The following is a 137,918-nucleotide window of genomic DNA, read 5'->3' on the forward strand; positions in this document are numbered from 1 at the left end:
TGTAGTATCAAACAAAAACAAGAGAAAATTTAACTTGCGGCTTTGAAATCCTTCAAGGTTAAGTACTTATTTCACAATAATAGTCCATACATGGGGGTATTTAAACAGCAATATTTCTACAAGACAACTCTCTCCTTTTTAAGCTTATGAATACAAATACTCTTCCAAAAATTAAATTGCAGCAACCTGGTGTAAATACAAATGAAACTGCACATGTCAGAGAGACTTAACAATCCAACAGTTTTTTCATTTCACTGAATCCATCACAATTCCCATATTTGTTTAAAAGAAAGAGGAGAATCTGCTCATGCTTCTTAAGCTGTGAAATAAGGATAAAGAATTAGCATAAATATTTTTTATGTTTAAAACATATTTCTGTATGTGTGTGCACACGCGATCTTTTTTTAAATGCAAATTTTAAATTAGGGTAGATACCAAAGCTAAAAGCTCGGCCAAGTCCTTTACTAGTTCAATGAATATAGAGCTCCTTTTTGTATTAAAACATAGACAAATAAAAAACCCTATAGCTGAATTACAGCTAACTTTTTTTGAACAGCCTTGAACAGAATTGATGAAATACTCAAATCAAGAAAGAGATCAGGATGTTAACAGACTAGTGAAGCTATCCTGTTATCAAATTTTCTTTGCCCCATCTGACTCAAGTTTATTTACACCTAGATATTTCTTGGTATCTTCAGTTCTATTTGGAATCCTTTGTCCTCTCTTCATCTGTTACGGGACTTTGAGCCAATCTTGTTGGAATGAGGAAGAAAGGCAAAAGCAAAGTGACCAAAGAGAAGTCAGACAAGAGATTAGATGGATTAAACCCCAGAGAACTGGATGATCAAATTAATACAAGTGAGAAGAGGAAAGGAGACTTAACTCCAGCATACAGTGGGACCAAAAAAAAAAAAAAAAAAAAAAAAAAAAAAAAAAAAACCACACTAACCTCAGGAACAACACAATTTTACTGCCTTTCTGTCGCTAAGCAACCGGTAACTATGCCACCTCTGAAGCAGCAAAGTTCTAAACCACCTTGAATAGAGAGATGCTTTTTTTCTGCCTACAAATATCATAGTGCGTATTTTTACTTTCGGTCTTGTTACCTCTGGCTGAAAATTAGGAACACCCAAAAGCTGTTTGTCCCTAAACTTCAAGTTTGTTTATTTTGACAAAGACCCTCACTTTGAGGAGGGCTGATGTATCTTTTTGCACATTAAGTCACTTCCACATTTTAAGTCACTTTTTAGCAATCTAAAGTTCTTTCCAGTATTTCATAAATAGCATCAGTTAACATTAAATATAAGATTAAAAGAAAATTTTTTTAATTACAGAAGCATGCCATTTCTGTAAGTGACACTTCATTTTTTTAAGAGCTGTTGTTATACAAATTTCCATGATTCTATTGACTTTACAGATTTCCAACCCTAGCTCCACAACCAAAACAATGACATATATTAATATTCACCTGTGCTACTCAAAATACACATCATTTTCTTAAATCTGCAGCTGTCTGCCAAGTTGCAGCCACAGCAAAACACTGTCATACAATGATGTGATTTGCATTTCTTCAGTGTTTCAGTTAGCTATTGCTACCTTCCTATTCTCCTTCCATTCCTACTTTGGGTTGCATTTAAATTCTGGAAAAGTAAAAAATACATTAACATTGTTTGGACTGAATCTTACTTTCATTCTCAATTCTGCGCAGCAGCATTTGGTATCACTCCCACAGCCTACAAAAGCAAAGTAAATGAGCAAAACATATAATTACTGCTTCCCTCATTTAAGAGTTGAGGTGTTGAATTAGAGACTTTTAGAAGGAAAAGCCACTTATGCATGTAACATGCATACACTTCTTAAAATTAAGTTTTAAATAGTGAAAGTAAGTACCTTGATGTAGAGCATGCGAGTTTTCAGTACTGCAGTATTTGACCAAGCCTTCCATCACTAGTTTGTCAGCTACATTCAGATTACCATTTTCAGAGAGTTTCTCCACTGTTACTAAATTAACATTCCCACTAATCCCTTTCACTGTAATTGTGACGTATTTATTCAGCAACATTTCTTTTAACATATCTAGTAATAATGGAGGCCACTCAGCTTTCTTTATTCCTGTGGGGGGGGAAAAAAAAGAAGGTACAATCAACTTGTTTATGTTATAAACAATTCCTTTATGATACCACTTGAATCCTGCACATAATGCCATCACATTTTTGAAAATACAAAGGTTAACTTTTATACTAATAGCTCCATTAATAGCTTAGATTCCATTTTGTCTTTTTCCCTGTAGATTTTTCAGATCATTAATTAAACATATTCTTTCTAAAACAGCTGTCACAGTATTAACCAGCATACGATTTCAGCAGATTGTCTTATCTATCAATAAGAAGGAATGGACACTATCCTCAGAATAGACACAGATGTGTGTATGTACACACACACACCCCGTTCAAAAAAACCAACTTATTGGGTTTTTCTACCTGCAAGTGAACATTTAATTATCTGAAAAGGCAGCTTCAAGTAGGAATCAGTGATTGGCAGCACGCTCGAAACTGGTAAAGTTTCTGTATTCCCATAGTCTGCATATAGTACTTTCACTAAAGACTGAGAAACTTTTAGAACAAGAGCTCTGTACCAGCGGCCATCACCTGAAAAGACAGAACAAAAAAACATTACGTGAAGTACTATTTTATAAGTACAGATTATCCCGAGAACAACAATATATGTTCAACTGCATAGCTTTCTAAGACTGTTATATCTAGTAACTTTAAGTACTCTGGTATATAAAGAAGGCCACTTAAACAAAAAAATCCACAGAACAAGGGAACAGTTTCCAATTGTAGTATTTATAAGTTCTAACCACTGCTTTTAGAATTTTGCCCAAATGATACAGATAGTATTTTTACTACAAGAAGGAATACTGTTTAAGGACATCTACACCCAGTATTTCTAGTTCCTTACCTTTGTTTCCCTACACATAATTCCTTTAAATACATAGGTAATTTTTAAAAAGTATTTCCTCTCCCAATTATTCTCAAGAGCCAAATAAATAAAAAAGTTAAAAACAACAGTTGAACACCTAAGTGCATGCACATGTTCTGTCTAGTATTCTTCAATTCACCATTGTTTTCTATGTGTTATTTCATTTAGCATCTGTCTAATTTTATAGCATTTACTGCTTTCAAGCCTATTCAGCCCTTACAACAACCCACACAAGTCCAAATCCAGTATTTGTTAGTTAACACTACTATTTTTTTTTTTAACAGTGAGCTAATGTATCAGCAGACTATCCCATGTTCTTAAGGGTCAAGATACTAATTTAAATTATCTAATAGTTAAGAATACTTCCAACTTAACAGTCCACCTAAGCCTGGACAGCTGATTAGGGTAACAAGGCCACTCCAGAAACCTAGCCACAAACCACAAGTGTTTCTGTACAGATGCAGATGTACTATTGCCCTGCCACAAGTTTCACACCTATGTGATTCACAGCAGCACAGAAGTTTCAGTTTTTACAGTAACTGGCTATTTCCCCCCTCTATTTCCAAATCTGTGGCTATTTCCACAGATTTTGCAGTACACAACTTCTTATTTTCTCTCTTAGACTGTCATATACTTTATCTGCCCTAAAGACACAACTGGGCTATAACTGATGACAGAGTAAGAGATCTGTAAACACTTCAAAATTGGAGTTTTCTGTTTTTCTAAAGGAGAAAACAAAAGTGTGTTTTATACTGCTCAAGAAAATACAAGAGTTAAAAATTCCCTTACCTGAAAACTTTGCACAACAGACTTCATCCACTTTGGGTTTAAAGGGCTGCTTCTTACAAGATTTGCAATACTCTTCCAGGTCAACAAACTGCATTTGTGGTGTCTCTTGATCTACTGAGACAAAGGTGTTTGATAATTAATCATGTTTGGGTACAATGAATAGCATACTTGCTCTTAACCTGGTTCAAAGCCCCTTCTTCACTTCTGCATTTTCTATATTTTTCAACTTTCCAAGCTACATTTGCATGTTTCAATTCACTACAGGCTTTCATCTGACTAACCAGCTTGTAGCAGTGACTTTTTACTGATATTAAGAATAAAAGATACTGTTTCTTACCTCTAGTTTGAATTGGTACAGCATAGAACAAGTCTGGACTTATGACTTCTGTTACACAGACAGATAAGGTTTCATCTATAGCCAATTTTACTGACTTCCACTGCCCATGTGAGGTTTCTAATAGAATCAAAGACCAATAAAATGCAGTGTAACATTTTTCTCAAAATGTATACAGGTGTCTATTACAGAATATCATTTTGAATTTTGCAGACTCTGCATGTCTTTATTGCAGTAAGAGAAAGCTAAACCAGTATTTTTTGTTGAATTTTCCATTCACTAGCTAGTTTTCAACATGCTTATGTTTATGTAAAAAAGACTTTAGGAAAAAGAAGATAATGGTAAGCAAATAGGAAGTTTCAATGATGCAAATTTATACCTCTCCACTATCATATATTTTATACAGTGATGATTGAAGACAAACTTTAAAAAAATTTATTTTTTTGCCTGTAATGCCACCTGCAGGGCAGCTTATGTTTAACTGTAAAACTCATTACATTCAAAATTAAGTATGTTTATTATTGATCTTAGTTAAGGTTTAAGGCCAAAACCATGGTTAAAGGTTGGAATGCTGAAAATTCTCGTTCAATCTAAAAATAAACAGTAATTTTAATTACCTTTTTTGTCAACAAATTTATTTGGACACTTATTTTTATCTTGTAAAACCTCCTTTACAGCCAACTGTTCACAAGTTAACATCTCATTGATCACTTTCGGACAACCTGTGGAATTGTCAATGAGCTCTACACCTGCCCCATCTCTGGAAAAGGAAACTACTCTGGCTTGAAGCTTTATCCCTGCAACATACATATGAAATCTTGCTGTAGCTTCTGGGATCCATTTGCTGTTAACAGGCTTTATACCTAGGAAGTAGAAGAGCTGTTTAAAATACCTCCATTATGCAACTTTTCCCAAAATTATACATATTTTTCTTAAAACAGTTTCTAAGTACAACTCAATATTAAGACTTTCACTACCTCTAGGACACATTTTTTTTCACACTTGTCATCCCTCCTCCTCCTTTCCTCTAATATAAAACATTTCTTCAGAATACTCCAAGGGTTTTGTCCCCCTACATCTTATGACATTCTACCAAATCAATACTGTGCTGAGGCACAAGCAACTCTATAAACACTGTTTATGAAGCAGTTTCTTTTATATCTTTTTACCAAGTGAACAGAAAATCAGATTGTCTTGAAAGTCAGAAAGAAAAACAGAACATGCTCTGATGGAATATTTGAGCTTTTTGCTGTTTCCATATCCTTTTTAAACCAAGAGGACTATATTAAAAAGGTCCAACAGTAATTCTGTAGGATTTTGAGTGACATACTGTCAAAAAGGAAGAGTGAGAATATAGAGAAGATAGAGAAATAGCAGAACAGTGTCAGATTCTCCAGGAATCAAATGAGGCAGTCGTATAGAAAGCTGAAAGGCCAACTTATTCCATAAAAACACAGAAGCTCCCTTAACTGCAAAAAATTTGAGAAAGTCACCAAGTTGCACAAACAAAATACAATCATGCACTCTTAGCAACCAAATGCCAGTAAGTACTGTAGATGAAGTAGCACTGAACTACAAATTCTCTTTGATTCTTAAATCAGTGGATAACTTCCAAACTAGATCACACCACAATACTTTCAAGAGCTCAGAAAAGACCAAATGTCTTTCTTTTAAATGCCAATCTGCTGTGCAGTAAGGCTAAAACAACGGTTCCCACAATTTCCAGAGTCTAGAAGCAACGTGTAAGATGTCTAATGTACAACAGAGTTGCAGCAGGTATACTGCCCCCCCTGCTCCCTTGAAGTCTCTAAATGCAATAGTTTTTAAAATGAAAGAAGTCATAAGAAGGTGCACCTGAAAGCCAGCATTTAATTCCTTGAAATGGGAGTTTGAGGAATGAGGATGAAATCTGACGAATTTTATCCAGTGGCACCTCCTCAACATTTCCATAGTCCACAAAGCATACTTTAACAGCTCCATCCGAAGTAACGTTTTGCACCAAAGCACGGTACCAGTTACCATCAGCTGATTAAAGAAGGTTCAAAAAAAAATAAATAAAATAAAAAAAGTTTTCACATTTAATAAGTTAATTTTACCAGTAATTTTCTTTTTTGACACAGAATAAATCCAACTCCTTGTTATCCTCTGCATTACAGACCTTTTTTGATTTTAATGTTCACCCTGTACGAAAAAAAAAATTCTAGTTTCTTACGTACCAGAGAAAAAAGCACAGCAAGGTTCTCCATTCTTAGGCTTAAAAACACTTGGTGGAGTTTTTTGACAGTATTCAGACAGTGATTTGTTAAGTGAGTTTAGAGCAAGTAGCTCTGAAAAACAGAAAAGACGACAAGATCCATACAAACTGAATGAAACTTAATAGTATTTGCCTTATAGCTTGCTTATAAGAGACTTGGAAAGATTTCAGTGGAATTTAGTATTTCACAAAATAAATGTTTGAACCACCCGGTTAACTATTTAACTTATTAGGCACATTCATTACCCTGATGTGAGAAAGCTGACCTTTTCTGACAAACATGATAGTGAAATGACTAGTAAATCTTCCGACTAATCCAACAAGCATCTTTCACTCCATAATCTAAAGTATATGTTACTTTATGGGGATTATCTAGTTCAACCAACGCATGACAGGCAATGGGACCCCACCCTGCTCTTCTATATCAAACCTTTTAATATGAATTAACTTTTATGGAGGCATTCAGTCATGTTTTAAAGTGGTAAGCCATGTAGAATCTACACTACCCTGGAAGAATCAGGTAATAGATTTCCTCCCCTTTTTAAGATCTGCCCTCTATTTCTAGTTTGAATGCATCTGACTTCCATTTTCAGGCACTGAATTTCATCATGCTTTTTCTACTAGATTAAAAAGCCAGTGATTATCAGAAGTCTCTCTCTCTCTCTAAATAAAGAAACAAGGTATTGTGAGCTTATCCAAGAGAAGATGAAGTCTCAGAAGCGGTATTTTCTAGCCTTTACATTTTTAATCTGACTCTTTTCCAGTCTATAAGTATCGCTTTATAAGTTTTTTCATTAGAGCAGAACACAGCAATTGAACAGAACTCCGGTAATTCTGTACATGCACAGGGAACATTTTTTTTCTTACCTCCTGTTTAGTCATCCCTTGCTTAGCTTTATGTTAGCTCTTTTCACTTTCCTCTGTACTGTTGCACTGAATTTTACTCAACTGCTTACCTCCATTATTCTGAGAATTCATTCTCAGAGTTACTACATACATAATTTAATTTCTTCAGCATTTTACTTGTATTCTTTATGCTTAGATGCACAAACTCAGAGGTATGCTTTAGTACTCTAAACTCACTTGAAATGGTAACACATTAATAAATGAGAAATCAGGAAGCACAGTAACTATGCAGAAAGATAAAGGCTGAAGAAACTTACCACTGCTATTTGAAATCTGACAGTAGAATTCTCCAGGGTTGTACAGGGTACACACTATGACATCTACTGTTTGTTTAAGAGTTAATTTACTCCACATCCAAATGTTTTTGTTTGTTGTATCCTCTAGAGACATAGAGAGAGGGGCAGTAGAGGAAAGAAATTACAATAAATTCAGGGAAAGTTATACATCCTGAATGCTCATTCTTCATGTTCTAAAATTTCCTGTTATAAATAATCTAACATGCTAATTACCAGTGATGGCCTCTTCACAGACTAAAGACACACACAAAAGATGTGCCAGGAGCCTAATATATTTGATCACTGCTGATAGGGACAACCCTTAGAGGGATGGGGAAGAGAAACTGCAAAGAGCTACAGACTGGACGGCAGTTATCTGAACAAGGGAAACTTTGGAAAATTTTAGTTCCTAGTAAACAGGGCAGAGGACACAGAAGAGGGGAGTATATAGAGCGCTGGAAATGACTTAAAGAGGAAAAAAAACAAAAAATGAAAACAAAATGCACCAAAGGACAAAGATTTATAGAAAGACTGACTGCAGATATTTGCAATGTACATTATTCTGTTATATTGCTTAATAAAGATGTAGAATATATGATATGAAAACTTACGACACACTGAAAGAAGGGCTTGTTCACTCCTTTAACGTATTACCAAAATTTCTTGTATTTATCGTAAGTCTCAAGTCAATTATAGCTTGTGGGAGGCAGCAGCAGCCTGCAGAGATATTCTGTCAGTCCTTCCAAAACTCAACTCCAAGTGGCTAGCCTTTGACTCTGGTAGACCTTTCCAGTCTCTGAATCACAAAATGGCTGGAATTGGAAGGGACCTTTAGAGATTTATCTAGTTCAACCCTCCTAGCTCAAGCAGCCTTTAGGGTCACCTAAAGCAGGCCACCCAGGATCCTGTTCAGATGGCTTTTAAGTATCTCTAAGGACAGGAATTCCACAGTTGATTGTCTTTCTGAAAAATGAAGCTCAAGTAAGAGATTTAAGTATCAGGATGGCTACATTGGGATACTTAATGATATGCCCAGGATTTTGTCTGAGAACTGATTACTTGAGGAAGGAATATCGCCAATACGCAAAGTAAAGAAGTCTGGCTCTCACAGCTATCTTCCTTATTCTCAGCAGAACGTAAGACTATCTTTCATACAGTAAAAGACTGTCAGATCCCTACTGGAAGGGGCAAAGAATGATCATTGTATATTGAGAAATATATTCAAAAAAGTAGAAGCTGACTCTTCCAGAAGGAAGAACTGATGAGAAAAATAACAGATGGCTGAAAGTTTAGAGAAAGTTTTAGGATGCTTAACAACTGTGAAATATAATTGTTTGTTCTTTCATGTGATGGCAAGATTTCTTCAAAATAGTTCCCTAACTCAAGAATACATTGTTTCTTAACTTCCAGTAAGTTAATCAAGATCTGCTTTTAATGTTGGATCCAACAATCACAAATTTCAACAGTCCGAGTTAAAACAAGTTAATGAAAAATTATTTTTGAAGCTGGCAGAGAAATATGTGTTCAAATTCCAGTAGATAACACTGAATTTTAAAAGGCTTAAGACAAAAGAGATTATTGCTTTTTTAGAAACTCTGTTCAAAACATGGACGAAAGACTTGAAGAAACTTGAAAGGAAAGACTTGTATCTGACTGGATGAGTGAAACTGAAAGAGATAAAAAGTAACCAAAAAAAACTGAAAAGTACAACTGAAAAGTACAGACAAACCCAGGATGATGGCCATACATCAAGATGTGTTTGAATATAAACATAATAACAAAAATTACTATTGATTTAAATTTTATGCCAGGTTCCTTACACTTTTCAACAAAGATGTCCTAGCCATGAACCATCTGGTGAGGAAAGTCAAAATTAGAAACCTGGATATGGTCCTGACACAAACACTTTCTCCCAGTTTTCAGTACATATAGATATTATGGAACAGAGATTAAGACTATACAGTTTCACTAGTCATAGGATGGAAAGGAGGAGCTTAATGTGCTTCATAGAGTAGCTGGGAACTTTCCCAGAATACAAAAGCAAGTTGACACACTGTTGCAAACCTTTCCAACTGAAGCTTTAGTTGCTAAAAGCAAAATAAATAAATAAATAAATAAATAAAAGCATCAACCGAGGCAACTAACCTCTTTACTCAGGAAGTCTTATGGACTACTTCAGCTCAACAACCTTTGAATGATTAAATACACTGTTACATGTGTAAACTATAGGACAGTGAGGATGAAACACTACTTGAGCTAAAGAACAAGGGCAGTAAGAACAAGATGTTACTAACCAATCACGTACTACTTCAGCTGGAAATCAGGAAACTTCTAACCAGAGAAAGTGGAAATACTAGTACAGTCTTCTAAAAGTAAGTGATTGCAACCTAAATATAAAAATATACAATTATTTTTTTTTCCTACCCATGGAAATGTTGCGAAGGGTAGACTTGATCCAGTCCAGAAGGTTCTTGCCTGTAAAAATTGGTATACTTCGCACCTATTCTAGTAAGAGCTTAAATAAAGCCAGCACTGCAGGATCAGCTTACAGTACTCACCATTTGTCTCCTCCTTAACATCACTCATTTCAATTGCAGGCAAGGCCATCTTTGATTCCTCAGCTGCACAGCCTTTTTCTATGAGATAGTTTGATACACTTTTTACTGCAGTAACTGATGCATCTATAAGCTCCACTACAGAGGTATTACTTTTTTTATCAACTACTTTTACTGTGAACACTTTTTCTTGCACCAGTTGTTTCATAAGGGAAATAGCTTCTGAGGTCCAGGATCCCATCAGTGGCTTTATACCTAAACAGTCAAATTACACAGAAAGATTCTGAGAACAGTCCAGGCCTTGGCAACATGCAGAAGGAGAAACAAAACTAAGATTACAGGTCAAAAAGCAGATTTATCAGGGAATTCTCCTCACTCTTCAGACTTACAAGACCATATAATAATAATAATAAAATTAGATTCTGAATTTTTGCTACTGGACTTAAGAATCTCACAAGAGGTAATGAACAATGAGCTAGTAACTTATTTAGTACGTTATTCCTTAAAAATAAATGTAAATTCAGATTAATTACTTTAATTACTTTTGCTATGAATACCCAAAGAAGGGTTGGCCATTGGGTCTCAAGAATACAATCTAGCTTTCAACATACATTCAGAGTAATGTTAATGATCTCTCAAACAATGAGGTATCTCCTACAGCAACTATAAGCTTCTTATATTTTTACTGTTTACATTAATTTTGTAAATTTAGCAAAGTTATAAACAGAATTTTATAGTCATTTGTTATCATAGGTGGGTTGCGTTCCAGAAAGATATTTTATGCAGTAGTAATCCTTGACTTGAATCAAAAAACATCTGATTTAATTTTACGTCAATATATAGACTTTCGCAGTCCTAAAATAAGCATTAGCAGCTATAGCCAGCATGATTTGCCTCTGAAGGGAGATTTCTTTTAAAGTCGTGTTCCATATGCATTGGTTCCATCTCTACAAATGAGGGAGGCATTGCCTTAGGTTTTCCTCCAAAGTAAAAAGCAGCAACTAAGAATTCTGGAAATAATGCCTCCTTTTATCTCCACCCTTTCCCTCATTTTAAAAGAAGATGCTAGAGGCATGTAATAATTGGATAAATCCACTTATTCTGTCTCTCTCCAGTCTGAAACAGCTTATCATTTATTTCATACCTGCCAAAGTACATCTTATAGCTTGAACTGGAAGGTCCATTAATCTTTGAATCATAGGACGAAGTCTAGTCAGGTGAAGAACTTCAAAATTACCATAATCTATATAACCCACCAGAACAGTATCTTCAGAAGCGTATGTTAGGACGGCAGCACGATACCAAAGATTGTCTTCTAGAAAGGAAGATACAAATGCCCATAGTAATTGCTTTTAACTCCTTGGAACGGGACTATTTCTTGAGCATATTCCAATATAAAACAAAATAACAATCTCAAACTTGAGGCAGCAGTACAGTTCACACAAAGCTTCATGGAACCCTCATAGAAGATGGCATCTACCTCCTTCATCCCTTGTGTGAGTTACGAGTTGCAAATGGTCACTTCCTTCCATGCTGAACTTCCTCTCCTTCAAATATATATCACATGGAAGAACTACATTACGTGGATGAAGTGCTTAGATTAAATATATTTAAACAATGAACAGTACTTCAGCCATCAGAGCCGAAGGACACACTTTTAAAAGCCATAGAACAGATCTAATCATTTAAATTCAATAAATATACTTGAGAAATATAAGCTGACTGCCAAGTATATGAAAAAGTTTGAACTAATGATGGCATTCCTTAGCTAAGCATCTGAAACCACTGTCCACTCAAATGCCAAGACATAACATTGACTAGCCTCACACACACAGAGCCATAGCAGCAACATTTCTGAAAGGCTCAAGAAGAACAAGGTAACTTAAGAGCTGAATGCAAAGGAGATTGACTTACGAAGAAAAAATAGACTCATTTACATCCTACTGCACTCAGGCAAACAGGACTTCATATTCTTATAAAGAAAAGACATTTCTTTGATAAAGACATTAATTTCTGTCACAAAATACTGCTTCATACAGAACATCAACCTATGTTTAGGCAAGATACACAAAATTATCATGAGATGTCTAGTTATCACCGATGTCAAGTGTCTAAGTTCCAAACATAAAATTCAAAACTATGAGGTCTTTGCTACCTAGATATTGAGAGGACAAATTCTACCAGAGTAACATGCTATATATGTATAATTCTGCTTCCCTTTTCTTTTTTTTTTTTTTTTTTTTGTCTAAAGTTAAAAGTCGATATTTATTTCCAGCCACACAAAACAGTGCTCAGCAACAGACAGCAATCCAATTTCTTCATAGTCTTTTCAAAAGACTACAACTTTATACAAGTGATCCAAGTGTTAGATGTTTGCTCAATGAAGGTACTATTTCATAGTCCTTTTGAACCAGTATTTGACTGCTGTCATATTTACCATTGATAACTTTTTTAAAGAATCACTACCAAATGCTATCCACAGCTAAAACTAGATACAAGTGAAAACTTTGTACAAAATATTTCTAAACATAAGTAATTCTGTAATTTGTAATCTGATAATATATTAAAGCAACTTAAATAGTCTTATTTTCACCTGTTCTTTACCTGTGAATTGGGCACAGCACACATTTCCAACAGCAGGACGGAAATCTGGGATACTGGGAATTTTATCACAATATTCACCAAGAGATGCTTGAAGCTCAGCAAGATGATCTGATGTTAAAATACACAGGGTTTGGAAGCCTTATAGTTATTATAAAAGCACAAACACCAAAAATCTTTAGTTCAAAGTCTGGAAGAAAATCTTGTATGATAATGGAATATACACAATTTTATTATTCCATATAATGCTTAATCCAACTCCGAAACAGTGACTGATCTGATCAGATCAGGACTCTTCAGTCTGTAATGCTGAAGAGAATCAAGACACAAGTCTGAGAAACCACAGCACTAAAGAAAATGCACAGAGATAACCATTCACAGACTTTCAATACATAAACATAACTGAAGCTAGTAAAAATCAAAACAAAGCAAGTGGAGCCAAGTTAAAATGAAACAGAAGACAACAGTTCTTCAAACAACAGGTAGATGGCCAGCGTAACTTCCTGCCAAAGGACAGTGTGTGCTATGAGTCTCCTGAGGATTCAAAGGGAGGCTGCAGAAGTTCACAGAAGAAAAAGCCACCAACTTTTATGAAATGTACCAGACCACACCCAGCAGAGGAAGCACTTTTAGCTGACAATAAATGCACGTTTGGATAATGTTTAGGGGGATCCATCACACATGCTTACTGTGCTTTTACTCTTTCCCAGACATCTGTTCATAGTCATTGTGGGACTTCCAGCTGAGCATGCTGATCCATTGTACTGTTACCTATAGCCTTATGTTCTAGAGTAGCAGAAAACACCAAAGCATAGTTTGTGCATTATTCTCTCCTCTCTCTCTCCTCATACTCAGATATTTTTTTCCATGCTATGATACAAACAAGCTCAGTCCAAGAGTTACCAAAAACTACAAGCACCTAGCCTATAGGGAAAACCTGCCCAGGCATAAAGAAATAATGCATTATAGCAATAAACAGAGTAATAAGAAACTGGCATACATTTCTAGAACATGCAAAAGAACAGATTTATCATGTAGAAATTGATACAAATTGACTTCACATGACTGCTGAACGCCATGCCATACCGTCTTTCTACTTTGAATTACTCAAACTACCCAGAGATTATCATCTTACTAATTAATAAGCAGTATTTACAGCTAGCTGTCAAAAACTTCCTGCCCAACCCCACGTCTCTTAACTGACTGAAGTACAGCCTAAAGTTAGAGAACCACTATTATAGGTCAAACTATGTGACCAGCAACATCTTCCTCTAGCTATCCTCTACTGAAGAGGAGAAAAACAAGAAATAAACATACTAGACAGCTCGTTTTCAACAACTGAGTCACTTACGTCCATTGTGCATCTGCTGACAGAAAAAATTTTCTGGAGTTTGAACATGGGAAACCACACCAGCAAATGCATCACCAATACATACAGAGATACACTTTGCAACTGAATCAGCAGTGTGAAGTGGTTCTTTATCTTCAGGTATTTTGTCTTTACTTCTTTTAGAATGGTTTTCTAACACACACACACATACAGAGAGGAAAAAAAGAAAAAGAAAAACAGGTTACTGATCAAGAACTCGATGACTCTGAAATGCACAACATCACCAGGCAGCAGAGACACTTAACGTTACACTAAATTAATCTGCAAAATCTAAATATGCTAAAATGGTTTATTCATTTTGCTGGATCCTTTGGACTTTGAGGGCTCCTGCTATTTTGTCCATAACACATAACCATCACTAAAAAATTATTTTATACCAGTAAGAAGCATGTGTGCTAGTGTTACTAGTGAAATCAAGATAGCTCCACTAGCCAATGTTTTTAAGTACGAGATTAAACTAGTGAACAGCTGGAATATTTACTACATTCACAGATCCTTCCACACTGAATGATACTAAAATTCCCCAAACTTTGTCAGTATCCTACTTAAACCTGACCTGCTTACTCACCTCTTGGAGAGTCTGTGGCACTGCTCTTTGGAGTTAAATCAGAACTCACTTCTAGCAGTACTTCATCTAGACATTTCCCTATAATATAAATACATGAAACAAAGTAATTAGCTATTAATTAACCATTAATTAACCAACACGTAGTTGTACTTTAGTTTAGTCATAATTTAGTTTTGTTTTGTAACTATTTTCTAAGCATAACCTAAGTCACAATCACATACTGAAGTGAGCACATTCTACTTATTTGTTGAGCACATAGCATGCTTAGAAAGTAGAATAGCAGTTTCAGAATAACACAAGCACCTGAGCTTCCTGAAGACCTTAGCAGTTCAAAGATTGTTACTGCTTCGTTCGTTTTATTTACTCAGTTAACATTTAAGAAGTCACTACCAGTGGAGCCTGTTGGTTGAAAAGCTGATTGCAACAATTCAGAACATATCACCAAACTTAACATAACTGAGTATGCAATGAAGTAGCAAGATTTAGAAGGAAATCCTGAGGGTTTTTTTTAGCAATTACATAGTCCATTCAGACGCATAGAACAGCATTTCAATCTTCTGATACAATTCTCTTAAACTGAAAACTTGTGTACAGATGTATAAGTTGCTTGTAACTGTTCCATTGTTTGAAGTAGCTACATCACAGAGTTCACTGAAGTCACACTGTTCTTGAAGAAACAAACACCTCCCCCCCCCCAACAGTCTAGGTCTATCTACCTCATCCCAGTCAAAAGAATTTTTTAAGAGGATCCATCATAATAGTGCCTATTCCTACCGTGTTCCTGCTTCAATCAAGCAACTAACTGTTGACCCCCCTTGGTTTTTATCAGTTCTTTCCTGCTAAGGAAATCACAATAGAAAAAAAATCAGAGGAGAGAGGTCATGTAATAGATGCATACAAGATTTCATGAAGACCATGAGATTTTTGTGGTCTTCTTTCCAAGAGGCTGGTAGGTTATATTGCTCTGTCATCAGTGCACTGTAAAGCAACAGAACATGAAATCTGCCTACTATAACCCTGGAACAGTCATATTTACACAGGACTTAGCTGCATCATCATCCTTTTAATTGCAGAGACTATGACAAGGAGATAAGCTTGCTGCTTATCAGGAATTCTATCAAATTAAGATCATCAAATATTTCTTCCTTTAAACTTTGTGGCTGCTCATCTACAAGAAGAATATTCTCAAATCACTATATTGTTTATGCTCTGCATCCAGGAAAAAACAAAACAAAAACAGCCCTCCCAACAAGGACAGCAGACATACCTTCTGTGTACTGACCTGGTTCCAAAATCATAGTTCCCTAGCTTAACTGAATATCTAAATCTAGACTCCTCAATAAAGTTCAGCTGTTCTCTGCTTGGCTCCACCAGGGAGTGTTTGTAAGTTACAATGTTGACTTAGACTTCTCAAACTAGATACAGATAGCAATATCAAGTAGCAGTATTGTCTACTAAACTCTTGTTTAGTCTATGTGAGTATGTATGAAGTATAATAAAAGCTAATAAATCCACAGAGCGGAACTAGAAATTGATACTATAATTTTTAAGAGTCAAATAATGCATGAGAGATAGAAAAACATGATCCCACATTCATGTGCATCACACTAAAGTAGATGCAAACAAGAAAATTGAGAAAAAGTGAACTGGTTTTAAGATTCTACTGATTATGATCTACTAAAAGATCTTTTAAAGTTATTAAACTTGAGATAAGATAGTTCAGGTACAGATCTTTTTAAATGATCTTATTAAAGTTAAAATTTAGGACCAAAAAAAAAAAAAAAAAAAAAAAAAAAAGAACGGGGAAGATGGAAGGGAGCAGGAAAAGAAACTTCTTTTAGAGTATTATGAAAGGGGGGGGACACACGAAAGACTTGACAGTTGTTTGTTTTTCACACATTATCAAATCTGCCTTACTAGAATCTGGAAGAACAACATCCACAGCAAAACTCAGCATCATTTCTTCCTGTAATATGTCAACAACAGTTACTGAACAGTGTTTTCCTGTGAACTGAGGGAAAAAGCTGGTGATGCCCTCATTCCATCCTTCTTGTGTTGGATTGCAATTAGCAAGCGAACACTTAATGGCCTGGAAAGAAAAACTGTTAGAGCAAACTTTTTTTTGTGTTTATTTGCCTCCTTTAAAAAAAGTGATTAAATAATTAAGGCCCTCAAAAATATCATCTGGCATACAAAAGTAAAAGCTGCTTTTGGAACTTGAAACACTATTAATTGAAGTATTTTTTTTTTTTTACAAAGCACAGTTAAGAATTGGAATACTAAGTTCAATTCTTAAACTACATTTCCTCTTTGATTCTCCCACTATACATGCTGTCTTAGGTAATCATGGCTGTATCACACTTCAGTCTCTGTCTGAGCAAAGGCATATGCCCTAAGTTGTCCTCAGTTAAGGCTGACTGGTCTTAAAACAAGATTCAAAGGCTCTCAAAAACCTCTATGAACCCATCAGAAGACAGCTTGGAAGAATTCATTCAGAGTTTGTTCAACAGCTCTAGTCAGGACTGACACTGGTTTAAAGAATATTTCTCTATCCCTCTATGTGTTAAGTCAAACATACTTGACAGGTTAAAGCAGTTTATTTTGAAATGAACGACATTCACACAGTACAGCAACGAACTCAGCTGGATGACAAACAACTACCACAAATCTTGCAACTCAGGTCAGTAACTGCCTTCTTCATACCAAAAAAGGTTTGTCCAACCCACAAATTATTTTTCACCACTGTATTAGAACAAATCAGAGTACTCAGGCAGGATGTCTCCTCTGCTGCCTTCTAGAATAGAAGGGAAATGTGGGCCCAACTGTCCTGCAGTTACTTTACCAGCACAGAATCCAAGGATTCTATGATTCTGAGACTAGGAAGAAAAAAAGACAGGTCTTTCATTTGTGTGGAACATTTTAGAAAATTAATCTTACTACAGAATAGCAGTTCTCATACACCACTTCCACTAAAAACACAAAACACTGCGATAATGACAGTTATACTGAGACACGAGTTACACTCATTCTGAAAGCTACTCATTCAAAAATATCATAACTATCATCAGGAAAATAAAACTCACACATGGAGGAAATCGTTCAATGTCTTTGTGGAGTGCTTTAATCCTGGAGAGTGAAATATTTTCTTCATTTCCGTAATCAATGTAGAATATCCGGGCTTTCTTTTGCAATACATCCACATCTTTTACCAGTGCTCTATTCCAGGTCTGTACAGAAATAAATGTTACCCTCTTCAGTAGGGACACTAGGTAGTGAGACAATACGTTTACTGCATTCCTCATCAAAATGCATACTTCAGTATTTACTCTATTTCATAAGGTTTGTTTTTAAGAAAAGGTAATTGAGCAATACGGAAGTAACTCAAATGAACACATCTCAGTGTAATGTTAGCTGCTGTGAGGACAGAATATCACTTCTACTAACATTGGCTGGCAATCAAAAATCTGCTTACAACAGAGAAGAAAGAAGGGGAAGGAATACAAAAAAAAATATTGAAATGTGAGCCATTTTATTACAGGTGACTATGAAAATGCAATCAGAAAAGTCAGATGAGAAATGAATTAAGAATAACTTCCTTAAATCAGAAGAATCATATTCCAGGCTCTTTCAACTGTGGTAATATAAATTTACTAAAAGCACAGAGCCTTTAAAGAGCAGTAGGACAGACCACTACAAGGTCTAAGTACTTGAAAATACACAGAGATAAAGCTTTTTGAGAAAAACTTCAGTGTCTTAAACTTCCATTCCATATATTACAAAGTTTATTATGTTCTCCAGACAGCATCATAAGTGGATATCTAATTTCACTGACAGATGCACAAAAGCAAGACATGCAGTTCAACAGGCTTAACACAGAACTGTCATTTTCAGAAAGCTGTTACCTGATCCAAAGAATATTTTGCAACGCAGACTTCCCCTTTGATAGGGATATATTCTTCTTGAATAACCGTATCAGCATAACAGTCTTGCAGTTTCACAGAAATTTTATTGATATTGTCTAAAACATCTGGAGAACTTATCTGGACATAAAATTCACTTGGATTCCTGAACTCTGTTACTATACCCTAAAGAGAAAAGCCACAGTACAAGAGAATTATGCAACAGCAACATACAGTATACCATCCAGGACTAGTGTGCATTTTAGTTACATTACAGCCTGTAATTGACTATTATCTAGCAATACTACCTGTAGAGAACAAATAGCAGTGATACTCACTTTCACAGAAACTGCTTTCTCCCTGTTTTCCCACTGTATTTACTCATATTCTTAAGAAAAAACTATCAAATGTTATATGTAAGCAAATTTAGGCAAAGAGCTGAAGTGAAATATGCAGATAGATAGCAAAACCTCAAATGCAATCTAACAAAGCACCTTAGTATTCTCTCAAAACAAAAATACCTGTATTTCCATAGCTTTCTTCAGCCCTAGAGTTTGGAGATCTGAAAGCATTACTTTCTGGATGTGTTCTTCCATCTTCAGGGAATCCACGGACACTGAATTACCCTATTTAAAAGGGCTAAAAGTTATATTTAAATTGAAGTTGTTCAGATAAATGCTCTTGTAATAACAAGGGAAGAAAGAATAACCTTTAGCATTTAAGCAACATTTATGAAAGTGCTCTTGTCAACTTTCAACAAAGTAAAAGTCTTAAGGACTCCTTATTGGATTTGAAAATACAACCTTAAAACATTAGCAGAGAGATACAGTGAACACGCAGTAAAAAAACTCAGAAGTGCTGAAGTACTTACAGAATAGCAGTAGATAGTGGCATGAATTCACGTTCCTTTCATACCTGCTTAAACAGCACTGACAACTTCAAAATATTTCCTACTTATAATGTTCTCCTAAGCAAGCAGAATTGAATTCCACCTGCTGTCACGTACCTTTACCTCACAGTTATTAGAGTACATAAGTAGTATGCCCCCTATTAAGCAGTACCAGCTGTTTTCTTTTTTTTTTATACAGAATTTTTAACATTTAGTCTAACAAACTTGATGCATAGCAGCTATGTCTAGAATATCCTAAAAACATCAGAAAAATACTCTCACACATACCATTAGAGAAAGCCTCTTTCTCTAATGATCATTTGCATCAACATACTTAAAAAAAAAAATACATGGTGACAAATTTCTGTGGTAGTTACCAAATTGTTTGTTTACTGACAAACTTCCTTCTAATTAAAATGCATCTGATGGTACAATAGCAAAAATACATTAAAAATTCCTCAATATACAATGATGAGCTTATCTTACTCTCCCTGTCAGCTTACTTGAGATCCAGAAGATGAACCAGGGAGAAATAAAACCTTCCACTGTTTCAAAATACAAATTGTTTATTCATATAATATTTTATCTTAATATAAAGGCCCCCTGCTATTATTCATAGGCATTTTTATTCAATTGAATACCCTTGTACACACAGAATACATAGTACAATTAAGACCCTTAACGTTAAAACTACTACAGGTGACTGCCAAGGCATTATATATAAACAGAAAAGGGGGATAAGGTTAGTTTTACTAAAACACACAGCAGAAAGCTATCAGGATGAACTAACAGAAATAACCTAACCTAAGACAGAAATAACCTAACCTAAGACAGAAATAACCTAAGACAAAGCCTCCTTTCTATATTCCTTTAGAAAGTCAAACAGATGAGTGAGCTACCTCAAAGTATATGACAAGGGAATTTTGTTATACAGCGTAAATGGAGCTAATTAACGTATGCATATTTAGCTGCTTCCATAAATATGATCCTAAGAAATGATCTACATACCAGCTCACAGAAAAACTACAGGAAGAACTGTTTGGCTAATACTAAGATTGAGAGAGGCTAGAAACTGTTAGAAAGGAAAACTGTTAGAAAGGTTTTATATCTGCTGCACTTAGGAAGTAAGATTTTATCTATATTGTGTTAATCATATGCAGAAATACAATTAATGCAGTATTGTATATTAACAATCTCCCAGTATGAACTTATGATCAGGGCAAGGGAAAAAAAAAAAAAAAAAAAAAAAAAGACACTGAGTTTTTTTCTCAATTGGCCAAGCTAAGCTTTTATCCTTCCTAACATATTTCCCTAGCAATCATCACAAACGTTCTGATTTAACTTTTTCCACAAACACTTTTTTTTCAGCAAAAAGTGAGTTTTGTCACAGTTTTGCTAAGAGCTTTAAGCAGTAACATACTTTTCAGTGCTTCTCCCAGTAATTTCTGATTTGAAGCACCAAGTCATTCTAAAAGGAATAAAAGACTAACTTCGGAAATTGTTCCTTTCCTAAACAGGTTAAATTAAACATATTGTAACCAGCTCACAGTAGTTCAAGACACAGAACTCATTAAAACTATATTCTATACCTTAAGATAAACTTTCTTCTTGGCTTTAGCAGTTGGCTTGCCTCCACTGTTACTGTTTATACTGTAATCAAAGAAAAACGTGTCATTTTTGAAGAATCAAATGCAAGTAAGTAACATCAGTAATACCTATCTGCAAATAAAACAAAGAGGCTGCGTTCATTGCATGTGGTTCATGTCAACACTTACTCTTCCCCCCCAAAAAAACAGGAATGACAAATTTGCTAGCTCCCTGCCATGCAACACTCAGTATGCTTTTCTTGATGCCATCAAAATTTAAAATATGACAAAAACTGATTTAAATTTAATTAAATTTGAGATGTAATCACACAATGCTTTTATGGAGCTCGAACACTGTAAACCTAGGCAAGCCTTCAAAACTGTAAAAGTATGAAAAAAACAATTTTGCTGTTTCAGTTGAAATGTAAGAAAAATTGAAATAACATATCCCAACTCAATTTAAAAAAATGTCAGATTCAGCCATTTTGGCAAAACTTAGGGGAAAAACAAGTGTATTCTCTTGTAAACTTTGATTATGGACATCTGATTGCAAATTTGCTGACCAATGTACTATTTCCTCAGACTGCTATCATCATCCCTTGCTAGAGGCTGCCAGCTTAGATGCTCACATTATTCCCAAAGCATCTCAGCTGGCAGGTCAAAGAGTGATAATGAGCAGCTAGACAATGACCTGGCTGAGAGAACTTCTTTAATTGCAGCTGTGCTGACCAAAGAGAAAATATCAATAAAGTTCACCAAGGCTACATTCGAGCTCAAAGAATGCCTTTTCAGAGCCTGTTTAAGGCAATGCACTAACTGTGCCACTCACTGTCTCATTTTTCTTCCCTTCTCTACATCTTCAAGAGCAACAGCAAAGTCATGCAGTAAGCTAGTATTCTTACTGCACATTCAGGTAATTCTGAATATGGACACAAAACAGAAGTATTATTTTGGCTTAAGCCAACTGTGAAACCGCTTTATACGATGCTCTGTGAAACCCAACAGTATCTTCCAAGTCATCCTTCTAACACAGCAGAGCTGAGCTTTCTGACAAGCATCAGATAATACAATACTAACTTAAGACTCATCAACATTTTACTGTAATATTGTATTTACACTGTAATTTAAGTGATATTAGCAAGAATACTGTCTTCTGTAGACATTATTTGGCAGAACTTTTAACAAACTTACTCCTGCTTAATTGGCTTGCATACAACACCATGTGTTTGCCAATCTTTCTTCTGGCAGTTTGTAGAACAATAGTATATCTGCTTACATTGTGAACACCTCAGAGATCCTAAAAAAATATGAAGTCGGAGAGAAACATCCATGTCAGAAGAGATAACAGCTGTTAGGTTACAGACTCCAGGTATTATTTAATGACTACATTACAAGAAGGTACCACTGCAGTTCTAAATACATACCAATTGGTATTTTTATTTATCTGCAGCTATCTATCAGACACTGCTGCCCCAGTTGACCAAAGTTTGTCTATATTTAAAATTGAAAAATATAATATTCAATGAAGTATTCTCACTCATCAATTCTGTAACTCCAATTATATTCTAAATAGTTACTACACTTGCATCTGAGAGATGATAAAATACATCTCTTTTATGGCAGGAGTGTGGAAAGTATGTTCTCAGCAATTGTTCTGATTCAGTTTCATTAGTAAACACACTTTTTATCACAGCCTATAGGATAAAGGAAACTTACCAAAGAGACCACAGTGATGGCAAGTCATCTTTTGTGGGGGTGATATTAATGAATTAAAGAAACTCGGATCACAGCCAATAGAGAAAACATTATCAGAGGAATATTGCAACTTCTTTGGCTTCTCCTGAATCACATCAGAATGGGGCACCTATTAAAGAAAAATCTCAGGTGACTCTTACCAGAAAATGCAGCCCTCTGGGACAGAAATACACTAATATATCAGAGTATGGCAACAAATAAACGAGTTAAAAATCTCAAAGTTACAGGAATAGCAATATATGCTTATCATTTCTGCTATCTAGAAATGCTCAGATTATCAGGGGCAATTATAAAGTACAATAACTCACAGTGTTTCCTTCATCAGCCATAGCTGTCAACTGCAACTTCTTGCTATGAGTTACGCTTTCCACTGAATTTCCTAAGTAAGAAGTATTTGAAAAGCAATTTGATTTAATAACAGTAATGCATGCCTGTATTAGGGAAAATTTGCAGTTAAATAAAGAACATTTATCTATTCCTATTATTTTGCTGTCATTCACTTCTTGTTATTACTCTGATACTACACAGATTCAAATCTTACCACCAGTGATAACATTAGGCACACTGCAGTGAATCTGTAGCTCTATCCCTCAGAGGGAGTTAATATCCCCCATCCATAAATTTGTTCCAATTTAAGTTTTTAGTGTTAATTTAAAAAATGATACACACAATCTCCAATATCCAAAGGGAGAAAACTCAGAATAGACAATTGTACAATAGCTATAGTACAATATAGCCTTTTTAATTTTCTTTCAGTATTGTTGAACAAGCGGTCTATGTTCAGCTTACATTTACATATAGTTTTGTCACATCAACAAACATTCAGAAAAAGTATTTTAAAACAACATCAGAGAGTCTGATTTTTTAAATGAGCACCTTACAAGCAAGGTAGTCTTTCCACTGAGCTCATTCTTTGGCCAAACACTCTTACCAGACATACAAACTTTCAAGTAAGTATGCCTACTGATGTATCAGGATCTTTTTTTTTAAAAAAAAACAAAAACAAATGGGCATTTTCCTACAAGTAATTTGTTGCAGTCAGACTACATAGCCACTCTGAGTTCGTTCTGGTCCAACAGGCTTAAATTCACCTCTTAGCAAACACAGTCATGCAGCCTACATGGTTTTTTTAGGCCTTGAAGTAGATTAATCACTCTTTTGCCCAAAATGCCATCAAGTTCGATGAATCCTCCCAACTCAAGATAGTTACGTAACAAGGTATCGCAGATCTCCCAAACCAAGTTCTTTCCATCAAGAATAACAGAGAGCATGAATCAGACAGCACTGAGATGGTGCTGAAGGCAAGAGATGTCACCGAAGCAACTCCAAATCCCACTCCACGTATCTGCACTGAATTTCCCAATACCCAATTTTCCATTTTTTTCAATCATCTAAGGCATTATCCACACGAGCCTGGAAATGAATTAGCTGTATTTATAAGCCATAATCACACTGATGATCTTTATCAATAATCAATCATATATATAGCTAATGAAAAACAAAGTTAAACCCCTTTGCCCACCTTTGACCTAGTCTCTTTTTACTGCAGTTAATCACTCTACTATTGCAGCTTAAGCTAGTACCTTCCGTACTGTTTTATACTTGGCAAAAAACTGTTCAGTTTGCTCACAGAATGCTGAATTTGTTAGATGATTCAGAAGTTGTGCCTCCAAACTGAGGGCTTTTTGATAGGAAGTTGGGGGGCTGTGATCCTCCTGCTTAAACCTTCATCTGAAACTTTATTACCTTTGTTCTTCACACGAAGTGGTTGGGCCATCATAAAAATGTTCACATCCAAGTAAGACAAAAGGTGTGAATACAGTCATATGCCAGGTAACTACAAAATCACATATATAAGAATTAGTTCATGCACATACACATACTAATTACGTATTTTAATGTCTTTGAGTAAAGTTTTGAAGTTATACTTCAACATCAATTTTGGAAGGATAATTCTCCACTATTTCTGTAATTTGCACAGTAAACAGTAAAATATTGTGTGTGTTAAAGCTATCAACAATAGACCCTCCAAATTAGAAATAAATAAATAAATAAAGGTTATGTCCTACAGGAATTCACTGACAAGCAAGAATGGTTGTCATGAACACACTGTTGAGTCTACTGAACTCAAGAGAGATCTTGTTTAATTATTTTAAAGTCATCCTACATTAAAGTATAAGCTATACTCATTTGTTCTTTGGGACTGGGAGTAAACCACAAGTAAAGGCTCTGAAGTATTGTATACTGAAGCCTTAAAAGGGCAACCAACTTCTGATTTGACAAAGGCATGATTTGAGGGAAAATACTACACTAGACTTTGCCAAAGTTAATTTCTAGCACCTGCTTTCCAAAAGTTAATATACAATGTTAACTATCTTAATTATGAAAACTGTCTTGCTATATTATGTTAAAGAAATGAAAGTGAACTTGAAAGAAAGCTGAACAGTCTTTGAACATATTATACTGTAACCAGCTATCCCAACTGCAACTGAGTAATACCAATAGCACTATTTCAAATAGCGTTGTTTTAAATAATTAATTTGGGATGAAATTAAATATATCGCAAACCACAGCCAGCAACCTGAACTCATTGGTAAGCTAATGCTTTCACACATTTGTCTCTTTCAAAAGGTAAGAGACCGCCAAAGGCCTTGCCAGACTTCTGGCTGAGCCTGCAGGCCTGTTTTCCCTCCTCCCCCTCCTCTTCCAGCAAAGGCCTGGCAGCTCAGTGCCCGGTGGGGAGGGGGGGGTGCAAGCAAGGAGTCAGCCCCAAGATCGAGCAGCACCCCAGGGCACCGTGCCCCCCCCGCCTTCCCCCACGGCGCGGCGCTGGCCCCCCGCACCGCCACCAGAGCTCCGCTCCTCGCCTCGCCTCGCCTCGCCTCGCCTCGCCGCCTGAGGGGTGCCGCCCACCCGGGCTCCCGCAGGCTGCAGGGCGAGAGGCTGGGCTGCCGCCGACAGACGACGCCCGAGCAGGATGCCGCGGCCCACCGAGCTGAGACGGAGCCTTCCCCTCGCCAGGCCGCCCCCCAGAACTGACCGCACCTTCCCGCCGCGCCGCCACACGACACCGCTGCGCGCGCACCCGGCCGCCAGCGCCCGCCAACGGCCGCTGCGCGCGGCGGGGCGGGGCGGAGCCGTCGGATGCGGGCCGGGCCGGTTTGGGCCGGTCGGGGCCGCTCTGGCGGCGGTGGTGGGAGCTGCGCCGCTGCCGCGGCGCGGGCGGCGTGGTGCTGCGGGGCGCTGCGGCGGCGGGAGCGCCGCGCTCTCCGTGAGGAGGCTGTGGTGTGCACGGGGCTGTGTGCCAAAAGATCCTCTTGCGTTGTTTGTTCTAAAGTAAAAGCGGTGTTACCTTTCTGAACAAAGGTATAGGGACGGCCTGAAGACCAGGCAGGTGGCAGTAGCGAGTGTATAGGAAGGGTTAGACCTTTTTTGCAGGTAAAATCGATAAAAATTTACTAAATTTGGGTAGACCCGGCCTAGAGTGCAGGGCCAAGGGCCGTGGGAAGGAGTTACTTTCACATCAAGGTACTGCAGCCACCTCCTTGTGTCTGTAACTGCCTTCATTACCCTGAAGGGAGCAGAAAGAGCAAATACTTGGCACCTGCTCGTATTTGCTGGTCACCCTTAATCCACTACCTGGCTGTCAGAGCCCACACTAAAAAACTTAGCAGGCATGAACCATATTATGTAGGATGTATTGGAAGACACTGTCTTTATATTCCAAAGCAGCATGGCTATTTCCACGCTGGCTTTCCACAGAATTTTTTGAAAAACAATAAAATGTCCCTGGTTATACCACTGACCCCATGCAGCTTCGGAAAACTGTGTAGTGTACTGCTTTTACTGACACAAGAAGATCCAAATAATTCACAGATATAATTCATAGCTACAGATACCAGAGTGTACCACTGTCTTCTTCAGCTCTACATTTCTGACAAACTCACAGGTTATGTTCACAACTCTGAATATGCCTGAACTACCTGGGGCTTCTTGTCCCTGGGCCTGCCTGTGCTTCACAGTGACAAGCTACTGCGTCTGGTGCCAAATGATAGTAGTTCAGCAGCAGGCAAGATGTCTGACAACTGTGTGTAAATCTACTTTTCACCAATAAAATTAAAATCTTCCCAGGCTGTCAGTTATACAGCTCTGTTCCGTACAAATTCAGAAGCTGACTGTAAGAACTATGCAATAACTATGACATTTGATGTATGAAATCACTATATTTTTATTTTTAAAAAATGAATTTTGCCCTGAAGCATAGAAAGTACTGCCTTGTCGCCTATTTCCAACCTGTTCTCTCTCTTCTTTCATTTGCCATTTCTCCTCTTTCTTTTCTATACAAGGTATTTTCTCCTTCTCCTCTTTTAAGTTTTGTTTTTCTTGACAATATCTGCGCTAAAAACATGTCACATCTTCAAAACTGCTGTGGTTAAACGCTACTTCTGGTTAGGCAGACATGCTTTCAGGTGTTTGCAGTGTTGTTCCATTAAACTATCACTTAAAAATGGATGAATCTAGTCTATTTTAGTGCTCATACTGTCGTACTTGTTACTGAAGTGTATACTGAAGTGTATACAGGGATGCATTTGATTCTTAACACAGTCTTGTGGAGCAGGGAAGAATTATCCTTGTTCACAGAGAAGTTGTTGAAGAATAGCTATTTTGCCTTAAAGGCAATTGGAATCAGGCTGAGGTGGCTTTTCTGTCTGAATCTTGTAAGTGCATGGTTGTGTCCCTTAAACTATCATTCCCTACTCAGTAGAAAAGGGAACACATTTGTTCATTTTTTTCTAGGGGCCTTAAATATGACCTACCGAAGTCAGAGGAAAGACTCTTCTTGGCTCCAGTGGACTTTTAGTCTGCAGCTGCAATCTGAGTAGCGATAAAGCTAACTGTATTGTAGGCTGCTCTGAGAACAGGAAGAGAAAATACATAGGATTAAGAGGGCTTTCAGGAAATCCATGTGCCAAATTGCCTATAGTTTCATAACAGAGTAGGCCTAATTGCACTGAGCACTAGGTGAGGCATTGAGAAATGCTTCTCTTATTCAAACCTCTTTAGAAAAACTCAAGACAATCTTTATGACTTAAAACATCCAGATGCTTTCAGAGGATTTAGCTGGCTAACTAGTTCCGTCCCTAAGGTCTACCTGAATGAAAACAACACTGCCAGTCCAAACCTCTTCTGAAACCACACCAATGCTATAGACTAAACTGGAAGTATTTGATAGGATGCAATGAAAAGGAAAATCAGGTATCTGTGGGGACGCAGAACTTTACTGCTAAGTGAAGAGACGTGAAGTTATTTTTGCAGTTAATTTTTTCAAAGAATGAGTGAGGGCAAGTACTCTTTTTCATTGTTTTTGTTTCTTAAATGTTGTTCAGTCATAGGGGACTTTCCATACCCTAGGATACTGGAACCAGTAATACTTGTCTAGTTCCATTACCATTACTGGACCAGGAAATGATGCCAGTAGAAACTAGTTCTTAAAGAACAGCAGGTCTGGCTGTAGCACTGATAAGGATGTTACTGCAGAGAGTGCTGATGGTGTGGAAGATGATCAAGGACAATATCAGAGTAGCTGCAGGAGTTTGATGGGGCTTGCCTGCTGTTTCTAGTCAGTGCTGTGGGACTGCTTGCTTGCATATAGGTTTTGCACTCTACTGGTGTATCATTAGATTGAACCTATAGGATCTAAGAGACTAGGAACTAGTTGCGACACCACAGTGCTAGAGAAAGGACAGTCAGAACAACATGTGATGAAAACAGTTCTTTTCCAGGTGTAATTTATTCAGTGCACTTATATAATTAGAGTCATACTATGGGTTTAACTGTACCACATGTAAATTAGACATGACTGTAGTAGCAAGGCTGTAGCACCAGGCATGCAGCTACAGCCATGTAGCAGGAGGCTGCAAAGTGATGCTGACCCTCCCTGACACCAGGGATTGTTCCTTGGGCTTTGTTGATAGTGCTCCCTGAAATCCTCCTGGTAAACCAGGTAAACCTGGTTAGAACAAAATAGTCAATGAAAGTAATTCTGAATGAAGGAAATAATAACCCTTTAGACCCTTTAGATAATGATTCTGTGATGTGAAATGCAGGAATCGAATTGGGCTTGCAGTATTATGGCAGACTTCTGATGAGCATGGAGGTTGGGAGTCAGGCCACAGACGTGGTCTCTTGTCTGTGGGGCCCCTCTGCACGCGGGACCTGCTCACGGGGTGCCTGCGCGTGGTCTCTGTCTGTGGGGGGCTGCCTGCACGGGGCGATCTACCCGCGGCGCCCGCCCGCCCCACGAGTGGTCACAGCCTCTGCGGATGAAGCCCCGCCCACAGCGGCCCGCGCGCGGGGCTGGCCCCGCGGCCCCGCCCCCGAGGCCCCGCCCCCGCGGCCGCCGGAGCGCCGCCCGCCGCCGCCATCTTTGTTGATGTGTCAGCTCACCGGGGCTGCCGCAGCTGGCGGCGCGCGCCGCCGCCATGGGGGAGCTGCCGCCTTCCTAGCGAGCGGGTGAGGCGGCCGGGACGAGCGCCGGGCGGGCGGCCGGCGCCGCTCAGCCCTGCGCGCCGCCCGGAGGCGCCGCGGCCCCCTCGGGGGGTGGTCGCGCGGATTTGCGGGCCTGGAGCGAGGGCGGTGGGGGCGGGCAGCGGCTCCGGCTCCGTGCTGCGCCGGCGGGGAAGGGGGGCGGCGGGGCCCCGAGCCGCCTCGGCCGCCTGGCGCGGCGGGGCGGCGGCGGTGAGCGCCGAGGGGGCCCGGCCGCGAAGGGACGGGCGCGGGGCCTCTCGCGCAGCGCCCGGGGCGCGGGCGGCGCGGGCGGCGCGGCGAAGGGACGCGCGGTTGGAGGGGGGGCAGCCCCGCCGCGGCCGGGCGCCGGGTAAGGCTCCGGCGGCGCCCGGAGCAGCGAGGCGAACTGCGGGGGTAGCGTCTTGCCCCGGCGGCGCCCGGCGGGTCGGGAGCTCCCCTGCGCCCGGCTCGAGCTCTCTGCTGGCTGCTGCTGCTCTTTCTGTTTCCTGGCAGCGTTGTTCTCCGCCGAGTTACTGCCCGGGTTGTTCTGTGTGTTTCGTTGTGTGGCTTTCACCGTGTGGTTAAATAATTAAACGACAAAAATCAGCAGCTGATACAGCGTACTCAGTGTGAAAGCTGATTTTTAAAGCCTGCAGCGGGGTTGCGGTGGAATAGGTATCCTTGTTTTTGCACGCTCAGTTTTAAAAGCACCTTGCCCTTACAGGTTTGAAAGCAGGTGGCTTTATTTTGCAGCTTTAGTGAGTTGGTTATGACATAGGTATTCAGATTTTCGCTCCTGTCCTGGAAAATATTCTGCACAGGTGGATCTGATCTTGTGCATTCTTCCAGTGAGACATTTGTGTAGAGACCCTCTCCGCATCTTGGTGGTCTGAGAGCTGTACACAAGATCAAGAATATTATAGTCTTAGTTTTCTGTTACTTGACTTGCTTTATCTTGTAAAATTGCCTGTCAGAAATCAAAATATGATGAATACATGTTTTCTTCTGAATAAAGAAGATTTTGAAACAGCATGAAAAACAACTACATTTTTATATCAAAAAGGAAATGTAGTCACACTGATTCCTGGTTGCTATGAATGCTTATATTACTGTTCCCTTTAGAAGAAGAGGGTTAAGCTCTAAAAGTTTGAGAGAAGTTCTAAAGCTGTTTCAAGAGACACTGCATTTGAAATGTCATCCTTTTTATAAAAATAAAGCAGATTAGTTCTGTATTACCTTTTGAGGACTCTTCTTTTTCTGGAATTCTCTAATTATCCTTATTTAGCTTGGCCCTGAAGCCTTGGCTTTAAAACAATATTTTCTTTTATAGTGATGTTTTAAAAGGCTTGATTAGAGGTTGTTGACAGATGTTTATTAGTGTATCGCAAGGTTCACTATTTCAAAGTGTTGAGAAAGGAACTGAAAAATCAAATACAGATAATGATTCTTGGTTCTAACTAACGAGTATGTTGTTTTTTACTACCTTAGGCTAAAGGTGGATTTCCTGAAGATGGCTTTATAAAGAGCTATGGAAAAAAAGGAAGTTCTTTTCTGAATGCAGTACTCTTACAGGCAAAAGGCCATCTGCTAATTGAGTGACCTGCCACTTACATTAATAGGTGGGCTGCAGTATTTGGCAATAACCTGTACTTATTCTTGGATGGCTTGTTCTGAACTACTGCTTTTCCTGTTGCAAAACCAAGCAGGGACAACTTGTCTTTAAACCATTGATGGGGATCTTAATGCCTGAAATTGAGGCAAAAATCTCATCAGAAACAGATCAGTGTCAAGGCAAAAGAGATGTAGGAGAAATTAATGATTCTAATTTCAAGAAATAGATGAAATACTGATATTTTTAGGTGATAATATTACATATAATACTACCTCTTACCAAGTTATAGAAGTCTGTGAGCTTTACAGAACACAACCTCTTCAGATCTTTAAGGGATTGAAACCTTTTTTTTCTTTCTTTCCGCTAGGGATACTGAAGAAACACAGCAGGAAGATCAACTTTGAATACAGTAGTGCCTTAACAGCCTTGTTAATGGCCTTTTCAGTATACGGTGGTCAGGCAGACAGTCTTGCCATACTTGGGGTTTTACCCTATTGCATATTCTGGAAGAAACAACATTTGAAAATAGCCTGTGATTGCAAATATGCTGTCATCTTTGATTTCAGATCTGTTAAGACCCATGTCTTACTCTAAGGAGGGTTAAAGGCACAATGGCTAAAATGTTGCGAGTTACAGTAGTGCTATTGCGAGTGGAACGCAAACTAGAGTGGTGTAGGTGAGTTTTCCTCTTTAGAAGAGTAAGAGTTATGTGCTGGAGAAACTCTACCAATAAAAGATTACAAGCCAGTGCACAAACCCTTAAATACCAAGTATCATTTGAAGTTCACTGTAGAAGGACCCTGTTGCTAGTATTTTATTTCTGCTGAAATGTGAACTCTAACCTTGGGACTAGTCTGACTAAAGAGTAACAGTCTCAAGATACCTAGTGACTGGTGTTATGATAGGAGCAAATCCAGTCCTGCTCATTAAGCCTGAACTGTTAAACTTTATTTCGGAGTTGTGCTATTATGTGGCTCCATGATATGACGTTAATAGGATCATTCTGTTAGGCTCTTGTGAGATCGGTAGAAAACCTACTAACACCTTGAAGGAAATCGTACAGTACTGCTCAACTACCTAACATGTGACATAAGCAAAGAAAATCAAAGGTAAAGAGTGAGTAAATCTTGTCTTGTAAAGCACTTGACTCATGTTAAAAGAATTGATAACACTGAGCTTTGCACCTTGGCACGGACATGGAGCAGTGTGCAATCAGTGTTTATATACAGATTTAGAAATGGGTATTACTGAGCTAAAGTAGTAAACTGCTAAAAGCAAGGAAATCTAGAGAATACTCACTTACCCACCCTTCCTTTCCATTCTTGCTAGCATTTACATCAAAACAAGTCTTTGTGTGAGTTTAATCAGGGAGTCAAGTTATGCCTCGGCTAGGGACCTTGATGTCCTAATTCACAGCCACCTTTGCCACTTGTACTGTGAACAAAACTTGTCCAGTCTGCACTGTAGTCCTCTAGTGCTAATTTCTTTGTAGATGTAGCACAATGCAGTCCCATTTACCTTCTTAGAACTACTAGGTGATATTCTTTTGTCAGATTTTGAGCTGTACCTTGCATTTGATATAGGTCCAAAGTGAGTAAATACTGGAAGAGCTGGTGTAGGTGGGACTCAACTAGTTCTGTATGTGTTTCCTAAATGTGCAATATGTAAATAGAGGAAGGGTATTGGTATGTTATGCTTCATGGCCGTCATCTGTTATGATCAACACCGTATTTGATGTGGTTTCATCTCTCCTGAAGCTGTTGTTTTTCCTACTTTTTTTTTGTAGGTGTTGTGGTGCTTTTCAACCTAATTCTGCCCTTTATCATGTTTCATTGCTTCTAATTTAACTTGAGCGTCTGGCTGCTGTGATTTTTCTTCACATGTGGAGATGTAACTAACCATATTTCAAAGAGTTCTTTTGGCTTCATGTTCAAACATCTCATTCTGGTTATGTAAAATGTATGACTTCGTGGACCTTTCTCTCACAATCCCTCTTGATTTGGCTGAAAGCTTTGCTCTGTTGCACTATGCAGCTGATACGCAGTAGGCTGTTCTTTCTAATTTGTCGTATAGAACAGAATTTCTATAGCTACTTCCTTATTTATTTGTAAATCTCCGTTGAAAACGCAGTTCTCTTTAGGACTTGAATTTCCTCTTTCTATTATCTTTATATGGTGATACAATACTTAGTTTAGGAGAGTGATCTAAGGTGGACTTTTTCATGAAATTTAACGTACAGATACACTGGGTATTGACTTGGAAAAAAGGAAATTTGTTTTTCCAGTCAGTGTAATGAAGAATAGTAGCTGAAAATCTCTTGCTTTAGAAAGATACTGAAAAGAAGAAAAAAAAATCCAACAAGTGAAGTACAAAAATGAGTTTGGTTCTGTTCAGTGTGGTTCAGGTGAAGGTATGAATGAATTACCCTACAGCTGTATGCTAATACAAACTGTAAGATTTCTTGTATCTAGTTTCTGTCATGCACAAATTTTGGCAAGAGTTCTAGTGCAAGGACAGGTTGGCACTGATTTGGGAAAGCATTCTAGTTTACTCATATAATTCAATGATTGTTGTCTAATAAAGGTGTGAAAAGTTCTTGAAAGGATGCATCCTGGCTTTTACAATGAATAGCACAACTATTCAAAGAAATATAACACTGTCATATTCCCAGATCAGTTACTTCTTTAGCAGTCTTGTTGAAGTCATTGTACTTGTGATAGTGTCAGCTGTCTTACAGCCTCTTTCTTACCCAAATGTAAGAGGTTGAAAATTAAAGCAAAATTAAGCAGTCATTTCTGAGAGTCTGCAGTAGTATGATTGTTAATGATTAATGTAATGTTTCTGCCTTAAAATAATTTATTTAAAGATAAGGATGTATTATTTTACTGTGATTCATCTAAGACTGTTTCTAATAGGTTATTTAGTAGCATGGTATTAAAAGGAGAGGAATAGTCCTTTGTAGAACAAACTATTCAGACAAATGGGCTATGGTCTTGCTAAATGCTTTGGTATTTGTGAAGCTTTTCTGCATATAATTTCTTCTAACCTTACTTTGGTTGCTGGTTACTTTGCATTTTTGGGACTTGCAAGAAAATTCTAAAAGTGCTTATCATCCACTTCAGAATTCTTCAGCCAATTATTCCTCAATAACTGTTTCAGATAAAATCCTTGCTCTATGTTTTTTTTTTTTTTTTTTTTTTTTTGTCATGTTGTATTCTATTGCACTTCATGGGTTAGTCCTTGGATTTGCAGCTGAAGGCTTTGACTTGTACTGTGGCTTTCTGTTGCCCAGGAACTTGCAGGAGGCAAGCGGTTCTCTAACTGAACTGTTCAAATGATGCTGATAGAGCTTTTGTTTTTGTTGAGTCATCTGGTGGACATCAGAGCGTTACTGAGAGAAGCCTTTTAGCTACTGAAACTTCAGCAATATGCCTACGCTCCGCAGACGTAAGAGTCAAAATGTAAGATAATATCAAAAATCTCTTTACCAGAGTCATTAGTCTGGATTACAGTGATAGAATCAACAGATTATCCAAGTATAGATGTGGTTTTATTATAGTTACATCTATGTCATTATTTTAAGAGCTTTAATAGTTGTTTGTGTGAAGAGACGGGTGCAGTTGGGTTGAGTGTAATGAATCACTTGTACAAATCTCTCAGGACAAAATCTTAATATTTTGAGGTGCTTAATAGGAGTGAATAGAAGACTAAAGAAGTCTTAATTATAAGATGATGTACATATTGATTATGCATTGACATCTACGCTGTGTCATATGACTTTTAAAAATTGCAGTTGTTGTGGGATCATAAGTTACAAGGGGTGGCTGTGAACCTGCTGTCTCAGGATAAACTTAAGATGATGATTATTTTTTAAAGGGAGTTTTGGAAAATCATGCCAGAGAAAGGCATGTATTAAAATGTATTACTCAGTATTACTGAACTGAGAGTAATGCTCATTTGCATGCTAAGTGATGTTACATTCCATCCTAGCAAAAAGAGATGAGGTTCCAACCCTGAGTCCTCTGTGTCTTTGTAAAAGATAAGGAGCTTCTAATAGTCAGTGCTTTTAAAGGTCAAGATATGGAGCAGCGTAAAGACGTATAATGAAGTTTCACCTGTAGTTTAATCCAGTATATGGCAGTAAGCATGTGATGCATGTTGTAGAGAGCTTTGATTTCTAATTGGAGAGCTGTAGCAGTAGAAAATTGTATTACCATGTGTCATGAGGTATAAACATAAATTTTCAAAATAGTTGTAAAATGCATGCAGTTTGCTCATGGAAGTTGAAATTGCAGCATTTTAATTTATTATTAGGAGGTTTAGAAAAACCAGAGAATATTTTCTTCAGCAGCTAGAATTCCAAGAGGCTTTTCACTTAAAACAAACAAACAGGAAAAAAAACCTACTGTTTAGTTCCTTGGAACTGAAATTGACTGTCTAGTGTGGGTTTTTTTCTTAGTCTTTTTTTAATTAGACCAGTTTTGAAAGATCATACAGCTAAGTTGATAGTACCTTTGGATATAATGTATATTAAGAAGCAGATCTCTTAAGTTTTTGGAGAGCTATCAGAAAACTGGAATAATGAAAACAAAGATGACTGCTTATGAAACCTGTTTAGACCAGCTACAATTTCAGGTGCTTCAGTGCTGTCTTTGATATGCAGAGAATTGCAGTTCATTCAGTGCAGTCTGACTAGATTGACTGACATGCAACTATTAAGTCCTATTTCTAACTGAGGTATTGAGTTGTATTCATTTAGCTCTTGGCTTTTACAGAGATTAAAAGTACAACTTTATACATGTGTGGGCAATCTGTTTTCTTAAATTAAGCTTTGCCAGAAATTGAATTCATAAGTGTCTGCACCTGGCACCTTCTTTAGTATCAAAATGTGACTATTCTTTCTTCATTTGTTCCCTCAACGTTGGGATCTACTGACAAAGAATTCTTCAGAGTAGAAGATCAAATAAGCACTTTTGGCTGAACTGGAGAGGAGGACATAGAGGAGCATAGGTGTTTGTAAGATCAGTTGGAAACTGGTACAAAGGACAGTAATACAGTACCTGGGAAAAACAGCTGGTTATTTGAGTTGCATAGTGCTACTCAAGGCTTCTGGCCTAGTAATGAGGAAAAGAATGAAGTGACTTTTTTTCATTGAACAGGATGAGGGTATAAAAAGAGTAATTAAAGAGTAAAACCCCTTTCTAGCTATCTTTGTAGGATCCTGTCAAAAGTAAAAGGAAATGCATCATCCCTTCTCGCAGGTACTGATGGGGCAGACTGCCCACTCAACCTGAAATGTGTAGTAAAGGAGATGAATTGTTTCACTTAGTTTGTCATGAGTTCAGAAATAGGAGGCAAAAGGGAAGATTAGTGGATATTGCATGGCATTTGAAGGGCTTATTGCTTAAAGTGTTCACTTTTATCATGAATTTCTAATGGAGTTTACCTTGAGAAGGTGCTATCTTGAAAAGGAACCTAAAAATGTGCTGCTGTTGCTGTTTAAGTTATTGATCAGAGCAGAGTTTGAGAAAGGATCAGGAAATAAGGTTCTCATATTACAGTATGAAGAGAACTGGTCTGAAGCAATTTCACTGTTCTGTAGGTAGGTTTTATTTTTCTTGTAAACAGAATGACTTTGTGTAGAGGTATGCAGTATTTTCCTGATTAGTTTGCAATACAGACTATAGTGGAACTGTAGAGGTAAAATGCTTAGGTGATCTCCATATTGGAGAGGTAGGACCTCTGGGAACTTTAGCTGTTAGTGTCAAGAGTTGTCAAATTTTTGTGCTACTCACCTGTTGGCCTTGTCTGGCCATGGTACTTAGTATAATAGAAGCAGTTTATTCATTTCTTTCTTTGTCCGCACCTACTTTCTGAAGAGTGTTTTGTCTGTATAGCAGCTTTTGGTCATTTTAAGACCTCAGTGTGTTGCTTAAAGCATTTAGCAATTTGAGTCTTCTGCTGTGACAGATATGCAGTGGAAGGGGAAAAAAGGATGGCATTGTATGTTTCCATTGTACTTCTATCTAAAACTGAATTTGTTTCAGATTCTATAAAACTTATCTGGATGCTTTTATATTTCTGGAAGTTGGGAGCATATATGATCTTAGTTAATGAGTTGAGAGAAAGGTGGTTTGATTGTTTTGTGGGATGTGAGGATGGGTGAAGAGACTCTTAATTCATCAGTGGCTCGGCTACAAGGTTTCTCTTAGAGGAACGTGTGTAGTCAGAAGGATATATGTAGGGAAGAAGTTTACCCAAAGACAATGTGGACTAGTTCTTATTGAAAGGAGTGGGCATAATTGGCGGCTACTCTCAAGTATATTATTAATGCATGACTGAATAAATCTGGTAACCTGTATTTAAATTCATTATAAGTATGGTTATAGGTGAGCTATCACTGTTTAGCCAGCCAGCATCAATGGCACCAAGAGGCCTTTAAAAGCATTGCACAGTTACAATGGACTTCTTGTTAACAGAAGCTGTACTCTTTCAGAAGATAAGTAGTTCTGAGGAGCGTAATCTCAACTCTTCACTTTTTTTCCAAAGTCCACCCTGGTTTCATCGAGTCTTCACAGGCATGTGCATAAGCATGCATGCACCTCCCCACCCCCCTGAAGCACTAGTTGTCTTTCCCTTCTTTGTCTCTCTTCTCTGCAGTATCTTTAAGCTTTGCAACTTAGAGATATTTTTCTCTTCTAGTAGTGATCTTTATCTTCTAGGACCTTCATCTCATGAGGTTCAACAAGGGCAAGTGCAAAGTCCTGCACCTAGGGAGAAATAACCCTAGGCACCAGTACAAGCTGGGGGCTGACCTGCTGGAGAGCAGCTCTGCAGAGAAGGACCTGGGAGTGCTGGTGGATGACAAGTTGACCATGAGCCAGCAATGTGCCCTTGTGGCCAAAAAGGCCAATAGTCTCCTGGGCTGCATTAGAAAGACTGTTGCCAGCAGGTCGAGGGAGGTGATCCTGCCCCTCTACTCAGCCCTGGCGAGGCCTCATCTCGAGTACTGTGTCAAGTTCTGGGCTCCCCAGTACAAGAGAGACATGGATCTACTGGAGAGAGTCCAGCATGGGGCTACAAAGATGCTGAGAGGGCTGGCGCATCTGCCCTATGAGGAACGACTGTGAGAGCTGGGCCACTTCAGCCTGGGGAAGAGAAGACTGAGGGGGGATCTTATCAATGTGTACAAGTACCTGAAGGGAGGGTGTCAAGGGGACAGGGACAAACTCTTTTCAGTTGTCCCCTGTGACAGGACAAGAGGCAATGGGCAGAAATTGAAGCACAGGAAGTTCCGCCTGAATATGAGGAGGAATTTCTTCCCTGTGAGGGTGACAAAGCACTGGACCAGGTTGCCCAGAGAGGTTGTGGAGTCTCCTTCTCTGGAGATCTTCAAGGCCCGCCTGGATGCAACCCATGCTCTAGGTGAGCCTGCTGAGCAGGGAGGTTGGACTAGATGATCTCCAGAGGTCCCTTCCAACCTTACCCATTCTGTGATTCTATAATTTGCTGTCAGCCCATTTGCTTACAGTACCATCCTCCCCCCCCCCCCCCCCAAAGGCACACTCTGTCATTCTTTGCTTTTTCTTTTAGCACGGATGTGATAGTTATTAGGTGACAGATGTATTTTCTTTTTTGCCTTGTTAATTATTCTAGGCAGCCCAATCTCAAAATGTAGTTCCTGTAGTTCTGTCATTTGATGTTTCTTTAGGTGCTGTTTCACGTGATTTGAAAGTGTCTGAAAAAAGCCACTTTCTCCTAATTCATTTATAACATGTGCTAAATGGGTCATACTACCTGTTTTGTGATGTTAAATGCTGGAGTTAACAGTACATCTGCTTAGGAAATTCTTTATAGTCTGGAGTTTAAATGGATCATATTTGTGCTCTGTGGGATGACTGAAAATCAAGGCAATTTGAAATGGCATTATATTGAATTAAAATATGCCAGACTCTCTCATGCATGCCTGTAATAACAGGAGAGCGGGCAATAGCTAGGAATGTTATGTTCCGAATTAGATCTGTGCAGAGGGTAGGAAGCGTACCAGGAATTGCTTTCATCATGAGTACCTTCTAGTGGCTGGGAATTAGCAATGCTGGAATGATGACTAGAGCTTTGAGTGATACAACGGGTAACATAACAGGCAGCCAGGGAGTGAATCTGTCAGGATACTCTGCGTCCTTGCAGAGTAGGGGATGTGTACTTTCCTACAGAGAAAAGGGGAAGACTGACACAAAGGGAATTTGCTTTTTAGTGAATGAACAGTCTGAGGTGGGAGTTTACTGTTTAAAACGCATATGGAAATGAGCAACATCAGTAGTCATTTTTTCTTCTTCTTTTTGTTCTCCATCTGTCTTCCATCTTTACTGTTTTATTTTCTGTTGCTCTATACTTGCTAATGGGAAGAAAGAAGGAGAAGAAAATTTGAGTGCAGGAAAGAGAAGAGGCTTCAACTTTGAGGTTAAAATGATATGTCTTAGCTCTCTGCAAACACAAAAAAGAAATATAATCATCTTCTGCATTTTTAAATAAAGTGTTCTTGTAGTGAAGTTGAATTAACGTAGGTTTCCTTGAAATTTTTTATCTCTAGTTTCCAAAGTTTTATCCTCAGAAGATTTCATTGCTGGCTTATGTTTGGACATCTGTGCATTCAGTATCATGTCTAACAATATATGTAGAAGAATGATCCTAAAATTACAATTAAAAATTCTTGTTTTGCTGTTATGTGAGAAAATAAATTCTCATAACCTAACTTATCATGAATATATATTTATATTCAAATCAGAATTCAAATTGGAAGAGTTTTTAAAATAAGTGATCTTACAGCTATTAATTAGCTTTTTATTTCTGCAGATAATTGCTGTGCATTTTGTTCAGTAACTAAATATCTAATTACATACTTTTTTACTCAGGTATTTTACTTAGCTTAATAAATCTTGGATTCAAATAGTCAAATTAGTGTGCAAATGTGATATCACTGGCGCTTCTGTAATTTCAATTTTCATTTCGCTATAAAAATAACATTATAGACAAGCACCTGATCATCAGTATGATAACTTACTATGATATAGTGTGCTAATTACCTTGATTTTTGGCATTAAAAATTCTAACAATGTGCTATAGTTGGCATTCAGTCTGCAAGAGTGAAACCAGGTCTTGGATAAGAACAAAAATTGCTTGACTTGTCCACTTACTGAGATCAATTTAGTAGAACACGTTAAGGCCTTTGTTACGTGCTGATAGTCTGTAGAAGTTAGTCTACTCTACAGTGTAAGTAGCTAAGTTTTAAACATTTATGCTTTAATTTTAAGTGGTTTTAAACTGTGAGACAAATTACTTGCAGAGAATAGAATGTAAATAGAACCATCCAAATAAGTCCCGGTAGCTTGAACATTCTGCTTGTCTGCAAGTTTTACCTCTTTAAAAGTAGTAATTGTGCAAGCATTTCTTGTTGTTCTTTTCTTTTTATTCATGAGTAACACTTTTAAGTAGGGGATTGAGGCCAGGCCTTAACAGATACTTAAAATAACCAGTACTATAGGAAGTGAGAAGTAATTTTTTCCTCGTTTTTTTTGGCCTTTAACAGGACCATGTATCAAGATTTTTCCATTTTCTCCGTAGATACGTACTATGTTAGATACTTAACTAAAGAGCTTAAATGAGTCATTGTCATAATATTTGTATTTTTATCATTCAATCGGCAGTAAATAAAAGATGTTTTTATTCTAGTAATATGTTTAAGCTAACAAAAAAAATATTGCTTGTTTTCTGAGATCTTGTTTTCCTTTATGTATATGTAAAGCATTTTTCCTGTAAGTAGTTAGTGGGATGTCCACTTACTGTATCTGTAGGCTGTCTTCTTCCTGCTTTGGTTCTGGTCAGTTTTGGTATCAGCAGTTTAGCACTTCTAAGATAGTGCTGGAAATTATTGTGCTGTTGCCCATACTAGCCTTTAATGTTTTGCCTCCTGGGTGGAGGCTGGAGTTAAATTTGTTTCCCAAGTACTAAGATAATACTTAAAATGGACCTAAACTATATTCCAATGTCTGTATACCGGAAGGATTTCTTCTTTGTTTGTGCACGATACCCAGGGCCCTTTATGGGTCTAAAGGAAGCATGGTTGGATCCATGTTAGTATTCCTCTTTGCCCTCTAATCATGTAAGTAGTTGTTCAGTTTGTGCAGTTCTACCTAATTTACCCTGTGCTGTTGCATTGTGGAAAAACAACATGGGCACTGTCATCCTAGTATAAGAACAAGGGCAAGAACATAGGGAAGATGTGTGCCAGGCATAGAATGTCAAACCAACTGTGAATTATAAAACCAGAATAAGAGGAGAACTGGTCAGACCAGTAGTGCCTGTGTTAGACCTGTCACAGCAACAAAGAAGTATTAAAACCTAGCGACAGGAAACTTTCCACGTGCTGCACCAGGCATATGACAATCCTGGAAGATGACTGATTATTCAAGGTATGCAGACGGACAAGCTTACTAATCTCATGGTGATAATTTGAGAAGTTTCTACGTTGGGCATTTTGAGTTGACTTGGTTGTGATTAGAGCCTCCTGTAGCATAGGCAACAGAAGGGAACTCGTACCAGAGCGAACCTGGGGTAAACTCTGTGTGGAAGTGACTGAGGTGCAAGGTGCTCTTATCATGCCATTGGGAGGATGATTAACTCTAAGGATGATTAACTTAGAGGAAAGTAAGCACATTTCTTTATGTGGAGCAACTGATAACTTGATTCCTGATTTGCCTTTTTTACGTTTGCTTTTTATGCCTTCTGAAGATACCATAAAAGACATTGAGTTATTTTGTTCTCTTGATGCGGTATTTTGTAAGAGAATGATACCAGTAACTGTTACTTGCTTGATTTTTGGAAGACTTGCTTATAAAGATGGGTAGGATAATAAAAGGTGGATATAAAATCTGGAAAACTGTGAAGCTACTCTGAAATGTCTGGTGTGTATATACTATGGGACCTGCAGTATGTGGGTTAATGTTGTGAAGCAGACACTCTACTGTTACCGTGTTTCCTTTCAGCTAGCAACTGCTAGTTTTGTAGTGTTTTTAAGGTACTTCCACACAAAAAAACTCATTTGGTAACAAAGCCTTTTCTTTACTCTTCTTGTTGCAGTTTTCTGCGTTCTCCTTAATACAGGAGGTGTCTGCTATACTTAGTTGCCCAAGGTAAATGCAACAAACTTTGGGTATGCCAGAGACATTTGAATATCAAGATGAACTCGCATAGACAGTTACTCCACATAATTTTTTGGCTAGATATTTCTGATGTGAAGATCGGTTGTGACCTTATGACCAATTGTTAGGCTTTATTTCTATTTAATAGTTAGTAATTAGAATATGAAAATTATCACTATCCAGCAGGGGAAAAGAAATCCAGCTACTTAGGATTCAGATTTGGGTTCAAATTTGGGCAGACATTTAAAATCAAATGTTGCAATCAGGAAGCCTAGGAACATTCTTAATATGGTAAATTGTATTCTGGGTACCATTTCAATTTGCAGCAAGTGTGCAGGAAACACTGAATCCCCCCTCCCTCCCCCCCCCCTCTCTCTCTCGCGCTATTTTTCTTTTTTGCTTTAATAGATTGGTTTAGTTACTTTTGAAATTCGCGTGTGTTTGCTGTGAAACCTAGGCTCTGTTTACAGTTGGTATTAAGTATAGGATCTTCTGGGTATGGAGTTGGTAGCATTTTATTCTGTTAATAGTAACTTGAGTTATGCAAGTAGTTTTATTTCTACTTGCAAATAAATTAATCCTGCCCTTTGTAAGTAATACTGTGACTTAGTATTAGAAGGAAATAATCCAGAAAAATGAAAATTAGGACAATGAATTGGAAGGAAGCTAGTAGGCTGTATTTTTTACCTGCTGCTCTCAAATGAAGGGAAATACCATCTACTGTGTGTGCATATAAGTATATATATGTGTGTGTGTGTGTGTATATATATATATATATATATAGTATGTGTGTGTATATTTATATATATCTATATCTCCAGGCTGTGCTGAAGATCTTGTGTATGATAACCAACATGGATTAGGAAGTTCATGTATCTGATTTTACCCGTTCTTTTCTCATGGGAATGGTGAACTCCAGCAGCTGGGCAGTAATAAGCTGTTTTGAGGCAGTAATACATCAAACTACACATTTTGAGGCGGTTTATGACACTTTGGAAAGTACTTCAGAAAAAGCTTAAAATGAGCCTAAAAATCCCTCTGCTCATTCCAGAGAAAGTATCTGCAAGAACTTGTATTACAATACCTACTATAGAATAAACTTGTACCTCAGCTTTATTACTAATAAGGTCTCTTACACACAAACCTGCTGAATGTGTGGAATATAAGCCACCAGTGACAAAAGGGGGAAAAAATGCTGGAAGGTAAATTTCTGTCTTCCATCCTAACTGCATTATTTGCATATTGTCTTATTGACAATGTTAAATACACACCCTCAGTTTATTTTAAACAGCTTTTTAATTAAGTAGGAGCTAGTGTTTCTTTTACTGTCAAATTGATTGCTTTCTCCTGCAGCTATGCTCATTGTCTTCTATTTGTGGGTAGATGTAAATGGTCGGTGAGGGTTGTTTTGTTGTAGTTTCATGTAGTACATTGTGAACCTTTTTTACTAGAAGAAATTACCAAAGAATCAGTTGGTACCAACAGAGAAATTGCTTTGCACAGACCAGATGGCAGGGCAAGAGTTTGGGGGTTATGGATTTGCTGACTGCAGTGTTGACTGAGCATAAATTCTTTGAAGCAAAGGGGATCAGGAGTTTCACAAACAGATCTTCTTTGATATCAATAAAACTGAGAGCCCTTGGAAAAGTTTCACATTGTATGTTGTGCGTAAGGTCTCTTATTCACCCCCTCCATTCTAATTTGTGATTTTACTTGCTCTTTGCCTTCTGGTTCCCATTGTTTCCCATATTTTAGATGCTATAGCGTTTGGTTTTGCTTTGAAAGTGAGGAGGACAAGTGCTTTGCTTGTTACAAGTACTTAAAAAAAATAAATTGTCACTTTTTCAAAATAGCCACACATCTTACTGTTTTCTGTAGGTGTTTTTGTACCTGTTCTATGTACCTATTCCCTTTCTCTGTCTTACTGTTTGCTGGTGATTTGTGAATGTTGTCTAGCCGTGGCAGGACATGTACACTTGTCCTTATACCCTGTTTTCCATTATATTTTCCTTTTGTTGTTTAACGGACAGTTGCAACCTAACCGTTGATTTAAGTTACTAGTGGTGACCTTTGGGGTGTGTGTGTATACATATATGTGCATGTACACACATGTGTGACTACTTCCCTGCAGAAACAGCTAGGCTGAGGTTTCTTCTCCTCCTTGCCATACTCTTGTACGTATTGGTGGAAGGTTGTAGTGGTAGCAGTTTGTCAGAGACCTAGTGGCAGTCACGAATCCCTCTGTTTTAACAATAGTCAAAAACAGTGTAAGCCACAGTACAGTGTGTTGGTTAATAAGGCAGAGACTCCAGAGAAGCAGAGCCAAGTGCACAAAGCGTTTCCTTCCAGACTGATTCAAAGTGCAGGGCTTGAAGCATGTAGTTGAATGACTGAGATTGTGTGAATGTGAAGAGAAAGCTAAATGAATCAGAAGGCAAGTCTGCAAACATGCTTGATGCTGTAAGATGGCGAAGTCACTGTTTCTGTTGAGAATTACTGGAAAAACAAAATTGAATTCTTAAACAATGATATGCCTCCTGTTTATGAGTAAAGGTACATATATAAAAATAATTACTCAATATTTTAATAATTAATTATTCAATGATTTAATAATTTATGAATAGTTTTTCCAGTGCCAGGGGCACTGGATTGCAACTGAAAGTTACGATGGCTATAATGAATTTCTCCTAATGGAAATGATATCTCAAGGGCTTCTTGTGTTGGCTAAAAATGCCAGCAGTCTTTCTAGACACCTGATCATCTAGAATTCCTGAAACAGAAGATATGACACTGTAACCAGGGTCTTCCCTAACTGTTCTGGCTGTTTGGGTTGTGATATGATGTAATTTGCTGTAAGAACACTTTCTACATAGCTTTTTGACTCCTCAGATATTTATTCTGCAAGCTACTTCTGAAAGAGCAAATCTGCCATGGACCATCTGTGATCTTGCAGCAAAGGATTTGTGCTGCTTGCGAACAGTTGGGGAAGAGAAATTATTTTTCTCTCCTTCATTCTTTCAGGTTGCTGGGTATAGGCACGTTTTACTATATAAGTATATATGGGTAATTGGTCAGGACATGACAGTAAGGAAGTTGTATGTATGTTCTCATTGGCTGGATGAGTAACCCTGTGTTGTAAAAACACATATGTCAAGGCATGTTGTTACCTTCCAACAACTTATTAGAAAATGAGCAGTAAATCTGTGGATTCTTAGATTTTTGTTGTTGTTGTTATATTTATCAGAAGTATTTTCAGAGGTGATCACTTGGCCTATTTGGATTTAAAAAGAAATAAATTGGTTCATTCTGAAAAGCTGCTGTTTTTCTAGTTGACTTGTCACTTGCTGTCCAGCTACTTTGTGTTTGCTATCCCTGTTTTTATTCTCCTTTTAGGAACTTGCATTGGAACATTTATTTAAAAATCAGGCTGGAAAATTGACAAACTGGATAAAACTTAAGTACCTAATTATTTCTATCCTTAGAATATTACTTTCCAGTAGCCTTTTTTCTCCTCTCCCAATCTTTATTTAATTTTTACTTTGACTATAATGTATAATGCAAAATTTCCTTCTAGATTTTCAAAAGAAAATGATGGAAGAGTATTTACCAGAAATGCAAAGCACCCTGGAGCCAGTCAGTCTGTTGGATAATGCCTATTCCAGCTCCCCAGATAACAAGAAGCCTGATAAAACATCTGAAATGAAGGACTGCTCAAACATCTGTTTTGCTGGAGATGATGGTAATACCTTGGAAAGCGAATCTAAGTTGTTCCCTTTGAACCACGATTCAACAGCTATTGACACAAGCAGCGATGGGACTCTGGCAGAAATACAGGAGCAGCAGGGTATGCCTGATCCCGGGGGAGGTGGAGACTGTGGTGCCAATACCTGCTTTGAAAGAAAGAAAGAAGGCCCCATGAAGACAGGGCACTTCTCTAGTGAAGAATTTGAACGACAAGATCCAAAATCTAATCAGACGGAACAGTCGCTAATGGAAATATTACAGGAGCTAAGGGAGGAGTCTGACTTTGTGAAAAAATCTATCAATAAAATCTGTTCAGAAAGCCCTTATGACACAGACTGTACAAAGAAGCTTATTTCCACAATACATCAGACTTCCTCGCAGGAGGATTTACTAGAAGAAATAGAATCTGAACTTTTATCTACAGACTTTTCAAAAGAACGCAAATTCCCAAATGGTGTGAGAAAGGGTGAACATGCCTTGGCCATGTTTGAAAAGTGTGTGCAAGATAAATACTTGGAGCAGGAGCAAACTATAAAAAAGTGAGTATTTGAATAGTATCATCACAAGTATGGAGGTGTATAGTGAATGAGTTCAGTTGCGTATTGTGTGAACAGAGTGTTGAGCTGTTACAAATAGTACCTTGTGAACTGTTAGGAAGAGAGTTAATGAGCTTTCTTAAGGAAATGAGTAATTATCTTTACTCAGGGTATGTATGTGTAAATAAAATGGTGCTTAAATCTCTGAATTCTTGTGAAATTTGATAGAAGCTGAATAGCTAACTGTTCAGTTGAATAGCCTGCCAATATCTATAATTACTTAAGTACTGTAAAAGTAATGGTGATACAAAAATAATTCAAGACTCCTTCAGTCCATGTATTTCTTTGGAGAAAGGAACTTTTGAAATTACCAACTCCTACTATATGTTTGCTTTGAGTTTGAAACTGCATGTTTTTCCTGTGGCTTTTAAAATTGTCTTTCATCATAATTTCAGCAAAGTTGATCAAAAGGTATTTTTTTTGAGTTGGAAACTACTGTCTCACTGTACTAATGCATTTTACAGGAAGGCTTTTGAAATGTAATTTGTTGTAATAAATTGGGCTTGATAGTTCTACCATACAGAAATCTAATATTTCTATTCATGGAAAGCCAGTTTCTTCGAATAACTTCTTGATTCCCCACTTGGCCTTTTATATTCTGTTACCACCATTAGAAATGTTTCTTACTTTTTTTTTATTTTTTTAAAAAAGCATTTTTTAACTTTAAAGTTATTCCTGCTTGCTGAGCTGCAAATAAGTGTTGTGTATGCTCTGCTTTTCGTATAAGGCAATCTGATACCATGGTAGGGGAGGATATCAAAAGGAGGGAAAAGCAGAGGGAGGGAGAGACTCCCCAAAAGCAGGGTGAGGAAAGCGTTCCCTGCGGCCTCACTGTAACTGAAAGAATACAGGTGGGAAGAAAGTCACTTGATGGCAAAGCTTGGAAATCCTGGTAGGAGGACAAGTGAGAATCTGAAGTGATGGGTGTGTGAATGGCTATAAATCCAGGAGACTGTAAGTGAAGATGTTACTTGGATTTTTACTTGTTTACAGTCAACTCAAAGGCAGATCAGTAAGTCAGCAGTGGACCAATTACTTTTTTAGATACAAATATGTATATATAGTTTATATATAATCTTTCTCTAAATGTGAGTGCATATTTATGTATAAATATATTCCCCCCCACCCTTCACACACACGCAGTTTGTACCAAAATGTCCATTTTTTCCCCCCAGCTGGTATCCCTACGGCACTGAGGCCAGCTGTTCCCTGTTGCCTCCTGGTTTCAGGAGTGTAAAACTACTGTGCAACATCTTGTGTTTGGCCCAAAAGGCATTGTAGGGCATGCGTGTATGTCTTTATTTTATGACCAGCAGAATTTACTGTAGCACTGCTCTGGAAATAGCCTAATTCTTCTCCTACAGTCAGATCTAAGATATATAGCTGAGCAGCAAGTTAGCTGCATGAATCCTGGCTACCTTTAAGAATCTATAATCTGAGACTATACATTAATCCATGCATTTTTTTCCTTAACTCTTCCTGCACGCGCACACATTCCTGAAGTGCTGAGCTATTTCACTGATGGTTTTGAAACCTTTGTAATTTAGGAGCCTAGGTTATTCAGAGCACTGATTTATTTTCTTTTTTTTCTTCAAAGGGGAATAAAGATGCAAGTATATGTCTACACAGGATTTTTAAACATTCCCACTGAAATTCATGTGATTAGTCACCTAGACTGCTTTGGTGCTTTTGAAAATATCCACAATCTAACTATCTTTAAACACTGAAATGCATTTAAGAATGTGTATGTTCATCATTTCTGACAATGACTTCTGAGGTTTATGTACATCTATTACAATGCTGGAAGGTCAATCAAAATACATTATTGTTGAGGCATCAGCTCCAACTTGTCCTTCAAACAGCTAAGCTGTAAAGGAACAAAATATTATTAAAAATCTGAACTTTGCAAGGAGTTTGAGCATGGATACTGTTTATAGATACATGCCTAGTTAGGACTTATAAAATCTGGGTTCCATTTCTTACTGGGCTGTGGACATCACGGGCTGCTCTGAGCAGTTTATCCCATTGCTCTTGCCACTGTGAAATGAATATAATATCTTTGTTTTCAGATTCTTGACTATTGGAGCGATCTGACTGGACATTACTGTCTTATTAATACCTTAGAACTGTTAATAAGCACAAAGCGCTGTGCTAATTCTGTAAATTGCATAGATTACCAGATGTCTCACTTTACCATTGACAATAACAATGGAAAGTGCTGAAAATAAGCAATTTGCTTACATGGAAGATGCTACTTGCTAATTTAAGAGTTAAGTTTCACGTGCACAGTGTACTTCCATTTTGTTTTTGTAAGGCCTTAGTGAATTTCTTTAGCGTTGCTGGCTTCATTTCCAATGGAATTTGCAGATCAGTAAGGAAAAGACATAAATCTGAAACTTAAAAATAAAAAAAAACAGTATTGAAGTACCGTATATCTTGATGCTTTTTTTTTCTCACAGATTGATTAAAGAAAATAAAAAACATCAGGAATTGATTTTGGAAATCTGCTCAGAAAAAGACAACTTAAAAGATGAATTGAAAAAACGAACAGAAACGGAAAAGCAGCACCTCAACATTATTAAACAGGTTTGGATAACAAAGCAGAAGTGTTAATGTTTCACCTGTTTGATACAGTTATTGCCATTGTTTATTAAGACATCTTTGGAAGCATAGGGGAGAAAGAAGGAATGCCCATGCTCATATCCTAAGCATTTTATGAAGTTAAATCCATCTTTCCATTCTGAGAAAATTACTCATTGGCTCAAAGCATTTACTGTCTTCTAGTTAACTTCTGTTTCTAGATTCAGATCACTTAGGTGTTCAGTATCTGGAAGTCTTTAAGGTCAAGTGAGTTCTAGTTATGCAGCAATATGGAGATTAAACTCTGGGTAGCCTTGATGAGAATGTTAAAGTATACCTTTGCTTCCTATTTAAGACTATGTATTGGAAGCTTGCTAGGTCTTTTTGCAAAATCTCGCTTTCTTACCATGATAAGGTTTATTTTTTGTACATAGACATTAAGGGTATTTCACTTGGGCATTTAATCGTATCTAATTTCTTCTTAATCTGCCTTAATACTGCGTCTGCTAATAATGGAGTAAGTGAATGTGTGTAGTTAAAAATATTAATATGGGGAGTGTATACAGAGCGGAGCGTATCAACCATGCTGTTGCACATTATTTTTGTTTATCGGTTGCTATGTACAGGTATTTATTCAACGGAATTGATCAGAACTGTGACAGGCCGAAGAGAAACATCTATAGTGTATACTGGTGTAGGCTGGTGTTAGTGTGGGAAGGAAAAGTGTCACATCAAGTGTCACTGCTTCAGAATCAGTCACTGATACTCCTACAGTTTCTCAGCCTAGTTTTAAAAGCTGTTGCAGCTTAGAAATATGATGACAGATAATATTTAAACTGTTATCTCTGCATATTGAAGTATTGGTGATATCACCCTAGCTGTCAGATATTTTTCTGTTAATATCTGCATCACACAGAAATCTGTTCCCCAAACAGTATGTCAGGCTTGGTGTTCCTGAAGAACATGTTCACACATACAGAAACTTAGTCTGTCTTTGGTTAGTTTCAAAGAATCATTGAAAATCCATAATGTGATTGAGAGTTGAATTGAAAAGATTTGTGTATATTAAGCTACAATTTGAAATCACAGATGCCTGAATATATCAGTAGGAGCAGCTTATTCATTATTTCTTATCTGTATTTTCATGATATCACCTAGATTTTGTGAAGATGTAACATGCAGCAACTGCTTTATCCCATTCTGAAAAAATACTTTAGCGAGTTTTATCTTTGATTTCTTGTCAGATAAGTAGGATCTGTGATACCACTTGTCCTAGATGACTTTAGAAAATGCTGGTTATAGGTGTAATGCTTTCATATTGTAGTTGGATAGCAACTGAGGTTTTAAGATAAGTAGCAGTAAAACACTTTTATTTTGGTGCCATGTGAGTGTTTGTAGTGTGATAACTTTTATCTCTTCAAATAAATGAAAACTTAACTACAAGCAGAAAATGCATGCATGCTTGCATGTGTGAATTTCTTTTGCATACTAGGGAGTGATTCATTTGCAAAACTGAAGAGGGTGGCAACAGAAGTATTTAACTTGCTGCCTTTTATGCAGGAGTTTAGGACTGCACAAAAATATAACATGCTAACTCTGAGATCTTTACTCCTAAAATTAATGAAACAAAATGGATTTAATGAATTGACTTTCCCCAGGGACAAGACAGTCATTAAGGCACAGTTTAAACAGCCTTTGGGCAGCATTACAGTTTCATAGCTACCACTTGCTCTTGTGCTAGTGCTGCTCCTTATTGTTGTGCTAGTGTTTGAGTGACTGTGCAGTGAACAAACACTGGGAAATGTTCCAGTTAAACGTCAGTAATTATTCTTTAGCTGGATCATTTCTCTGGGCTGGTTCACTGGGCGGCTAAAGAAACGTGCCAGCACAATGACTGAGCACTACTTTATTTGATGAGCTATTTTTCAATGAAATAATTTCCTGTCCAATTCAGTATGGATCATGAATACTTTGCTGGCACAGTAAAAGAGGTAGCACAGGGATAGTGGGGAAAAAAGGGTGAAAGATGAAGCAACTTGAGACAGCAGCCAGCCCTGCTTTGGTGTCTCAGCATTTGCCATCAATGTTTTTTTAAGATAGGGGGTTATTTTATGTCATGTCTTGATTTCATTCAGTTGTCTCAGTGTAGACGAGAATTGGCTTTTTTGCGTGCTCATGCTTTAATACAAAGCTAGATGTTGATATTGGCTATTGCAACTCGCAAAGTATAAAATACATGTAAAGATCTGATATAGCATCTACTTCTGTGTGAGATGTTTCTATTGTATGCTCAAAGTCTCTTTTCCTATAATTATATCAATGTCTTCCTTATAGCTAGAAGCAAGAATAGAAGAGCTTAATAAAGAAGTGAAAACTAGTAAAGACAAACTTTTAACGCAAGATGCAGCAGCTAAAAATGCTATTCAGCAGTTGCATAAAGAGATGGCATTTCGAATGGACCAGGTAATGTAGAAAGCTTCTAATTGCTGAGCATCTCACAAACAAAGCTACTTCATGTGGGAAGCATGCAGCCTAAGTTGTTAAGTCACGAGATCAGTCAAAACTTTCCCAAATGGGAATTATTACAGTTCAGTTATATATGCATTTGATAACTAACATCAGTTAATTTCTGAATAGCTGTCAATGTTCTAGAGTGATCGATACCCTGCTTTTTAACATATTTTTATATATATATATATATGTGTGTGTGTGTATATATATATATACACACACACAGACATATATCTGTGTGTGTACACACCCACCCACATGCACACAATTCAGTCCTCCAAAATATATATTTTTCTCTGCCTGTATACTGATTTGGATTTTAAGGGGATAAAAGCTGACAGTTGCTGTTACTTGTCAGTTTAATACTTCTCTCAAATCAAACACAGAGCTCTTGCCTAATGTGTTGAGCACAACACAGAACTGAGGTTTTTTTTCCTTTTTAGTGTCATATAATGTAGAGAAAAATACTTAATGTTAATTCTGCAGCTCACTTTCTGCTTCTTTTGTTTTATAAAATGAAACTTTGCAATCTGAGGCGATAGGGAGCCTGTCTGATAAATAATGGATAGTGATTGTGCAGTTCGCATGTGGACAAAGGAGGGGAGAGGACTGATGCTGAATACTTGCGAAAATATTTTGTTGCTAAAATTTATCAGTTATACTACTTTCCTTCTGCAACAACAGATTGTACTCAAAACTCCTAACATACTGACAACTCAAGATATTTAGCTTTGAAACTGCAGCTGCTTGGATATATGTTTACTGTTATAGATATGAATAATTCCAGTTGAATCAGTTTGATTCATGATAGTTATGTATGGGTCTAATGTTAGTCTTTACGAAACTGAAGCTTTTAAGTCTCACTTTGTTATACTACAGTGCTGAACATAACCAATATTGGCTTTTAAAACCTGAAGGCTAGTGCAAGGTTAATTCATTCTATTTTAATATTTTCCAGGCAAACAAGAAATGTGAAGAAGCACGCCATGAAAAGGAAACAATGGTGATGAAATATGTCCGAGGGGAGAAGGAATCACTTGACCTCCGAAAGGAAAAGGAGATACTTGAGAGAAGGATGAGAGATGCAAATAAAGAGATTGAAAAGCATACTAATAAAATCAAACAGCTTTCTCAGGAAAAAGGAAGATTGCACCAGCTTTATGAAACCAAGGTGCTATAAGCGTTTACTATGTAACTTAAAAGCACTCTCAGAACAACCTGAACAACACTGGTTTGCTGTTATACTTGGTGAAAGAAACCTGTTTTTCCTGTATAGCTGTGAAAGAACCCCTTTCTTCTGGGGAAGGGGAAGAAGTAACTGCACTCTTATTGTCATCATTTTGAAATCCCCTTTTATATTTCCTTGTAAAGTACTACTTTCTTTTGACAAAATTTGAAAGACTTGCAGGTGTCTGGATTTTTTGGGGAAGTTTGTCACTTGTTCTGTTTAGTGAATGGGTTTTTTAAAGACTATAGTGGCATTAAGTTATTGTAGTATTTATTGCAATTTCTGCAAGTTTTTTTTATCCTGTAGTATCCATTTTGTATTATATTCCCTCTTAAAAGAAAATTTGGTAATAATAGGATTTTTCAGGCTCAGTTGCAAAACCTTGGCACTTTTTTGTAAGTCAGTAAGAGGTTTTCGTCAGACTCTTAAATTACTCAGATCATCTTATAGTGTGCTACACAACTGTTTCATGTGGAAGATCTGGCAATTGATAAATTAATAAATTCAGACTTTGCTATATTGATTTGTCCTTTTTTTTGAGCAGTTGTACCATGCACTGTTGACAAGAACAGATGGATCAGAAAAATTCATCTTACTGAAAGTCCTAAAAATTATGCTTCTGATGCAAAAAATCACATTGGTCCCCCACCCACCCCCCACCCCCAAGAATGGGAATTGGGAGCATGAATTAAGTTTCCTAAGTGAAACTAATCTGCTAACTATCCTCAGATTGGGATTTAACAGAGATTGTACTGCCCTCATATGGCACTTCTGCAAACTTCTTTTTGGTAAGATAGACCTATTACTACAGAAAGAGTTTGGACTTTTGGCTTACTGCAGTGGTCTGTTGATACTGGTATAAAGGGTATTAGTCCAGTGGCATTCTTCTGTTAACATCTTCTTTTGGCACTGACTTACAGGTTGGTGATTTGTGCTGTGTACATCTTGCTGTCAGTGCTCCCTGTAGTCTCTACCTGTAGAGTAGGTAACACTCTACAACTGGTGTCACAGTTTTAGTATGTAGCCTTTTATAATTTACAACTTTGCCACTTTTAACCTGCATCTTTTCACCAAGTTGGCACAAAAGAGCAAAATGGGGCCTTTGCAGCTAACCCAAGAGATACATATTTTAGACCTGACTAGCTTGTGCTTTTTAACACATACATAATGTTAATGGATATAAAAGCTGCATCTTAATGCAGCTTTTGTTTTATCTTTCTTTATCTTGCTACTCAAACCTGAATGCTGCTGGATTTACTTTATTTATTTATTTATTTATTCACTAGATTAAGGGTTAAAGCGTTACTGAATGCTGTTACTTGTGTGCATGTTTTTGCAAAATCAGGACCTTAAAAATCCTACACTTGGCACTTACATACGAGTCTTCTTGTAGAAGCACTGGATGATTTAAACCCATAAAATAAAACCTGTGCCATTTTCTTAGGATGGTGAAGCCATTCGACTGAACAGAGAAATAGAAAAACTGAAAGAAGAAATCAATTCTCATGTTATCAAAGTAAAGTGGGCTCAGAACAAGTTGAAAACAGAAATTGATTCACACAAGGTTAGTGAAGTGATACTGTGACATGAAACTGCAGTCAATGAAATGTAGATGCTATGCTAGTTCCTTTTTTAGTATCACTAAAATCTGCTTTTTAAAAACGTTTTTCTTCAATTTGACCACCTGCAGCAAAATATAGTAGTGCTTCTGAAGATACTAATACGGAAGTGAAAGTGTGATGCAGTGTGTATGTGCGTGGATTTTGTTTTATCCTGCTGATCAACTTTTAGTTTCTTGTATGATAGATTTAACTCAATCTGTCGTCTGAAAATGTGTGCAAAACTAAGAGGTCCTTCTGTGTTTTCAATTTTGGAACAAACAAAATTACATTAACTGTTGAAGCAATAAGGGGAAAAATACTGGATATAGATTTTTTTTTTGTTGTTGATTTCTTTCAGACTGAAATAGGAAACTCTTGTTAGGAGAAGTGCTTTTACCCAAGTTAGGCTAGATTAGTAGGTGTAACTTATTTATTACTATTCGTGGTTGGTTGATTTGTTTCCTTGTTCTTTTTAGGAAACCAAGGATCGCCTCAAAGATGCAACAACAAAATTAACTCAAGCAAAAGAAGAAGCAGACCAGATAAGGAAAAACTGTCAAGAAATGATAAAAACCTATCAAGTAGGCACATTTTCTCAGGAGGTGAAATTAATGTTCAGCATCTGATCCTTCCCTTCTATCTTAAACTGCAGTAGGGGAGAATTACCCAGTGCAAGCTGCAAAGCTGAGATGACCAGTCATAGATTTCCGTACTTGGCAAGCTTCTAAATAAGAGGGAAGGTGTTCATCTTTATTGGGATGTGGTGGGATGGTCCTGACATGTTCAGAGTTATTAGATACATACCTACTGGAAAGGGGTTCTGTGATGTGCAATATTGTGTGCATGTTCTTAAAACAGGAAGGGGGAGCATAAAGCTCTAAAACTGCACTTACATATCTTTCCTTTTAGGAGTCGGAAGAAATCAAATCAAATGAATTGGATGCAAAGCTGCGAGTAACAAAAGAAGAACTAGAGAAACAGATGCAGGAGAAGTCTGACCACCTGGAGGTAAATATGTGGTGATAACTTTGGATGTCTTTAGATAATTTTGGCTTAATGCCACATCCCAGATGTTTGCCTCCAGCCATGATTTTGGAAGACTTTTTAGCTATTATATTGGATCTACTTCTAAGAACAAATTTATGGAAAAAAGGAGGATGTTAAAAGGACAAAACTGCTCTTTACTTTTTATAAATGTCAGTGTTGGTATGGTTTAGAACATGAATTCATCTGATAGGCAGGATTTCTTTTACCATCTGGTGTTTTACCAAGCTGTATGGTGAGAGGGAGACAGGGAACAGCTTCTGTTCTCTCACTCCCTATAGAGGTTTGTTAGCCCCAAAACTAGATTTTTGCATTAATTCAGTCCTTGCTTTGCATGCTGGATCCACTCACAGCTCTCATATATAAGTCATCTTCAGTGTTTACCCAGTGTCAGTTTGCCTGGAACTCTTCACTGAGTGTGTTGCGATGTAGATTTGTACAATTAAAACCAGAGTGTATAATCTCATTTATACTTCCTGTTCTTCTGAGAATAAAAAGCTTTTATGCTTTGTTTTGTTTTACTTATTAAAAATAAAGAAACCTTTAGGGTACTTGTCTTGCCTTAAGCCCTCTCAGCTGTTATGCTGGCCTACGTGGATCTAAATTCTTTTGACATCCCAGGGATGCCACTGTCTGTTTAGATTTTTCAAGCGGTTTCTCACCCTTTAAAAAGGTGCATCATGCAAAAATAAAAGAACTGGAAGACCTGAAGAGAACGTTTAAAGAGGGCATGGATGAGCTTCGAACACTAAGAACAAAGGTAACGTGTTCTGGATTGCTACGGAGCTACAGTGCTATGATGAATTTTTTGAACAAGATTAAATTGAATCTGTTGATTACAGCTTTTTTTTTTTTTTTAATAAGCAGTGTGGCATGGAGGTTGGCTGACATGAGACCAGAAGGATACATAACTGGCTCTGGGCAGCCTTTCTTGGGGAATATCAGTTGATCCATGATAAAGTGCTCTTTTGTTTCATGGTGTACATCTTGTTTGACTGCAAACCTTTTGAAAATATTTTAGTAAGCACCCAGTAAAGTTAGTAACTTCATAAATGAAAGATGTTAGTAAACTTTTTCCATCTCTGAACCTAGGCTTGTAGAAGTCATACATACGGCCTGTGATGGCATAGAAAATATGCTAAGTGTAACTTCTGAACAGTCTTGTAGATCAGCCTGCTGGTCACTCAGTCCAGATAAGAGTTTTAGCAATGTAGGACCTTAGTAGAAGGGAGGAAGCCATGAAATGCAGTCTTGGTGTGAGTTAGGGTTAGGCTTGGGTAACTGGAAAAGGATGGCTTTGAATTTTTGGTTCATCAGGCCCGTAAGTCTGAGTATTTTGGAAAGACTAATGTTGTTTACTTCATTTGATGATTTTTACATATGATATTTTTTGTCTGTTTTTACTTTATTTGGCCTGTGTGATATATTCTTGGACACTAAAAGCTTTGTACAGTGGTCTAAATGTTTGATCGAAATAATTCAGTTTTGAAGTTTGCCAGAAGAGTAAATAGTTTCTCCTTTTCTACTTAGGTAAAGTGTCTAGAGGATGAACGTTTGAGAACAGAAGATGAATTATCCAAGTATAAGGAAATCATTAACAGACAGAAAACTGAAATCCAGAATTTGCTGGACAGAGTCAAAATTGTAGATTGTCTGCATGATCAACATCAGAGGTACAGCTAAGTACTTTGAGGACAAATTTGGCAGATTTTTCTTGTCATTGTTTTTCTTTATTGAAATTACCAATGCTTTAAAATATATTATAATTTGGAGAATTCATGTTCTAATTTAACTATCTTTTCTAATCTAATTCAGTGTTGTCAGTATTGGAGATAACTTTGGCCTTTTATAAATAAGTCAAGTGAATTGAGACTGGTAGATCTGATGTTATATCTTTCATTATCAGGATAAGAAGTTTTTGCTTTCGAGCATACTCTATGGGAAGTTGCATCTTCTAGGATTCTTCCCAGTGCTCATTTTATTGGAAGATTGAGGGAAAACAACTGAACCAGAAAAGCAGATCTCTTTAATTATAATGGATTAATTTAAGTATTTAACAAAAACAGCTTATTGTCTTTGGCCACTGTTGTATTCAGATATTTGGTTAATGTTAGGAGCGCTTGTGTTTCTAATGGACTAGTATTGCTGTGTTGAATTTTTCCCTGTTTAAGAATGTGAGGGAAATAAAGTTTTCTTGGAGGAGAATTTGGCTCACAAACTCCTCAGAATGCCTGAACATAGTTTGGTTTCCATATGGGACATATGAATTGGAGTATAAACAAATACTGTCCTCTTCACTAATTCAAACACTGTTGCCAGGTTCTAACAGAACTACCCGAGTGTGTCTCCTGTGCTTTTAAATAGTCAGCTGCATTAGTGCTGTTATAAGTCTTCCTAGGGAAGCAGAGGCCAGTTATCAAGATAACTGTAGCTTACACCTTGATCAACAGTGGGGATGATTGTTTTTTTTTTTTTTTTTTTTAAACTTGGGATCTTGCCAAATGAATTAAAATTTCAAATGTGTTTTCCAATTATCTTTTCATCTCAACAATAGTAGAGAAATGCTAAAATGTTCATGTCTCTTCTATTCCTATAAAACTTGGATCAAAATTTCTTTCCCATGTAGCATTTGTTATCCTCACATCAGTTTTTGTATAGTCCTGTATTTCACTTTCAGAATGACTTGAACATGTTTATCAAACATTCTAGGGAGTATCATGAAGTCATGAAATCTCAAACTGAGTTAAAACTTGAATCGATAAGTTCCTATTATCACCTGTGAAAACAAAATCTTAGAATCTTGATCACTGTTATTTTCACTTACAATAAACAAACCTACTGTCTTTCATTTTCTTGGAGTAAATAGAGGGAATTTTATCTTTTTCTGAGAACACACGCAGTTCTGCTTGAATTAAGATAAAAGAAGCAGATTTGTTCAGTCAAGCAAGGAGAAGACTGAAGTGGGATTTGTCCTTAAATGCATAAAACGCTTAATAAGGGAGTGTTCAGCTATTCTTTGCACATATGAGGAAGGATCGAAATAGTTTTGTAGGAAAGATGATATCAAGTTGAATGCTAGGAAGCACTTTGAGTGTTGAGCTGGATACTGATTACCTTCAGTGTTGCAGGATATTCTTTGAAGAATTTTAAGAACAAGCTAGAGATCTCTTCAGGATGATCTGAATATTTAATTTTTTAAGTCCTGATGGTTAACTACAAATTTCACATGTTGTAATGAATCAACGTATTTGGAAATGTGATTTAGGTTTTGACATAAGTTTTCAATGGGAGCTGCGAATGATATTTTTTTTGTAGCATAAATAGCCGAAAAATTCACTTCTGCTGTAGTTGTTCAGTCTTTTGTCTTCTGAAGGATGGAATTAGCTTAGAAACCCTGAAGATAAGATGTAATACATTTTCCTGTTCTTTTGGAGTGAAATGCTAATCATATTCCTGTTGTCATTATATTGTCATCAACTACTTGAGCTCTTTGTTTTGGTAGTTGGCAGGATGTAACTTAAGTTATGGAAATCTAGTAAAATTCAGCTACCTAGTTTTACAAAATTGTACTTCATTTTCAAAACCACTAATATGTGGACTGTCTGAGCTCGTCTGTACTTGAAGAAACATGTTGATATGTGGTAGTTTAAAGTGAATCAAGCCTCTTAGTAATTGCACTGCCATTGTCTGCCAAGGAATTAAGTGAGATCAATGTGCTTGGTTTGTGTAATGTTTACTTTTTGAATTTGAATGCACATACTGCCTGTCAGAAAGGGAGGATTTTTTCCCTGAAGTCAGAATATGAGGTTTTAGAAAGGTGTAGAAAATCCTATGTTTGAAGAACTAATGAAATAATATTGCAAGAGCAAATGAGAGAGGAGGGTGTTTTTTTAGTCTGTCTGTTTTTTTTAAAAAAAATAACAGCTATTTAATTTCAGAATTAACCCTAGTCACCTTCTCTAAAATGTTGATCTTAGGTAGAATGCTATAGCTTCAGTTTTCTCAGATGAATTATAAGTGATATATTTAAAGTCTCCTCTTGGGAGTGCTTCAGTAGAAAAAAAATGGTTTTGTAGAGGGTGGGAGAAGACAGAATGGAGTGAGAAAGTTCCTTTGAATCAGAACCGCACAACTTGCATATTTCATAGGTTGTTGTACTATTGTCCTGGAGAAGTTTAGAACTGGAGTATTTCCCCATCTCTTTAACACAAGAAGTCTTCCAAAATGACTACCTGTTTTATATTTGCAAGTGTCCTTTCCGTTTGCAGTATCCATTTCTGAACATTTGTTTAGACCCTATAATGAAGCTCATGAAGCTGAGTACAAAAAGGTAGACTTCCTTGAGGAAGCTGATGGCTGTGTGCCATTCTGTGGGGTGCAGGAGCTCTTCATCACTTTGGCATGACGTGTCATAAAAAGGAATCTGCAAAACATATTGGAATTTAAAACCACCAGCAACTGGCAGATTCTCTAGAGTGATGAAAGTTCATTTGCCTTACCTGGTCTGGACCTGAATGCTTTTATTTGATAAATGTTTTCTATTAGTTTTTAAACTCCAGTTATACTAATAAGATGCAATTGCTTTGACAGAGATGAACAAGAAATAAATGCTTTAAAGGAAGAAGTAGATGGTCTCAATTCTCTTATTGCTGATCTCCAAAAGGACATTGAAGGTAGTCGGAAAAGAGAGTCTGAGCTATTGATATTCACTGAAAAATTAACCAGTAAGAATGCACAGCTTCAGTCTGAAAACAATTCCTTACAGAGCCAATTGGATAAGTTCTCTTATAGCGAAAGAGAGCTACAGAATCAACTGCAACGTATTCGACAGACTAAAGATGATCTGGTGAGTACAGCATACAGCTAGTTTTTTGCACTAGTAAGATGTCTGATACTAATAAAGATGTGGGACATGAATCCCACCTTGTATCCCTGCATATCTAAATGTAGGCCTCTGATGCTACTTTAGACACCCATGGATTTTGGAGATGGGTGTGGAATAGGCTGCTCTGGTGCAGGACTTGCAAGAGAACCATGTTGTCCTGGAATCCAGGCAGAGTGCTCCAGGGTTTCTTGAATGGCACTAGGTGTCTATGTTTAGGAACCAGAACCCTGCTGAAGTGAAGGCAGAATCTTACGTGCTTTTCTGAAGGCTTTAAATAAAACTTATTGATATACCTGGCTTTTATTTCTCAACATTTGATCTGAGCGGTTAACCTGGGGAAAATCAAGCTATCATGCTTCAGAAAAACCTGTGAATATGTGGTACGAACCCTAGAAGTGCTATAGCTTGGCTTCAGTGCTGATAAATTTACTTATAGATGTGGAGACAATTTTCTCATGCTTTCCAGTATCCATCTCTGTGCTCTTTTTGTCTTTCTCAGATTTTTCAAGTGCACACACCGCACATTAGTGTGCACATACAACAGAACAAGCGTGAGCTTGGAGCAGACTGTAGCCACTCTTTACTTATATATCAGTGGCTTGCATGTGACCACTGTTGTGACTTGAGTTTGTGATAGAGTAATAGTAATGGGATAGAAGCACCTCGTGTTTTCATGACAGTAAGAAAACTAAGGCACCCTGCACTGGAATGGTGGTATTATTTCTGCCTTTCTGAGAGAACAGAGTTGTTCTCTGTTGTGCCATTGAAACAATCTAAAGGTTTGAATTTTTATGTGAAATTTACCACTGCAAACTGTTACTTAGGTCATGCTTGTACTGTGATCTTGAGGCAGATAAATGTCACATTTAATAAGTTCAGTGTGTCACAAAAGTTAATGTGACCTTACAGCACAGCTCTGCATGGAACTGTCATGTAAATGTTTGAAGGTAGTTCAGGAATCCCTTGCTGCAGTACTGCATTGTGCTGCAAGCCCATTCGTGGTGGTAGTGATCAGCCTAATTAAATGTAAAATGTGAGATTCTCAGGTAGAAAGTGAAATGCAAGTTTAGAGCTGCTGAGCATACAGATAGGCTGGAAATTTTTTATATAATTTAAAAGGGAAAAACATCATTTTCAGGCCACCAAGTTGCAGAAGGAGGAGGACCTGCGAAAGCTAGAAGTTGAGACACTACAGGCTCAGCTGGCTTCAGAGCAAAAAGAACTAGCAGCAAGGAAGACCCACGTGGATGAACTGAAAGACGAACTAGCTACCCAGAAGCGCAAACATGCAGCAAACCTGAAAGATCTCACCAAACAACTTCAGCTAGGTTGACATTATTTTCAGATATAATAAGTCAGCCCAGTTTGTAACCTCCTTTGTGCAGACTGTTAGAGACTACGGTCCTGTCTGTGTTCATGCACTCCTTGGGTACAGCCTACACAAGCTCTCCGTGACCTTAAAGAAAATAATAGTGAGTGGGCAAGCTGAATCTTACAAGTAGGAATCTGTAGTTACAGTAAAAAGCCCTTAGAGTTAGTCTCAGCTGTAACTTTTGAAATGGACTTTTTCATAAAATGAAAGATGAATTTCAAAGTAACATTCTTTGTTATCCTATATGTGACTACTGAAGTGTCGCTGCTTCTGGATATGTATATTTATAGATCATGGTCTGCGTAGGAAATTACCAGCAGATTTTGAATGTATTCTTAACTGCTGACTGTTAGGAAATTATTATTTAATATATTAAACAGAGCACATTGGTCATCAGTCCCTCCATATCAATCATGACTAATTTTGTTCTATCAGCAAATGGAAATCATTAAATGCCCAGGAGTGTGTATACTCAATGCAAACTGATTTGAATATAATCAGATCAGTTTGAAAGAATACCTGTTTTTTTGTGCCTGCATTGTGCCGGAGGAAGTTCTATATCCCTTTTTGTACATATATGAACAGTTTTACATTTTCTTTCTTATTAAATGAACGATACTTCTGGGCACAAGTACTATACTCGGCTCCCAATCGTGATGGTAGTCATGAGATACCACAACAGAACTGCTGTTCTGTCATTCGTTAGTCACTTACATAGTGGTCCTAATCAGAAATAAAATCAGATTTATCTGATTTTACAGTTCCCAGTCAGTCCTATGAAGGGTATTACCACTTTAAAATTGGGAGCTGTTGCAGGGCATAGGATTCTTAGTGGATGCTGCATCCAGGTACTTTGTGGTTGGGGGTGGGGAAAGAAAGGGGGACTATTTGTTGCGTCTTTTTCTTGAGATTTTAGTTGCTGACATTCTTTCAGTTGTCAAACTTAAATTATTGCAGATCAGAGTTTGGTATGCCATGTCGCAGTATGATTCTTTTCCTCTTTAGTCTTTTGTTGGTAACCATCATTTTATTTATGCTTTCAGCACGGAGGAAATTGGATCAGATGGAAAATGGTAATTATGACAAAGAAGTCAGCAGCATGGGGAGCCGTTCCAGTTCATCAGGTAATACAGCAAATAGGGCTGGCAGAACCATCCTTTGCTCTTAGTAAGGTTGCCATGGTGTGCTGCTATGAGCCTTGCTCTTTCAGTGGCTTGTGTACATGCAGTGTGTGGGTAGTCTCCCATTAAAACTGACAAAATAGCCTTTAAGCACTAAAATGCAATTAGCTCTGAATGCAATTGTAGGTGCTTATTTTTATTACAAGATTAAAGTTCAATATTTATATTTTCTTTCCTCTTTTAAGTGATGGCCTTTTTGTGGCTTATGTATCTGGAGGAAGCTCAAAGAGTAGAAAACCCTCTTAAATGCAGCCAGAGGCAAAACAAAAAATTAAAAGCTGCTTCCAACATTGTTTAACTGCATTATTGATAGTTGCCCCTGTGTAAATGGTAAATCAATTAGTATGTTTAGAGACACTCATATATTTATGTAAAGTTCATTACTTTTTTATCTAATTAGAAGTAAGAGTTGTCTTCAGCACTGAATGTCATCTGTTTTCTTCCTCAATATGTTTAAGTTTTAAACTGGTTTAATTCTGTCCAAGTATCGTAATCTTACTGTATAAAGTAGATGGAGCTTGAAATATTTGCTTTCCTTTCTGTTCTTTTCCTTGCTATTTCTAAGTGATGAATGCTGCAGAGTGTTTATGCATAGGGTTTTTGCCAGTCTGTATACAGTTTTCATCTGCTTGTAATTTTAGTGGACTCTAAAACAGATCAGTTTTAAAGTCAGCTCAGTCTAGTATAAGGTAATATTACTATGAAGGTGCTTTTGTAGGAATAAGTATTACTGGTGTAAGCACAGTTATACTAGTGAAAATATGTTCATGCTAGGGGGTATACTATTGCTTCAGCATGTATAATTAAAATGCTATCAATATTACTTGCATAGAAACTCAGTAGCATCTAGGAGATTGACATTTGAAAAAATATTTTTGTATATCCAGTAGTTTATTGGGACTGGTGGGAGACGTTATACCTGGTGTAACAGCAAAAAGAGCTTTACAAATACAAATGTATTGGCAGGTTCCCTTAACGCTCGCAGCAGCACTGAGGATCGGTCGCCTGAGAATACTGGATCTTCAGTAGCTGTAGATAGCTTCCCAGAAGTGGACAAGTCTGTCTTGATTGAAAGAATAGTAAGACTACAGAAGGCACATGCTCGAAAAAATGAAAAGATGGAGTTCATGGAGGATCACATTAAACAACTAGTGGAGGAAATCAGGAAAAAAACTAAGTATGTTTTGAATTTGGTTCATATGGTTTCTCAGTTTTCAGCGCTGCAATGGTTAGAAGTAATCTGGATCTTAAGTAATTGGCTGAATGAAAACAGTTAAGACATTATTTCAGTGACAGTAGCTCTCAAAGGTATAGTTAATTTTAGGGGTGTATTTTTTTTCCTCCTTTTCACAGCTGTTACGTAATTATGTATCTGAGTTGTTACCTTCCTATCTATGTCTTGAATCCATTATTACTAAAATTTCTCAGGAGGAATAGAATGGTGCAAAATTTTGGTAGCAAAATGATCACCTGGTTGCTGATTTGAGGTGAATCATTGCTGTTGGCTAACAAGAGTGCAGTCTGTGTGCTTAAAATGGTGCTGATTGTAAGTATTTGTTTCAGAATGAGAGACTGCGTAATTCCAGAATAGTCTGGCACACGTGCCAAACATATTATATCTGAAATATATCTGACCAAGATACTGTTTTTTTAACAAATGATACAAGATTCCATTTGCATGGAAACCTACTCTTTCAGAGTGATGTCTGGACTATAGGGAGAGGAAGAAATTGTGGCATATACCTTTTACTGAAAAGTATCGTTAACTGTTAAGTACAGCCCTTTCTTAACATGCCTATATGCTTTTCATATGGTACCATTTCAAGGGACTAGATTACAGCTTGTGAAGACTCTTAAATAGTTTCTGTGTTTATGATTTCATCTTCAGAAACCTTAAACCTCGATTCCATGTCTGGAGTCTGTAAACACTGTAACAAGAAAAAGGCAAAATAATTCAAACTACATATACGCTAAGCATTTTTTAATAATCTTTACATACTTTTTCTTTAATTACTTGATATCAGTTGTTCATAAGAGACTACAATTTTCAGGACTCTTTTCCTTTAAAAGTTCATAGTGTAATTTTATTGTCAATTTAACTTTCATTCAAGTGAATTGGAGAAGAGATAGCTATAAGCTGAATGGATAGTGTTGCTTCAATAACTTTTCAATAACAGGTGATTTTTAGCTCTGGGTCCAAGCTTAAAAATGTTAAATATTGCTGCCCAATTATCTCACACTGAAAGCATTCAGGATTTAATACCACTTATCTCACTGAGCTATTGAGAACTATCAGCCTTGCTGCAGGTCTAACCCCAGGGTCTCCAATCAGGCAGAAAGTGAGGCGTGTAATTAAAGCCGTTACTGGAAAAGTTGGTTTAAGCAGCATTTTTTGTGTGTATAAGATCTCTGAGCTTGTTTGAGCACAATAGCTAGATGTGCAGATTACCATCCTACAGTCCTTTTTCTAGCTCTTATGGCTTAATTTGTAGCACCATTTCAAATTTCAGCATGTACTGCTACACTAATGGAGCAGATCTGCCCTGTGTGCTGAGAAAGACAGCTGAGAAGACAGTAGAAAATTAAGATTAAAATTGGACATTATATCATATTTCATAAGACTTCAATTGCACAGTGTTTCAGATTTTGGGGTAACTTTAAATCCCATGTAATTGGGATTGTACAGCACATGATTTTATCTTTCAGGAAAGAGAAGTAGGTAGAAGGGGATCTTCTAAGCACCCTTTTTTCTCCAGCGGCATTTAGTACTTCAAGTTCCTCTGAATGTGTAATCCTTGCACACTGTTGTATTTGCTTTGCTATCAAACATCTGTTACAGCATCTGGGTTGTTTAGGTTTTCCTCTGCACTGGAAGTTGCAGCTTCCCTTTATGTTGGTTAGGATTTGAATTTTTTGCCTTTCTAGTAAAACAGTAGTACTTGAAAATAATGAGAGAGAAAATACTTATACATGCATGTACACACATGTATAATACGTCAGGAATTTGAAATTACTTTGTCTGCCTTTTCACTGCCTTGTAATGCTATGATTTCTTTAACTTTTTTTTTCCCTCAGAATTATTCAGAGTTACATTTTGCGAGAAGAAGCTGGAACACTTTCCTCAGAAGCTTCTGACTTTAACAAAGTACACTTGAGTAGGCGGGGTGGGATTATGGCATCTCTGTATACATCTCATCCTGCGGATAGTGGTCTCACATTGGAGCTCTCCTTGGAGATAAACAGGAAGCTGCAGGCTGTGTTAGAAGATACTTTACTGAAGAATATTACACTGAAAGTGAGTAAATGTTTTTTTTCAGCTCATTGTGAACTGGTGATGTTTAGCATTGAGCAATCAAAGAGCACTTGAAGTAGATGACTTGTGCTGTAACGTAGTCCAGTCTGAACTTCTGTTTTGGGATCCTATCATATGATGCACTGATAGGCTGGCTTCCAGCAGCAGATTTTGGACTGCTTGCACAATTGGGGAGTCTCTCTCTTCATACCCTACTCCCATCACTGGGAATCAATGACTTGTGTTTGGTACTGTGCCAGTAGCTGGGTACCATTTTGAGCTATTGGGGCAGCATGTTTGCTGTGATGAAAAGGTGGCAGGCTGGAAAACGTTCTACGGGTTGCTAGCTGGACTCTGCAGTATTGCAGAAGTTGGAAATCTCTTTCTGTAAGTACCACTCCCATTTAAGTGCTGTATCTTCTAGAGATAGCTCTTAGAATATTAATAACTACCTAAGACTTGTTCAGTGCTTTACATCCTTTATTGAAATGGATTTGGTTTTCCCCACCCTCAGCTAATTATTTTTGTTTGTTCTGGATACTTGAAATTTCAATCTGCTGACCTAGATAGTAATTTTAAACTTAGTGCATTTTGTGCAGATTGTCATTTTTCCTGCATTTTTATTTATTTATAATTTATTTTTTTCCTCCAAAGGAAAACCTTCAGACTCTAGGAACAGAAATAGAACGTCTTACTAAACACCAGCATGAACTGGAAAGGAGAACGAGGCCAACGTAACTAGAACTCTTATGGAATAACCAACATAAAGATGCAGAAGAGGCAGGTGCTACAGACCATTGCTTTTTTACAGTTTTTCTGAAATATGGCTACCTGCCAGCACAAGCATCCAGTACTTTACGTATACAACCTTTTAATTATACGGGCTGTCCTTCACGTGAGAGAGTCTGCAGGGTTTGGCATCAGCGTGGTTCTGTCTACTCAATAGTAGCCTGAGATGTTGCTGAATTTTACTACGCACTACATTGAGATAAAAATTTTGTTTGAAATGACATACAGACTGTTTGCAGTGCACACCGTTTTGAGTGAGTTGCAATGAAATTTTAATTTGTGCACTGTATAATTAATCACTTTTTTTAATGATAGGGGTTGGAAAAATAAAGCTGATTATTTTTTAGTTGTTGAGCATATCCAGTGTTACTGAGCTTTAAGGGCTTTCAGACATTACTTCCTTGCATATTATTTCTGATATTTAGGTTGGTTAAGCGTTTTTGACATGTGCATGGAAAAATGCTTCCTCACAAAATTTGTTTTTTAAGTGAGGACCATGGTATTGTGTATTTTCTGCTGTAGGTTAACATTCAACTTGGTGTTTCTTTATTTAAAAGAAGTGAAACAACATTAAAAATAAGATAAGAAACTTGCTGGTTCAGTTGTTAAGTATGTGTGATTGAAGCAATTGTCAACTCAACGAATAGTATAAACCCCTGATCTTTATGTGTGTGAATCTAAAGAATTCTTATCTCAGGTAGTTCATTACTGAAGTTCTCTGACTTTCTGCATTAACTAATAACATTTAAAAAGTAGGAGTTTAAATTGTCCACTGTTACACATGTACAGGGAGACCTCCTGATTAAATCTGTCTTCAAAATTTAAGCCCACTGAAGTTTCCTCATTAACTATGGATAGATTAGGCAGTAAAAGTGACAGTGAGAAATGAGAACTGTATTTAAGTGGATTTGCAGTCTATTAGTTGGACAATAAAAGTGGCACAGAAATTTGAGACTCTCTAATTTTCCTGCTGTGAAGGAGACTGTCCAAAATGGCCTGAACTTACATCTGATACTTAATCCTTCAGCTACTGAGAGTGTGGTGAAGAAAGAGTATCAAGAAGACAAGATTCCAGTTTGTCACAATATCATTTTCACATTTTAATTCCAGGTTTATTTACAGGTCTCTGTTCCAGCAGTAAATGCATGTATTTTAATACAACATGTATTGTGTTTTGACCAAAATTTATTGATCACAACCAGAGTAGGTGACAGCGTAAATACGTATTTTGTCTTTTTTGTTAAATATTTGCACTTCCTGTTATCATGAAAAAATACTTAGTGTGCACTTAAAGTAGCTGAAGTGTTACTGTTTTAATTAGAAAGGACACTTGAAGAGAATTTTCTTTATCTTATCCCAGTTGCCATTTACATCAGATGTAAAAGAAGAGGCCTGAATCCTGTATCACAAGGGAAAAAAATTTATCAAAGTACCTAGACAGCTTAGGTGTGTGTGTCCCATTTTCAGGTGCCACTGAGTCACTTGAGTAGTTTGGGGGATTTATAATGAGTTGAATTGAGCATAAGGGCCTAATTTGGCTCTTATGAGTAGTTTGGTGCAAGACAATGAGACTTTCTTTTTACTTTAAAGATAGGCATCTCTGAAGGTGCTTGCAAGGTTAAAGTCTTGTAAGTTTTCCAGGGAGCCTTTGGAGTTTTGAATAACCAGTCCTTCTAATGTAAGAGGATTAAGTCTTTGCATAAAAAGGGAGGATAAAAACAAGTGATTTAAAACTTGATGAGCACTGTAGGAACTGTGACCTTTTAACCTGGATGGGATTTTATACATACATCTTTTTTTCTTTTTTCCTTTAAAAAAAAACAACAAAAAAAAACTCCTGAGAGCAATGGTTATGCACAGTGTTAGGGAATTTTGACTTACCCAGTTATGAATTCCTGCTTTACAGTTGTTTAAGTGATGTGGAGAAGTAAGTTCCAGGTTCTTCTGAAACAGATTTGTCACAGTCTTCTGGAAATCTGAGAGCTTACCTTGAGCAATCAGGCAGTTTTTCCTGACTGAACTAGACTTTCCGTGGAAAGAAAGAAATTTAGGAAGAACAAGTCACATTTCAAAACATAACTTAGCTCTTGTATGTTTGTTTTCTTGCTTTAATGTGCCAGCTCTTTGGATATTTTTCAGGCATTCAACTGAATGACTCCAGTATTTTAGATGCCGTGTTAATATTGTAACCATATATGTTCTTCAGGTGTACAATGTGAATGAAGGAGAGGTGTGGTGCAGATGGAGTAAGTGCAATGATATTGCGGGATTTTTTTTACTTTTTTGGCATGTTCTTTCTCCTTTTAAATTATTAGAGAAACCTGGTTGGTTGTCCTCCTACCTGGCTGAAAATGCTGCTTCCTCTCTGTAACACCAGGTAAATTTTTGGTTATGGAGACACACAAAGCAGCCCCAAAAAATCACTTTGTTTATTGCATACTGTATTTACATGGACCAAGGTTTTCTTCTAGATGTTTTATTTTAAACATACCTATTAAAGATGGAAATTTCATTCTAGTTTGCACACTGGCAAATGACTAGACTAAGCAGAGAAGTTCGAGTATGTGACAGGGTCAGTTAGCAACTTTGCTTAGTAATATTGCTTATTCCTGAGAAAGAATGCTGTGTTACCACATAAATATTGCTGTCAAGTCACCTGCCTTTTTTCATGGGCTAGACTAAGTGTCAGGAATCTAATGTTGGTGCATATTTTTTTGGTGAAAAACTATGTAGTGGAGAACAGGCTAGTGGGTTTCTGAGGGATTCTTTTATACCGTGCACATCTGGAGTGGATGCAAGGCTTGTGCAGTAATCACATTTCACTTATTTTGGAAACTTTTTGTCATTGTTATGAATATTAGACTGAAATTTTTCCTCAGATAAATTGTTATTTTGAAGACAGCCTGGAGCAGTTAGTTAGATATGTGCCATTGAAATTCAGTGTCCATTACATACCTAATTGCTACAGGCTTTTTTTTTTTTTAATTTTTTTTAATTTTATTATTTTTTTTTATTATTTTTTTTGAAAATGCCAGGCTTGTAGCTAGTTGCATCCTACAGGCAGATATCCTACATCTGTTTCTTGAATACTCAGGGTGCTTTTTTAAATGAAAACATCCCACATCCTGATGTTCTTAGAAGTCCTATGGAAAAGCTGCCTATGCTTTTCCACCCTCTGTAAAATGCAGTACTGAAGTTGGCTTAAGCCAGACCTTCCTAACTGAAGGGTACCACTTCATGCTATAAAAATCACTGATTTTTTGCTACGTAAACTTGTGCAATATTTTTAGTCTCCCAAAACCAGTGAGGATCAGCTTATGCTTGTCAGACTTTTATTCTTCACCTATTGCTGGCAACAGCTGCAGTATCTCCAACTATTAAAACACAGCTTGCTCTTTGTAAAAATTGCCATTAAAATATTTGGTTCATAACTAGAAAAATCAGATCTCTTGCTTTCACTGAATCAAGTTTAAAGCTGGTTGCTAGCATGACACAGAACTGGGATCAAGTCCCAGTAGTCCAGAGAACAAGGCCTGATGCATCCTGTAGGAATGAGCTCAGGTACTCTTTCAGCTGTTGATGGAAACAGCTGTGGTGATAAATGTTAACAGTAGGTGGCACTAGAAATCAGATTTACTATGCCTCCGAAACAACCTGAAACCTTTCAAAAGGCATATTGCTGAGTTACAGAGGGAGGAGGATAGTATTTAGAGCTTTTTCAAGGTGGATAGGGTTTCCTTACTTCCTATTTTTGTGTTTTGACAGTGAAACTATACTGACTCTTCCAATATGTTGTCTGAATATAAACAAATGTCTATTGATTTAATTAATTTTGTAGATACTGTTTCTGTATAAAGTTTTGGGAAACATCACTATACATTATGTATATATTGTACTTTTAAATAATAAACATACAAATATGTGAGCGTATGTTTCGAGTTTGTGGTTTGCATCATAGCCTGTTTAACACAGTCTAACTCTAGATTATGCAGAGACCTGAGCTGGCTCTTCACTTGAAGGCTTGTGGTGGTGGCAATGCGCTTGGGTAGCAGTCGTCTTTTCTGAGGGGAGAGTCTTCCTTCTCACAGTGCCAAAATGCCTGTGTGTGTGCGCCTTGTAAACATGTATGCTGAGCTAAAAGCAACTTCATTGCTAGCTGATTGTTTTTGCTAGTATGGTGACTGGGACTGCACCATTAAAGCACCTTCTTGTTTTCCTCCAGTAGGTATAACTATTTATGTCAGTATAATATAATTTGCAGTTGGAGGGCTTGCTCTCTACAGTCTGACAGGGCAAGTCTTGCTGCAGCCTGTGCTTCTCTAAATAAGAGATGGCAGTGCTTCTTTATTGTATATCTCAGATATTGCAAGACTGCCCTGCAGCAAAGCCAGGGGAAGTAGGCCTGCACACCTTTCATACCATGCTTCAGAAGTTGTTGGAAATGGGGGTGAGGTTTCTCTATCCTAAGAACTGGTGATAGGTATGCTACAATTAAGTACTGCTGTGATTTACTGTCAATTCCAGTAAGCAGCCTTAATACTGGAATCCTGCTTTCCCTTGTGTAATGTGAATTTGACAGTACTTGCAGTAGCAAGGACCAGTTTACTTGGTTACAGCTCTACATTTGGCACATTGTTACTTGCTACTCTGTTTTATTTATTCAGTTAGAGAGATAGTATCTTTTGTTATAACCATGATGATATCATTATAAGAAAAGTGATGCTATCATTGCTGGCTGTTGACTATGCCTATATTTAAAGCCCAGATCTCAGTTTTGTGTAGACTGTCTTGCCCATGCAAATTAATTGTAGGGGGACAGGGAAAAAGGAAGCCTGAGAAGGGGATAACTTCCAGACTGTAATTTAGTATCTCCTAGAGTGCCTTAAGTGAAAGGAGGAGTCATATTTTCTGTAGCAATTTGATAACGAACTCCAACTAGCTTCTCAGGAGCAGGGTAAAGGCTCCCAGTGTGTTTTCTAGTTACTATTATTTGTATGGCCATATGCTGGATTTGTTTTGCAGTTAACTCACTGCTGTTCTGTCAGCCTTTTCCATTGGGAGCAGATGCAGCTCTAGATGAGACCAAACATCAAGATTTATTTGTGCTTCCAGTAGTTTACACTGCTGTTTGGAAACAGCAGCTGAAAGTGAAGTTTCCTCAAATACAAATCTTGGCTTTGTTATTTGCAAGTAGCCATTTGGCAAACAGCTACTCATCCTCATTTTACAGGTAGATCTGCATTTCAGACTGGAACAGAACAGCTATATTTGCAGAGGAAGGGTTCTCCCAGCACAACAGTGTTAAGTACTCAGCCTTGAAGCAAGCCAATCTGATATGGTGCTATTGGGTAATAAATATAGAACTTGATGCTAGCAACTTGTCTAGCTGAGAAAGAAAATCATTGCTACTTTCTTCTCTCACTCCCTGTCCTATTTTAAGATTTTTTTTTAACAGAGATAGAGTTGGGGTTTTGTTATTGCTGTTTTCAGACTATTTTGCACTAAAGCACAATCCTAGACTCTGCAAGATTTTTGCATGCATAAATGTAGCTGTTGAAGAGTGAGCACTTCTGAACAACTTGTTCTCATCTAATGTTTGTAAATAAGCCATTCAATATGTTCATAGCTGTTTTGCCTTAGTGGGTGCCCTGTAGTTGGGAGAATGTCTGTCCTTCCAGTTTTTCAGGGCTCTTTACCATGTGCAGCTGCCTGCTATCTTAGGAGGGCAGCTCTAATGCCTCAAGTGAAGCACCTAGCTGACTGAAGGGTTGGATTCATTCTGCTCTGAATGCCTGTGGGCTGCTTAATCTCATGAGAATGCAATAAGGCAAATTAACACACGAAATCACTGAAGAGTCTCTAAATTCTAGCCTAAATGCTTGAGTTTTGACACAGGATGGGAGAGTACAGCCTAGCAAGAAGAGCTAGTCCCTTTGAAGTCTCTGAGAAGTCCTTGAATACTGCCCTTAGCTGTCTAACCTGTGGTTAATCAGGGGCAGGTCCTGCCTTTGAAGATGGAGATAGCTTGACGCAAGCTATGAGGTTTAGGGCAATATTCTTTCAAGCTATGGTCTGTGATTTCAGAGTAGCTTTATGAATTGCTCCTGACTATTCTTGCCTCAGTGCTATAAGCCCCCACAATCATCTGACAGAAGTGTTTGTGGGGCTGCACTGTAAAAGCAGCTAGTTAAAAATACTGAAAGAAAACTATTAGATCTAAAAGTATTTTAACTCCACTCAGGGCTAGACACAGGAGAAAGTGAGAATTCTTTATATCAGCATTGCAGGCAAAAGAGAGTATGGCAAGGCTGTGGCCGAAGAAAAGCAAGCTTAGTGCCAGTCGGTTTAAATCTGTTTCATGGCTCTGCAGGTTCCCTGGAAACTTTGGCAAGTCAGAGGCTGAAAAAATGTGGCCTCAGGCTCAGACCTGCAACCTGCTAATGCTGTAAGTGGCTTGTACCAATCATCTGGTCTTACTTCACTGTAGTAATTAGATTACAGGAGAAGTATTGATTAGACAGACTCTAGAAAATGTTTAAGGACTTCAGTCTTTTGGAGATGGAAGTGGAAGAGGTTTTACACCAATGAAGTGACAAATCAGAAAAAGCTAGTATCAGCCTATCATGGGTTTAAAGTTGGGAGTGACATGGGCTACTGGCAACTTGGCTCATGGTGTCCATTTCCTGTTCCCTTCTGCTTGCCTGTGAACTGGTGTCATCTGGCCCTAGGGCTCAGTCAGCTGATGGGGATGGTTTACACAAGGGACAGGACTCCACTGTGGCAGGGCAGATCTAGGGCTGGCCCAGGGCTCTGGGTGAAATGTATGATGCTGGTGAGGCTGTTGCCCACAGCTGTCTGCCTACTCCTCAAGCTGTGCAGCTGTTAGCCTGTTCAGTCAGCACCTGACCAACTCACTGTTCAGCCTTTTGAAGCCAAGCAAAAATAGTAACTGTTGCTCATGACAAGCTCATGCTGTGACCTGTAGGGCATCAGAGACGGTTGACCCCCTGAGTCGCCTGTGCTGCAGAACAGGAACTCCTTGAAGGAGGCAGGAGAGCTGGCGGCAAAAAGGCTGTGTGCCTCCAGGTAAGGCGTCCTCCCCCAGCATTTGCAGCCCCTTGTTTCATTTGGCTTTATTCAGACATTTCTGGGCATTAGAAATACCCAGCTAGAGCCAAGCAGGCGTTTTCGATCAGGAAGGGCTGGTGGAGGAAAGTTTCTGCTTTGTAAGCCAGTACAGTGAAGTGAGTAAAGATCACTCCAGGTATCTGCGGCCCTGGGAAGCCAAGCTTTGAAGCCCTTGCTGTTGTTCTTGAGTCTGTACCAGAGAGGCCCTGCAACCTTGTCACTAAACTTGTCACCAAGACAGGCTGATGGCAGAAGACTGCTACCACGTTGGCACTTCACAAATTTAGGTGCACCTTTAAATCAGGACCTGAAAAACAACAGGTTGAACCAACTTTGTCTGCTCCTAAGAAAGCTGAAGCTCTTGGAAGAGAAGTGATTGATTTGGCAATAAGCGTGTAGCACCAGGATCCCAGGTTCCTTCTTTCTTCCCCCCTCCCCCTTTTTTTGTAAGACCTGATCTATGTTAATTTTTCCTCTCTGACTTCCCTTATTGTCTTTAAAGGCTGCTCGTTGATGATGAGAGTTAAACTATTTAGATTTTGACCTTGCTCAATTGGTTGCACAACACATCCCTTGCTGGTAGTGGTCACCTTGTGATGTCAAATTCACTGCAACGTTTCTTTTGCTCAAAAAGCATACACAGGCACCTGCAAGGCATAGTGAGGCACGGTAGCAGGCAAACTCTGTCCCATCCACACTGAGCGAGAGCATGATTTAGCCTTTCTTGGCTGCAGCAGTAGCTGGAGCAACGGAAACCTCCTCAAAGGCTGGGGCATGCAAGCCAGTATGATTTCTCTTGAGAGCAATAAATAGAGGGACTTAGGTTTAATTAATTGTGTGTCAGAGCAAATGTTGAAAACAAACTTCCCAACCCGAAGCACTAAGCTTAGCACCAGCTGCTGAGGGAGGTTTCTGGCAAGAAAGGCAGTCTTGGATAGACAAGCAAGGAAGCGAGGCACTTCCGAAGGGTGACTTGGGCCAATTACACAGGGCTCCTTCTCCAACCCCCATCCCCGACTGTGCAGGGAGCATAGGGCCAGGACACGGAGAAGCAGTTTGCCTGACAGGCACCTTCCTTTGTGTAGGTGCTTTGTGAACTGAAGAGGAACCCGTCTTGGACACAACAGCAGAGAAGGGGGAATTTCAGCTGGGATCTTGATCCCTGATATGTGTAATGATGAAAAGAAAATCATACGTTGTCCAAAATATGAAGGTTCCTTAGAGTTTACAGTCTTCTGTCCACTAGGGACCCAATGTATGCAACAGTACAGGGACATCTGAAGGACCTTACATTCCTTTACCAACCTGCCAGCTCACCAGTTAGGGGAAACCTTTAAACAGGAGTGAGGTCAGCCAGAGTAGCTGAGGCAGAACTGGAAAAGAAGGCAGCTCTCTAGTTATGTCAGCTCTGTTGTGACTGCCCATCCAGCCCTTCTCTCCCTAGAAAGATGCCAAATTTGGCTGCATTAGCTGTGTCTGTGAAGGTCTGGCCCCTGGAAAGTGGAAATCTGAGCTTGCACTGTCAGGAAGATGGAGCAGACACTGCAACAAATCTTTTCTTTGTGGGACTTTTCTATGTGCAACTTGCCTGTGAATTGAGGAATTGAGCTTGTTTGTGACATGTTGAGATTAGACCTGAACAAAAACTCTATTTCTGAAAACATCATACTTTAAAATAAATAAATAAATAAAATAAACTTAGTTTATTGTTGTGCCTTTGGTAGGTTTCAGAAGGCAAGTTTAGGTTAGTCACTGTTATTTATGGTATCAGAAAAACAAGCTAGTTAAATACATGATAAAAACAAAAAACTTGTGTGAGAAAACCCACTTGCTTTCTAACTACTAGCTACTGTTATTACCTTGAACACAGCTGAACACTCTTCTGAGCAGCCCTGAGTAGGGAGAAACTATCTTGGTCAAGTAGAAAAGTTTTAAAATTAAAATACGAGGGAAAGGAAAGGGCTGAGAAGTGGCTAGTTGGGAAAAAGCCAAGATAAAAATGGAAGACTGTTTTTTAAAAAAGGTTTTGCTTTTTGGAACAGACCAAAGTCCCGATGTGAGAAGAAGATGTCTGAGTAGTGTGGATGAGCTAGCTCGCACGGTGTTGCCTGCTGAAGAGCTCACAGCAAACTGGTGTTCATGGACAGAGCCACAGCATTTTCTCTTCTTGACAGGAGTGGGCAGTTTGGACTGCCCACTGCAAGTCCAAATCTGAAGTGCAGCTCAAAGCACAATCTTAACCTTTCCATATTAAACTCTGGAGAATTCAAAAGATTTTATTTAAGTGGAAATTTATGAAAAAGAAACAGAAAAGGCTGACTGCTCTTGGCAGTGTGGCACAGAAATTGCTTTTACAAAATATATTTACTTTGGAGGTTCCTTTCACAAAGCATCTGCCTGTGTTGGACCTTGTCAGCTCCGAAGCCCATCAATTTTCCTTTCCCCTCTTTCTTACCTGTATTCCTGTGAGTTTGCTGCCTCCACAGAAAGCCAGAAAGTCCAGCCTCTGCCAGACCTCACTCAGATTCTTGATTATTTAATTGCATTTCTACTGAGGAATAAGGCATGTACTTGTAGGAATGATCTACCCAGTTCAGCTTTGCATGGGCCTACCCAGAAGCTGTGCAACGCAAAGGGAAGTGCTTCGAGCACTGCTTTGTCTCAGAGTAATTGCCAGTTCAAATTCTTTCCTACTTCTTCCTAGATCTTATGACAAGAACTCACGAGGACAGCAAGTTCCTTGCAGTTCTAGTTTGTTGTTAGGTTCCTGGATGCCAAAGGTTTGGAGAATTTACTCTTCTCAGTGAGAAGAATGACATAAGCCATACTTTCCCCCAAGGTGTAGGCCAACCATGTTCCCACAGTCCTAGGCCTATGGTGGGATGCCTGGGCCAAGAGGAGAGAGCTGACTTCCATCCATGCTCCTTGTCTCCATCCCACTCATGTCGCGAAGGCGCTGTTTGCTGGTGCCCCTTGAAAGCGAAGGTGGCTCACTGGGCCCATCAGCCAGGCGCCCCTTGCATGCTCCATCTCTGTGAGTGTGCTGCAACAGCACTGCAGGCATGAGCACCATGTGGGGCGCTCCTGGCAGGACATGCCAAGAGGAATATAATCAGTAATATGAGAATATAGACAGCTCTGTACTGGCAAGCTATACATGTCTGATTTAACTGTCAGCTCTTACAAGGGAGGGGAGATTGTATTGTAACAATACTGAGGACAAAAAATGGAAGAACTTGAATGTGAATACACCAAGAGCCCTGCACTAATGTTGTGGGAAGTTTGTGATACCTTCAGAGCAGAATAGCTAGGACTAGAGAGGGATTTGAAAAATAATTGAGGGAAAAATATAAGCCAAAATTCGTTCTTTTGGAAAGGTGTGCATACAAAGGGAGACATGCAAAATGCTACAGTAGAGCTATGGATGCAGTGAAGAAAAAGCACTGCAAAAGAACTGCCTCAAAAGTAACTATTTATCATTTACAGTTCATTTAAAAATCCTTTGCACTGCTGCTTGCAAAAGTCTGAAAATGGTTAGCATGCCAAGCACATGCATCTATCACGCTGGTAATGCTGCATCATCATTTTCTGGTGTTTCTGTTCTTCTGTCCATACCTGTCTTGTGTGAAGGTTGTATCAGAAACACTTGGGGACAGGGACAGTTGGGTTTTGCCTATGCAGAACCTAGCGTGAATTGTTCCGGGCTCTTGCCTGGATCTCCTAGACACTACTACCAAGAAGAAAAGCTTAAAGGTTTCACATACCAAAATTAAGGGGAAAAGAAATTATCTTGGCCTTTGTGAACTAGCAAGGAGAGAATTTCAAAATAAGTACTTTATAAAGTTTGGACTTTCAGAGGCAAGTGCAAGGTACACAAAAGAGGGAAACTGAGTGTGCAGCTAGCAGGTGTACAAGCTTGCAAAGATGCCTTCGCAGTAATGCCAAGGAAATCAAAGTTGCAGCCAAGAAAAACAGTTAAAGTGATGCAATGACATAATTCAACTGCTGCCAGTAGAATATAAATTACTTGCAGGACAATCAAGAAGAAAAACACCTATGATATTCATTTGTGTAATACAGATGGAGACCCCATGATTCACAGGTAAAAATGGGTGATTCTTTGAACCTATAGACACAAGAACAAACACAAATAAAACAAACGACCTAGCTTAAAGCGATGTTACAATAAAGGGGCCTGATGGAGCAGATGTTGTTTACAGCTGTCTCCTCTCCTTGCTGTGTGGCAACACACCATTTGAATGAGAGCAAGACCTCAATATTACAGAAAGCACCAACCAGACCTTTCTCTGAGGAGTGACACTGAAGCAAGAACAAAGAATGCACGCTCAGATTGGTAAATTTTTGGGTAGATTAGTTTTAAACCCACCACATCTAAAACTACAACTACAGCAGATCCATTTAGTGAGCAGAACAACCTAAGAAAGCTAGGCTTCTGCACCAGGATGCTACATCTTGCTCAAACAAAGAGTCATGCTGAAGCTGGGTAAAGATGCGATTAGTGTCATCGGTTTTTAAAAATAGAAGGAATGCACTCCACTGAGGGCTTTGAGATCTCTGCTTGAGAGATGTCCTAGCAGCAAGATAAATTCCACTGGTTGCACTGCAGATAGGAGATAGAGGTTACATTGCCCAGACTTCTGCTCCACGCCTTTCACAGGTTATGAAAATATTGTGGTCCCAGCAGTGCTTTTGCAAGCAATGCACTCAAGTAATAAACTAGGCATGAGAAAATGCAAATGTAGATCCACATAAAGATATGAACCTCCTTGTTCAGACCCACCCCTATATTTTACTAAAAAGTAGTGAGCAAACATGCCTTGATGAGGGAGTAAAATGCATTTTATTCACCCAATACCCTTTCTTAACTGAATATACTTCTGGGGTATCTGCTGATTATTCATGTTTCAGAGCTTCATCTTTATTTTAGACCTTAGCACAAGTAACATGATGAAATGCCTGATAAGAAGGAGAGGGGAAATGCATGCACAATACAATATGTTTCCATCCAAATCTCAGTTCCTCTTAATGCAGAGGACCTACAGGGCACAGTGTTACTTGGGCTCAAATATAAAACTCCTGGTTGTAGAGCACTGTGAAATTGGTAAGCAGAGATTTATATTTTTAAACACAGACCTTGGTTACCATTTTCTCAGAAATGCCTAGGAGATTGCTGACCTCACACTTTGAACAGGGAAGCAGGGTGTAGGCACAAGCTCATTTAAGGTTGGAAAGGAAGTCTGTGGTGAACCTCAGGCTCAGGGACCTGATCTACATCCACAAAACTGCCCTTGCCCCACAGGCAGCCACAGGCCCAAACAGCAACTCAATAGAAAGGATCTCAGCAAAGACTTTTTGCAATTTTTGTGGTAATGTGAGCATCTAGACAGGGTCAATCCCACTGACGAGTCACTTCACATCCTAGACACTTCACAGACCTGTCCTGGTCTTTCCCCTCATCCTCTCCTCCCCCTCTACTTCCGTCTCCCCCATATAAAATGTTTTTTTTTTGTCTGCTGCTTTGGGACCTACAGATCTATGAGTAAAAAGGGGACAAGTAAAATCTAGAGTAACTCAGTCTACAGAAAGTACTCAAGAACAAAAGACTGATTTTAATGCCCAGTTTTGAGCAAGTTTGGCCATTAGCTTCAGGAAGTCTTCATCATTTATGTAGAGGAGGAAGCAGATGGAAATCATAGAATTAATTTGACCTGAAGAGTTTGTGTTATGGAAAAACACTCGAGTCAGGCCCCAAATTATAGACCTAGGGATAAAATAAGCCACCTGTGGTGTACAAGTATGAGCATGCCGGATGCCATTTCGCAGCCTTCTGAACTGCACATTTCCTCAAGTGTTTGTTTTGTGCAGGAGAATCCGAGGCCTGTAGGAGCTTTTCTATTTTCTGTCCTTCAAGGAATAGGATTAGCAACATGAATATTCCCTGTGAAAGCCAAGAAATTGAAGAACTGGTAATACTGTCCCCTGTCTTCGGGTGGGATCTGTTTCAATCAAAGTAAAAAGAGTGCAACTCCATCTAGAGAGAGAGCCCAGGGCACCAAAGTGTCCATAAGGGCAGTGTTGGGCTCTAATTATTGCCGGCGTACCCTAGCTGTGCTCCCAGCTGAGAAGAAATGACTTGAAACTTGGCTAGCATTTATTTTATAGGTCTGAGGTTTCTCCAGCTCTGAAGGTGTGGCAGACACCGAGATCCTGGCCAGGACTATGAAGGGGAAATAAGTTTTGGCCATGATAATAAACTGTTTGTCAGCTGGGGTGCACCCAGGATACAGGCACATCACAGTGCCTGTTGGTGCTATGCAGATCTGAGGACACACCAGCACTGAGCACCTGCCTACTAGCCAGGCCTGCTGTTGTCAAAATAGAGAATGATCCTTTCCCCAGATCAGAGGATGCTTTCAGAGGACAGGTGAGATCAGGGACAATAGGAAATACCCCAGGAGAAGGGGAGAAGACGAGAGTTTTAAAGGACATGGTAGTGTTCTGCAACACTGTAGTTGTACCTTGCATTCAAGTCACTGTTACATTGACTTCATGTGTAGGAGCCTCAGATAGGGGATGGTCAACAGAGAAAGTAGCTGCTGTCCTACAACTCGTATTTTGTAGATGATGTAACTAAAGGACAGAAAAAACTGCAAGGATTGCCAAGAGGAATTAGCACAACGGGAGTTTGTTGTGCAATTCTGTCACCAGTGGAGGGAAAAGAGTTGGGTTAGTAGCTGTTAGACTCAGTGAATTCCTCAGGCCAGAGGGGACCCTGGATCCAAACCCTGCTCAAAGCAAGCCCAACTTCAAAGTTAGGTCAAGGTTTGAACATCCACAGGGATGGAGATCCCACAGCCTGCCTGGGACCTTGCTTCACCTTTTGTATGATAATGTTAGTGAAAATGAAGACTGCCTTCCCTACAAACCCTAAAGTCACTAAAGACAGTAATTAGATCTCCCTCACCTTCTGCTCTCCAGCCTGACCAAACCAGCTTGCTTGTGGGAGCCAAGTCCCATGGGAGCTGCAAGAGTCTCTTGTTTTGCAAGGGCCAACAGATCACAAATGTAAGCTTGGTAGCAAACACTCCTTTTAAGATCATGGGTAGCAATGCAAACCCTACTTCTCACTTCTTTCCATTTCATGTAAGAGCAAAGCCAGGTGACAGCTACAGTGATAGCTGTAACTATTTAAAGTCAGGGGCCTTTGTAATTCTCTGAGCTTTGTGTAGAGTTTGGTGGCAATCACAGTAGGCCATGCTCAGTTCCCCTCACTTTGAGATTTTTTTTTTTTAAACAATCTCTGAGTTTAAGGATCACTTCTTTTGATCTCCCTTACACACTCTGAAGATGCTGTCTGAGGATTTTTTAAAGATGATGTATCCAGGCCCTTTGGCTAATTTGGGGGGCTCTTGCAGTCAGGGAGTCCACCGTTCTTTTCTCTCATGCTTAAGACATTTGCAAAAGCAAATGTAGTGCAGCAGAGAGACCATGGAGAGCTGCAACCTGCTACCTTGGGAAACAAACTCCCTGTTCAAGGCTGCCCCTAAGTTGGCAGTAAGAAATACTATAAAATATATATTTACTGCTCCTGTAAATGTTATTAATGGATTGGCAGAGAAAAGGTTAGTCTCAAATTTCTTTTGTCCCTCCAAGTGAAAAACTATGTCTTGTTGTGTGACAAGCAGACATAGGACCTCTCTGTGAAGCCTTAACATCGTCTCTGCATGCCCCACTCCTGTAACGTTGCAGGGCATACTTGAGCAGGGTTTGACTTTCATTCTTGTTACAGAGCAATCCAGGGGCAGTAGGGTGTTTGAGAATTCAGAGCCAAGAGATGGACTAAAAGGGGCTTGGGACATGTGTCCCACCATGGCTTCAGTGATGCTGAGAAGACAGACCAGTGACCGAGTCCAAAACAAGGTCATGGAAGGTTTGTTTTCCCATTGCAAAATGCTTTCTGCATTTCTCCTCAGTGGGTTCAATTTGCAGAAGCATTTCTGCCTTTGACTTTGTCACCAGAGTATGCTCAAGCAGCGTGGCTTTTCCATGTGGGCTCAGCTCAGCTTTGAGGACAAGTGCTATACATGCAAAGGAGCCACAAACTTCAGAACACAGCTAAAAACAATGCAGTTATTTATCATTCTTTTGCTCTAAGTGAATATAAATAGGCTATGCATTAATTCACATTAACATGCTGAACATTGATTCTGTTCATTCTTGGCATATCTGGACTTTTCAAGACCAGACTTTTCAAAAGCAGCAGCCAAGAGATTCATAAAGAAGTGGGGAACAGTGCTTTGTGCCTGGTTGATTAGAGACACTTAAGGAACACGGGATTTGCCTTAACAGACTCATCTAGTTCCCTATCCTGCCTCCAGCAATGACCTATGTTCTCTGCTGAACATGTCAGAGCTCTCTGATGCACAGATGAAAAATTCTTTCCTGATCCTCTAGTGACCTTGTGTTTGGAGGCAAAATACTAGTAGTTTGTATTCAGAAGAGGCAGGAGAATCTTTATCAGAATGAACCCCACAAATTTCATGGAATTCCACCCATCCAGCCAGCATTGCAAAATTTAGTATGGGCTTCACACTAACCTCCAAGGACGAAGCCAGCATTTTACCACTGCATTCAGCAGGGAATGAATTGCGCTGTTCTCAAGGGATGCCCAAGTAGCACAGGCAGGAAGAGTCTCAAGAATCCCAGTGCACTCTCTGGAATGAAATGACAGGGTTTATGGCTTACTGGTGATCCAATACTGGTTGTCAGTCATCTTTTATATAAGTCTTAGAAATTATTGTAGAAGTCACTCATTCCCTTTCTTTTTTGGTGGTGTGGCGGGGGAGTGGAATCCAATTGAAAAACAGCTGACTACAATGTTGTCAGGAACAAACTTACTGCAATTTAAACACCTGTACTTTGTTTTTTCTTTTTTTTTTTTGGCTTATAACACAGTCTGAGTCATAGCCTGTCTTGGAGTTACAGTAAGCTATACTGTGATACTCTCTTTCCCTGTGCAAGGAGATGCACTAGTGAGTCATTTCCAAATCTCCAACCAGAAGAGGTGTTGCTGTGACTTTGAGATGTGCTAGAAAAAGGAAATGGGAAGAAAAATCCTTAGTTTATCCATAAGGCCAGCTTCATCCAGCTGCAACTTGAATTATTTAAAGAGGCGACTTTTGCAGTTGTATGGGTAGTGGAAGGTGAAATGGTACTTTTTTACACGGAAAGACATACAGAAAAGGCATATATAATAGGGCTAAGGATACCCTTTCTTCATCTCACTCTGGACTGTGGTCCCACAAGCACTCAGCATATTGTACCCAGCTAACTGCTCTTATGCATGATGGGATGATGGCAGTCACAGGAAGTTCAGTGACGAAATGTCTAAGTTCAATCATCTTGTCCCATCTGGTATGGTTCAGAGCACCGTGTCAGGATGTGAAGGGGGGTTAGCAAACACAGGTAGCCTCTCAAGCTGCTTTAACTTGATCATCTGTTTGCCTCAAAGCAAAAGCATTTTGTAAAATGCAACCACTATGCAAAGTAAACTTACAGGCAGCGAGTCTTTGAGATAATCACAATCATATTCTTGGGGGTAGTTGAAAAGTTACTACAACAAATGTGTGATAAAAGCCTTTCCATTCCGCTACCACCAGCATCTGCAGAAACACTTCTGAATGTCATGATTCCTTTGTTGTTTAAAATGATTCAGCAGTAGACTCTCAAACGGTCTTCATCTGGTTAAAAATAGTTGTTTGCCTCATATGGCTTTAGCATGGTACTCTCAACTGTAAAATGTTCCACCTTCCAAAAAAATAAGAGTAAAAAGCGAAAGGGAGCTTTCACACATCATTACTCACAATGGTTAGGCCTCCACAGCTCATTCCAAGCCTATCAAAGGAGGAGAGGCCAGCTTGGAAAGCAGGAAAGCAAGATATTGATGTTATTGCTTGGTGCTCAGCAGGTTCCTGTGAAGAACTGTCCTAAACACAAAAGCAGTCAAGCTGACGGGTCACTCTGTTTCCCAAAACAAAACACTAGTTTACTTCCAAGAAATATTTATTCATTGGATTTCTGAAGTACAGCAAGAGCTTAGTCATAGCAGCTGAAATGTCTCCTGATATCAGCAGAACATGCTCCAGGAGGCAATCAGTATAACCCAATTAGCTGAACCACACTCTACAGTCAACACACAACACTGGGGCAAGACAGTTCAAGAGCCTTCGGCCTTTGTCAGATATGTCAGGCTACCCACTCTCCATATGCACAGACCAGGGATGGACCTTCAGGACATGTGATGTATTGGCTTTCTTTTCATTATGTCAGTAAACAGAATGTGTTTTAGGGAAAAAGAAGTATTGTGATTGCAATAGTGGACAGAAGGTGCAGATAGGTTATTTCTCACAGTGCTGTAACATGATGCTTGAATGTGGTTGCCTTCAGGCCCTGCAGCTGGGACCTATCTGTGTGGTGCCACAGTGGTGTTACAGGGCAGCATTTCTGAGGCACAAAAGAGTGCTAAATGGAAAGTGCTTTGTGTCCAGCCTACTGGGCCATGGCTGGGTGGAGGTGGACAGTGCTTCTGCAGTGCCCATAGTCAGCTCCAGATGCACCTGTCTTGTGTGGGATTCCAGCTGAGGAGTAAAGGAAGCACAGATGGGAAGACTGAGATGTTTTGCCACATGGCTCTCGTTCAGAAGAAAGAACCACTTGCAGTGAGCAGCAGATGTGTTCATTGTGTTTTTTCCCATTTGCTGAGCATAAAACAGTCTTAGACTTGGTGATGCTTGGTCGCTTTCAGAACTGAAGAACTTCAAAGATGCCAGAGGAAGGGGGAAGTATCCCTCTTTAGCTCCATGTTTCACAGCATCAGAAGCTGACTTTAGAAGCTGTATGACAAGTTGTTAGTTAATGCCCACATTAACTCATTTTTCCTGAAAAATACACATGCTATGCATGCAGGGCAGTCCTCTGCTCTTTTTGACAAGGTGATATGTTAAATCCTGCTCCCTGGGCTATGGCAATTCATTTTTGCTGGAATACAGTCAGGCTGCGGATGGCAGCTGTAGGAACTGCAGGATCTCTGCACTGTGCTACAGTCAAATCCTAGCCAGCATCAGTGGGGTAGGATTTTACTACAAAGTCAAATCTCCCATAAAGGCCTAACTGAGCCAAGTGCTGCAGCGAGTATGTAAGATGCTCTGAGTACCCATCTCTGCCAACAAGCAGAATTCACTGACATTGCTGTTACATTTAAGAGGGCCTTAAGCATTCCTTTTGCAAAGCTCCATCTCCCGATATTTATATCTAGACTATAAGTGTTTGCTCTGGGTTAGTCTTGATGACACAAAGGATGAGCCTAGAAATGAATCACTGTTACAGATAAATTAATGCCTTGAAGGAGCACAGAAAGGGTCCAAGTTTGCTAGCTTCGGAGGCCCACTTGCGTGCCAACAGTTGTGTTTATGGGAAGGGACTTTTTCACAGGCCAACAATTTTAATGCACACCAGGCCTTACACAATTTTTATCTCCATTTAAAATATAATGTATTTTATATGATAAAGTTTGAAGTCTGGCTTTTGTGCATGAATGAGACAGTTTCCATAATATTTTTTAATAAGCAGAGACATTTTATTTTGATCTCATGGGGCATGAGTCAACTCCTATTTGAGGCCACTCGAGTCCTCCCAGTGACCTTCCTGGGGGCTGGCTAATTGGGCAGCAGAGGTCTGACGCACTGTAGGTGGCTGGCTAGCATGACCTGTTTAGCCTTAGGGCAACTCAAAAGAGCAGTTCAATCCAAAGAGCCTTGATTAGGAAATTACATCCATAACATTCAGTGTACTTGATGGAAAAACAATGTTTCTGCCCTAAAAAGGCACATGCCGTGACATCACAAGCCTCCCCCAGCCAAGTCAACAGCAATAGGCATTCAACCCTGCAAGATCCCTGAAGTTCACCCATCTGAAGCAGATGCCAAGTCCCTTACTTTGAAGGCTACAGGATTTAGGGGTTCCTTGATTTGACTTAGCTCTTTGAGTGGAACAAGCATGGCCCTAGGTTGCCTGAATTACATGGATCAAATTCTGCACACTCACAAATGTAAGCAGGCTCCATGAACCTGACCCAGCCTCTCTGGGGAGTGCTGCCTGCATTGCACTGCTGCATGGCAGCACGAGCAGAGAAGTAGCACTGATTTCAGTGAAGACGACAAAACACACAGAAGATGCAAGGATGGGATCCCACTTAAATTCAGGCATGTGTTTATCCAGTGTATATGAATTTTATTCCTCCTTCTTAAGGACTGTGGGAAGAGTAATTTCTTTTCTGGCAGATGCAAGTTTCTGCAGAGAAATCCAAGGTTCCCCAGCTCAGCAAAACTGCAGCAATTTACCTCAGCACAGAAAAGTTCCATAGGGTCAATGGGGAAAAGAGAAGACCTGGATTCAATAAAACACGTCAGACCTCAAAAGAGCAATAAACAGAATCAGGTCCGCAGAGCTGTACATTGGGCTTCCTCACAATTTACAGAAGTTATTAATAACTTATTAGCTCTTTATTTATAAAGAGCTGCCCTTTATATATTAAGAGCTAATGATACATGTTTGTGCCACAGCACTGAGCATGTTACAATTCTATAGTCTCACAGAAAAGTGTTAGTTTAGGATGTAAATAGGATTGTGGCAATCTATAGAGCAGGAAGTCAATTAGAAAACTCCAGTAGGTGGTAGCCTATGCCTAGGTCTGGTGCCATCAAACATGGCTTCTCTGCCTCGTAGTACTGTTCTAGAAGAGACGTGCGAATTACTCTGAGGATTGCAGGCTGCTGGCCACACGACCGGGTTCTATACCGTGGGGTCTGATAAGTAAATGGCACATGATTTGAAAATTAAGCAAGGTATTTTATGTTTGCAAAACAGCTCACAAAAGTTTTTGAAAAGCACTAGCAATGTTTATGCATTAGCTGGATGGACTTGATTACATTGCATGCTTTGTTGGGTCAGCTCCCACCTATGCAGGAGATACTTAAGAGAGATCTGTCTCCATGAAATAAGGGAGCTAAACACAAGTGGATCTAAGCCCATCTTAGTGCTCCAGCTAGAGCCACATTGAAAATTTTTGCTAGCTGAGCTGCAGGATGTTATGGAAAATGTTGACTCAAAAGAGTTCTTGTCTGAATTTAAAGTTAGTGAAAAGCAGTGAGTGCAACTGCAGGGGAACTGGTCTCAGGAGACACCTTAGGCGCAGAGCCTAGTTGTCTGAGTCTAGTGACTGAGTGGTCCCTGGGAAGTCAGGAGGTCTTGGAGGGTGTCCAAGCCTTGCCATACACTACAGCCTGCTGCTGGGCTTCTGGACTGCCTACACAACTCAGAAAGAAATCACACATTTCTTTCACAGATACACTGAAAGGTTGAGATGCACTGTTGACTTCAAGGTACTTCAACATTTCAAATCTGCATGGGCACCTTGATGAGACGGGGCTGAGGGTAGGAAGTGGTAGAGCATTGCCCTGAAATAGCAAAGTTTTGTTTTTCTTCCTTAAAAACCAAACTGGTGAGATAGAGTGTTAGCTTCTCACTAAGCCCACCAACTGTGGTCCACTGTGCTTCAGGCAGATGTCTGCCTGCTGATGACAGTCTGCATTTTTTTTCCAGAAATGACTACTCACTTCAGGCTGCATAGAGACAAGCAGCATAAATGTAAAAGAACAGTAGCTCAGCTAAAACTGCCCAGATCTCCTTTCAGATCTGCAAGAGACTTGTCCAAAGAAGGGTGAAGTTGCCCAAAACATTTCCTTGAGTTTTCTCAAACTCCTAGAATTATCAAATATGCTTTACATTGTGTGCTTTGGTTTGTGTGACTTCAAGATTTGCTCTTATAGACCTGGATTTTCTTTACATTGCACCACTTGCACTAGGTCCTGCCTTGACTTTGTTTACTTATAGGGCAACACAAAGATTCAGTCTATAAACGGTTATTGACCTGGGAAGAGAGAGTTTCTAGAATTTAAGGGTTGGGCAGTTTCTTGGAAACTGCCTTATCAGCATTGCTACAAACTGGAAGCTTTAACAACCCTTACTGAGCTGTGCTTCTCTAGTTCCTATTCCTAGAGTTTAGTATCAGCATCTGTACATGCATGCTTATTTTCCAATATGTTATTTACAACAGTTTCAGGCCAAGATTGCCACAAAATAATGAAGCCAAGATCAATTGTTTTGCTATTACTGTAACTAGTGTCAACTAAGTCCTGAAGCAAACCAGTAAAGGAAAACATATTTCTATGCACAGAGACTGCATAAAGACAGATGCCAAGAAACTTGCATTTCTGCTTCTGCTGATGGAGAAAGGAATTGTTTGAGTGGTTCAAGGGTTATCAGTAGAAGCAAAAAGATAAAATAAGAACAGAGGAGTATTTACATAGAATAGCAAGGAGTATCACCATAGCGCACTCTGGTCTCTAAGAGCAGTGGAGGATGCCTGATGGGGAATGGAAGAGTGCAGCACTCTGGGAATTTGAAACAAAACTGTACAATACATTAAAGTCTACTCTAAGAATGAGCCTGCACTTAAACAGGGATGGACTCAGTCTGAAGTTATACAGAGTCAGAATTGGCTGGTTCATCATAAACCCCATGAGAGTCCGCAGTGCTTCAAGTCTTCCCCTTCAGACCTGAGCCGGCAGCCCAGACTGGAGCTTCTGCTCCTTGTCCCTTTGAAGAGCCCTTCCTCAGCTCATCTGGGAATGCTCGACCCAGCTGTAGCAATCAGGTGATGATACTGTTAACCATTTCCATCCCTGATAGCTTAGCAGTTTTCATCCTATGTATAATAGTCACAGGTGAAGGGCGGGAGGCTATGAGAAGTCATGTTTCAATGCTGGCTTTCTGTGAAAGCTGTGCAGAGCGTAGATTTTGCATCCTGGATCCATCCCTCTTCCCTAAGGGTGCTCAGCACAGTCATGAGGGATGACTAACGGGGAAGGAGGCAGCTAGGGAAGTCCTTTTGTGTAGACAACTCATCCCCTGCCATCACACAGGCAGATTGCTTAGCAAAGCAGGTGTCTGTGTCAGAAACAAACATCCACAGATCTATGGACACACCACACTGTGACTTCACCTCATGCATCACTATTACAATAATCCTATTTGCTCAGTCTTGATGACTGAAGTTAACTATAACCAAGAAAAACATCAAGATTATCCTACAGCACCTGTTCCCACTGAAATGATTATTGCAAGCTGGCTGTACCAAGTGACATCCTTTAGGTGTCTCCATGAAAGCAGAAGGAGACGGAGGGTGTCCATGGCAACCTGTCAGAAGAAGTCTTCCCTCCACTTCTGCATACTCCTTTTCCAGGTATTTTCAGTGAAACAACTGGAAACTCCTGGCAGATAAAGGTCAGTCCACATGATTACTAGTGTCAGTGCTTGCAAGTCTCCAAGACACACAGTTGCTACTATGCTGCAGTTAAACAGCATTGTCTCTTGTTTGACTGTCCAACAGAGAGGCAGCATAGGAAATATGGACTGTAAGCTGCAGGGCTCAGAGGACAGACTAACTGTACAGCTAGTTGTTTTCATGCTCGTCATTCCTTATACTTTTGCTGTACAAATGAAGTACCTGCCCCACAACATTTAAAGACTGTGTTGCATTTACATTCACAATATGATAATAGCTAAAAATGAGTATGATATTTAACTGGAGAATGAAAATATTTGAATCAGAAGAAATCTGCCTAGTAACAGTATTGAATCATAGAATGGTAAGGTTGGAAGGGACCTCTGGAAGTCATCTAGTCCAACCCTGAGTGTAGCCCAAACAGGGATTGAACCCACAACCTTGGCATTAGCAATACCATGGTCTAACTAGCTGAGCTAAACCTGCCCCCATTACATAGGAAAGCTAGAAACCCCCCAAAAAGACCAGAGAAATTTTGGCATGAATTGGTTCAGTGAGAGTGGGTAGATTGAGCAACAAGAAACCACCTCTCCTGTAGATGGAAGCCTTCTGCTTAATCCCATCTTTCAGACATGACATCTTTTCTGCTGTGCCCCCTTGCCTGGCTTCCATTTAGGATGACCTTGATTATCAAGGTCAATGGCCAAAAAGCCACTGGACTCGGCAGCAGTGCATCTGAGAGCTGGTCCAGTGACCGGCCCCAAGGTTTGTGAACCAGCCTCTGGAAGAGAAGGGTGATATTCTAGAGGGAAGGAAGCGATCACCTATGGGCATGATATAAGTGTGAGAGCTCAAATGTAAGAAAAGTCCCGTTCGCCACTGGAGCCCAGAGAGCAGAAGGCCCTGTGACTTGGGCTGCTGCACAAATGTGTAATGCTCTGTGAGTAATGTTAATGTACTACTGTCATTGCTCGTGTGTCCGGGGATCCCTTCAAGGCAGAGTATCTCCCAGCGTGGTTACTACTCTTAGTCTCTCATGGAGAGTGCAAGGAAGGTATGATGTCCCATAAGTTGCAGAGAAGTGCTGCAGCTGCCCCTAATGCCTCCATGTCAAATGCTAACTCCTTCCTTGATCCTTCATCCACAAGGGTGTCCTCTTGTCTAGTAGAGGCTTTAGTGAACTGTAGCCACAGATGTTTCTTCTATAATGGAATGTAACATTAAACTAAACACTGGAACATGGAGACAAAGCAACAAATCGGGGAAATAATTCTTAGCTTGTAATGAATTTTGCAAAACATAGTCAAAATTAGATTTCATTTGAACAAAAATGTATTTATTGTATCTGTCAACATTGAAAAACTATTTAAATTAAGATTTTATTTTGAACCCTGAAGATGACCCCGAAGTGAAATGATATTTATAAATAGCTTATTATATGCCGCAGTATGAAAAATATATTTATCTTGGTGCTGTTGAGTCAAATTCATTGTTACACAGGAATTAGTATTACCCTTTCTAATACCAACAAGAAAAAGGTATAAAACCACTGGGAGATAAATGACAACAGCTCACATCTCAGATTCTCTTGTGAAAAGGAGCATAAGGAAATGGTGCTCATTGGTGAAGACCATCTTGATGCTGAAGCTCATCTAGAACTGCGCCAAGTCAAAATGGTACCAAGCAGCAGGAGCTTTTGATCCCTGCCAGACTGCACAGGATTGGAACCTACGATCTATTTAAAGCTGTTCTCAAGCCCTGAGCCATCTGGGCCCCCATTTTAACTCAGTTACTCTGTGAATAGGTGGCTCTTTTCGAAGTCTTCATCCTGTTATTTTTGGCAATGGCTTTGACAGGATTGCAGGACTGCAGATGATTTCTTGTGTCAGCTCAACTTCAAAGTAAGAAATGTTCTGTGACCCCAATACCAAGTACAAAGCTCTGTAAAGGCTCTTCTGACAGGGCTGAATAACGTATTGTATAAATTCAGCACAGGAGTAATTACGCAGTTGTTTTACATGGCCAAGAATCTCCACGAGGCTGCTGGCGCTGGCTTCCTTGCTCGCACGCTCGCCATGCTTCGTGTGTGTCCCATTGACTTGTGCATCAAGTTAAACTACGAAGTAGTAGAGCCTGGATTTTAAGGCATGCTTTTAGATATTTTAGACAGCTGAATTTTCAGCAGGGAGGCTGGCTCTTGCAAGAGGAGACAGGTTCAGGCACTGAGGGCTGAGCATGATGCCCCCAGGCCAGGGTGGGGAAGAAGGCGAGCCCTGTAGGGCCCCAATACACACGCTGACCAAACAACGTGGTTTTAGGGGTTGTTTTACAAAACCTTCTTTTAATCACAGAAAGGATCAGAATGTTTCTCCTTGGATGTTTCAGTCTTTGAACCTCTGCTAGAGCAGACTGGATTCCTTTACCCAGGCCTCATTAATATCCCATTAAAAAAAAAAGATAAATGTTATCCTTTCTTGGAGCCAAGTAGAGTCAGAGCACTCCACTCTGGTCATGTCTGTGGTGACAGCCCAGATAGCTACAGATGTAGGGAGCAGAGAAGACAGGTGGTGATACACTATCACAAATGCAGTCAGTCAGGATGTTGGCTGACAGTAAATCATGCTGCAAACCAGACTTGCTGCTCCGGTGTGCATATGGGGCTGTCACTGAAGGGCAGAAAGCCAAGCAGGCGACTGTGGATAATGTGGCAAAGCAGCCCTGGAGAGGGAAGATGGAGGCTTGCCGGGAGTGCTGAGTCCCACGCGGTGGGAGGCTCAGAGCGGCAGCAGCTAGGAGCCACATGGTGGCATGGGGGAGATAAGGCTCTTGATGGATGGATCTCAAAAGGCTTGAAGGTTTTTGTTCTGTTTGGCTAAGCAGCCAAATGTTAGCTCAGATAAGCTTCAGAAATGCATCTGATCTGAAACCCTTTGTATCTAAAAAGCAGGGATGGAAATAGCACAAGAGAATTCCTCTGGCTACAGCAGTTCCTGGGCTTTTCCTCATCAGCATCAGCAAGTCTAGACTCACCCACACAAGCAAAAAGATAAGCCAGTTTTAACAGTGAGCCTTTTCCTGAATCTCAGGCTGTTGGCTGTGCCAGGGCACCAACCCTGCCTAGGAGTTTGGTGGCTAAGAAGAGAGATGGTCCTTCATTTTGAATGAGATATGTTTGGTCATACTCCACAGTTAGTCCTCTTGCTCTACACAGCTGTTGTACTAGCTTAGCTACGGTGGTTCAAAAGATTGTTATGGAAATGACCTCACTAACATTTGCATGTATCTTACCATATCCATTGGCACAGCGTTTATATAACAGATATATTGTCAATATGCAATACTGAAAATTGCCTAGTGCCCTTTTTTACCAGTAGAGTTATACCACAGTAAATACTTCATTGTGTATAAAGCTCTGCAGAAACCTACTGATGAACTTTTAATCTACTGCAGGTCTTCATCAATTGCCTGGGACGCTATGGGCTGGTGGCAAGAATAGATGGTCCCAGCCCAGACTCCTGCACTCCTTGTGCTCCACCTTCAGACCTACGAGAGAGCTGGTGGCCTGCAAAGGCTCTGATTGCAGGCAGCATCAAAGGAGACCAGTGACTATGCTGCAACTTTAAATTGCAATGCTTGAGAGGTATTTTTTGGAGAGTGCATCATTTCCTTGAAAAGAAATTATAACATCATACGTTACTTCAGTGAGTTTCCTTGTACCATAAGTTGTTTAAACAGTCTCTCATTATGCATTTCCCATTCAGACAAAAAACAAACCAGAAAGCCTAAGGCACCAAGGCTGGTAGGAAAACGGAAATCCTGTTCTGACCATCCTAGCAGGCAGGGAGCAGCTCCCCAGCTCTTAGCAGGCACTGACAGAACCAAAGAAAGTTTGGGGCAGAAAGCAGCAGATGGGAGCAGCAGAGGTTTCTGGCTACATAGAAAGCCTTCAGATGATCTGGACAGCTCTCAGGTTCACCTTTGAAAGAATGGGGTCTTGTCCTCCTGCACTACCGAACCTGGTCAGTTTTGCACAGTATCTACATGGCCCCCCACAGGTCCGAGGGGGTGGCCAGGCACCAGCCCTGGAGGTCTGCAGCCCTTTCCGGGCACTGTTTGTGCACACAGGCTCCTCTCATTGCTCCCCTTCCAAGAGCAGCTGAGCACGTCAGGGATTTTTCAGCCATCCTATCATCACAGCCCCTCTGTGTCCTCCCTTTTACAGATGAGGAAGGACTGATCAAAGTTGACTGCAGAAAGGGCTGCAGACACCCAGAGCATCTGCACTCGAGCTTGTCAGTCCCCCATGTGGCACCAAGCCCAGTCTTCCTTCTCCATTTGCCTGCTCCACAGCCCCTGCTGCTCCCTGGCCCTGCAGGCTTCCAGCACCCACATTGAACCTTGGCAGCCAGTTGCTTTATGGTGCACACAGCCTGGGCTGAGCATCTGTCCACTCCAGTCCAATATAAAGAGGAACCAGACTGGCATTAACCAGAACCAGGCATTAACCGGGTCCAAACCAAGAGGGCAGAGCAGCAAAGGGTTTTCAGGCCCTTGCAAACCAAAGAGGTCTGTCCCAGCTAGGCTCACTGCTTGCAATCACTTCTCCTTCCCTCCAACTCCCTCCTCAGCCATCCTGGGCTTCTATTTATATTTTTGCCCTATTGAGTCCCCCCATCCTTCCCCCAACTTTAACCTCTTCCTTGCCAAGTGATCTTTGGAGTTTACGTTGGAAAGTTGTTTATGTTATATAGTTTTGTAATAGTTTCCTCATACACCACCTCCCTTCCTTCCCCAATAAAAAGTTCTACAGTGCACTCTTGACAAGGCTTGTAAACAAAGGAGGAGTTTGGAGACCCAGCCGGTTTTGGTGAACCCAATAGGAAAATAATGTTTCTCTTGAAGGACATTAAGGATAGAACTCATAATAGTAGGAAACTAGTGTCCACCCTAAGCAAGGAGTTGCCTACTTGCTGCTACCTAGCATAAAATGCAGATGTCTACACAACAGGCCACAAATTATCATTGGACGTAAGCAGTTAACTTTTCACCGTTTCATCAGCCAGTCAGGATGGCGTTCATGGCATACAAACCAATTTGCTTAAGGGGCTCCAAACATTAGAAGTTGTAACAAGTGAGCAAAAAAAATAAAGCAAAAAAGTGTTTTGAATTCACCTAAACTCTGATGAGTAGAAGGCAATGCAAATCCATTACTCTGACTGTGGAGGAAAAACAGGCACATAAAATTCAATTCATTCTTCTCTTTCTTATTTAACACTAAGTCATTGAACATTACCACTTGATCTATCCATTTTCTTTAATAGCAGGGCTGCAGGAAATCTTTTCTCCTCAAAGGGAACTTCAAGTTTCCAACTTATATCATATTAAAAATACTTGAAATGTATGAGTAAAAAATAACTGCATTTCAAAGAGAGCTTGAGCCATGCAGATAATAATAATTTTTCTCTTCCGAAGTGCAGAACTGAAGAGTTGAGGTCACAAGGAATTCAGAGCACCATTGTTCTTCTTCCAGAGGTTTTATCTGGAGACAGGCAGTGTGATAGACTCTGCAGAGGCCACTGAACGGATTATCTGTTCAAAGTGTTAATGGCATGCATTTGACAACATCAACCGTTTAATTTATGAGGTGCCTCATAACATAGGGACAAAGAAATCTATGACATGCAAAAGCCCAAACACATCCGGTTAGAAAGTATCCGATCAAAGCCCAGTCTGCTCTACAAGGCAACTTTCTTAATTATGGATCTGTAAAGATGTTCCATCTTCCTAAAAGTGTGTTAGCAGAACTTGTACAGTGATGGAAATGTTATATAATGAGAACTATATTAATGGAAACAATCCAGCATTGAAAGTATTCCAGCCTTTTTATCATTGCATTCCTTGCTCCCACATGAGCGAAGTGATCAGGAGTAAGAGCAGTTTCATCTACCATAAGACATGCACAATATGGATTACTCAGAGGTCACTAAAGGTTTAATGGTGCCCACATAAAGACATTGTGCAAATAGAGTTGCTGTCCCTAGGGAGTTGTTTGCCCCGGCCCATGGTTTTTGGCTTACCTCTGGTTTGTTGCCATGTCACCCACTTGCAGCTGGCAACAGTTTTGTGCTGTTGCCGGGCCCCTGAGTTGCTCTTTCAGCTCAAGCAGTCCATATATTTGCCAAAAATTGATCAGTCTGTCCCGTGCTCTTCATTGAGATACAATTACACAGTGGATAATCAGACCTAAATCATGTTTTTTCTTCTATGGCACTCTGAATATTTGTGCAAAAATAAATGTCTTTCCACTTTTCACATGCCCTGAGAAGCTTAATCACTTAGTCCAGGTGAGAAAGGAAATCTTATGCATAGCTGGGAATAGCGCTCATCTCTCCTGAACTTACCCAGAGACCCTACTAGCTCACTGGCTGTACTTGGGCCGTAGGAAGCCACAGAATTGTTTGGCAGCCTCCTATCCTACTTAGCTCCGCATCTGAATTACAGCCACTCACTGGGAGTTTAATTCTGCACAGGGCTGGGCCCATTAGCTACATTTTGCATAGGAAACTGCAAGCTTTGGCTCCAGAAGGGTTACTTCAAACATGTTCTGGGAACAACATAATATTCGGAGGAGCCCCTCCATGAAGGGAAAGGTATAGATGACAAGTCCTGTTCCTCGTTTCAGACGGGTTAATGAATTAACTCAGGTCATGCAAAATAACAGGCCAAAGGGTGGTGATCTGGATCTCGACTTTTGGAACATCAAAACCAGAGATGAAGTTTTGTGATCAAGTCAAATAGAGCTAAATCTGGGCTGCAACCAAAGCAGATGACCTCAGTCCTTTCAGTCTGCACAGTCCCATTTCCATCATGCCATTACCAGCCCTTGTGTGGCCCATGTGCTCAGCTGAAATAAACCTTTCTCTAAAGGTGCTGGTTTTCAGCCAGCTGATCCTATTGGCCACATGGGTGTGCAAGCAGCAGTGCCAGCTGGGGCAGCGGACACGCAGGTGGGGCCGGGGCTGGGGACAGGAGGCTGTGAGCACCATCCCTCCAACCAGAGCCCACGTGCAGGCGGGCTGACACCTGGTCACCCCATCGCTAGCTCTGGCAACCAGCTTGCAGTGAAACAGGAGCAAAGGGTCTTCCACACATGTTCTGGAGGTGGTTTAAAGTACTGCTACAATACCTGTTGTTGCTGGCAATTACTGCAGCAGCATCTGTCTTGCACTGAATACTACATAAAGGGTCCAGAAAGCCCAGATTATTTTACATAATCGTATTGGCCTTTATTGGTGGTAAGCCCACTTTAATGTGCTCCTGTGACCACTTTCCTAAGCCAGGCTGGGTACATTACATGTGCTGCAGTCACTGCCCAGCTCTGAACAGCGCGAGGCCCAGCAGATCTGGGGGGGTGACCCTGAATCGCTGCCGAGGGGCTGGAGCTCATCTTTGAGCAGATCAGACAGTGCCAGGTGAGGGCCTGCCCCGACGCGGTGGCCATCCTGGTCTGCCAGTGGGACTCTGCCTCATCAGTGGGGATGATTTGGTCTGCAGGTGTCCAGACCCCCTGCCCCATCTCCTCCAGACTGCTCAGCCATCCAGCAGGGAGGGTAGCTATCTGCTAGAGAGCAAGTCCCACACTGGTTTTGGCTAACTCGGTGGTGTAAATGATCTAATTGAGATTTTATTTGAAGGCTCCCAAGTGAATAGTTAGGGGAAGAACAGACAAACAAAACATCCCTCCTTGAAAGCCTGGGCTCAGACAGTGATTTAGCTGCAAAACAATGGAAACTTTGTGGGACTTCTCCCAATTTACCTGTTGCAGTCCAAGAGGAAGTGCTCCTCCCTCCGAAGCACAATGGTTGCTTCATCAGTCCCAAACTAGGGACACAGCCTGGCGCGTACCTTCGGGTCACAGCTCGTGCTTTCCCCCGGCAGGCGTCGGGGAGGACCACCTCTGCCATCCCACTTTCCACCGCTTCCTCGCTCAAACAGGCAAATTTTGCGCCTAATGCAGCGCCAGCGAGGAAACGCCCGCGAGGGCTGCGGGCGGCGAGCCCCCGGGACGGCAGCCACGCGACGGGTGGCCAGGCTAACCCCACAGCGACCGCTCCGCTCCTGCGAGGCACGCGTTCGCCCTTGCCAGACCCCTCCCCGCCCCCGTCGGCTGACGGAAACGACAACCCTGGGGCCTCCAACAACATCAGGATAAAGCAGGGGAGAAAGTCTTCCTGCGGCCCTCTCGACAGCCAGGCCGCCGCCGGGCTCTGCGGCGGCGGGAGGGATTTTGTCCGGCCGCGCAGCCCGGCAGCCGGGAGGCCGGGGAGGGCCGCGGGCGGGAGCTGCAAACCGTGCTGTTTGGGAAGGCGTTGGCTTGGGATGCGCTTTCGACCGAGGACAACCGCTGGTCCGGGCCCAGCCTCGCAGGACAGCCGCTGCTCTTCGAGTCAAACAGCTCTGATGGTGATTCAAAACCCACTCGTGAGGCTTTGCAGCCGTTTAGTGCCCGACCCCGCAGCACGCGTGAAGCCGCAGCCATAGCGCAAAGAGCGCCCGGTGGGGCTAACGGCAGGGAGCCGCCTGCGGCGCCCGAGTCCGCTCTCACGGGCACGGCGAGGCCGGGGAGCGGTGCCAGCGCCCGGCGCTCGCGCGCTGCTCAGCCGCAGGAGAGCGGCTGGCCCTGGGCCACCCCGGTCGGGGGAGCGTGGCCGGCATCGGCAGCACGGAAGAGCACGTTATATGCCAAAAAAGGGGACAAGAGGAGTGCATCTGAGGACACCATGTGCTCCACAGCAGGGCTGTCTCTGGAGAGTGGCACTGATGGATAACACTCATCCCTGGACGCAGCTGAGGATTGCACAGCCCTGGAGCTGCCCATCTGCTGATGGCATTGCTGTAGCTCTCGCTGGATCACTCTGTGAGGGGCAAAAATAGGCCCTTCGTGGGTACTTGGAAATTTTCACCCCAAAACTTGTTCTCCATTTCCTTTGAGGAAATTCTCCTTGCCTGTATTCCTTCTTCTCAAAAAGAAGCAGTTTAAAATTTTGACTAGAAAGTACTTAAATTTTGACCACATAGCAAATCTTTTATCATGAGCTGTTCTGTTGTTCCTCCAGTTTTGCCCCTTATAGTCTCAAGGTATGCTGTAGTGCTCCTTGGAGGAAGGAAACCTGTCTGAGAGGCTTTAAAGGGACTGCAGCACTCATGTTGCCTTGAAAAATGACTTGTCTTGTAGCTGAAATATTTATGCACCTATTAGTCGTTGAGGTTCTGAGCTCCTTATTGGCTCAGACTGCCTCTTTGCACCTTTAAAAGCCTTGTCCCAGCTAACTTAAGAACAATTATCAAAATAATTTTGGTAAGAAGTCTAGAGGTCATGGCTTTGAGAAAGACATTGGCTTGGGCATGCAAAGGTGCATTGCTGCTGAGAGATGCTGAAGAGCAGCTAAAGGCAGTAGCAGAAAATCTGCATTCAGTCACACGAACGGCAAGAAAACTGGGTGTATTATGTAGGATTCAAAGGAGAAAAGGCGTGCTCTGAGTGTCTCTGAAATGCACTACTAACCACAGCGATGGCAAGAGTCTACATAAGTTTCTGCTTTCTCTTTCAGGTTGCTGATTGAGGTCAGGAAACATTTTCTACTTGTTGAGTGCTTTCACACTTTGGTGTAGCTCATATTAATAACTCAAGCAGCAAACCTGCTAGGAGTGGGGCTGAACTGAACCTGAAGAGCTAAACTCTCCCTCGAGTTTGGTAATGTTCACATTTGGATCCAGCCTATTGCCTGGGCCTGGCTGCCAAGCTTGAGCTCCTGGATGCTGCGGCAGTGCAAGTAAACAACAACGCAAAAAAGCCCTGGAGCCAAAGAGCCGGGAAAACAACGGGCAGGTTGAGGGGAACGTGTGCATGAAGGTGTCAGTTAACATGAACCAGGAAGTTTATCGAGTGTTTACATAACAAACCCAAACAGGGCACAACTTTTAGCCCCGTAGGGGCGCCAGGTAAATCTGGAGAGGCAGGGGCAGTGCGGCGCGCTCGTACGAGACGGTGACGGCTGCAGAGGCAGGCGCACGCGTTTCCGCTGTTAGCCCCTTAGGGACACAGTCCTGCACGGAAAGATACCTACTGCACCTCCAAACCTATGTTTCTATTGTGCATCTGCCTCGCACATCCCTAGCAAAACTAGCTAGCCTTTTCCAGTAAGAGGCAACTTCTGTCATACAGCAAAAGATGTCTCTGTTACTGCTGCTTGCAGTGACAGCCCAGGTCTGCTTCACAGCATCACCTTTCTGATTCTTTTTCCCATCTCAGTCACTTCTTCTAACACAGTTTGACAGCCTGAACTTACTGAATTGTATGAATAAACCACTTGTTGTTACCATGGCTGTTCCTTTCAGACAGACAGGCAGAAATAACATCTTTAAGGAAGATAAAAAATATATCGACCTCTTCTGTGAGACAGTTCCAACAAATATTGTTTATCTTACATTATACCTGATGGTTTATATAAAGAAAAAGACTACTTACTTCCTCCTTAGGCATTTTTGAATTTGGCAAACTCTGAAAGCAAGTCAGTGGTGCATACAGTAATAATCCTTGGGGAGAGTGTGCTTAACATTATTCCAGGAGATCACATTAGTACTTTTGACATGATCAAACAGAAAGTTTCAACCGAACAATGAGCTTTTAGGACTAAAAGTGAAATACTAAGAAGGTGTGTATGTCTCTCTGAATTTGCTTCATTTCACTTGTTGATGTGGCTGTAGCAGAACTAATTTTAGGTATAATCCTTCAAACAGAACATGACTTCTCCTTTCTGATTAGCACAAAGCTGGCTGCTAGTCAAAGGATAATTATTTCCCAACACATCACCTAACACAGACCAGCAAACAAAACACTCATTATTTGAGTTATCCAGTATTAACTGTTGTTTAGCAGTTAACATTTTCTTGACAGTTTTGAGTAGGACTAATTGCTCCAGCTTCATTAGCAGAGGTCATTTACTGCTGGTGACAGTAGACTTTTATGGAGATATTCTCTCATAAAAGATTAGATTATCAGGTCAAACTCTGCTACCAGTGGCAATGTGTGACCGCATTCGGCCTCAAAAAAGTCTGCTCTTTGAGTTCATAACTGCACAGTTTCCAGCCCTGCAATTGATATATTACATAAAGGAAGTAAGTGCAGCCCACTGGGCAGGAAATTACAATGAATTAGGAAAGTGTGCAGCACAAGGAAGGTTTGCAAAATAGCTACTTAAAAGTTATTAATAAAATGTCAACTTCAGATAGGGTTTAGGGAAAAAAAGCTGACAAAGAAGTTGTCTCTATACTTGAAAACATATGCATACCCAAATGAGAAAGCAGCTGTTTGCAAAAAAAAGCAGTGCATGCTATCACAAACGAATGACCGATGCTGACAAATTCTGTGTGCACTATGGGCACAAGTTCAGATCTAATTATCATAATTTTAAGCCACACTTATTGCACATAATTTGATTAGTTGCAATTATCATTGCAATCATAGTTATTCAGTTACTGCTTGGTACAAATCGGCAGTCAGTTCGTGACTAGTGTCACAGTCGAAGCACCATGAATTTTCAAGAGTACTTTTGTGCCTAACTCTCAGTAATGCGCAGGTATTTCAGATTTTTTTTTTCTGTATGTCTATCACTATATTTAGACTTCTAAAACATGTTCTCCCCTCTTCTTTAACTTTTCTGAATGCACAAGAAACAAAGTCATGCTTTTCCAACATGTAGAGAAATACAGCCGTCTTTCCAGAAGTGCTGGGTCACTACTGCTCAGAGAGCAACAGGTGCATTTGCAAACCAGGCCTCTTACACGTCGAAGTCTAAGGCAGCCTCGCCAGTTTTCGTCCTGACAGACGCGGGACGTTTTCTCACACCGGATTTCTGTTTTACCTGTTTCTCCCTTCCTGCAGGTCTGCGGCTCTTTGCTGTAACTTTCTGTGCATGTATGTGTGTAGCTGCATGTCTACCACCTATACTTTCTGACTTGCAGCTCCGATTGTTAATCCATGTCTGGTTTTCTTCAGAAAAATATTCATCATGAATGTTTGACTCATTGCCTCTAGAGCATTTCAGCTGCCCTGTAACTCTTTTCAGAATATACTTCTGCACCACTAAGAACAGCCTGTTCTGAGAGTGATTTGCAGAGGACTGCTAGCCAATACCTTCCCTCGCTCACACACATGCGGGCCAGATGTCTTGCCTGATCTGTAAGGTTACTGTGCCACCATACGAGACAGACAGGCATCCACCACACGTGTTGCCAGATGAATTATCTTAACTGTTTACCTAGGGATTAAACATGCCAACCTCCAAACTTTTCTATCAGGTCATCAGCTGGCCAAAACCCGGTAGCAGACAAATCCAGATCAGTTTACTCACACAGCTGGTCCTGCTGAGGCCAATGGGAGAAATTCATCCTACCTTTAACCTTCTTGATTTTAATCTCATTACGCTCATGAAGAGGAAGTATGACCCAGTGCAGTTATTTAGCAGGATAAGCTGAGCAAATTCTGGCCCTAAATTTCTCCTCTAAAGTTCCTGTTGAGTCAAGAATTTCATCACCTGTTAAGTCTACGGACATGAGTGAACACTCATCGACTCCACTGGGAAAATTCAGATGGTTAAAATTAAGTGTGTGAGCTGATTTATGAGATTAAGACCAAAGCCCCTCAGACTGAACCACCAGTGCAAAGCCAATGTAGTCATTAGTCACTGCACTTCCTCGGGGTCCTTCACCACTACCATGGACGGCATCTCCGACAGGCTTGATGGCCACCTGAACTGTCTGCAGTCCGGGGTGCGCACCAGGAATGCCCTTTGTGTTCCCAGCAAAAGGCAGCGCCGCCTTCTGGGCCCTTCCTGACCCAAATCATGCAATCAGCCTTCCCATGTCGTCGGCTGGCATCAGCCTTCGCCGTATCATATACCCTTATAGTCCTGTTGACTTTGCTGGAATCATGGAGAAAAATAGATTCGTTTTTCTGGATTAAAAAAAAAAAAATCACAAGGTGCCAGTGCAGATTTAATTTAGTAACTGATCTGGCTTCACCTTGGCATTTTAAAGAGCCCATTTAACTATTACCAGCTGAGAAACTATCAACTGCAGCTCACATCCTAACCTCAACTAAATTAATGGAAAAATATCATCTACTTCACTAGTCCCTTGATTTTGCCCTTGCATAAAAAACATTATTTTCTCTTTTTATCCTTAAAATACAGTATTGACAATTGATAAAAGCAAATTCCCTTATTTTTAAAACAAAACAAAACATAACAAAAAAAAACAAACATGATTTTCAAAATGAACCCATGGCTGCAACCCTGAGAAACTCACTTTGAGAAACATTCCTCTTAGTAGCTTATTTCTAAATTACCTATTACCTTATTTCTAAATTACCTAATTATCTACCTACCTCTGAGTGCAATAAAGCTAAAAATGACTTCACTTTTATTCCGTACTGACATTAGGAGGTGTTTTACAAGGTCTACCACTGTCTTTGGTTGCTCTATCTGCCATGTATTCACTGCAGTAATATTTCATGAAACTACAAAAATCCAGTGTACCTTCATCAAGCAATAAAGGAAGACAATCTTTTTTACACTTAAGTCTTTTGTTTTATTCAAGGTATGCACGAAGGACCCAAATCTGCAAGGCTTCTGTTTGCAGCACCTCCTTATTTGGATCAGTCAGTATGGGTATTATCTCTAAGGCACTATTACACATTCAATTATCGTGACCAGGCCCTCCAGGAATATGTGACTATCGGCAACTACAAAGTAAGCCCCACTTCACATTAGCATTAGCTCTATGATCTACAAATGATACGGTTTTATTTTACCTGGTGACAACAGAAAAGGTTTTCACTGATTTCAGTGGGGTTTAAATCTGCTCCAGAGTCTGATCCTGCCCCAGTAAAGTCGCAGCCATTCTCTCAGAAGTTAATCTCTTTTTTACAATAAAAGAGAAAAAAGTCTGGACTGCCTTAACCGGCTCCCTAGCTGTTGCCACCTCTCCTGCTCCAAGGCCCGAGCTGCTGTTCCCACGGGCTCCCCGCGACTCCGCACGCAGCGTCCGGCCCTCCTGATCAGCCAGCGCCGACCTTGCCCCCCATCCCAGCCCCACTGCCTGCACCACACTACGTTACTTGTGCAGCACCATTTACTGCGTAATGAGATTTCCTTCTACTCAAGACCATTTTTAGCTTTCAAATTAAGCATCATGAAAGAGCTCGGTAATCTTAAATACTCCGCTGTCCTTCTGACTCCCACTCTCATTCTCTTAACAAAAAGAGGAATACATCCCTGTAAGGAACAGTTACAGAAAATTAGTATATTCATTATCAGACTGGAAACACCTTGCCTTTTGCCATTAATTTTAAGGGAAGTCGGCAGATCTCAGTGCAACAGGAACACAACCTTATTTGGTTTCCAACGCGATTTTTATAATACTGTGTCAGGAAAAGCCATTAGGTAGAGTCGTATCGGTAATCTGAGCAATCTTTTGAGAAAAACAAATGCTGTTCTTCCCATTATGGACAGGTATTGTTCCAAAACCTATAGAGACACGCTTGCTTGTGCTGCAATGGTATTTATTGCACATAGACCAATTACTTACACAGTAGTAAACTGCACCAGAGTATAAATATGTTATAAAACACACACAGAGGAAACTGGAAATGACACACAAGTGCTAAAATAACAGCAGTTCACGTGGGCACTTGGAGATAAAAATAATAAAAGTCCCTTAAGATATTTTAATTTATAATATGGATATATTTACAGTACCTTAATAAAATAATATAAAAAGTCACTCTCTCAGTAAAACTATAATAGATTAGACAAAAACAGAAATCAGCTTCAGGTCTGATGTTATTTAAACCTCTGTTTCACTTTTAATTTGTTGTGTGTATGTGTGTGCAAGTAACATCTTCAGATAACCTTAAAATTCTTAACACTGTGCAAAAATGGCTTTGTCGCCATTTCTTTTTACATGTGCAGTATATTTTTGTTGTTGCCAGGATTTTTTTTCCTGTTCATCTATAATTACAATGAACAAACTGCAGAAGGCTTGTTGCCCCCCCTTTTTTTTTATAAAATACTACTAGTGATACATAAATAAGCTGTTTAATATAAACATGCTTCATTTATTCCCCTGTGCAATATGCACAGTTTGAGGTAGAAGTTTCTCAGCCTGACTGCTATTGTCTGGCCAAAGAAGATAAGGACAATAATTCACCGGCTGCTGCGGAGGAGGGAAAAAGCAGAGAGGGTTTTTTTCCTCTCCTTTCAAAATATATCTGTGTTCCTCGTTATTAATTTTTTCTCTGCTTCTAGGCTGGGTAACAGCAGAGTGCAGCTACTAACAGTTCAAAACAAAACTTGCCAGAGGAGAAATACTGCTAGCCTGATTTGGAGCAGCCCAGCGCACCTGCAGTTCCCAGCGATTTCTCTGGGTTTTTAGGAAGCCTACGCTTTGCCAAAAATCAGCCGACCTTCCTGTGCGTGAGACGCTACCCCTGCAGCCCTCAGAAATAAAACCCGGGACATCTGAGAGTCCCAAGCAGCTTTGATGCTGCCTAATATCAAAGTCAATGGCCAAACTCCGGTGCTGCAATGGTCCTGTCTCAGGTCTCAGGTCCAGCCACTGCCACGGCTCTGAGAAAACTTAACCTGGGAGGGGGATTTTCACATTCCCTTCCAGAAGTTTTTTCCAGCCCACCCATATCTAAGTCTCTTTCAAAACTAAGTATGATCTGATTATATGTGGGTCTGGTGCTTGTTTTTGTTGTTCTCTGGTCAGTGGGGTTCCTGCGTGCTTTAGCTTCAGATGAGGTATGTCGGATGCAAGTTCACCTGCTTTTATGCATAAGTAAACATGGGTTTCTCTCCCCAGCAAGGCAGAGTGCACTTTTGTTGGGCATTGGTCTTGTGACCAAGCTCCTGCCGGGGTGTTTCTGCCCGGACTGATTTCCCTGGCTGCCGTGCTGCTGCCGCTCGGCCGAGGCGCCCCCGCGCCCCCTCGCCCCGCGCCCCCAGCGCCCGCCCTATACCTTGGACTCCGAATTGGAAGTTTTGCTATTTCTCTCCTCCAGGCTGGATTCACTGCCTCCCTGCGCGCCCCCATTGCAATCGGACCAGATGCCGCCGAGGCCGCGCTCGGGGGAACCCAACGTGCTGACGAAGCCCCCCGGGAGCCGGGAGAGCTCCCCGCTGCCGGCACGCAGCCTCCGGCCGGCTCTCCGGGGGCAGCACAGCAGCCGCTTGAAGGCCTTGCGGAAGTCGGGGCTGCGGCAGTAGATGATGGGGTTGAAAGCGGAGTTGGCGTAGCCCAGCCAGTTGAAGAAGACGAAGAGCCAGTCTGGCACCAGGTCCCTGTTGAAGACGTTGACGATGTTCACCAGGAAGAAAGGGAGCCAGCAGAGGGTGAAGACCCCCATGATGATGCCCAAAGTCTTCAGAGCTTTCTGCTCCTTCATGGCCATGATCCGGGAGGTCTTCCGCTTGCTGGCTCGGCCGTTGCCGAGGATGGGCTGCTGGTGGTGGTGAGGGTGCGGGGGCGGCGGCTGCTGCTCTTGGCTTCCATAGAAGCGGCCCTCACACTTGTCAATCTTCCTGATCTGCTCCTTGGCTTCTCTGTACACCCGGATGTACACAAAGATCATTATGAGTAGGGGGATATAGAAGGAAATGATGGAGGAGGCGATGGCATAAGCCCTGTTGGTAACGAAGTCGCAGCAGCCTGGGTCCTGGTAGCACTCCAGCGCCTGGGGGTCCTCGTCCCGCCACCAGTGCATCATGATGGGCAGGAAGGAGACCAGGGCAGAGATGGCCCAGACGGTGCAGATGATGCCCTTGGCCCGACCCTTGGTCATGAGGCTCTGGTAGCGGAAAGGCGAGGTGATGGCCAGGTAGCGGTCGATGGCGATGACGCACAAGGTCTCGATGCTGGCGGTCACGCACAGCACGTCCAGCGAGGTCCAGCACTCGCAGAGGAAGGAGCCCCAGAGCCAGGTGCCCCGCACCACCAGCGTGGCCCCAAAGGGCACCACCAGCAGCCCCATCACCAGGTCGGCGCAGGCCAGGGAGGTGATGAAGAGGTTGGTGAGGGTCTGCAGCCGCTGCGTGCGCCCGATGGCCGCGATCACCAGCACGTTGCCCGCCACGATGAGCAGCACCACCAGGGCCATCAGCAGGCTCATGCCCACGGCCCACTGCTGCGAGAGCAGCTCGCCGGGCAGCTGCCGGCTCCCGGGGGGGGGCGGCGCCGTCGCCGTCGCCCCGCCGCCGGGGCCGCCGCCGGGGCCGGGGCCGGAGCGGTTGTGGGGGCCGCAGTCCGGCGGCAGCCACCCGTCGCCCATGGCTGCGCGGGGGCGCTCAGGGCCGCCGAGCTGCGCCGCGCCGCGGGCAGGAAGGCGGCGGCGCCGCGCCGCTCCCCGCCGCCGCCGCTGCCGCCGTCCCCGCGCCCGGGCTGCCGCATGGCCCCGCGCCGCCGCCGCCGCCGGCTCCCGCTCCCGCCGCCCCGCCCCTCGCGTCACGGCCCGCCGCCAATCAGCGCCTGGGGGCGGGGCCGCCGCGCCCCGCGCGGTCCCGCGCCCGCCCCGGGGCCGCGCTGCCGGGGGGCCCGAGGCGCTGCGGGCCCGAGCGCGCGCCGAGGCCCCGATCCAGGGCCCGCTGGGAGCGCGACGGGCTGCCGGCGCTGCGCAGCGCTTTGCCGTGGCGCGTTGTCGCCTCGCCTCGCCTCGCCTCGGGGCCGGGGCGGGCGGCCGCGACCCCCCGTGCCGCTGGGAGCGGCCTGCCCGCAGGGAAGCACCCGCCGCTCCGGCCCGGCCGGGCCTCGCCGGCCCCGCGGCGGGGAGTGTAGGACGCCGAGGGCTGCGGCTGCTTGGGCGCAGCTGGTTTGCGAGCCGCTAGCTCAGGAGACCGGTGCCGGCAGCGCTGCGCAAGCAGTGTGGCCCGTGGCTTGTGGGCGCCGGTGCTTTTCGTTTCAAGCCCTGTGCGCCTCTCCCTTGCGAGCCCTGTTTTTCGCAGCTCCCGCCGCTGCAGCATCCCGAGGGCTGGGGGACTTCGTTTCTGTTCCTGGTTTTTCTCTGCTGCTTTGAACAGCTCTCTCTAGGTTTGTTAAAATGTGACTTTTACCCAGTCTGCTTTATTACATGCTTTATCTGATTTACCCGCTAAATCTACAGACTGCTGTAATTTTTAGTATTGTTATTTGTTAATGATGAATAAAGCCCAGGAGGTAGCCCAGGGCTGTAATGCCTACATAACAGATTTCATACAAATCCCCGTCCTGCTCTTACCTACTTCTGTGAAACCTGCTGCTATTAATTGGCTAAAATAGTTGGTCTGTATTCTCATTTAACTGTTCAGCCCTTTGCTCAACTCTGAAACCAGAAGATTACTCTTGGGTGAATTTAAATGTTTTTACTCCTTTTTTAAAACTGTTAAAATAATACAAAACAGCTGTTGGGTAAATGAGAGCCTGTTTCCTTCTCTCGTTTTTTTTAATCACCAGCATGTCTTGCAGCAGCACCAAGAATGACCACAGCAGTCTGGGAGCAACTGGAAGGAATAGTTATTTTTTCCCCACGTATATTTATTCTTCTAAGGCTGCTCCGTTGTTCCAGCTGGACCATAAAAATCCCTTCCAGGCTCAGGCTTGATTTACAAGGTCACAACCTGGGAGCAAATTATTTATTTATTTACACACTATTTACTTAACCCTGACTAAAGGCTACACACCAGTTTGGACCTGCTGCTTGGCAAACTATTCCCAAGCATTCCCATGGACTTTGCTGCTTACCATCTGATGGACCAAAGTGCGACCCCCTTTGATGGGGAGGGAGGGAGGGAGTCATGGCATCCTCAGGAGCAAAAGGAAGCCTTAGGCTGAAGAACTGTGGCTGGGGATATTTGTCTATCACAGACCTATGACACTGATGAAGGAAAAAAAAATCTGTCAGTCAACCCTGATCTTGCACAGCCTGGTCACAGGAATAGTTGCTACCTATCTGCACTGAATCTTTCAGCAGGAAAAACTCAGGACACTGTGAGATGAGGCTGCAGCTTTACTGTAAGTTGCTACAACTGATCTTCAATGGTTTGCAAGCCTTCATGTATGTGCTTACTGCCCCGACCCAAAAGGGACAGAGGAGAATTTGGCTGATCAATCAAATTCAATCTTTTAATTTTCCTAAAGTCAGGCAGGCTGCATCGTCTCTTGAATTCTGTCCGCAGTTTATAGCAGTGGAACTTTGGGACAGAACCAACTTTTTTTTCCAGATCTAACTAGAATAGTTTAAGTAGTTACCAGCTCTGCTGTCCATTAGTACCTTCACAGATGACACTGATGGATTTTGTGAAGGTTTGTAGTCCAGTTTAGTGCAATATCAGCCAGGTTAAAATCCCATAAAATCTTAAATGCCTTTCCCAAGATGATGCTGATGGTGGGAAGCAGTTAGGAGTACCATCTCGCTGATCTTGGAGCATCATCCATCCATGTGTTCAGACCTTTTATTGCTACAGTGTCCCTATATACCACAACTTAATCAAATGTCAGTTCTTTGCCTATCAACTTGTCCTATCAGATGAGGAGCTCTAATGCTTTGCAAAGGAAGATAAACTTAAAGATTGGAGAAATAAGGGAAGTTACTGTCTAGTATGTAGTAAAGCAGAAGACACATAATCAAGCATTGCTTCCCAGTATCTTTCTGGTTCAACACACACCAATCTGCAATGTCAGATCAGAGCTGGAGCAAGAATGTCTTTGAGAAACAATGCATCTCCAAAGGGAAAAAAATAAGCACATTGCAATTTTTGTACAGAACATCCCTTTGGTTCTTGCAGCATAGAGCAGCCAGATAATAGCTTAGGATTAACCCTATTCAGAGAGATACCTTTTGTAAATTGCATTTAACTTGAAATTTGCTTGTGCCTTTGAGTTTCAGACAACTCTTAACATGATTTTATGCTAGCTCTTTGTTTCCATGTTATTTAAGGATTTCAAGCCAAAAGAGCATTCAGAACTGAGAAGGGTTGTTTCTACTTGCACTCCATATCACAGTTTTTAACAAAGAGCTGATTTATGTTTTCCTCTAGAATTTAAGAAAGAACAGTTGTAATTAGGTGAGATCAATCTTATATTGCACATAAGATAATGGATAGACCGAAAAGAAGTCAAGAGCTATTTCATTTGAGTGATCCTGTTGGAATGAGCTGTGAAGCTTCAACATTTCAGGAACTCCAGTGAGTTATCTAGGTATATTTTAAACCCTAGTTTTGAGATGCTTTGTACAGCTTCCTGTTGCCTTCTCATCTCTATCCATGCAAAACGGACTGCAAGATGTGGGCCCTATTGGGTGTGCATACATATACATATGTGGTGCTATTCCGGGAATGCCAATAGTGGCAGTACTAGGAATAGGAGCTGGGCACAGCAGCTAAATCTTGTTGTTGCAGCAGGCTGGGGCAGCTGGAGACAGTGGATTTGTTGTTGTCAAGCCTATGTCCTGTGGACAGGCTGGTGACTTGCCTGGATTTCTGGGTGGTTCTGAGCTCTGTAGCGTGTCTCTTGCAGGGCCTGCGTGGTTGGTAGGAGAAGGAAGATGCACAGAACAGACGTGATGAACATTTACAGAAAGAAGGATGGCGGAGTTAGTAAACAAAGAGAGTGAAGAGACTATTTTAGCTTATTGATGACATTGTAATCTCTTAATGCAGTTACAGGAAGAAAAAATTGTCAGAGAGGGAGAGGAATAATTTAAATGAATACAAGAAGATTTAATGAGGGGTAATATGATGAAAGGGGAGATTTGATATTGAACCACAGGAAGTTCCGCCTGAATGTGAGGGGGAATTTCTTCCCTGAGAGAGTGACGGAGCACTGGCACAGGTTGCCCAGAGAGGTTGTGGAGTCTCCTTCTCTGGAGATCTTCAAGGCCTGCCTGGATGCAACCCTGTGTGACATGCTCTAGATGACCCTGCTGAGCGGGGAGATTGGACTAGATGATCTCCAGAGGTCCCTTCCAACCTTACTGATTCCAGGATGATACGATATCTGAAAGAATTTTTAGGATGTCAAACACACTTGCCAGAAGTAGCAGTGGATGTCTCATCACTCTGGCCTTTATCGCTGGATTTGACAAAACTCTAATTCTCAGTTTTGGCTCAAACTGCACCATCTCTAAGATCTGGACATTTCCAGCTCTTACTTTTAGCTCTTCCAGCTCTTACTTTCTTATGGTTTCCTACCATATCTCAACAACTTCAGTCTTATCAAGTATCCCTCAGTTTTCCTAGTGCAAAGAAAAATAAGCTCTCTGAGCTTTACTGCTGAATTAGCAGCTGGATTTGAAGAAGATTTACTGGAGATGTGGAGTGAAGGAATAATTTGTCCCTGGCTATTAGGCTTGTATGGACAGAGCAGTGCTGGCCACCAGCTGGACTGAACAGCTGCCAGCCTGGCACAAGGTGAGACTGTGCTTGCAGGGAACTAGCCAGCCACTCATGACCTGGCCGGATCTTGTTGTCATTGTCCAGCCATGTCGTCACTGCAATTGGAATCAAGCGTTACTGTTATTCATTTAATATAAACTTAAGTATTGACTGTTTGTTCTTTTAGGCATTAGTCAAAGTCCACTGAAATGCTTGGAAGGCCTCCTGTTGATTTCAGTGAGTTATGCACTGTTGTCATTCTTCTTTCTCTGGAGAACAAGAAGTATGTAAAGGCAAATTAAAAATGCATTTTCTATCTTTTTTTTTTCTTGCTGTCCTCCTAAATCCCTTTGTAAACTCAGCATACATCCGAGAAAACGTTTTGTGTTGGTTATCTAAACATTTTCTCTAAAACCTGAACTGAGGGAAAGCAGAGGAGCAACAACTTTTCAAGTCTTTATACAAAATAATCAGGCTTCACCCTCTGTTTTGTCCCATGAAGAAACTGTCACTGGGCTATATTCACATTAGACATTTGTTATTAGAGAAATAGAGACATGATGGAATGCTGCCACAAGATCCATGTTTCTTGTTTTTAAAATAAACATCTTGGCTTTGACTTGACATTTATTTTCCATAAATGCCTCAGCTGCAATTTGGCATTTCTGTAACAGTGGGAGACCGTTATCCTGTGACAACATGCAATTCCATTGACATTATCTCTTGATTATATGTGACAATGTGCCAAATACTGTATATACTTGCCTTGAGTCAAAAAATGCAATGGAAATATAAAACAAATGTATTGGATAACAGAAGTGGCCATATTTTCCAGCCCTACACTGAATGTTTGGCACCATAATTACGTGAGATACGCTATGCAGTAGTATGTGCTACGTTAGCAAGAGCACTCTGAGTTTGACTTTGTGCATCCAAGGTATTGAATGCCTATCAATTCCTAGTGACTTCTGAGCTGTAGTTGGTAACATTGGTTAGCATGTGCGGGACCTACCATACCAACAGTTTGAAAAGCTCTGAGTCAAATGCACACAGATAAATCCTGCTGCTCTGAAAGACCCCACTGTGCTAACATTGCTGTTGTTCAGTGCAGTTTTTCATCAGGGGACCCTCTTACAAGCATGCTGGTTCATTGATTCCCTCTAGGTGATAAAAGAAGTGCAATGATTCTCTGTCTTTTGGTCTGTCTTTCTATCATATACTGAGTAAAAGAGGAACACCCAAGTCGAAGGCCTCTTTGTTTCCTGAAATCTGGGTTGAGCTGTTTTTAAAAAGTCAAACCTCAGGACATGGTAGAGTTTGACCAGTGATTTCAGCTCCATTCAACCCTCCCAGAGTGGACTGTGGACTTTTTTTATTCCAGTGCCCTTTAGAGATAAAAATTTTGAAGTTCCTTTGTTTTTCTCCAAAAGATTGAGCTCAGGTCTCTATCTTTCTTGTATTTTGTGAGAATTGTGATGTTTTTTGTAATCCTGTCTGCAACTTAAATGTAGGACCCTGGATTGAGGTCTCATTAGGTGAGCAAAGAAAGGGGCTGACTTTAGTCTGGAAATGTGTCTCTTTCAAAACATGGGTTTGGATTTGTATATGCAGAAGATATTTCGACTGGGAGTGAAATTTCTGGTTCATGCCAGATATATTTATTTGTAGTATAGAAGTCTGAGGAATTTACACCAATTTATGCTTGTTGACAAGCTTATTCTTTGTCAGTCCAGCTGATAGTTTTCAAAATTCCCTTCCCCTACACCTGCTCCATACGCCTCAGAGGAGATCTGTAATTCAATTTTTGAGCATCTCACTCAGGAGAAATTCTTACTCTATCTTTCCCTTAGTATTTGTGTGATTGATCAGCCCCTGGACTGATGTCCCAAGGCATACAGTGATCTTACCATTTTGTTACTATTCATCCTGCAGGATTTAATTTTTCCTAGGTAAAAGCAGTGTCCAAACTTTGTTAAAAACAAAGTAGGTTTGGCATTTCTGGAAGCAGAGTTCCTTTTGCTATTAATGCAGTTTTCATTAAGTTAATCCCCTAAAGGTGTTTGACAGAACCATTTTTGTTTCAGTCTGGACTAATATTTATCTAGAGCAATAACGAGGCAATAATTAATTTAGATTATAACTAAGATTTGCCTTTAATTGCTCTAGCTGCCAAGTCTCACTATCTACACCTACTCTTTCTTGACATCCAGAATCCCAGACAGAAACACTTGCACTGTGAGAAGAGCCCAAGACTGCATCTTTTTTAAGCATCGGCGATTCCTTTGAAAGGGTGGCAGAACATTTAAAGCAGGCCAGAAAACATTGCAGTAGTTACAGTCTTTGTTTATACAGACAGAATACAGCCGAGGGATTAGAGCAGGGAAGTGATGACTGTGAGTCCTCTGAGATTTTATTTTAGTCTATTCCCGCTTCAACACACATTTGCTACAAGCAGTCGCTTCATTTCTCCATATTGTAGCTTACGCATCTGTAAGAGTAAAGTTGTTTATGTCAGGAAATATCAGCTGATATTTTAATTGGAACAAAGCTAATACTTTACAAGCACCTATATATATTCTGGTTGTCAAAAAGACTGACTAGAGTAGAGGGGGGTGGGGTCCAGCTCCGGCTGGCTGTGATGCTGGCTGCCAAGGGTGATTTTGATGTCTGGACAGCCCAGTGTTGTTGACTGGGCATCTTGAGATGTAGGACCAGGACTTTAGACTCTTTAGGGAAGCCAGTTAGGGCTCCCATAGGAAAAAAAAATAGTCTGGATTTTTTTTTTTTTAACTAGAAAAGACAATTGCAGTTCATACTAACTTAAGGAGGTACCCTGGGAAGGAGCTCTGCATAGCTAAGACTATATTACAACATGTGAGAAAGCTGGATGGTTATTCCTTTTTGGTGGCAGTGAAAGTGCCTTTTGAAGCTTCTTGGGAATGCCAAGTTCTAAGTTTTATTTTTCAAACCTGTTCATCTTTCAGGAATTTCATAATGTTCAGTCACAAGGTTTTTCTAAGTGGCAATTCTTGTAAGGTGTTTTAGTATCTTTTAAGCCAGTTTTGTTTTTTTTTGGTTAAGGATGAAAATGAGCCTTGCTATTTCATAAGCAATAATTGTCATCTGTTAGCATCCATCTGTAGCCTTGCACATCTCTCAGCTAGCTATCAAACACACAACATTAACTGGCCATGCCATATACTCAAGTGGATACTATCTTTAATGTGCACTGAATAAAATAAAGCTACTTTGAGTAATGAGGGATATGCCCCTCCATAAAGTGTGTGGGACCACCAGCTGCTTTTATTTAGTGCAAATAATTATAGGATTAGCTAAAAGAGAAAGAAGCAGTAGAACGCACATGTTGAACATTGCCAACATGTGGCATGCAGAGCCATATGATGTTCCTATTATTTGATATTAAAAATCCAAAGCTAACAGTTATACTGAAAATCCTTCCATGGAAATCTATGCAGAAACTTTCACCTAATTCCTTTTTTTCTTTCTTTCTTTTTTTTTTTTTTTTTTATTCCTAACCTATTTTGGACCTTTCTGATATATGGCTTTGATATCTCGTACTGGAAGCAGCTGTGAAAGTCAAAATATTAATATCAACCTTAGATACTATAAATGCATGCCATTGAGTGAATGCTCTTACGGTTCAGTTGTCACATAATAAACTCTTGACTTGCACTTTCCTCAGATCTGGGTAAACTAGCTTGCTGCCAATTAATGTGTTGCACTCGTTAAGCTGCAGACCACTAGAGTCCTCTAGCACATGGGAAAGAGAAGTGCTAGAACCCTGTTATTCCTACTTCTTTTAAACATACTGTTGCAGGCCTGGCTCTGGTCCCAGAGTGATCAATGGTTAAATGTTATGTTTACATCCATAGTTTTTGAGGAGTGTTGACCACCCGCAGGCTGTGGGGCCTCCCAGGTTAAATTCTGTTATCAGTATTCAGCATCCAGGGGTATCAGCTGTAAGTGCTATGTTTTGGGACATTTGGATCAGTGCCATTTTCTCTATGCACATACTTGGCTCACCTGTTCCCACAAATCAGTTCATTGTGTGATACTTGTTACCAAGCATTCACAGGAGAAGGCTTGTGCTGTTATTTCCTTTATTTTTGTCTTAAAGTAATGTAAACTTAAGAAGGCAAACCTCATACTCAACCTGACAAGATACATAAGTTATAATGAAATTAAAGTGAAGTGAGTGAAAGGACTTAAATGGTTCAACATCATTTTATAGTCACTAAAATGTGTCTGCAATATAGCACTTTGTCTGGCTCACTAACCGTGTAAACTTAGAATGATGTTTACTTCCATGAAAAAGTCTAACATTAGCTCCTTTGATGATTAAGTGAAAAATTAGTGTTCAGAACTGCAAAGTCTGTTCAGCTAGCTCTAGTCATCAGAGTAAAGATTGAATTCTTTGACAGAGCCATGGACCAGACTCCCTGGCTTGTGGTGTTGTTAATGAGAGATGTGAACATGACCCTCTGGGCATATATTTCTTCTTTCTCATAGCAGTGACTATAAACCACCAGATTTCTAACAGACACTAAAATTGCAAGTATCCAGGCAACAACTTAGAGTCGAAGGAGGACAGAGATTCACCTCAATCAACTAATAAGAGCCAAAGTAAAATCCTGGTTTATTGTGATACAGAAGGAGTAAAAATGACTTAGAACATGACTGGCAAATTAGTTAATCAACATTTTGTTTGTTTGCTCAGGTCTGAAGTGTTATAATAGACAGAACATTTCTGTGACCCCATTGTTGAGTGCTGCTCTGAATGAATGAGTCAAAATCAATGCTTAATGTAATGCAGTGCTTCCACTTGCCTTTTCTTACTGCCTAGGAGAAAGCCATCTGCTGACCATTTCTCTGTGGCCTTGGTGCTGCCCATTTGGATTAGGCTATTTGTTGCCTATGGGCATTCTGCTCTGCAATAGTTTTGGATCGTGGCATGCACTTTTTTCTTTTGTCTGTCATAAAATCATGCTGAGATAGTGAGAAATTGCTTCACGGTTCACTATTTTGCTTACCTATTTGTAAAAGCATCACTAATGTTAAGCAATAGCATGTCTCTGATGGCAAATCCTCTGCTTAGATGCTCTCTGTTGGGAAGCACCTCTCAGTTTGTATTTAGTATCAGATATATATGAGGAATGTCAGTTTCCCGGAGGTAAAGTGGAGAAACATTTGCTCTGTACTTACGAAAATCTGGCCAGAATTGAAAACTGTATAATGAAATCTTTCAGCAAAACGACCACGTTCTCAATGCACAGCTGTAACTAGAAATAGAGCTGAACAGATCCTAGGTCTGGTTCTTGGACTCAGCATTTTTTTTTATCATGACTTGGCCCAGTGTCTTTTTTGAGTCAAATTATTGTCCTGCATCTAAAATCCTGTGCAGTGATGGTGTTGGAATCTAATTACAGTCTTTGTTTAGAAATCTGCCTCTGACTTTCTCTTTCTGCTATCAACTCCATGAATTCCTGAGCATGGAACATGATCCAGATTTCAACCCTCGGTGCCCTGATCCATCTCTATACCTTTCATGTCAAAGCAGTGGTACAATAAACCAGTGACTTTAGAGCTGTTACACTTATTGTGAAGCTTGTTCCTGGAGCCCTCCTGCTGTGTAAACCAGGATTTGCTTCTGCACTAGTGCCTACATCCAGCCACAACAATGGCAACGTAGTAAGATTAATCTCTGTTTGTTTAACATGAGTCTATATACTGTAATCAAGGAGCAAGATGCGCATCATACCTCACGGTTGCATCTACTACCCCGTAAGCCTACAACCTCCAGTACTGCGCTCTAGAGTTAAAACTAGAGGAATGGCAGATGTGAAGCTCTCATCCAGCCTGGTAGTAGGATAGAGCAAAACTCCCAGAGATTTTGGGAAGATTGGAGGGTACTTACCGCTTACAAGATTAGACCATCAGTGAACACCTAATCTGAAAATTACAATGTCTTCTTTATGGACTCTTCAAGTTGCCATTAATTTAAACTATTTCACAAGAGGAGGGAAACAACACCAGCATTAATGTTAGTAACCTCATCAGCCTGATGCCTCTTCATTGAGATATGTTGAACAAAATGTGTTTATCTTGAAAAGACATTCCCTTTGGCCTTTTTATGCCTAAAAAGCCTGTCTGAGTTCTCAAAACTGTCTCTTTTGACAAAAAAGATGAAACAAGATGGATAGTCAATCCATGTGGGTAAATCACCAAAGCTGTAGTGACTTTACTGGAACTAACCTGTTAAAGTTGTTCTAGGCAGGTTCCTCCAGATCACAGCTTCTATATTCTGTTTATTTTTCTGTAATTTATGTATTACCAAGAGCCTTGTTCATGTCACCCATAGTCACCCTTGATCCCTATCTGTATGGAAGAGCCATAGCACAAACAAACAAACAAAGTCACTTTAATATATATGCCTGGTCAAGACAAAGTTTATGGTAAATAGAAAGTGAAAGCTGGAAGAAGCAGTTTGACCATGTTTCTCTGATGGAACAAGGCACTGGAGAATGGAAGATTCTCAAAATAAGAAAATGAAGGGAAAACTATCAGAGGAGAGATCAGAAAGACAAAGGGCTCAGATATGGATAGCAGAACTCAGGGGAAGGTGAGATTTTTGGATTAGCCAGGAAAGTTGACTGAAAGGTGGAGCAGTAGAGATAGAGAGAGAAAGGGAGGGAGATAGAAAACTTCCTATTTCAGAGAAGAGCCCGGGAAAGGGGATATGGAATCCTAGAAGGGCTCTGACCCAAATCTTGAAGAACATTCAAGGATGATGAAGAATTAAAGACATGGAGCCTACATTGTGACTTTAGTGTTTTTTTTTTTTTTTTTTTGCTTAAATTGAACATTTTTCTGATGCCGGAAGTAAGGAGGGATTCATTTTAGAATCCTTTTGAGAAGTTTTTGTGACTGCTGGTTTTCCCTTATCTCTCTCTTACCAAGTACCTCAGGAGAGGCTACCTATAGAGCAGGTTTCTACAGGGTTAGACATCCAGAGCAGAGTAAGATTTTTAAGTTGCTTGAGGATCCAAGGGGCTCAATATAAGTCATGGGACTAAGTTTGCTAGCCAGGAAGATTTCAGTGCTCAATGGGAGGAACAAGGGCCTACACTCTAAAAAACATGCCTGTGAAAACAAAGAAACCTAGTACCTGACTTTTTTCAGGCCCAGATATTGATCCAGCCTGTTCATCCTAAGCTTAATGGCCTGCTAAATACCTAAAAGGGGGAAACTAGTTAGTACTGGTATAGCCATGACAGAGTACTTCAGCTATAGACTGCACAGCCAGTGCATCTGCATCCAAATCCTCAGGCTGAATGGACTCGAGGACCACGCAAGGGAGATGGGAGGAGAGGGGAAGAATGAGCACTGGTATTGGGCTGGCCTGGGGATCTTATTTCACCCTTTTCACCAGGGTGAAAAGGCCAGCTTTGCTATGTAGCAGAGACACTTAACACTGCTCTGCCAGGCATATGATTCTCTAGCTTTGTTCACATTCTGGTCAAACAAAGTCATTCCTGAATTTTATCTCAATTTTCATTTTAAGAGCCTAATTTTCAATTCAGCTTAACTATACTTCCATTTTTCCCTTCCTGTTCAACCATCGAGAAACTTAATAATCTACAAATACCATACTGCGGCTTCAAACCAAATACACTACGACCAAGTGACGTAAGCGATACCTACCAGTAATTCTTGATATACCTGCTGTTTATACACAATACCTTTGAGCAAAAAGGGAGATTAATTTTTTCTTTTTAAATTTTCTCCATTAGCTATTACCATTTTCTACTTATAGCTCCTCACATGTGAGTAGCAGAAACTTACATTTACCAATAATTTTGTAATGTATTAGTAACAATTCTGTAATTGCGTCAAATAAATACTCTCTCTGTCCTCATGGGGCTTTTCTGAAGCTTAATAGCTGTGAACAGCTTTGCAGTCCTCAGCTGAAAAGTCTCCTGTAGATAGACTAATATTACTATTTTAAATAGAAGAACTATTATTGAGAGACTTCTGTGTTCAAGCTCTTCTTGACATTAGCCACAGACCACTCAATGCAGCCTCTAAATCTGAAACTGCTAACTTCTAACTGCTAACTGAGCTTAGTTATTCTCACTCAGCAAGCACTTTTCCCCCTTATGATTTATTTATCCCTTTATTCTGCAGTCTGTCTAGGAATAAGTTTTGTTTTTTACATGTTAATCATTCATAATGATCCAAGGAATTTGTTTAGTTTAAGCAAACATATTTCAGGCCACAGGCTCTTTGCAAGCTCTTTGCCTTTCTAATTGCTGTAAGCTCTTCATCATTTGCTGTTCTATAGAACTCATAAGTCAATATAAACTATATCATATGACATTACTTTTGTTCTCTGACTGATGGGTCTCAAACCCAGGAAAGGCATTTCTAGAAGGCACAAGTGTGCTTTCAATATGAATATTTAGGCAGCTAGTTATTTCACATATCTCTACAGCTCTTGTTCTGCTCTTTCGGAGATCACAGATTTCATTCCCACACGCTTTTGGGGAAAGGGTTGAGGAGCAGACATTGCACTTGAAACTCCTTAGTTCAGTTGCTACTCTTAGTTGCATTACAATGGAGTTCAGCTGTCTGAGCGAGATAGGAGCACCACCGACTCTGGCACATGCTAAAACAAGTGCCCTCCGACAGAGCTAACAGGCTGGTTAGTTAACAGTTAGGAAGGGAATAAAAGTGACAAACAGGTTAAATGACTTCCCCAGTGGCATCCCGAAGGACTGCTGTAAAGGTAGGACCAGAACTCACAGCTTCAGCACCTCAGTCTATTGGATTACTACCTACTGATTCCATTAAAGTTTTATTTTTCTTATTGTACCGTTTTCTCACTTTCTGCTCTTATTATTCTTGGCATTAGTTTACCATACAATGAAGTAATCTTTTTGTAGGAGTAGGGCTTAGGTGCGGGGGCCTTTGTTTCTCTGTCAGTGAAAAGGTCTAATAATCCTGACATGCTGTAAGTTCTATGAAGGGTGGTGACCACTGTTACACATACATTAGAAGCAAGACTGTTGCATGGAAGACATAAAAAAATCCCTTGACCCTACTCAAGCCCTAGAAAATCAATGCCTGGCATCACTCTATTGGCAATGCCTGTGTCCAGATTTGGGTGCCAGCTTTTAGAAATATGTAAACCTAGTGGAATGATCCCCAAAGCAAGCAGTGAGAATGATTAGAGGCCACTATGATTCAAGTGGAAAGACTGAAAAAAATGGGTTTGTTTACTCTAAAGAGAAGATTAAGGGAGCACAAAATGACAGTCTTCAATTATGTAAAAAGTTCCTGTAAAGAAGAAAGGACTTTTTTCTCCATCCCCTGGATATAGGGCATAAATTGCAGAAAGGACTTTTCTCTTCATCCCCTGGATATAGGGCATAAATTGCAGAAAGAGACATTTAATTTGCACACTAGAAAAGTATTTCATCAGTAGAAATGTTTGAACTCTGGACTAGATTGCCTGGGAATGGAATAGAGTTTTCACCTTTTGCAATTTTAAGAAAATATTGAGAAGTGTCTGTCAGGAACTATGTTTATAAAACTAAACTATTTTTGGCATAGGAGGATGGACCATATGGCTGATGGATATCCCTTCCTGGCAAGTTATGAGTGTTTATTTAGATGCATTGTACAGGTAAAAATGCAGGATGCATAAACAAGAAGGCAGATATATAAAGGGCATTAGGCTTCTCAAATGCAGGAAGCAATTGTCAGGAATGCAAGAGGACCTTTGCAGAAAATTCTTATCAATATCATCTATAAAATGTGATCCTAAATTCTTGATTCACCCACCTAACTTTGTGCACTTAAGTGAGGTCTCCAAATTAGGAGCATCATGGATCTTTAGAGTTTGGATTTCTATATATATTAAAGAGATACAGTGATTTAGGCCACTCTTGAACTGTTTGTGAAGAAGCTTTTACCTCAAGTTAGCTAGGGAGGGAGCCCAGTCTCCTACTTTAGACAATTTGTTTTAAGTGCCTAAAGTTAAATGAATGGGCCTGGGCCTCAGTGACCTGTTGACTCTATGACGACTCATCAGTAAATCCAGTGGGTCCTGGACTCCAGGAGTCTCGGACCCCAGTCTCTGCTTTGGTCATTGCTTTTCATTTTACATGCTATGTTAAACAGTGAATCTTTGTTAGAAAGTATAAACAACCTTAGCATAATGTAGATCTCCTGTTCCCTAGGGAAGTTAGTGATTTGTTTACTGCACCAAACTTTTTCATGAGTTCTCCTTTGACTATATAAAAATTATTTTGAAGGCTTTTTCAGCTAAACCATTTTTCTTGTAAAAAAAAAATCAGCAGTGACTAACATTTTATGTAGCAGGTCATAATCCAGTGTAAGTGCTAAACATCCAGGTAAATGAGAAATACATTTCAAGTTCAGTTTTCAAGGATTCATTATAAATAAAAGAAAGTGGAGTGAAAAACTAGAAAAAATGTCATGGCAACATCTTAATCATCTGGCTGTACTATCAGATAAAAAGATGTAGTATCAAAAAAGCATATCTATAACATCATTACTGTGCATTAAGACAATATAGGAGGTTTTTCTTAGTTAATTAGCACCAACCAGTCTTGTAGCAGCCTAGCTGTCTGGAATGATTCTCTGTAGCTAAACACTGGGAAGAACATGGACTTGAGATTTAAAACCAGAATCAAAAAACTTGTGCTGGGAAAGCTGCTACAGCCTCTTTCTGAATGGTGGGACTTTGTAGCAGCATAGCCTGGAGGCCACACTAAGCCCATTGGTGCGAAGGGCGTGCTATCACTGTCCCTGTTCTAGGCAATGCTGGAATGCTGACAGTATGAATGCAAAGCATGCTTCTGATTTTAGCCTGTCTTCTCAAGGGAAGGAGGCTTGCAAACTCACACTATCTATCTGTGATATGTGCACGTCTATCTTTCTTCTTGCTGGCAAAATTCAACGAATTTCATAGAGGATGAGAGACCACCAATAAAATAAGTTCCTGCAATTTTTAATTGAAATAAGAGTTGCACAGAGTAAAGAAAGCCCACTAGTGCCTCACTTAGGGAAGGATAGGTGCAGAGCTCCGTTCTTACTTAGTAGATATTAAAAATCCATATAGCATAGAGCTGTAGATATCAGGCTTCCTCTAATTTTAATTTTCGCAGGCATCACAGCATCTAGCGGCTCTGCTGCTACCTACTTCTGGTCTCCCTACCCCAAGTATTTGAACCCCTTTATTTCCTATTGACAAAGAAAAGACGAGAAGGAAAACCATCTCCTGGAAACTACATTTCCTTGTGCTGTATTTGTTTTCCCGTATAATCTTTATGTCATACTCCACTTATCATTACAGATCAGAGTTGTTTTGTTTTTAATTGCCATCTCAGCCAGGTCTACTCGATACCTCACAATTAAGCTGTTTGCTTCTTCCAGCTCTATAAACAGTGAGGCTCCTGGACTCAGCTAGATTGTAGCTACTGCTGTTAAACTGCCATAAAGGCATGAACTGTATCAGAGCACAGCTTGCTATTGCAGCTGCTTTGGCTCCAGAGGGGTGTTTGTGTCAGAAAACTAATCGCACATGACTTGGACAAGAGGCAGGCAGGGAGCAGATAAGGGTCTGTTTTTGCAGAGTCCGTTCTTTGTCCATGACTATGTTTTGGTGAATGAAATCATCACAGTGCAGACAGTGATGTGACTATACAGGAAAGGAGGCCACTAGCCCCTGAGTTACAGTCCCCACTTGGTTATGTGTTCCCAACTTGGACAAGTCATTTAACCCTTCTGGGGCTCCTCTTCTCAAAGCCCTTGACATTCTGCACTGCCAGAAGAATGGCACATTTCTTAATGGCAACTGGGAAACAAAAGGGAACTTCCAGTAAAAATAACTGGAAGGCTTCAGTGGCTGAATTAAGAGGTAAGACCCTAGTATTCACTTGTGCAGTCTAGATGAAGTGAGGTATGTTCTCTGTGTGGAAATTTATGCTTTCACTAGAGATGGAAGTCAGCCTCCCATTGAGATCAGAAGAGCTGGACTCCCTCTCCAGTGCCTGGATGCTCAGCATAAGCCATTCTCAGCAGCGACAGTGGGTGAGCTAGGATGTGCCCTGTTAAGCCTCAAAGCAGGCACCCCTTCAGAATAGGATCTAACTTTGAAAATCGGACTGCATGTGTACTTAATTTTGCAGGAAGATGACTGCAGGAAGGAATGTGGAGGGAAAGAAAGAAAAGAAACCCCATATGACAGATACCAGTCCCATTGTACTACCGAAGTGAACAGCTAGTGAAGAACTTGTATGAAATGCAATGAAATTGGTAACATAATGGGAGATGGTCTGAAGAGAGGCTTTAAATAAGACATCTGAATATAATCTAGGCCAACTGAAGAATGAGGAGTAATATCAAGCAAAACTTCCTGCTGGTGAGATCTGCTAGGCTTGGCTCAGAGAAGCAGTGGAGAGCCCCATCCTTATAGAATAGGCAGAACAGAAATGTGATCAGTCACACTCAAAAAGAAAGATATAGACTATTCCTACTCTTGGGAATTCAACACAGCAAGAGCTATGTGCTTTGAGGGAGACAGAAACAAAACGGAGGCTAGAGAAGACTAACTACGGATTTGTTTTTGCAAAAACAGCAGATGCATGGAAGGGTTGACATGCACAGTATATTAAATATAGCACCTGGTCTTCATCATTACTTATTGTTTGATATGTCTTCTCTCCACAACTCAGGAGCATGAATCCTCATCAATTAAACAATGTTGGATGTAGTTTTAAAACCCTGCCCCATCTAGAAACTCAAGACAGCTGGCTGGATCTGAGCCAATGGGTTTTGACTTGAAAACAAAGAAAAACCCTCCTATGAACTGAAAGGTCTATTACTATCAGTTTATCCTCATTGAAAAAGAACCATTATCTGCTTCCTTTGGGTCAAAGGCAAATAATTCATGAAGAGAATAAGGAAAAAGGAATCCTCCAACCAGAAGACTATCCATTTTGAGACCGCCTGTTGTTACCAGGTTGTAGCATGGTGTTCCCATTGTCACTGGTCAGGTTAAACAGGGAAATTGGTAAAAAATGAATAAGCTCAGAGTTTTTCGTAGGCAGTGGTTGCAAGAAGTGGTTGGCATTCAGTGTCTTCATGTTATGGCTGTCAAACTTGCACATTCTCCCTTCAATTTCAACTTGCATAGGATGTCAGGATGAGCCTTAGTGGGAATGGAAAGAAAGCAAGAAGTGTCATTAGAGTGACTGAGACAAATCTCTGTGGTCACAGTACTGATATACAGGACTAACCCATGCATACTGTTCTCACTGGTTTGGATACATAAACATGATAATATATTCAAGTAATTCATTGTCTCTCAATCTTCTGTTTACTGTGAGATACCATAGTGTGATGGACAAGGAAAATCCTGTTTTCTGGGTAGCTTGTTTCTTTCCCATCCTCATTTCCTCCCACATGCAATTGAGGAAGCTATTTTGGCCTGCTTTATATTTACTATATGAGCCAGGGATTATGTTCCATTAGGCATGGAGGTGTCCTTCAGTAATGGAATCATGGCTAATACTGTGATATGACTACTACTCTTCTAAGCATCTCATCTAAATTATAGAAAAATGTCAGTGATTGTATTAATAAATATAACCCAATACATTTTTAAATAGCACTTCACAGGTCAGACTGGCCTTCCCCAAAATTTTCTCCGAGCCTACAAATAGGAGAGCTAACATCTGTCTGGGAAATTTGTGAAAACTGAATGTTAACTTCCTTCTTAATTGATTTTAGTTTCCCATTTTCTGCAAGAGAAGTGCCCAGAGAGATTTGTCCCAATACACCAAATTATTTGAAGAATGCAATTAATCTAAATTGGTTCATTTTTTTATGTGAGTAATTATGTTATTTAAAATACATTAATCAGTCTATTTTGATGAGACAATGTTTTCTAAAGTGGCCTGGGGAATGCCTCCAGGGACTTTATTTATGACCAATGGATGGAAAGTTTCTGTTGCGTGTGTTTTCTCTCTAACAGAATTGATATCTCTCTTACTTCCAGTGCCGTAACAAAAAAGCATTTGAACACACCTCCCAGAGTGAAGATGTGTAATGGTATGTAGTCTCCACTGCAAGTGGAGAGGTCTCTGGACAAAGAACCTGCAGCCCAAAACTTCCTTTTAAACATGACTGATTGTTTTCACATGTTTGTGTCATGATGCGGCCAATCCAAAGGGTCCCTTCAGCCCTTAGCTCAATAGCTAGTTGGCTAGTGTCCTACTTTTGCCTGACCCAGAGAGGATATTAGCCAGTCACATCTCTGAGTCTTTTAGTCTAATCTAGTAACTCTATCTGTGGCTGCTAAGTTCAAAGAGGCTCCTGGAGTCCAGTATCTACAGCTAATTCCAGGCCACGCTCACTTAAATAGTCACAACTCCAAGTCACTGTGGCTGTTCAGAGTGACAGACTTAAGAAAGAGAGATGGACCAGATGTCCTGTCCAGGTTCTTTCCATTACTGTTTTCTGTAATTTTAAATAAATAACAACAGACTTTGGCCCCACAGAATTATCTGTGTTGGAATTTCAGCAGCACACTGGAAGTTCTGACCTTCCTAGTATGGGACCTAATGTGTGTCTATACCCTGGAGACTCAAATGTCACCCTAAAGGATCCTTCCAGCTCTGTCTCTCATCTTAGTGAGAACATTTAGGTGCCAAGGCTAGCAGGTCCTCTCTCTCAGCAATTGATGTTACTTCTGCACGAAGAGCAAACAAAGTAGGTGAAACTTGACTTTAATTAAACATTTCCTGCTTTCACAATGAAAGTGGAAAACACATGTGGGTGTCTCCTCACTAAAGTATGAAGGACAAAACAATGCTTTGTAGAGCAGATGTTAAACCCTTTGGCACATCTTGTTCAGTTCACTTTCCTTTGAAGTCAGGCTGGAGTGATTTACTTAAAATGCTTCCCTCCTGTGCATGTCCTCTAGATGATGAGGCAAAATGAAGACATTCTTAGGAAGCATGAAAAAACCTTACTCTTTCAAATACATCTAAAGGGTTCTTCAAAGAAACAGCCTATTTTCCCCACTTCCTTGCTCTGTAAGGAATGATGGGATATGAATTGTTCAGATTCAGTCTCTAAAAAGGATATGATATTTTGATTTTTGTGTGGCTGGATGGAATTGATTGTTTCTTATAATTCTGTGTGTACAAGTTATAAGGCTTCTGCCCGGGCAAAACTATTAATGACTGCAAGATGCCACTTTTGCTCTGCTGCATTCCTGCCAGCTGTCAATATCTGGAAGAATCTGCAAAGGTGCCTTTCTGGAGAAAGGACCTGATTTACAGGGAAACACACAGGGACTGTCAAACATCAGTCACAGCCTGATTAACTAGATGGACTACTGCTCTGGCTCAATATGACTTAATAAGTCTGCATGTATCATTGATGTGATAAAAAATGTTTTATGTATTAAGTGAAGTCTTTATTTCCATGAAGATATAGAGCTTGTGGCTACATGTGCTTTGACTGGAGTCTTCTATTCGAACCCAAACTCCCTGATTATCTAAATTGACTTACACCTTGGCACAAGACTGGTGTGAGCTGGCTCTTCTAGCAGAGGGTATAATTGAGGGCACTAAAGGGCAGTCAGGGGATGCTTTGCTTGTAATGCTTCCCTCCTCTTTATGTTGCAGAGCCCTTTAGGTAATGAATTAAAATGAAGACACTCTGAGGGAGTGCATAGAAAACACACTGTTCTCTTGCATGATGCCCTGCCCTGCACAGATTGGGTGGGCACAGCTGGGTCTAACCCCAGTTGGCTTTGAATTCGAGCTCGAACTCAAGCACAGAGATCCAAGGAATAGTCATGGGAAATAGGACAATTAGGCTCACCTGGGTCCTGCTCCTCTTCCAGGACAGAACTAACTCCCCTTTTATCATTCTCGTCCATTCCTGACAGGTGTTTATTCACTTGTTTTTCCAAATCCCCTGCAATGCAGTGATTCTATACTATACTCAAGTAATCTATTGCAGTGCTTCCCTATTTTTTCAGTTAAAAGATTTTTCCTGATGTCTAAATCTCCCAAGCTGCAATTAATACTTCAGCCCAGGTGTTCCCAATGCTGCATGCAGCAGCAGGTTTCCTCCCCATGCCTTTGCAGGCTGTGCTCCTAGCCTGTGTATTCCAGAATGCTGCTTGCCTTTTTTTGTGAAGGAATAATGTTAAACAGCTTGTAATTCATTCTCACCTGCTTTTCTGCAGCTATGTTTGATTATGTCTGTCCTGCACTAGTCCCTACAGAACTATCTTCTCCAGACTTTTTTTCCAGTTTGCAAAGATATTTTTATATTTGAATTGTGATTGCCAAAGTGCTTGTTACCCCTCCTAGTTTAATGTGCTCTGTAAATTTAGCAGATATTCTCTCTTGATGAAATCAGGAGATTCGAGATCCTCTGTCAAACAAAGCTTGAAACTGGAAGTGAACCTGACATAAAAATTGTCCAGCTCTTCCAGATCCTATGGGGCGTTGGTTGACTTTTTTCTTTTTAATAGCCTTCATGAGCATCAAGGAATATAAACAACTGCTGCCTGACACAAGGCTATTGTTAGAGATGTTTGCACTTTCTTATTAGATTGTAAATGTCCTCAGAAAACAAAGCTTCAGTAAAGCTTTATTGGAGCAGACTACTGAAGCTCAGGGGATGGAAAGGCTAGCTAAAAGCTTTCAGGTATGTGCCCTTTTGTCTTGTCTGTTTGCACTTTTATTCCGGTGTTCATATTATGATCTTGGCATATACACAAGCCCTATTTGTACATAATGAGGAAGTGATACTTACTAACTCATTTTTGGACATCGCTGCAAGGGACTGAGATAATATTTCTTCCTTACACACTAAACAGATGTTTGTGGATAAGGTACATTATACCCAGACATTACGGAAATAACGTCAGAGGACCCTGCCCAAGAGGAATTTCTATCTTTCCTGGTACTAATCTTGATTTTACTTTTTTTTTTTGTTGTTGTTGTTCATAAAAGCTATTTACTATTACTTTGACAAGTTTTTTGATATATACAGCACTGTACTCTTATGCTTGAAAAGTTATTTTGACAGCACAAACTATAGCAATATGTGTCTAGGCCATCAATCACATTTCCCAAAACACTCAATGAAAGTAAGTGGTATTCTGTCCACTGCCTGACTGTTTTTACTGTAAACAAGCAGAACTAGATGAGAATTTGCTTGAGGTCATAAAAACTGAGTCAATGCAATCCTGACTCCAAACTCATTGCCATTAAGATAGATCTATTGCAATTGCAGATGATGACGACATTATGATGGCATTCATATCTGTTAAGCAACATACTGCCCTTTCACTCTCACTCCCTTAACTCTGCTTCCCCTCTTAGTAAAGTAGGTTCAAGAGTGGGAACAAAACCCTGAATTCTCCTATCAGGTTACCCTAATGCCCTATGCGTCTCCTTGCCAAGTGGGAGAAGAACCTGACTTGGAATAAAAATTTTCAGAGCTCTGCTGATTTCTGTAAAGTCAGGATAATTTGTGCCAGTAGAAGTTTTCTCAGGATTCGTAAGAGGAAAGAAACGAGAGGATTACCGAAAAACTGTACTGGTTTTCATGGAAAAGACTGGCTAATCTTGTGTGTGAATATGGTCATGCTTTGGCTAAAGTAATTGCTGGCACTGGAGAGTAGCAGAAGTTAGAGTCTGTCATCTGTCCTGGCTCGTCTTGTACTGGTTATCATGAGAGCTCTGGACGGGGGCAGATTATCCTGCCCCACTCCCATCTGGCAGGGCTGGCTTGTTCATGATTGCGATGTTCTGGGGCCAGTACCTTAGGGACCCATACAGGAAACATGGTTGCTCTTTTAGAACAAACTATCTGCTCTCTCTCCTGTAAGCTTCTAGAAAGGCAGAAGCAAGCAGAGAAGGGAGAAGATATATGGCCTTTTATGACAGGCTCTCATCCATGTTATGTCAACAGTTTTAGTGAGGCCAAGCAACCGAGACTATCAGGAAGCCTAGGGAGGACAAAATGAGAGAAGTGGAACTGTTTATTGTGAGATACACAGAAAAGGGAAAAGAAAAATATCTTCCACTGTGTTGCTGTTACTGATAGCATTGCACTGTCTATTAGAATAGAGCCCAGCTGAGACCAGAAACCCACTGGTGTAACACAAACACAGGCAGGGACTGCTATAGCTCTAAATTAAGTTGGCAAATCACTGGCTTAGAAAGAGCACCAAGATACCCTCAAATCCCATCAGAAGGCAGAAGCAGAGCCAAGAAGAGAACTTCTCTTATGATTGATGGTTTTGTTTATTTAAAAAAAAATATTACAATCCCTCCAACTCCACACCCCACAAGTTTCTGGAATTTGGAGTAAAGAAAATATTTTATTTCAAACATTTTAGGATGTTGTAATATCTATTTTCTCAAATAAAGTGGAATAAAATTTCTAAATGAAGAGACATTTCCAACTGGAAACCAGATATTCTGGCTGGAGATGTTAATATGAAAAATTTTAGCTTTCACCATTTATTGTGGTTTGTTATTCATGGACAGTTAAGCAAAACTGAGACAAATTCACAAAAAATTTACATTGCTGGCAGGTCTTCTGATACTCTGCTGAGTCCCACCATCATAAGGAGCTCCTGCATGTGGCCTGCCAGGACACTTCCACTCTTCTGTTGGCAACTGCCTCACCACTGTTATTACCTGTGGCCAATATCAGTTGACATAGCAGTGGTGGAAGCCAAGCCCCATATACCAACCTTGCAAAGCTGGGGGGAGATTAACACCTCAGAGGAGTGTTGGTTCTCTATGAATATGCACTAGAAATATTTACAGTGTAAGCTGGGGTTATGGCTTAAAGCCTATGACAGCCACCTACACAAGTTTTAGTGTAAATATTGGGTGCTACTGAACAAAAATGTGCAACACTAGAACTTCTCAGCAAAAAATCTCTGTTGTAGGTGAAGCTGGTTTGTGGTCAACTGGAACATGCAACTTAAGAAATTCCCCAGCTGTCCTGATTGAATCATTCCAGAGGCAAGCTGGACTACTTGCAGACTGATTTAGATGTGGCAGTAGATACTCAGTAGCCAGTGAATCATTCTTAGGTATTCTAGAAGCCTTCACCTTTCTGATCCCAGGAAAGGAGAGATTAAACTCTGTGTTCTGCATCTTTTTAATGAATTCATACTGACCTGACTTTTAATACCATTTTCATAGATTTACTGGTTTAAGAGAACCTGATTCTTTTTGTCATGGAAGTATCACCACAGTACTAGTAGAAGCACATTACACTGGATATTTTACTTGGAGGAAAAAAAATTAGCAGCTATTTACAGATGCATGTGGCTTGACAGATATCAAAATTGTATAAGTCTGTCTCATTCAGACAAATCTTGAAGCTATAAATAGCATCATGTAGGAATACTATAGGGAGACAGGACTTCAGCACAGCTGAGAGTTACCATGGTGTTTGCAGTGAACAGCACTTGAGGACCTGAATTTTGCTACCATATGCATTTTGCAACACACACATGCACACACACACATTTGTGATGCAAATTACTTGCTGGTACAAAGGAATGATGCCCCACTGTTGTGTCTGGAACAGCACACATTTACATTAGCAGGGAATTTGGCCCATATCATTTGTGTCATGCTGCTGCAGGCAAATAGTAGTAAGGTATCTACTGAAGATGGGAATAAAGAAACTTATACGGCTCACAGCAGCTGCAAGAGGATATAACTAGAGTGCATTGGAGTTCATACTCCACTGAGTGGAGTGACACCCAGTAGGAAAATCCAATGGAGATTTCAACAGCTTCACTGAGGAATGACAGTTCTGTACATGCAAGGCTCTGAGACCCTATGATCCTGGAATTTGTGTCAGAAAGATCATCATAAAATTAAGAACAGAAACTTCCATCTCTGCCTGGAGAATGTAAGACCCTGAAAAAGGTGAAAAGCAGTTAACTTGCATGTACTTTGTTCAAAGTTCAAGCTGCTCTCTGTTCAACAAGAAGAGAAAGACAAACTTGTGCTTTTAAACATGGACATTTCCTTTGCTGTCACTAAGAATCATACTGACTTTAGAGACAGTTGCAACTTTTTTGTTTCAATGCAGAAGGAAGTCACAGGAAAAAGATTTAGCCTGCAGTGCTGTCCAGTGTTGATTTCCGTCTCTAACAAATTTTGGGTAATGACACACATAAACAGAATTCAGTAGACCTCCTGGCTCACGTTCCTAGGACTGCTGCCAGCTTAATGAATTTTGCACCAAGATCTGCTTGGAGTTTTCACCCATGGTTTGACGAAACTGAAAGTATTAATGATCAGATGATTTAAGGCTTTTAATCTAAGATGTTGATGCTATCATCAAGCTTCACAGACAACAGGCCAGAGTCTTGGTTACAGTCTAGATGCTGTGTGCGCAAGTCAGCATGTCATACAAAAAAACTGCATAAAGCTTCCTGTCATATACCTCTGATTTGGTTCCTGCTTAGCACAACCTTGTTCACCTGTGCTATGTTAAAATTAGCAGTGCTGCTCCAGCTTACATGAACCTTCAATGGCAACAGAAGGCCAGAAATAACTCAGTTAATGAATGAGCAGGGGAATACTGGCCATACCTTTTTTGTACAGCTCCCACAGCCTCCTGCAGAACAGAAACTCTCTGTTTACTTCTACAGCTCTGGAAGATCATCCTTACTCTGTATCAGACTGGATGTTGATACAGATAGACGTTGCCTAGTAGAGAGAAAAGATAGCTTTGGAAAGGAAGATATAAGTCTTCTTTACTGGGCTCATTAAAGAGGATATTGACATTTCTATTAAAAATCAAAAGGTATATACCAAATCTGGTTAGCAAATTAGGCTCAGGATTTCTAAGTTTTATGGAAAAGATCATAGGTCTTGTTAACTTAAAAGATCAGGAGCAAGTAATCTGAGCTTACTTCTCTGAAATGTTTTAGATGTTAATGGTTCTAGAGGCTTATTTTCATGGCAAATGCCCTTGTCACTTGCTACTCCCTCTCTAAAAATTCTCTGTTAACGTATTACCAAAAAGGCAAAATATTGATTCCTTTCTCTTCTAATGGTCCCAGTCACATGAACTTATTTTAGTTTTCCAGTCATCCAAAGAGTTGATGTCCTCTAGAATGTTTGTCAGAGCTACTTGAAAAACTGTTCTTATTACCACACAGGCTCCTTGGATAATATTGCTACTCTTTATAATAATGAGATATTTTCAAAACTTCTGAGACATTCATAACACAGGTAAATCCTACTGTCTTTAATTGTAGATAGAGCTAGGTTGGATGAGGTTCAAACCTCCTAAGCATTTGGAAATTACTACAGTAAAACTCTATCCTACCTTTGAGTCCACGGGCAAGGAAATAGGACTAGTAATGTTTAGCACTCCACTAGGACCATTCAAACCAAAGTGTCCTGCAGGAATATCACCATTCTTTCAAAGCAGCAGCAGCATTAAAAACCCCCAGACATTTATTTTTTCCTGTCTTTTTGGGTAAAGGTAATTTAAAGTATCCTGGTGTGTGAGATACAGCTGAGAGAAGCAGCGAAACAAGGGCCTTTTTTGGCATACTGTGAATGGATATAGGGAGACTGATGTAACTAAAATTAGCAAAAGTTGATGTGAAAGAAGAAATCTTAACTAGCGACTGGCCTGAACATAAATAAGCAGGTGTAACAGCTGAAGCAGGTTTCAAGAAAGATTTGAACAAGGATAAAGTAGCAGTATTTTGAATTTTCCTGTGAACTTTCAGCGAGAGAGGCATGGGGGAAAACTCAGAATTATGTGACGGAAGAGATAATAAGCAAGCTGAACCAGCTGCCGCTGGGGACTCAGAGAAACTTGATAAGCTAAGAGCTGGCTAGTACATTAGTAGGGAGTGCAGGACTTTCAGCTAAAAGGTGTCAGTTCCCCTCTGAGGTGGCTTTGACCACAGGAGTGGCTGTGGAGCAGCCAACAGGTTGTACCAACGGCACTACAAACGTGACACAAACCCACGGAGCCGATACCGTAGCAATCGCGAAGGCCACGCCAGCTCTGGAACAGCGCCTTCTCCACCTTTTGGGAACTACTGCTGTCCTGTGCAGTGAGATGCTTTTAGAAAGTGAAGTACTGGGAACTCTTAAAAATAGATCTTTTATTTCCTGTTTTTTTTCCAGCTTATCTGAACCTCTGGACTCACTTTGTGGAGAAGAAGGGAGGGGGGAAGAGTTGGCATTCGCTATTGTGTTTTCCCAGCTTCTTTGTCAACTGATTTGTGATAAAAGAAATCCACTTCAGCTTAGAATAACAGAAACGATATCAGGGAATTTACAGACAATGGAACGATCTGTTTTAGGCACCATTTTATTTAAATGGATTGTTTTCCCAGCAATAATGCATCCATCACATTTCCTTCAAGCTATCGCACAACAGTAAGCGAAGGTGTTTCCCTTGTACAGCACATGGAGACAAGGACCTCAAAGCTGTGTTAGTCCTAAGTGCCATGTAGCTATCTGTAAATCGACATGGGCCAAATATTTTTAGTAGTGTGTAACTATAACGTGCAGTCACTTTTAGAAAGAGACTGCTCAGCAGAAACTGTAGCAAATATTTAGGAAGGTAAGAAAGAGATAAGGCATTAAACTGGGAACTGGAATGGGACACAAAAGCTAACAGCTAAAAGGATAAATCAGAGAATTGTAGAGAATATGGGTGAGGACTTTGGTATGGGCGTCTCTTTTCAGTGTGGAATAGTGTTATGGTGCACAAGGCACCGTGCATGGTACGGCAGGAGGGACTGTCTGGCTGTGCCTCTCTGCTTGCTACGCTGACGGGGAATCTCCATCTTTCAGTGCCTTTGCTTGACCTTCCCCCTTTGGTCTTGGTAAGCAGTTCGGAAGGTTCTTCCTAATTCTTCGTATTATTACAACGTGTCTTTAAAGAGCACAAGCTCCCTTTGGAGATTACCATAACTCTTTCACCAAGTATCCCTCTTTTAGTTGTGTTTTTACAGAGTTTCACCATTCCTTTTGCCTGGCTCTGACCCCACAATAATACTTCATCCATTCAGATCAAGATATGGAGAAAGTTTTTAGACTGTAATATATTGTGTAGCTGGGGAAGGGCATCCATATATTGACAAGATTAAGGTATTTTTCTTATAAAGGACTTTGATTTGATTGTTCAGAATAAAAATATAGAATTTCTAGATTCTTTGTCAACAAGCTATCACCCCTTCAGTCATACTGTATTCATAGGTGTCATTTTATCGGAAATATATGGGTAGTAAAATCTTCACTTAAACATGCAAGCCTCAACATCCTCTTTTACAGTTGCTTTGAGTTACTGATATGATAAAGATTTTTCACACAATATTAAGCCTTTAACTTTTTTCAAGAACAGAATTATCAAAATTAATGTTTACATAACTTTATCAATTGCGGGTTTTAAAACGTTAAAAAAAAAAAAAAAAAAAAAAAAAAAAAAAAAAAAAAAAAGCATCTGCCAGGGCTGGGCAGAGAGCTATATTAGATAACATGATAACATCTTGGAGTCTCTTCCAGATTTACCTATATAGAGATCCTGCACATACACAAATGCACATACCTATATATATGTTTTCCATTTATATAGCACTTCTTATCTAATATTAAACTTTGCAGAATTTATTCCTATTAATGAGAAACTAGTTCCAGGCATGTATTTAGATTCATATAACAATACTAATAATAATGAATAATGGTCAGGCCTAGAAACATTAAGTAGCATTAGCAAAGAAAAAGTCTTCTTTTTCAGGTCTGGAGTTCTGTGTAGAAAGAGTATAATTCCTGACTCTTCTATTGTAACTCTAGATCCAGGCACCTATGTAGTACATTGGACAGTGTTTTAGTCATGTTTTCTGTGGTGAGGAATTAGGTACCATACTTACTCTGCGGCTAATGGTTAAGAATTAGCAGCCTTCAGTCTGCTGCTTTTATTAACTGAGCAGTTAATTTTGCAAGATGCCTTTTACACACAATAGTTAAGAAAAGGTCTGTCTTGAAGGATTTTCTGCCTTAAGTCAATGTAAAACAGGAGGAAGAAAATGAACCGAATTGTCACTTTTGCTGGCACTTGCGATCTGAGAATCTTTGGTAGTAAGGATTAAAACTTGCACTCATTACAAAACAAAAGTCAGCCAAAAGATGCTAGTAACTGGTCTAACCTTTGTGGCTGCAGAGAAACTTGAAAATATGATCCATAAAAGCAAAATACTTCCAAATATAGTTTTTAAAGGTACTTTTTGATTTTTAGTCAAAATTTATGACCTGCAGAAAGTGTGTGGGTGATGCTTCAGGTTCTGGCTACATGATATCTGTATATTTGTTGTGAAGTGATTTTTTTTTTTTTGAGAGGAGAGAATTCAGTCTACTTTGGAACATTTTTGTGATTTCTAGTTAATTGTTGTCAGCAGGATTGTGAATTTTATGATGGAAACTGGGTCCTGTCAACTGGTAGGATCTTTGAATAGAAGAGAGTGTGTTTCTCCTACCTAAATCTATTTACATATATATATACACATATACTTATCCAAATATATATATATACACACACCAGCAACTGGCAAAAAATGGAGTCTGTATATCTTACATTGCTGCTGAAGTTGCAAACAGAAGCTTAATGCAATCCTAATAGGCTACAGAGATGCTGTTAGCCAGAAGCTATATCTGTTCAGTTCCACCTAGGGAAACAGATGAATATGAAAACAGAGGATGGGGAACTTCGGGCTCTTTCTTCATTTTTTGTTCTGAAAAAGTGATAGAGAAAAACAAATTTCCTAAAACTCACGAGTTTGGAGTCTGAAGAAAAGAAAATGACAGGACTTACTCTCTACTTTCCAGCTAAGTTTGAGTCTTTTAACAGTGTTGTAGTTAGTCCAGGAAGCTAAACTACCCTTGCAACAGTGAAACAGAATTAGAACATAACTCAGAAAGGTTAATTAGTACCCCAAAGGGCTGTTGTCAACACTGCTTCTTCGAATTGGCAAAATTCTTAGAAGAGCACAGAAGCACAGAGCAAAGCAGGAAAACATGTGAAGTGGCAGGAAGTCACCTCTGGTCTTTTCCTCCCCTCCTCCCACTCCAAAAAAAAAAAAAAAAAAAAAAGTTAATTTGCAGTTCTACTTTTCATTAGCTAGTCATTATATGGTATACCTAATGTGTACTTGATAGCACAGATTTTTACATTCTGCAAAGTTGAAATACCACTTATTTCCCTAATAATTGATTTTTAGAGCATTACAATATGTAAATGACTGTCATTTTAAATACATACAAGACTCCTTCAAATAGAAATCAGAATGCCTGTATACAATAATGCACTATCACACCTATGCTGCACTAATAATATTGCAATTCTGATGTTTAAATTGCATCTCACAAGCATCATGTTAGCACCAACAAACAATGCCCTTCTCCAATTTTAAAGTGTTATTACGAGTGTGTAAAATTATCTAGCCATTTTATCTGAAGAGCAAGAAAGAAATCCTGGCCTCACTGAGGCACAGGGCAAAACTTTTACCCTAGAAATAGAAGATAATAGAGCATATAATATTTCAAAGTGTGACTTCTATGACATTGATTCTTCTTGCAACTTGGGACCCTTTCTACCCATTTCTGCATTCAAATAACAGCTTGGGAGTTTTTTTGGTTCTCTCCCTACCGCCTTTCAGCTCATATAACCCAGCACAAAGGCACAACACCTGCATGGACTTGAGAAAGTTGAGAAGTGTACCAATACTAAAAACTAAGCAAAAGAATCAACTTGCTGCAATTATGTCCTTCCATCCCCTGCTGAGCAGAAGAGAGGGCTAATACAGTGTTTCCACAATGTGACTTTCAACAAATTAATCTAAGTCAAAATAAGAACACTACCCACCCAAATGATTATTTATCACAATGAGAAAACAAATGTTCTGTTGAATTATCAATTGATTTTTTTTTTAATTCTTCCCTCATCTGAAGTGTAAAGAATTCTTGTTTACCTTTCTATTCCCTCCGGTGACTGAGGAATGACATTTGGCTTGAGATCATCCTTCTGAGGGAGGCAGTGGTCCCTGTTAGTAATTCATGTGAGTGCTGCACACCACTGAGAAAGTCTAGGGCAGTCTCAGCCGTGCCCTGCTGCTCCAGGGGCTGCTGAGCCTGTGAGAAGTTGCTGACCGGATGGGGCAAAGCTGAGCATTGGAGGGCTACATTCAAACCAGTCCCAAGGTAGAGTAGGACCTGGGAGCCTTATTGTTTTGGTTCCTGACATTTAATATATCTCTTCATGCTGCTCTTTATCCAAGTCTACCATGGGTCAGGAAGTATGATTATAAGGCTAATTAAAAGTGACAAAATTCTCACAGCAGATACCAACACCTTGCCATGTTACATGATCCTAGCACCACATCACCGTTTTCTTCTCATCAGTTCACCACCATTCAAATAAGCTGTTTATTTAACGCCCTTGAGTGGCAGCAGAGACCTAGATCTTACACTGGCTTGTGTTTTGAAGGTTACAAAGGCACTTTTAATATTTAGAACTCACTAAGGCACAGCATTCACTCTATCAAAGTGAAATGTCATGTTACAGTGATACAAAGCCACTTCATTCCCTTATGCCCATATCCCAATTAAGGCTTGAAAAAGAAGGCTGTGAATGTGTGATTAAAAATATACGGAAAAATGTGGGATTTTTCATCCACTTATGTCATACACATTCAATAGAGAAATCTGTTCTCACCTCTGGTTACCTGACATCCAAAGTATTCATTTTCCACTCATTCAAAAATGGAAACTCCTTTCTCTTTACTTTAAAAAGGTAGTTTAACTGTAATTGGCTTCACACTGGCTTTTAGTT

General features: G+C 40.1%; 3 protein-coding genes across 7 annotated transcripts; 1 reads left to right on the plus strand and 2 right to left on the minus strand.

Moving 5' to 3' along the window:
- Positions 1 to 226: 226 nt before the first annotated feature.
- TDRD1 (tudor domain containing 1) lies at positions 227 to 24,596 on the minus strand (the record flags this gene model as incomplete). Its single annotated transcript, XM_062580389.1, has 24 exons — positions 227 to 319; positions 1,687 to 1,733; positions 1,891 to 2,112; positions 2,481 to 2,648; positions 3,772 to 3,882; positions 4,109 to 4,225; positions 4,723 to 4,968; positions 5,960 to 6,130; positions 6,322 to 6,432; positions 7,523 to 7,645; positions 10,099 to 10,350; positions 11,240 to 11,410; positions 12,700 to 12,807; positions 14,048 to 14,234; positions 14,665 to 14,732; positions 16,572 to 16,743; positions 17,738 to 17,881; positions 18,557 to 18,739; positions 19,075 to 19,179; positions 21,032 to 21,092; positions 22,220 to 22,325; positions 22,745 to 22,892; positions 23,092 to 23,162; positions 24,530 to 24,596. Coding segments are annotated over 24 exons (3,252 nt in total), but the record flags the coding sequence as incomplete, so codon positions are not given.
- Positions 24,597 to 29,221: 4,625 nt separating this feature from the next.
- On the plus strand, positions 29,222 to 70,827 carry CCDC186 (coiled-coil domain containing 186). Of its 5 annotated transcripts, XM_062580274.1 has the most exons (17): positions 29,225 to 29,296; positions 30,779 to 30,909; positions 45,675 to 46,383; positions 48,900 to 49,026; positions 51,355 to 51,483; positions 52,490 to 52,702; positions 54,204 to 54,323; positions 54,837 to 54,941; positions 55,270 to 55,368; positions 56,078 to 56,164; positions 56,935 to 57,077; positions 59,995 to 60,250; positions 61,428 to 61,617; positions 62,705 to 62,785; positions 63,809 to 64,019; positions 65,918 to 66,137; positions 66,789 to 70,827. In XM_062580274.1, the coding sequence occupies exons 3-17, from the start codon at positions 45,689 to 45,691 to the stop codon at positions 66,870 to 66,872; spliced, it is 2,760 nt and encodes a 919-aa protein (XP_062436258.1). In that variant the 5' UTR covers positions 29,225 to 29,296; positions 30,779 to 30,909; positions 45,675 to 45,688; the 3' UTR covers positions 66,873 to 70,827. The 5 variants fall into 5 exon arrangements, with proteins under 5 accessions (XP_062436257.1, XP_062436258.1, XP_062436259.1 ...); XM_062580273.1 differs by lacking the exon at positions 30,779 to 30,909 and having other exon boundaries at positions 29,222 to 29,296; XM_062580275.1 differs by lacking the exon at positions 56,078 to 56,164.
- Positions 70,828 to 104,081: 33,254 nt separating this feature from the next.
- Positions 104,082 to 106,867, minus strand: ADRB1 (adrenoceptor beta 1). Its single transcript, XM_062579912.1, has one exon. It carries the CDS (start codon positions 106,865 to 106,867, stop codon positions 105,554 to 105,556), a length of 1,314 nt encoding a protein of 437 aa, XP_062435896.1. The 3' UTR covers positions 104,082 to 105,553.
- Positions 106,868 to 137,918: the final 31,051 nt, after the last annotated feature.

Source organism: Rhea pennata, chromosome 7 (genome assembly GCF_028389875.1).
Source record: "Rhea pennata isolate bPtePen1 chromosome 7, bPtePen1.pri, whole genome shotgun sequence".
Taxonomy (NCBI): domain Eukaryota; kingdom Metazoa; phylum Chordata; class Aves; order Rheiformes; family Rheidae; genus Rhea; species Rhea pennata.

What these genes read in the sequence shown, in the direction of transcription:
- CCDC186 (XM_062580272.1), top strand. Translation starts at nt 45,656, where the DNA reads ATGCAAAATTTCCTTCTAGATTTTCAAAAGAAAATGATGGAAGAGTAT. An exon ending in CAGGAGCAAACTATAAAAAA is followed by an intron (nt 46,384 to 48,899) that starts GTGAGTATTTGA and finishes TTTTTCTCACAG; the next exon opens with ATTGATTAAAGAAAATAAAA. An exon ending in CTGCATGATCAACATCAGAG is followed by an intron (nt 57,078 to 59,994) that starts GTACAGCTAAGT and finishes TTGCTTTGACAG; the next exon opens with AGATGAACAAGAAATAAATG.
- ADRB1 (XM_062579912.1), bottom strand. Translation starts at nt 106,867, where the DNA reads ATGGGCGACGGGTGGCTGCCGCCGGACTGCGGCCCCCACAACCGCTCC.